This window comes from Tauraco erythrolophus, chromosome Z, assembly GCF_009769465.1.
Source record: "Tauraco erythrolophus isolate bTauEry1 chromosome Z, bTauEry1.pri, whole genome shotgun sequence".
Taxonomy (NCBI): domain Eukaryota; kingdom Metazoa; phylum Chordata; class Aves; order Musophagiformes; family Musophagidae; genus Tauraco; species Tauraco erythrolophus.
The window spans coordinates 83,456,329-83,600,507 of record NC_141496.1 but is presented as its reverse complement, the minus strand read 5'-3'; the positions used below and the strand labels follow the sequence as shown (position 1 = coordinate 83,600,507).

Below are 144,179 nucleotides of genomic sequence, written 5' to 3'. Positions count from 1 at the left end.
AACGACACACAACATGGCACATCTGCTTTATATTTTCTCTGATCTGTTTTCAGGAGGGATTTGTTATGAGGAAAGAGGAAATTTAGAGTGCAGTGCTATGACATTTTTTATGTTTTACTTTGATTTGATCATTTAAAAATGCAGACTCTAACATGCAGATACTTTTACAGCATGAGGAATATGTGTCCTTCAAATGCAATATAATAATAATATTTTAATAATGATATAATAGAATTATGTTTTTTCATACTGGCATGCTTTGATATCTTTATTTTTTTAGGGAAAATATTATCTTTAAACAAAACATAAAAGCTATGAGACTTTGGAGTTACATCCCCTAAAAGAAGTGGTCCTCTTCTATCTCGTTTGCCTGTTTTAAGCAGTATTATGAAGATACTTCTCTTTCCATTCATCTTTCAGAATTGCTGCTGGCCACTTCTGTAAAAAGAATATAAAGCTCTGTCACAAAGCAGTATATGCTGGAGCCAGGCATAAAATAGAAGCCACTATAGCAAAAAAGTAGCTAAATAGTGAAACGTGGGATGTGATTAAGCTACAAGACAGACCTCAGAATTTATGCTGGAAAACCCCTAGATGTTAGAAGAGTAAATTTTACTGGAGTCAGTATGAAACAGCACAAAAGTAATGTGATAGGGGATCAGCTGTTTTCAGCTACAACTGCATCTGAAGTGCATTGTTAATTCTTAAGCATAAAATATTAGCAGGGAGTGGCCTGGCTATGAACCATGCATGCTATAAACCAGGAGACTGACTGCTCGTATTTTAACATGTGTTTTTTAATTTAAAAAAAAAAAAATATCCCTCTGTGCTTCCCAGGCATCTGTTTTAAAGTACCAATTAAGATTTCATCTCAACCAAGCAGATATATTTGTCAGGACAACCTACCATGTAGGTCCTCTAACCACCCCCGTGAAGATGTAGCCATAGACAGCTGTTGTTCACTTTCCTTCCTGCAATCACTGTTTACACACTGACGATCTGCATGGAGGATGATTGATCGTGTTTTCCACACAGACTGCACAATGCACATATTTACACTTCAGTGTCAGGATTATGAATGTGAGAACATTTTGTGTTTCTCATCAAATGTTTAGCAGTTGTATCTGCACACAGGACAACAATCAGCTAACACCTGAGACAACGTGTGACAAGAGTGCTGTGTGCTAAATTTCCATAGATGGAAGGGATGAAGAAAGTTCCTGTGTTGACAGAGGAACTAAAACTTTAAACTAAAATTAAAACTTTTATGTAAAAATGATACCCTTCTAAAATTTCCAAAATAGTCTTGGACTTGGCAACAGTCTGATCAGGTAGTTAAACTTGAAAAGAAACACCATATTGAGATCCATTTTTGGGAGTGAAGGTGATATGAAAATGAATGGTAGATCATTGAATTGTTTGCATTGGAAGGGACCTTTGAAGATCATCTATTCCAATCTCCCTGCCATGGGAAGTTCTACTAAACTTTTTTAATACAGGACAAATCTATTCAGGTTGTATCGCAAGGAATCTGTTTGCCTCCATTTCTCAAAATATAAGTCTTTCCTTTTGCATCTTAAATAATGCTAGGCAGAAATAGAAAATATCTCAGGGAAGGAAGGGGTGGTAAAATGTAGTTTTGTAAATGATCCAATCCCTCACTTCAAACCCCAAAGCTGGTTATGTTATGTCTAAAATACTATAAAGAAATGACTGTGGGTAAAATTAAACTCTGAACTACTTCTGATATTGTATTATTGATTACTGTCTGCACGCTCACTATACAAATGAAGCATGTATTTTCTCACTGCTCATTAGAAGCATCCTCTATCAAAAGTCCTGTTCTGCAAAATAAAGTATAGATATTTCTTTCTGGAAGTCTTTCACGGAATCCTCTCCTTACAGAGGAAAGAAAGGGGTAAAGCCCACTGTCAGAAAAACTGTGGTTTCGTATTTTTCATATTTATTTTACACGGTGAAGGTCTTTCCAAGTACTTATCTAATGAAGACCTTCAGTCTGAAAGAGTTGTACTAAATACCTTCTGGAATTGTGAAGATATTTTTATTTTATTTCGACTGAGTTCTGATCTTGAGATGAAGTTTTCTGGGAATTACTTCTATTAGATTGCCAACCAATCAGCATGGCCATAAAGGAAGAGGGATTTTCAAATGGGTAGAATCCTGGTTGCATGAATGAATTATCAAAGTTTATTAGGTTTAGTCCTTTCCTTCTAAATCACTATTCTTTGAGGTACAGTACTGAAACAGATAATAGATTAAGGTACTTTATAATGTAATCTTTTTTATTAAAAGGCGGTGTGAAAAATCCTTGTTTCTAACCTGACCACAGTAGAATCAAACATGTGACAGCTTTCTCTTTATGGATATCAGCTTCTTACTATACTCCAAATGCTATACTCAGAAGCTGCTTTCATCTTTAATCTTAGCTTAAAACATGTATGTAAATGTTTCTCTAGAGCTTCCTTCACTCTTCCAACAGTGCTTCTTTGTTTGAGTGAGAATGCTTCACAGTCTGTATCTCATAGTCAGTACCATCAAACAATACTGTAATTGCATGTGGCCTTTATCAAACTTTCCTACTCAGATAGCACTAAAATTTATGTAAGTTTGTTTTCTGGACAGAGGTTTTGTGCTTCAGCTTTCTTATTTCATAGTTTCAGTGCTTATCCCATTTAACTTCCATGGAAATTCATTTTATTCTTCCTGCTTCAAGAAGTTTTTGCTCAGCTCCCAACCTAATATCACCTACATTTCAGGCTACTAGGAGGCTCTACTGGTTTTGGTTGGGATAGAGTTAATTTTCTTCATAGCAGCCTGGATGGTGCTATGAATTTGTGACCAAAACTCTGTTGATAACACACAATGTTTTAGTTGTTGCTGAGCAGCACTTGCCCAGTGTCAAGGCCTGCCCTGCTTCTCACACTGCCTTACCAACAAGTAGGCTGGAGGGTCACAAGCACATGGGAAGGGACACAGCTGGGGCAGCTGACCAAGGGGATATCTCATGCCATATGACGCTGTGCACAACAATAAAAGCTTGGAGAGAGGAGGAGGAAGCGAGGGTTTTTGGAGTCATGTCATTTGTCTTTCCAAGTAAACATTACACGTGATGAAGTCCTGCTTTCCTGGAAGTAACTAAACATCTGCCTGCCAATGGGAAGTAGTGAATTAATTCCTTATTTTGTTTTGCTTGCACATAGAGCTTTGCTTTACCTATTAAATTGTCTTTAACTCAACCCATGAGTTTTTTTGCTGTTACTCTTCTGATTCTCTCACCCATGCCACAGGGGGCTTAGCTGCCAGCTGGAGTTAAACCACAACAGAAGCTGATATCTGTATAGGAACATATTCTTGTGCTGTTTGTTTTGCTAGTGCTACTGGGCAAATTGATTGGGGAAACATAAAAAAAGTTCCCAACTGTGGTGATGGTAGGAGGGAAAGATTTTTGAAACCAGCCTGATCTTTTTTATCATGCAAGTATTGTTATTACATATATTAAGCTGAACCACACAATTATCCTGAGTTTTTGGTGCCCAAAAATCACCAGAAAAAAAGAAAAAATCTCTAACAGAATACAGCAAAAGCTGTTTCTGTTCCACTATTTATGAAAATCCTGTGTGATTATCCAGAATTGCAAAGGAAATTACTGAGAGAAAATACCAGAGGGGCAAGAAATTCACTGCTGAACTTAGTCTGTCTAGAGGAAGTGATAAAATCTTGTAATGAAGCCCCCAGAGACAAAAGTTTTCTCACTAGGAATTTTGGTGAACAGAGATAAGCTGTTTTCATGTCTCAAAAAGTTCTTCGTTTCTACCATTTATATATAATGAAGAAAAAAGTGTATATTACAGGAAAGGAATACAAAGAGAGGAATAACTACTTGTTTATCCTGATAAAACATTAAAAATAAAATTAAAAGTCTGTTGACATTGGACCCTGCTGTGCAGGCTCCAGGTGAATTTGAGTTTAAGGTACACCTTCTGTATAAAATGGAGCGCTGTGGTCATCACAGTGTACACTGAGGGATGAGGGTGAAATGGCAATCTGAGAAGCTCTCTGCGGGATGGAGCAGTCAGTGGCATTTTTAGCAACTGCTCTCGGGTACCATACTTCAGTGTTCTCTAGTCAGCCGCAGTAGATTCCACTCTGAAAAAGAAAGCACTCGGGCTAGAAAGAAGGTAATTAAATTCCTTATGATTTTTTTCCCATGGGGAAGGAACTCACAAATACTTTAAAGAGTGCATTGTGAAAGAATGGAGTATTGAGCTTTGCCATGAATGTAGGAACCATTACAGCTATGAAGAAGGTCAGGTGAGGATCCTTTATCCTTAGAAAACACAGTCCTTGCTTAAGCTGCATTTCTACATCTGCCATACGAAAATGTTTTGTCAGCTTCATTAGTTATATACAACTTCAACCAGTTCACGTTACTTTTAGCAATTACTTTGCCAACATCATAATTCTTGATGAGCCTTGTTACTTCTAGAATTCTAATTTTAAGTCCTTCTCAGTGTGCATAAGGCAAATTTTTAAAGGCTCTAGGCTTTTTAGTGTAATGACAGAAAGTGAGCAAGTACCAACAGTGAGATCCGTAGCTAGATAGCTAGAAACTCTGTAATGACATGAATTCAGCTGCTAAACTTACAGCCACTTGGATTTTAATTTCTGTGCATGTGCTGTGATTGCTTCCTGAAAAGCCTGTGTTTTGTATTTCAGGCTCAGAATAAAGTATTTATTTTCTTCCTCATAACGGAGTTGTGTTTGGCTGTTCCATACACCAGGAAGAGCTGGAAAAGCAGTATCTTTCTCTAGGGAAGTTATGAGGCTGGCAAGGAGAAAAAGAAAAAGGAAGATTTTCCACTAATAGATCTTTTATTAACAACAATTCTTTGCTTGTTTTTCCAGAAGCATGGGTGCGAACAATTACCCGTTCAGGCTCTCCAGTCTCTGAAGATTCAGTAAGAATTGATCCTGAAACTAAACCACAGACCACCGTTCACTCATCTGTTCTTCTACCAGGCAGCATTATTGATTATTCAGAGGAGATACAAGAACAACCTTCACGTGTGATTAAAAGTGTTATGATTGAAGACACACCTGAGGAGGGTAAGCAGTACTTCATGCCTCAGGTGTTCGCAATGAGAGTGTACTTTGTTGTTTTCCACAAAAGCGCAGACTGGTACCCCATTACCATATTTTGCCTCACAGAAGTAGAGCTGCATTAGCATTACAGTCCCTATTACATCATTAGTGCTATATAGCTTGAATACAGGTTAATGTGAATATGGACTAAGTGGGAGAGTTCCTGTCATGGTTCAGTATACAGGTAATGGAAGCAGTCCTCAAGCTCCTTATGTACAAGAGGTGCCTGTTGGCTTTATACCCATGTCCTGGTTTTAGCTGGGACAGAGTCAGCTCTTCTTTTTAGCAGCTGGAAGAGCTCCAAGGTTTGGTTTTACTCAGAGACTCACTCTGAGAAGAATGTTGATAGCAAGCTGATGTTTGTAGCTGGCACTGAGGTCTCAAGGACTTCTCAGCTTGCCATATTCTTGCCAGTGTGCAGGAGCACAACAGGATAGGGGGAGCATGGCCGGGACGGGGAGTCCGTGATTCTCCTTATGATTTTTACTTGGACTTAGGATTGAGGCCAAACTGGCCAATTAGTATTCCATATCATGCAGCGTCATGCCCAGTATAAAAGTGAGGGACAGCCGGAAAGAAGGGCCTTTGCTCTTCCGGGACTCTCACTTTCGGACTCTCGGAGTGCTCTCTCTGTCTCGCTCTCTATTTTCGGGCCTCCTGTTCATCCAGGATTACGGTATCAGGATTTATCTGTTTCGGGATCATTAGTTTGGGACGAGACAGGCCTCGGTCAAGGGATGGTGAGCAATTACACTGTACATCACTCATTTGTATATATTTATCCCCGTTCTACATGAGTTAACTCACAAGAGTGGTGTGAAAAGATATATTCAGTAGTTTTGGGAGCCGCATGCTCTATGAAATATTAAGCTGATGAGAGAAATTTTAGCATTTGTGAATTAACTTTGGGGACTTTCAAATACCTTTCTTCTCAATGGGTTACTATAGACTGAAAGAAATTTTGCAGTCATTTCAGCAGGTGATATAGTAATCCATATTTTTCAGTATGAAACAATATCTGTATGTTTGTTTTCCATTAAGTGTTTAAGATTAATCTTTATCCTAGATGGAAGGATAGACCCTACACTCTTGGCCTGCAAGCACTAACGTTGTAGTGGCTGATTTTGCCAAAAGTAGGATTATGAGAAGTAGAAGGTTTTTTCAAGAATAATTGTCACTTCACATAGTCTCCAAGGTAGTGGAAAGAAAGCCAAATATGAATGAAAACGTTGTAGATGTGAGGCATCAAAGTCCTTAAAGAAGTAGCTATTCTACATATAATTTGTATAATATATCTTATACAAATATTATGTTATTATACTTGTAAAATATCCGTATTATACTTGTAAAATATAATAACATGCATCCTTCACTGACATAATTCACAGAACAAAAGCTGATATATATATCTACATATGTATGAAATGTGTAGTGATGAAAATAATGAATCAAAAAAGACTAACTTGAGTGAAGGATACTCTTCTCAACCCTTTATTTAGGGTACATATTTTTTAAACCATCAAAATAGGCTTTTGAAAAACAAGACCTTTATGGCTGTATGGGAATAGGATCTGGTGGTTCCATGGAGTAGCTGGATAGACTGTATTTTAAACCACTACATTCTGTTACAGTATGTCCGATAAAAGCGAATGTGAAGAGACAGATATTTGGTTGCAGAAAATCACTGCGCCATGGAAGTAAATTAATATTGCTTCAGGATCTCAGGAAAGGTAGCTATACATTTGGATTTTCCCAGTGGACAAAAAATTCTTAATTTCTTCTAATTGTTTTGACCAATTCATAGTCAGAGGACATCTTTCAGACACTGTTCTCCATTTCACACCAGAGCACTGGAAGAAGTTACTCACGTTGGGTGTTGTAGCTTTGTTTTCCCTCAGCAGGAGTGTTGCATGCATCCAGAGTGCTCATTAATAAACCTGCATCAGATAAGTCTCATCTAAAAATGTGATCCACCCCTGCCCCTACACAGTCACACACATATTTTCAAAGATGTTGGGCAATTCCACTTTGTTTTAAAATTTTTCAAAATTGCATTTTGAAAAGATTTTGACAGAAGATGAGAAACGAGTCCAGAGAACAGCCTTTGGATTCAATAAATATCTATTTTCAGAATCAGATGGAACCATTCAAGTCTCAAACAATTATGACACCTTTCTTATGCTTTTGGCTCTTCCAGTCATTTCCTGATCTCTCATTCTTTTCTATTCCTTTTACTCATTTAAAACTCTTTTGGTCCCGACAGAATTAATGAATACCACATCTAAATCCAATGATTTAGGAGATCAAGAGAATTCAGAGAATTTCAGTGATTTTCATCTGATTTTAGCACCTGAAATTTCTTAACAGATGGAGAGGAAAACTCATGGCTGCACAAGCTTGGAATGAATATAAACAAGTGGTCTTTTCTGAATTCCCTGATTGGATGGAGTGAAAACAGAGCTCTAGAAAAAGGTATATTTTTATAGTAAATATTATTCCTATTTTCTGGAGTACATGATACATGACAGAAATGAGGAGGATTGTTTTTTTTTTTTCTTCTGTGTCAGCTCTGATTCAATGATGTTGTATAACTTGGATTTCTGAATTCAGTTCCATAGCTTGGACTTATACAAGTCACCATTCTAAGTAATCAGATCAGTCTCTTTTGACCTTAAACACCCACTAGTTAATTATGATATTTAGTTAAGGATTATGATACTCAAAATAATTTTCCAATAGGAAGTCACCTACTGTTTTAAGCCAGACAGATCTGATTAGAAAAAGCAGAAGTAAATATAGCTTTTAATTAATGAAAAGAAAATGAAATTTTAAAATTTTGTATCATTCTCTGATGTAAACTGAGTCTATTCAACAACTTGAAAAAGGTAGTATTGAAAGAGGCTGTAAAGTGCCCTCTTAGCTGTGATAAAAGACTATTTTCTCAAAAGGCAAAATATTTCTGCTTTTTTAAAAAAAAACTTTTTATTTGTAGCTTTAATTACATAAATATATGTAGGTAACTAGCATTAGAGTATTCATGGACAAGTAGTTGTCAAACCACATAACTATGTGTGATGATGTCCATAGACCAAAGAAGACAAGTCAGAGCTGTAAAATTCTTCTCGCAAAGGTTTGTTTTCTTTGTTATCAGAAAAAAAAGAAACATTTTAAAACTATACTTGATGTCTCTAAAAAGAATTTTAAAATGTATATGTACATCTGGAGTTGCTGTGAATTTTAGTTCTCTACTTCAACTTCATAAAGTCTTTTTTGTTATGCAGTAGATCATCTGAACACATCGGGCATTTCTTCCGTTGCTGACCACAAAGCAACTGACCTGGAGGAATGTACAACCAAAGAAGAAGTCCTATATGTTCCATACAAGTTAGCTACATTATATATCACCAAGGTAAAAAAAAAAACCAAAAACCTAACACAACAAACACCCACTCCTCCACCATCAAAAGTCCCAGCATGAATGAATAATTTACAGCACAAAAGATTGTTAATTGTATTAAGTGTCTCTTTTCATAGAATCATAGAATGGTTTGGGTTGGAAGGGACCTCAAAGATCATCTAGTTCCAACCCCCCTGCCATGGGCAGGGACACCCTCCACTACACCAGGTTGCCCAAAGCCTCATCCAACATGGCCTTGAACACTTCCAGGGACTGGGCACCCACAACTTCTCTGGGCAAGCTGTTCCAGTGCCTCACCACCCTCAGAGTGAAAAATTTCTTCCTTAAATCTAATCAAAATCTCACCTCTTTCAGTTTAAAGCCATTACCATTGCCCTATCACTCCATGCCCTTCTAAAGAGTCCTTCTCCAGCTTTCTTGTAGGCCACCTTTCAGTATTGGAAGGCTGCTAGAAGGTCTCCCTGGAGCCTTTTCTTCTCCAGACTGGACAGCCCCAGCTCTCTCAGCCTGTCTTCATAGCAGAGCTGCTTCAGCCCTCAAATCATCTTTGTGGCCCTCTGGACTCATTCCAACAGACCCATGTCCTTCTTCAGTAGGGGGCCTCAGAGGTGAGCGCAGTACTGCAGGTGGGTTCTCACAAGAGCAGATAGAGACCTGCTGGCCACCCTTCTTTTGATACAGCCCAGGATACAGATGGTTTTCTGGGCTGTAAGTGCACATTGCTGGCTCATGTTGAGCTTCTCATCAACCGTAATCCCCAAGTCCTTCTCCTCATGGCTGCTCTCAATCCATTCCCCACCTAGCCTGCATTTGTGCTTGGGATTGCCCCGACCCTGTGCAGAACTTTGCACTTGGCCTTATTGAACTTCATGAGGTTCTTATGGGCCCATAAATGAAGCCTGTCAAGGTCCCTCTGGATGACATTTCTTCCCTCCAGCATGTTGACCACACCACACAGTTTGTTGTCATCAGCAAACTCGCTGAGAGTGCTCTCAATCCCACTGTCCATGTCACCAACAAAGATGTAAATAGTGCTAGATGCAATACCAATCCCTCAGGAATGCCACTCGTCATTGATCTCCACTTGGACATTGAGCCATTGACCACAACTCCCTGAGTGTGATCATCCAGCCAATTCCTTATCCACTGAGTGGTCCATCTATCAAATCAGTGTCTCTCCAATTTAGAGATAAGGATGTCGTGCAGGACAGTGTCAAATGCTTTGGACGAGTCCAGGTAGACAATGTCAGTTGCTCTTCCCTTATCCACCAATGCTGTAACCTCATCATAGAAGGCCAACAAATTAGTCAGGCAGGATTTGCCCTTAGTGAAGCCATGTTGGCTGTCACTAATCACCTCCTTATTTTCCGTGTGCCTTAGCACAGTTCCCAGGAGGATCTGCTCCATGATCTTGCCAGGCTCAGAGGTGGGACTGACTGGCCTGTAGTTCCCTAAGTCTTCCTTTTTACCTTTTTTAAAGATGGGAGCTTTTTGCAGTCAGTGGCAACTTCACCAGACTGCCACAACTTCTCAAATATGATGGATAATGGTTTAGCAACTTTGTCTGCCAGTTGCCTCAGGACTCATGGATGCATCTCATCAGGACCCATGGATTTGTGCACCTTTGGATTCCTTTGATGGTCTCGAACCGATCTTCTCCTACAGTGGGCGGTTCTTCATTCACCCAGTCCCTGCCTTTGCCTTCTGTGACTTGGGTGGTGCGGCCAGAACACTTGCCAGTGAAGACTGAGGCAAAAAAATCATTGAGTACCTCAGCCTTCTCCCCATCCCAGGTAACTAGGTGTCCTATTTCCTTCTGGAGAGGAGCTACATTTTCCCTAGTCCTCCTTTGTCACTGACATACCTGTAGAAGCTTTTCTTGTTGCCCTTTATGTCCCTGGCCAGATTAAATTCCATCATGGTTTTACCTTTCCTAACTTGATTCTTGGTTGGTTCGACAATTTCTTTGCATTCTTCCCACGCTATCTGTCCTTGCTTCCACCCTCTGTAGTCTTCCCTTTTGTGCTTGAGTTTGTGCAGGAGCTCTTTGTTCATCCATACAGCCCTCCTGCTGTTTAATCCAGACTTCCTCTTTGTTGGGATGCACTGCTCCTGAGCTTGGAGGAGGTGATCCTTGAATATTATCCATCTTTCTTAGATAAGCCCCTCCAGGGCTTTATCCCATGGTACTCTACCAAGCAGATTCCTGAAGAGGCCCAAGTCCATTCTCCTGAAATCCAAGGTAGTGAGCTTGCTGTGCACATTCCTTGCCACTCTAAGGATCTTGAACTCCACCATTTCATGTTCATTGCAGCCAAGGCTGCCCTTGAGCTTCACATTTCCCACCAGCTCCTCCTTGTTGATGAGAACAAGGTCCAGCATAGCACCTCTCCTCCTTGGTTCCTCTGTCACTTGGAGAAGGAAATTATCATCAATGCATTCCAGGAACCTCCTGGACTGCTTATGCCCTGATGCGTTGTCTGTCCAACAGAAATCGGGGTGGTTGAAGTCCCCCATGAGGACCAGGGCTCTTGAACATGAGGCTGCTCCTATCTGTCTTCAGTCTTCCCAGTCAGGTGGTTTGTAGCAGACCGTCACTATAATGTCCCCTGCCCTTCCTCTAATCCTGACCCATAAGCTCTTGGTCTGGTCCTCATCCATCCCCAGGTGGAGCTCCATGCACTCCAGCTGGTCTTTGCCACAGAGGGTGACACCTTTTCCTTGTATCCCCTGCCTGTCCTTCCTAAAGAGCCTGTATCTTTCCATTCTGACACTCTCGTCACAGGATTTGTCTCACAGCATCTCTGTGATGCCATTAAAATCATCACCCTGCAGGCGTGCACACACCTCTAACTCCTCTTGTTTATTCCCCATCTATGTGGATTTGCATAGAGGCATTTAAATTGGGCCCTCGATGAATCTGACTTCCTGGCTGGAGTGTCTGGAATTTCTTTCTGTTGCTCTTCAGATGCTCTCAGCTTGTCACAGGCAAGCCTGATATTATCCCGCTCCCCCTTCAAGTCCAGTTTAAAGCCCTGTCAATTAGTCGTACTAGCTCATGAGCAAAGACCCTCTTTCCCCTTTCAGAAAGGTAAATCTCATCTGGCACCAGCAAGCCTAGTGCCATATAGGCCATCCCATTACCAAAAACCACAAAACTGTGGCAGTGACACCAGCCACGAAGCCATGTATTAGTAGACTGGGCACATCTGCTTCTTCCAGTGTTGCAGCCCGCAACTGGAAGAAGACAGGAAAAAATAACCTGTGCCTCAGATTCCTTTACCAATCGTCCCAAGGCCCTGAAGCCTCTCTTGATCGCTTTTGGACTACACGTTGCGGCTTCATCGCCACCCACATGGAAGAGCAGTAACAGGTATTAGTCTGAGGGCAGTACAGACTAGGAAGTTTCGTAGCGATGTCCTTAACCCAGGCGCCAGGGAAGCAGTAGGCTTCCCTAAGAGGAGGGTCTGCCTAGCATATTGGATCCTCTGTTCCCCTCAGATGGGAGTCTGCTATAAGTATTACTCATCTTTTCTTCCTTTTGAAGGTGGTTAGGATACAAGGGCCAGGCCTTTCTGACCCTGGCAACACCTCTGGGGTAGATGGACCGTCATACACATCATCCATTGACTGACCTTCCACATCCAGAGCCTCATATCTGTTGTGCAGAGGCACCTGAGAAGGTCAGGTGGGCAAGGAGGGGGTTCACCTGCCTTCCTGAGCATGAACTTTCCTCTATTCACTTATTTTCTTTAAGCTTTCAGCCTTGTGGGGGTGGATACAGGATCCGCTTGATCTTAATTTTTCTCTGGTGGCTGTTCTTATGTCTGTCTCAGGTTGGGCAGAGCAGGACACCAATGGTCTATCTCTTTCTCAGACTCCCTGACACTCCTTAACCTTCCTACATCCTCTTGCAGCTCCACCACCATCTTCCACCTGGTCACACCTCACACAGATGTTCTCACCAGTGCCATCCTGTATCAGAAAATGGCTCTGGCACTGCCTGACCTGGTTCAAATACCTGATGCAATCTAGTTAAGATGACGCAGAGCTCTGTGGGTGATAAGAGAGATAAACCCATCTCGATCTTTTCAGTCTTCTCCTAGAAAAGGCTTTTCTGGTGTGTCAACCTTTTCATTGTGTCTCTCTAAAATACCTCTACTTATACAAAAGTGTCTTTGATGGGGGTTAAATGGGACAGTGTATTTCAATACCACTTTGCTACTTTGATATCATTTGAAACATGGCAATGTCAGATGGTATAGATTTTTCAGTCTCAAATTAACTGCTTGTAAGTACTCACAAAAATTATATGTCATTACAGATCCATGTTAACAACCACGATTATGTAAAAATAATACATCAGCCACCACAAAAAAAAAGATTTTTTTTTAATTTTTCTTTTTTATTTTAGCTGAGCTGCTCACTGTCAGCAGAATCTGCATAGTATTACACTTAAATGAAGAAGTCAAACCAGGGAAATCTCTGAAAAGCTCCAGATTTTTATAATTTACATATAATCATGTTCATTATTTTTGTTATTCATCCAGTGGTATCTGTTAGCCTCATTTAAGATGCACAAGTATCAGTGTTGCGTAATTTGACATTGCAGCTACCAGACAAGTACGTCAAAAGAAAAGTGGACAGCAGAAACTGGGATGGGAGATAGTGGAATTTTCCTTCTGTGACTGCTATGAATTGGATTAGAAACAAAATGAATAAATCTGAGTCACTGAGGATCCTGATGCAATTTTAATCTTAAACGACTCCTTTTCAGACAGGAAAAAGGTCACCTAGTCAGTCCCTTATGTATACATCTGGTTTTATTAGTGATGAAAAATGCCTGTAGTACACCTTAGTTATATCATTTTTGCAGGTTTTCAAATTACTTTAATGGCACATGAAATAACATGGAATGTAGTCTGTGTCCAATTTATGTTATCTAACTCTTAAACGTAAAAATGCGATCTTCTCCACTGCCTAGCCTTTTTTTCTTTTTTTACTTTCTTCTCAGTAATAAGCTTCACAATGCTGTTTTTCATTTTCAAGAACTTTAGAATAATTGTGATAACTGTGTCTTCTGTACTCCGTTCAAATCAATAAAGTAAAAAGGAAGAGGTGGAGATGCAATGCTAGGACCAGTAAATAAAATCTATTTCAAGTCATATACAGGCTTTTATTCAGTAACATAACATATTTTCTAGTTGTTGAAGCCTGAAAGCTTTGGCCCGCAGTCCTGTTGGCTATTTATCTGTTTTCAAGATCAAACTCTTCATGGTACTGTATCTGTCATTTTGAGAAATGTACCTAAAAATTGTTTGATGGTTCATTATAACTGGAGTTGCTGGTGCTTTAAGTTGATAATTTCCTTCATCCTCTACAGATTGTGAAAGACATGCAGCAAATGAAAAACAAACACATGAAGATAATCAGACAACTAGATGACATAAGGAAAGAAAACCAGGTAATTATTCTGGCACATTAGCATTGTCATTGTGTCATACCATTAGTCAAAATGACACAGAGGGATAAAATCTGCTTCATTCACATTTACGTCTGCATTTAACTACCCATTCTAAGTCTCCAGAAGTAAAGTCAATGTATCTTTAAGTGTACTAGATCTTACAACTTTGTGAAATCTGGTTTTATTTTTTGTTTGGTACAGTTGCAGAGATTTTTCTAAACTTTACTTGCTAGTGAACTTTTTTCTTAAATGCCACCTTCCTCTAACACCTGACACTATGGTTAGAATATTTGCATTTATGTAGGTTGTGCCTCTCAAGAATTACCTTGTTGTAAAGAGCAGTGCCAAGCTATACTGTCTTCCCTCATTGCTAAAGTGGAAAGTTATACAGCTTCTTCCTCTGCAGGTACTTTCTCCTCTACTTTGCACTTTGCTTTGCTTTAGCCTTGCAATATTTTGTCAATATGGTTTACAGAATAGCAGAATCCCTCCACCTGTAAACCCCTGCAAGGTTACAATGAGGACACAGATGTGCCAGTCCTGTGACCATAACCCCATAGTGCCTTACTTTCTTTAGTGGAAGCAGTTCTGCATTCTACTAGCCGGTAATTCTCCCAAAATATGAGATTACCCACATAATCTTTGGCTACACTGTTCTGAAACCTTTTCTTGCAACCACTGCTTCACCTTTCTGCTTATTTGTCACATTATTCTCCTTTTCCAATCCAGAGTAAGATAGCCACTTAGTTCCTATGCAGATGTGTGCTTTCCGTACAATTAAAGTTTATTCTGCCCAGAGGGCGCACAGAGAAAAGATTCAGAAATTACTCTGGAACCTCCAATGGGAAGTGAACAAACCCTTCAGACTGTAAAACGAACTTGAGAGAGTTTCCTGTATATAGCGTACAAAGGCTTGATATCCTTTGGGAGGGAATAGGACTTCATCTTATTCTCAGGTTAGTACATCTGCACAAGCATTGCAATACATGTGTAAATCAAATTCTGTGCTTCAGTAGGAATATAACCCTTGCACAGTCACATCTTACACTTTCAATTGGCTCTGTAGATCACTAGGGGAAGAGAAACAGAGAAACAGGAAGAACACAGATGCACAGTAAGAGAGAATTGCCTTCTGGGCGCAGATGCAAACACAGTGACTGTAATGATCCTTCTTCACAGAACCTCTTTCATTTTGCCTGCTGTAAGGTGTTATTAATTAAAATCTCTGAAATAAAAATAATTCCTAGAAGCACTGGAAATATCTGTGCTTTTTAAAGTTTCTGATTTGTTTATATTCCTCATAAAATTTTGTTGCTTTATTTAAATGTTTCCTGCTTCTGAAAGTTATTTTTTGTGCTACATATATCTTACACTTCCAAGCTTTTGTTTTCTGAGAAAAAACTAATTTCTTTAAAATTGTTTAGCTATGCTTAGAGTGAATTCATTCCATTGTGCTTTCAGTAAGGCTTTGGTTTCTACTTCTGCAGAAAAAGAGAGAAACAGCTACAGCAAGTGAAAATACAAACTTCCTGTGATCAATAAGAAATGTTTGCAGGCAATAAAAAGCAATGAAGAAAGAAAACCAAGCATTACCTGTTGTGGAAACTCTTCTCTTTATCATGCTTGGCTTTCACATTTTCACTCACTATTCATTTTCTCAATAATCTTATAATACAGGAGCACACTATAACTACCATAAAAAAACATTACGGTGAGAAAATGAGGAGTCTGAAATCCCAGTTAGAAGCTTACCGAGAGCTGATGAACAAGAGCAACACACACTGGCAAGATACAGTTAAGGTAACCAAGAAGTACAATTTTTCCATGGCAGTAAGAGTGGCAGGTACTTCTGGAGGTTGCAGGAACAGGCTGTATAAGTAATGATTTTTTTCTTAGGGACAGACAGTCAAATGAAGACACAGAGTTTACGAAATTAATATAAAGCCATGTCTGTCTCCTTCTGGGGATGAGTAAAGCCTTATGCAGTATGTTTCCAAAAGAGTTTTCATAGCTTGGCCTGTCTTTGCGCCCCCAATGGAAACTCAGCGTGACGTTCTCCCATACTGTCTGTGATTATGCACTTGGAAATAGCCTTGTTTTTATGAAAAGAAAGTGTAAAGATATTCACAGAATATATAGAATGTGTAATGCTTTTCTGGTGATGAACAGTTATTACGGTTTATCTCTTTCCTCCTTCTATTCTGCTACTGAGGATAAGGTTCAACCCATTCATGCCTTTATGGAGGGTCTATAGAATCAGACCACCTCTGGGCTCATACAGTCATTATAAATCGGTCAATTTTTATTATTTTTGTGCAAGATTCCCAGGACTTAGCAGCCTGGTCCAAATGTTATTAGTTCTGAACATGCATGGAATGAAAAAACCCAAACTATAGGCCTTTTTGAAAACTGAAGCACTGATGCAGAAATTGTAATCCCTTTTGTCTTATTTTACTGCTGTCAGACCCTGAGGGAAAGAAACAGACAACTGATCCAAGAGAAGGAAGATCTTCTTGACCAAATGAAGCAACAAACAGAGAAATGGGAAGAAGAAAAGGTAAGCAAAGCTCGTTTGGGTTTTCTTTTTGGAGTTAAGACAGTGTTGTAATTGACATTTCCAGTGTGTGCTGTCTCCGGGAGCCTAAGGCACGTGGAAACCACACTGTCTGCCTTTAGGTACGTACATCTAAATCAGCTAAGAGTGAACTGCTATGCACCTGCCTTCCCTTTATTCAGAGCACCCAAGTAGATTTGGCCTTTAAACACCAATGAAGATGATGTACATTTTTTTATCATACTATATTATTCTTTCCACTAAAAAATATTAAATTGTCATTTCTCTCTCATTTCACATTTTATGTCTTTTGAAGAATTTTAAAGTCACTGTAGAGGAAATTGGTTATTTTTTATTTAGCAATTAGCATTAAGAATGAACAAAAACTTCACCTCATCTAAGCCACTTCAACACTGCCATGCAACTGGCTGACCTAGCAGCAAAACTACCTCACTTGGTAGTTCTCAGGAAAAAGGAAAGTGCTTAAAGTTCCTCTGATTTTCTGAAATTCTCTGTAATAATGCAACTTCAGTTTATTAAAGAACTGAGATGGCTGCAGAGGTGGAAAAATAAATAAATTTGTTGTGTTTTTTACAGATAGCATCTGTGAGCATGGTCTGATAATTGTTATTTTCTGCACAGTGTTGTATTCTGCATAATATGAGCAAGTCTTTCTGTAATTTTGCAAATCTTCGACGTTGCTGTATAACAGTCAATTTTCACTGCACTACTCCAAGACATGTATTCAGAGAGATCTTAGCCAAACTTGGAAGGGGAGATGGGGACAGGTAGTCTCAGAGCCAGATTCTCTTTTGCATTTATGAAACTCAATTCAGATTTCTGTAGGATTTCAGAGTGAAAGTCTCAGGAAATAGTTGTGGGGTTTTTTTTAATGATGCAGCACCACCTTTCGATTAAATTTTGCATAGCACCAGTATCTAAAATACAGGTTTTCTTTTCTCAAACACTTTCAACACTGTCTATCACAATCATACTCTATTCCTGATTGACAAACTGTGAAAAATCATGGGGTTTAAAATCCTTTGACCTAATTGTTGTATATCAGGGAAATGTAGCAAAAATATTATAACAAAGAGTAAGAAGTGATGAGGATACAATGTTCCAAGGCTTGTAGGAAAAAGGAATACCTTTTCTTAGACAAAATAAGGCTGACAAGATTTGATGCACACAACCTTTTCTTCAGCGCTGCCTTAGGACTGTGTTTCCAAAAGCTTAGTTCTTCAAATGTTTCAGGAGGCTCCATAATTTTTGTCTCTTCTTTCATTCTGTCAATGTGGACAGATGCTAACAAAAATATGAGCATAGGACATCTTGGTACAGAACCTTGTAAAAACACTGGAGTCTGAGCAAGCTCTGGTATATTTCTCCATTTTGTTGTAACAGCCAATTTGTGTTAGGCTGTGTCACTAACTGGTAAAAACATTAATTCACTATTATTGATTATTCTTCTCAAGGAAATATGAAAACTGGTAACACTGATCTCCTGCTATCTTCTATTTTTTTTTTCTTACAGGTCTGGATTCTAGAAAATTTGTGTAAAAACTTAGATTATCTTTATACCCAGCACACACTGAGTAAGTTTTTTATTTCAGACACAGAAATTCTTCATCTTTCTATTTCTTTTCCTGTTTGTTTTTCTGTTTACACTGAGGTGTATACCAGCTGAAGTTAGTATAAGCTTTTCCACCGAAATACTGTATTGCAGATGGAATAATAGAGGAACATTGAAGCTAGAAATAATATCTGCCAAGACTCCAAACTCCTTAGCATAACTGGCTTATTATAATCAGCATTGGTTTTGAGTAGGTCTATTTCAGCACTTGTAACTTACCTTTTAGACATTTAAACCAAAACAAAGCAGGACTCCTTTACAGTTCTTTGAGAATTAATAAACAAATAGAATTCTTGATTGTTCAAATTATGAGTTCATTCTAAATTCTTTCTTTCTAAAGGGAGATAATTTGGCTGGCCTAGACAATATTCTAGGAACTGCATATTATAAATGCTGAAGTTGTTCTTGTTTATCCTGTTTATCCTATTGTTTTCAATACAGCTTTGCAGGAACTTCACAACATCAGTCTCTATGTGGAAAGAGTGCATGACCTCATGAATTTCCAGATGAAAATTCTTCAGCAAAAGTCCGAAAAGACAGAAGGAGAAAAAGCAGATGCGTCAGTGGTTTTAGAATTAAAAACTGTACAAGTGAGCACAAAAATGGAAATGTGACTCGTTGTTTTTAACATTATTGCAGGTATTTCAAAGGCAATCAGGCTGAATCTAGCAAAGGCTAGGGACTGACAATAAAAACTGTGTGCAAATATACACATGGCTTGAGAATGATAAATTAGTGATGAATGATTAAAACACCACAGCAATAAAAAGAATTCTTATTCTCCTGGAATCACTGATAGTGTGCTATTGTTTTCATTATAATATTAGATAGTACAAACTTTGCTAAATAATCTTTTAAAGATCTACTTTGAATTATAAAAACTATATTCCGAACATTGAAAACAAGTAACCCTTCTTATTTGGTGTTTCTTTTGCTTTTCTCCATTTTTACTCTCCCTTGCTCATCAAAATCTTGGCCATTTCATACGAAAAGAATGAAAATCTAGATCCTGGCTTAGTTTATAAGAGTTATCTTTGTTGCCCCCCAGGTAGCTAATGAAGAAGAGAAGCCTGAATGGTCAATGGAAAATGAATATCTTTGGCAAGCACACACCATGCTGCAAAAGATACAGGAATCCTTACAGAGACGAGAGAAAGAAGTCACTGAGCTCCTACAACGAGAAAGAAGATATAACAAGACAACGAAACCTCAAGTCACAGTGCTAATATTCTTGAAAACTCTTGTCAAGAAGGTAAGACCTCTGTTACTGCAAAGATGGAAAACAATTTATTGTGTTTTGGAAAAAGTTCAATAAGGAAAAAGATGTAGTTTTATTTATTATTGTTTTAGTCTTAAAAAAAATGGAAAAGATATTTTGTGTACATTGATTCAAGGCCAGGTTGGATGAGGCTTTGGACAACCTTGTGTAGTGGAGGGTATCCCTGCCCATGACAGGGGGGTTGGAACTAGATGATCTTTGAGGTCTCTTCCAACCCAAACCATTCTATGATTCTATTTAAAGGTTACAGATGAGATTTTCCAAACAACACATGGAATTAAAGAACCATAAATACCTACTGAAAGTCAGTCTACAGAAAACTGATTAGACCAACTTGCACACTTCTTAATTAGCATTATTTTAAAAGATAAATTGGTGAAGCGTGAGAATGGCATCATGGAAAAAATATGTTTTTCTGTCCTTCCAGTGGTTACATGAACTACATGAATTACAAACAGATGTGCCAGCTTTGCAGGAAATATGATCTAATTTTTTATCCGTGGTAGGTTCACACCATATATTGTGATGTCCCTGGGGCACAACAGTACATCAGTCAGCTTATCAGGAATAACGAGGATGAAAGGGCTGATCGGAAAGAAGCCTTTAATAACGCTCAGGCTGACATTCTGTCCTATGAAGTATTTTACGGAAATGAACCTATGGATGACAAAAGGTATATTGGATAGTTAAGAAAGCAAAGATAGAAATAATACAGAAAAATAATGAGCTGTTTTCAAAGAGAGAAAATATATTTTAAGGAACGCTATTATAATTTCCATGCATAGTTACAGGGGGAAAAAAATCAAAGTAGAGTCTACGTTTATTCTAAGAAAGAAATCAGGGAATTTAGAAACACCAGCTACAAAAAGCAGGAAAACATTTCAGCTTAACTAGGTTGTGCAAGTTTTATCCAGTGTATTATAAAATAAGCTGAAATAAGCTTATTTGGCAAGTCTCTGCTACAACATCAACATCTCCTTCTTTCTATATTTTTACATGATATTTCTTCCTCATATTCTGGATAATTGACTCTTTCTTGTGGTTTAAGTAACCAGTTCCTTATAAACTCTTTTTTTGTTGTTGTTTTTTTGGTTGTGGTTTTGGTTTCTCTGTTTGTTTGTTTGTTTGGTTTTTTAAATAACAGGACACAGCTCTCAATGAAGCTTTTCAGAAATCTTGGGAAAGCAAAGTCCGAATTAGAAAATGTTGAAACAGAGAAAATTGTGTTCGATTGTATTCAGACAGGGGAAATCCCCAACTGGATCAAAAGGGATTGTCTTTATGTAGCTTTGGCAGGTGAGAAATCCTCTTGTCAATTCAGAGAAGCTTAATTATCCTCATCTAACTCACTTTTTAATATAGGAAAGCACAGTACAGCCGTAAAAGGCATTTAGATGCATGCTGCTGCCATGCCATAAGGTATCCCATGAAACACCTTAATTTATGTGCATTTTAATTACTGTATGAATTTTAATACCGGGTCATGGCTAGTAAACACATGGTTTCCACATTTATACCCCACTGTTCATCTTTTCTTTGGTATTTTCATCATTTTGAAAATCAGGTGTCTTTTGTATATTGTGTCTAAATATCTCAGTGAGTGTCCAAGGTAGACACATCCAGGATCCCCCTAGATTTGACCGTCATGGACTGAATGTGACAGCAAATGCAGAATTCAGAAGGAGGTAACTCCTTTTGAAGAAAACTTCAAAATATCCATTGCATTAATTTATCACATTGTGCTCTTCTGAGAGGACTAGCAGAAAATCTTTCCAAATATTTGGCTTGTTTTTTCTACGATTCTGCAACACAAAACCTGGGTTTGGTGGTTTAGGCAGGGAAAAGAAGGTGGTCATGAGCTTCTGTTTGAGACAATTACTATTTCTATATTACTATATGTAACTGTATAATTACTGGAACTCTCCAGAAGATCCTGTAACATACTCTGAGGAAACAGAGTCACCGTCCAGAGGAACTCGTACAGAAGTTTAAAACGGAAATCAAGGTAATATATTACAATGTATCATCCAGCATGGTTTTAAAGAAGATATTAAAAAATACCCTCCTTTTCCTAACCATTCTTAAAGGATTTGAGATTTGCTCTAGATTATATCCTGTGATGTATATACATGCATCTTTTTCCAAAAAGCAAGTCTCAATGGGAATTACATACAGAGATCTACAGTTGTATACCTAACCCCTAAGCACATCTACATTAAAGTATGACATATCTTTGCTAACTAGTGAATTATATGGCTACACCTTTCTGTGTATGAACGGATTCCCATGTTCTGTTTTTACATGTGTATATCTATTTTACTGTTACATAAAAATCTTTTTATCCATCTTGATGGCCTTTGATGCCTGTTACAAGTAAACGTATATTAATGTGTTCATATATCTAACGATTTGGGATGCACAGATTTCCTGTTTAGTAGTAGGTTACAAATGAAATATTGTCTCATCTGCATTTACATCAGAATACATAAAGAAATAACTGTTTGAATCTGTGATAGTTTGATGTGGGGGGGTGTTCTGGTGGCAGGAGAGGGGATTTGCTCCCTGTGCCACCAGATCGTAGTCCCATCCCCCTCGGGGGGTTGAGCCAAATCGGCGCCTCTGCGAATTGCCCTATTTAAGTTGAGACAAAGGGGCGGTTTTCTTGGCAGTCTTTTGCGCAGGAGCAAGGAGAGGGGCGGAGGGCGCTGCCCCCTCTCCCGGCTCCCGGCCAGGCGGCCGCTCGGGCCCGGGCCGGCGCCATGTGCTCAAGATGGCGCCGGGGGAGCCGCATGGGAGACTCAGGAAGCGCCCCGCTCCCGGGGTGCCTGCCGGGCCGAGCTCCCCCAGAAAGGATTAATATCTAAGAGAAAACAACCACAACGACCAGGTCAGTCAAGATGGAGCAGGAGGAGGTGTACTGGAGCTGAAGTTTTCCCTTGCAAATCGGTGTGAAGATGGCAGGCGGCCCCCCTGCAGCCAGGGTGCACTCGGCGGAGCAGAGACCCACTCGCGGCCCGTGGAAAAACCCACGTCGGGGAGGAGATGCCTGAGCCCAGGAGAGGTCATGGAGCAGGGGATGCATGACGAGGTACTGTTAATAATGGGGCATGGAATGCACGACGAGGTCGTGGAGGCATCTGGAGTCCATGGGACAACCAACGCCGACGCGAGTGGCAGCAGCTCCCTAAGAGGCCGAGACTGGTAAAGCCCGAACTGGTGCAATCCATGGGGAAGAATTGCAATCCTGCAGGCAGGACTTACGCTGGAAAAGTTTGGGGATTTTTTTCCTTGTGAGTACGGGATCCACTGAATCAAGGGAAAAATGGTGTAAGGACTCCTCCTCCTTTAAGAAAGGAGCGGCAGTAACAGCATGGATGAACTGACCTGCACTCCCCATTCCCTGTCCCCCTGCGCCGCCGGGGGGGAGGTAGAGCCAGGAACAAAAGGAAAGGGGGGGTGGGGAGTTTGTTGTGTTTAAAATCTGGCCTTGTTTTCTCTTTCTCCTCTCAAGTAACCAGTTTCGTTCCCTTGTGTCTCTTGTTAAGTAACTGTTAATAAATTGTTTTAAGAAAAAGCCTGAGTCATGTTTTGCCCAGGACCATGGTTGGTGGGTGCTCCCTCTTGGTTCTTGTCTCGACCCTCAGTCCAAACAAACCACGACAGAATCGAATTATCTCTGCTGAAAGTGACCCAAACACATATTTTAGTGATGCAACGAAGAGTGCAATAATGCATTTATGATGTTGCTGTTGTTTGATCTCGAAGTGTATGGCCCCCCAAATGGCCTTAAATCATCATCTCCCGTACACAGACACTAACACAACAACCACCATGCCAAGTTAATGCGCAAAAATTCTTCATTGGTAATTAATGAACACAAACTGTAAAATATTTACATTGCTAATTATTGAGTATTCCGTTGGTTGCAGTTTTTGTGTTTGGTTTGGTTTTGTTTTCTTAAGTTTACCAAAGAACAAAGGAACAGTAAGAGAGGTACTAACGCTGGAAAAAGGTCCCCATTTTAGATAGGAACATTGGAGAAAAGGCTTGATGCAGAAATGCGCTTTATACAATATCTCTAGAGTGGAAAATGAGTTGGAAGAATTAAAAGCCCACGCGTCACTGACAATCAGAAAACTTACGCAGGCATGTAAGTGTTCTGAAAATTTTATTCCTTTTAAGAAAGATTTTTAAGACATCTTAAGAAAAAGAAAAACAACGAAAAAACAGCATTATGAGAATATGAAAGAGTCTGTGACTGAACAATGAAGTCTTCGAGTCAAACAGGTACAGATCCGGTTCCAAGTGGATGGGATGCACCTCACTAAGCTTTTACTGTCTAAAATGGGGCATTTGTCTACAAGCAATACATGCAGAAAGGTGGCTCCAAAGGCTAATTTTCTTCTGTGAAGCAGAAGCACAAGCCTCCAAAATTAACTTCACTCTGTCCCACTTCAAAATACTATTTGGTGGTTGTTTTAAAGTGCTATCTTTTGTACTATAGTAAGTGTTTTAACTCTTCACCCTCTTTTTTTTTCCCAATAAAAAAATGAATTGAAGAGATCATAGATACGAAGATAAGCTTAAAAATATACACTTTGAAACCATAGTTCTAATCAATCAAAGAACAAATGGAAGTGAACATGATGGTTGTTGTTGAAGGCAACCACTTGTCTTTAACAAATAGTTGTTAAAGATGATAATACTAAGTTCCTGGAAGAAGGTGCACACTGCATATTCAGATAGCAAACGTGCACTCTCAGGGTTGGGTTTTTTTTCAGCTTCCAAGCATATGTACCTGGGCCTATGAGTGGTTTATTTGCACTCGTCAACTGAGACAAGTCCCTACTGGTATTGCCTATATGCCAAGTTGAAAACAAGTGTTATTCCTGCACTGACCTAGCTGTCAGAAGGTAACATCCACAACCTTTAATATTTTTTAACTGCATGTCTGTTCATTATGTGCTTCTTCTAGATCTGAATTACCTATCCAGAAAGAACACTCTCTACAGATGAAGCATACCTCTGTGACAGTGCTTTTATACAAACAAATTGATAAGTGTATTGTAAATATATACTGCTGGGAACACAATGTCTGTTCCCAAGTGCCATTAACGTATTTATGGCCTGTTTCAATTAAGCTGTTAGTCCACTTTTCTGCAGTAAGACCATTGGAAGGGAATGCAAGAGAAAAGAAACAAGGACATAGATGTCACTAAAACGTAGATGCATTATGGTGATGACGCTCAAGAGAAAAACAACTAGAGTGGGTAAAGACGAGGGTGATTGTGAATGTTTAGTGATGAACATATCACTCCAGGATGCAGCACCATTGACGACGAGTCCAAGCATTAGACAGGACCAGACCAGTGCCAGTCCACCACAGGCAGAGAAAAATCCTAAATATTTGTAAAACTATATGCAAACTACATGCAGGATGTAGACTTAAACCACTAGTTGATTTTCTGCTGCAGTTAGAATTTTGATGTATTTGCTGGTGAGACAGTTATGGGCAGTTTTAAATCAGCTTTAAAGTGCAGAATTCATGTAACAAGCCAGAGCTCTAAGTCAAAGGAGATTTTTGAACTGTGGTGTAGTGTAAAGCAATTTAATGTTTTACAGTCAGTAAAAAAAATTTTAAAATAAAATAAATGGTCCAAAAAGAAATAACTAACTTATTAACTTAATTGACTAGCTTGATTAACTCTCTGAACAAAGTCCTTATATGAAAAGGTTGTACCTGCAAAGAAGGTTTGACACAATTCTTGCTATTCTTTTTCTAATCTTTCTGAATGTCTGCTTCTAAAACTTGTAATTTAACTCCTTCCTTCACTTAATCTCATGTTTATGCAAATTTACTGAAGCAGTTTCATGGCTTCATATGCAATTGTTCAAGTTGCTAGCTTTTGTATGGTTTTTTTTTAATTCTACCAACAGATAGAAAAGAATTAATTTATTTACTAGACAATTTCTTTTTATTTACTGTTAATGTCAACATTAAGACTGGGAATTGAAGTTAATTAAAATTATTCACAAAACAGCACATAAAATAGCAGCTGTTACATACTTTAAACTTAATTAAATTAATATACTGTAAGTGATTAAAAAAAAGAATAAGAAAAAACAAAGTCAATTTGATTTGATTTTGAGAAGAATAGTTCAATTAAAGGATGTGATAGCTGCTGATATTAGTGAATTGACCGTTTGTTTCTTCTTCTCTTGGGCCGGGCATTTAATTGTATTTCTGAAAATAAAAAAGCAAAAACATAGAATCATAGAATCATAGAATGGTTAGGGTTGAAAGGGACCTCAAAGATCATCTAGTTCCAACCCCCCTGCCATGGGCGGAGAAATCCTCCACTACACCAGGTTGCCCAAAGCCTCATCCAACATGGCCTTGAACACTTTCAAGAATGGGGCATCCACAACTTCTCTGGGCAACCTGTTCCAGTACCTCACCACCCTCAATGTAAAAAATTTCTTCCTTATATCTAATTGAAATCTGCCCTCTTTCAGTTTAAATCCATTGTTCCTTGTCCTATCACTACACGCCCTTATAAAAAGTCCCTCTCCAGCTTTCCTGTAGGCCCCCTTTAGGTATTGGAAAGCTGCTATAAGATCACCCCGGAGCCTTCTCTTCTCCAGGCTGAACAGCCCCAACTCTCTCAGCCTGTCTTCATAGCAGAGGTGCTCCAGCCCTCGGATCATCTTCGTAGCCCTCCTCTGGACTCGTTCCAGTAGTTCCATGTCCTTCTTGTGTTGGGAACACAGTATTCCAGGTGGGGTCTAACAAGAGCTGAGTAGAGGGGCAGAATCACTTCCCTCGACCTGCTGGCCACACTTCTTTTGATACAGCCCAGGATACGGTTGGCTTGCTGGGCTGCCAGCACACATTGCCGGCTCATGTTGAACTTCTCATCCACCAGCACTCCCAAGTCCTTTTCCTCAGGGCTGCTCTCAATCCATTCTCCGCCCAGCCTGTACTTGTGCATGGGATTGCCCCGACCCACATGCAGGACCTTGCACTTGGCCTTGTTGAACTTCATTAGGTTCTCACAGGCCCATCTCTCCAGCCTGTCAAGGTCCCTCTGAATGGCATCCCTTCCGTCCAGCATGTCCGCAACACCACACAACTTGGTGTCATCCGCAAACTTGCTGAGGGTGCACTCAATCCCACTGTCCATGTCTCCAACAAAGATGTTAAATAGCACTGGTCCCAGTACCGACCTCTGAGGAACACCACTCATTACTGGCCTCCACACCGTTGACCACAATTCTTTGAGAGCGACCATCCAGCCAATTCCTTATCCACCGATTGGTCCATCCATCAAAACCACGTCTTTCCAGTTTAGAGACAAGGATGTCATGTGGGACAGTATCAAATGCTTTGGATAAGTCCAGGTAAACAATGTCAGTTGCTCTTCCCCTATCCATCAATGCTGTAACCTCATCATAGAAAGCCACCAAATTAGTCAGGCAGGATTTGCCTTTAGTGAAGCCATGTTGGCTGTCACCAATCACCTCCTTGTTTTCTATGTGCGTTAGCATAGTCACCAGGAGGATCTGCTCCATGATCTTGCTGGGCACAGAGGTGAGACTGACTGGCCTGTAGTTCCCTGGGTCTTCTTTTTTCCCCTTCTTAAAAATGGGGGCTATGTTTCCCCTTTTCCAGTCATTGGGAACTTCACCAGATTGCCCCGATTTCTGAAATATGATGGATAGTGGCTTAGCAACTTCATCTGCCAGTTCCCTCAGGACCCGCGGATGCACCTCATCCGGTCCCATGGACTTGTCCACCTTCAGGTTCTTTAGATGGTCTCGAACCTGGTCTTCTCCTAGAGTGGGCAGTTCTTCATTCTCCCAGTCCCTGCCTTTGCCTTCTGTGACTTGGGCCATGCCGCTAGAGCTCTTGCCAGTGAAAAAACATGTCTCTGCAAAAACATATTAGTCAAGATATCTAGATCTGATTGAAAGAAATGAAAAATGAAAATTCTACTAAATACAGTAATTTTTGGTTCTTAATGTCTTAGAGAACTGATGACTTGTTTTTTGGAGTATATTTCAGTAGTTCTCATACTTTCCTACTCTATTTTTACCTTTAAACTGAAAAGATAACCAGTCTTTCTCCCTTATCAGCCCTCAAACTACATGCAGGTTTGGAAGAGACTAATGCTTTTTAGTGCATTTTTACACACACACACACAAAAAAAACCCAACCACTTTTAGTTTAAGCAAGACCAAAATCAAGATGTAAATATCAAAGCTGAAAAAAGACTACTTATATAATTTCCAGCTGATAAAAATCAAAAAACAAGACTATGTTATTTCCAAGGAGTTTTGATTGTTTCTATCATGCGCAAATTTTCTCCTGGCTTGCCATTCTAAGAGAAGCTTATGATACATCACGGTACTATTATAAATCCATGATAATTTTATTTTACTATTCTTCTGGTGCGTGGAAACAAACAAACAATCAAAAAAAGGTAAAAAAAGAATGTAATCAAATTAAAAACCAATATACTGAAAGAACAAATAATAACTGTTTAGAAAAACTACACTGTTCAGAAGCTTCATTTAAAAATGCTTTTCTCTCACCAGGGAAGAATCTTTGCTGTAGAAGTCAAGCACTGTTTAGAAAAACTTATGTATAACATAACTCTTATTTAGCATATGTAATCTTTTGACCTACAAACAATCAAATTGAAATATTTAATTTAGTTCATAAATTTTTTTGAGTAAAATATAATTGTATCAATTTCTTATTAAAACTATATTTGAATGTCTGGTAAAGATTCACTACAGTCACTGTAATTAAAAAAAAAATGATCCTGGATAAAAAAAAAAAATCAGCAGTAAAACGTAAGATAAAACTCTCAGGGTGTAGATATGCGGGTTGTCCAATATCTAGTAAGGAAGACAGCAAGGTTCAATTACAAAAGAGTGGAGTATATAAAAAAAGACATAGACCTTTGATAATTTTCAACCCCCTATTCTGAAATACTCTGAAACTTCCCACGAATATCAATAAAAAACTTCGAATGACTTTATTAATACACACCAACTCAAAAGATGTCATTACTGGTAGTTAGTGTATTATCATTTGATAAGTTTGGAGCTTTTCTATCTTTTCTTTTTTATATTGCTTATATTTAGAGAATTATCAATGTCTCTGAAATTATTTAAAAATGGAACAAAAAAAATGGGATACATTTTCATCCAGAAATCTTTTGCATGACATCGTAAGTATCATAAGTAATAGCCTTTACTGTAATCTGAGATATATGGGATTTACGGCTGCAACTACCTTAGATATTCCTGCTAAAATTATTGCAAGTGCAATTAATATTTTCTTAAAGATACCTCCTGATGCATGGTAATTTATATAAGAGAATCAATCCTGGTACATTTCTGCAAACGTAATGACAATATCCTTCAGAAAAACTCTGAGATGGATAGTCTAGGAATTGATCTCATTCATGTTTCATAACTAGACAGGAAAGCCATGGACTCTTGGGTAACAACAGTTGTATACGGCGTTATATTACAAATCAAAACTAAACATGTCTCTCTGTCAATCATTTTCTGCAATGCTTTTCTCTAGCAGAAACAAAATGGTTCTGCTATTTCATCACAGCTAAAATGCAAAGGCATATGGAATTTAATCTGCCTGAATACTCATGTTTAATAAGTTGTTTTTGTGGTACAAAACTACAAACTACTTGTTAAAATGACTAGCAGCCAAAAGCATGCCCCCTCCCTGGAGGTGCTCAAGGCCAGGCTGGATGGAGCCTTGAGTAGCCTGATCTAGTTGCGAGGGGTCCCTGCCCATGACAGGGAGGTTGGATTAGATGATCTTTAAGGTCCCTTCCAGCCTATGCCATTCTATGATTCTATGATTTTTCCAGGTTTATTTTACCAGATTTAGCAGATTTCCTGAGAAAAATGTTGTTTCCATGTTCAGGAAGGAACCTGACCTTTCTAATTCAGGACAGATTTGCAGAAATACAAATGGATGTTAGGAATTTATTACCTTTTGAATTTTCATAGAATGAAATGGACCTGACTGGGTTTTTTATGCCTTTGAAAATTTCTAGTTTGAAAGTCATGGAAGCAAAACCTGTGCATTTCCAATGTGTGGACCTCTTGTTGGCCAGTGTGGAAGCAGGAAAAGATGTATCTAAAATACAAGATCTGGGTGCAAAACTGTACTGATGATTACTGATTCTGCAAGGAGCAAGCAGAAGAATATGTCAGTATCAAAAGAGTGTTGTATTGCCCTGGAATAACATTTTCACAGACAATAGCCCAAAATGAATAAATATTCAATGTATTCCGTGTGTTCTTCTCAAAATGGTAGGTAAAGAATGTTTGGTTTCCTGATGCAAATACCATGAGTCATCTTCCATCTTTACATATACTGTTTTCACCAATCTTCTGAAATCTAGACTACATCTAAAACCCATATGAAAGACAGAAGAAACAGCTCTGAAAGTTACAAGCACTAAGCATTCATTACATAAAATTCTACCAAAAAAATATTAGTCTTTTCAGATGAGAAGATTATTAACAAAAATTTGTAAAATATTTTTATTATTGATATTTTGGATTATGACAGTCGTTGCACGGAGAAAAAAGTTCTGAACCAGAAAAGCATCAGTTCCGAAACGTATTTTTGTTATACATCATTTAATCATGAAATTTGAAGTCTGTAATTTACTTATAAAGGTAACAGTCAAATTCACTTTTTGGTTACATGATTTATTAACCAGTAGTGTACAAAAAAAACCTTGAGCTTCATTACCTTAGCGTAGCATTTACAATTTAGCTCTCTTACTGGGAAAAAAAAAACTGAAAGAAATGACAGATTAAGTTTGGGTCTTACCAGCATGTTTCTGCCCTGTTCTAACCTGAGAGGCACAATGTTTCTGATCAAGGGTGCGTTCAGGAACTGCTCCTTAGCTCTACAGGACATAAGACCTGAAACGCACTGATTCCTAGGATGGTTAGCTTGTCCACCTGGGTAATGGCTTTCTCGTTATCTTAGACCATGATAAAACTCTGGTATTACTTTACATATCTTTTTTGATATCACTCTTCCAGCAGAAATTTGACATACTCTGTATCATTACAGCACAGAGATGCTTTACAGACGTGACTCTCCTCAGCATAAATCAGATTATACATAAGACAAAAGCAGTGGTCCTATGTGCATTTCTCAATTCTTTCATGTTTTTCAGGTATCTGCAGCTCTCATATAAACCCTTCTCAGTCTCATCAGACAAATTCATTTTTACTATGCTCACTTCAGCTAATGTAAAAAGCATTCATGAAAATCAATGTAAAAGAATATTTTACTTTAAAGGAACCATTAAGATTCTACTTCTAATCCAGTCCTAGCTTTACAGTTCTCTAACTATTGATTGTTTCAGGCCTACAGTTTTGGAGTTTCGTCTTTTCTTATATTCCACATATAGTGTGGTGGAAAAGATATCATAGGAGAGGCTTCACAGTAGGAATGTAAGATGAGAGAGGGACCGTGTAGGGTTTAGTTGTCAGAGTGGCCTAACCCACGACACAGTGGCAGCATGATGCAAAGTAATCTGGATGAACAGAATATGTGGGGGAGATGAGTTTAAATTTAGAGAAGTTTAGGGTTTTTTAATCTTATGCTAGATAAAGTCTCATCACTGCACTCACACCTGCAAAAAGAGAGGAGGGAATAAAGGTTATCTATGACATAAGTAGTAATATCAATGTTGTCAAATTGCATCTATCTGAAAAAGCCTATGGTTTTTGCCTGCTAAAATTCAGACAGGTTTTCCAGACAGTGAAGGCTTTAGTTTATGATTTTTAAAATATTAAATGCAAATTTCTGAGAGTTTTTGTCCCTTCTCATGTTTCATAAAAAACATGCCTTTGCCAGGTGGTAGAACTGTTCATCTCCCAGAGAAATGTATCTCACTGTACCTAAACTAAAAATTGCTTCAACCAAAATGGTCACCTTCAACAATGGAAACATGTGCCCTCACTTGGGTGAATTTTACTGAAACAAGTTTCCCTCATCTTGTCCAGCTTGGCCTGACCCTGGTGCAATGAAAGAAATGGGACCTCCTCTTCCATCCTGGCTTATCCTCATCTTCTCCTCCAGCTTTTGGCTTGCAGTTCTCATGAAAGTCTTGCACGTTTTCAACAATTAGTCAGAAATAAAGCCACCTTGTTCATCACATAGAAACAAACATGAAAGCCACAGACATCATTTGAAGCAATTAACAGTAGCTTCCTTTTTCCTAGTGAAGACAACCTCTAAATGAAAGTTTACTGTTGATTTCTAAAGCATTTGGCAATAAAGTAGGTCATATTTTATTTTGGGAGGGGGTTACTTGAAGGCCACAACTATGCCACAGAATTAGAAAGTGAATGAATAGTAGCAGTCATCTAACTTAAACCCTCTAATACACTCTAAGAGCAAAGGAAAAGTGAGGGAATGTGTAATTAATATTATTAATGTGAAAATGAAACTAGAAAAGGTGAAATTGTTAACCTTAGGGTATGGTCCTCAGTCTTTTCCGTACAATATCATATTTTCCACACAGAAGTCATATTCCATTTACCTTAGCTATACAGAATATCATAGAATCATAGAATCATGACAGAATAATGTAAGTAGCAAAAGAACAGAAGAATTGATGCAATTTTAACTCATGACCTTGAGTCCATATTTTTTGAGGAAGTAATTGAACAAGAGGAACAGTTCTGAAGAGACTTCCTTTTAAAAGCACCAGCATTTTTACTCAGGCTGGCAGCTTGTCACAAGCAGGGCCCCCCAGGCATCAGTACTGGGCCCCACGCTGTTCCACAGCTTCATAAATTGTCTGGATGGCAGGACTGAAAACACCGTCACCAAGTTTGCTGATGTCACTAAACTGGGTCACAAGGTGGACATGTCAGAAGGGAGACATGTTTCAGAGAGACCTGGACAGGTAGGAAGGGTGGGCTAGCAAGGACTGTGTGAAGCTTAACAAAGACAAGTGTAAGTCCTGCACCTGGGATGAAATAACCAAGGAGCCCAGCACAGGCTCGAATCTGTGCAGCTGGGGAGCAGCCTTGCTGAGAGGGACCTGGGGATCCTGGTGGACAATGAGCTGAACGTGAGTCAGCAGAGCGCTGCTGCAGCAACCAAGGCTAATCGAATCCTGAGCTACATCCTTAGGGGCATTGCTAGCAGAGAGAGAGACATGATCATCCCACTCTACTCGGTGCTTGTCAGGCTGCACCTGGAGCACTGGGTCTACTATTCAAGAAAAATGTAGACAGACTGAAGAAGGTCAGAGGAGGGCCACGAAGATGATCAAAGGGCTGGAGAACCTCTGCTGTGAGGAAAAACTGGAGGAATTAGGTCTCTTCTTGCTGTACAAGAGCAAGCTCAGCAGGACCTCATCATAGTATTTCAGTACTTAAAGGGCAGTTGCAAAGAGGACAGAGGCTCCCTCTTCAAAAGGAGCCACATGGAAAAGACAAGGGGCAACAGGTACAAGTTGCACTGGGAGAGGTTTCTTCTCAATGTAAGAAAGATTTATTTTTTTTTTTTTATAATGAGAACAAACAATCACTGGAAAAACCTTCCCAGTGACATGGTGGAGTCCTCATCATTGGAGGTTTTCAAGTTGCAATAGGACAGGGTGCGAGACAATATCATCTAGGCTTTCTTTCTCACGAAATGTTGGACCAGGTAATCTTTTGAAGTCCCTTCCAACCTAGGCTGTTCTGTGATTCTATCTGGAGGTGTGCCTGGCTGCACAGGAAGAACTCTCCACTCCCCACTCCCCATCAAATGAATGTGCCCTCAGAAGTGCCAGTCACTGTCTGAGGAAACTACATATGGGCTCTGGAGTATATTTTCTCTTACATTTCCAGTGGAATTCAAGACTGCTGGTAACAGTTATATTTTCCTATCAAATGCAGTCAATTAGCTCTACAGACACAACTTCTGCTAACATGGACTTTGTTGATAGCTGCTCCTCATCTGTTTGTTTGTGTCCCACTTTAATGAACACAAGTCAGATAAAGCCAATTACAGAGAGATGTTTTTCTTGTTGTTGCTGGTTAAAAACTTATTTAAGAGCACAGAAAATTGCCACATAGTCTAATCTGCTTGGTTATGAGCCTAATTTTCTAATTTATCTACTTAAATATTTTCATGACCATAGATTGAGATGTGCATGTTTTTAACAAATTACTTGGGCCCAAGTTTTATTCTGTATGATTTCCCTACTAATTTAGGACAAAGTTGTCCTTGCTTTGCAATTCCACAGCTAAGGCTTGGCTCACATCTCACATGTTGCTTGCTGGGTAATCAGAAATGAATATGCTGATTTAGTGTTCATTGTAAAGAGTTAAGATTGATTCACTGGAGTTGCCTATTTTTAAGAAATAAGAATTCTTCATCCTGTTAAAATACAAGTGAGGTTTTAAATTTTCCTTCTCCAACAGACTGCAAAATATTTTACAGTAAACAGGAATAAACAGGTTTGAAACCTGCTAGGATTTCATGTCTACATGGTGGTGGAGCAGGAGCAAAGAGTGAGAATTGGCAGGACTACTCTTTTCACCTAGATATCCTGATATCTGGATAGTCAGAAGAAATGAAGTTGTGAACACACCAAGTGACACTGGCTCCCTTGTTTGTACAGCAGTGTTGTGGGGGTGGAGGAGTGACTCCTGGAAACCGGGCTCTGGATGGAAATGTCAATGACAAAGAAAGCCCTCAGAGTATTCATTCTAAAATTTAACTCTTTAGGGAAGCTAAAGCATTCATCTTTCCTGCACTTAAGTAAATCCGAGTTAAAGTAAAGCAGTTTTACCTGCTACTGAAACTGGCATCCATGGGGAACTTGACTTTCAGAGTCTGGCAGAAAATATTTCTCCGCTTTACAGTACCTACTTTTTTCTCTTTGTAATAAGTAATATATTAGAATTTGCCAATCAAGTAGAAACCACCATCTCTCAGGAACTAGCTAAGATATATATTAGTTATTGTTTAAATATTAAATACTAACCAATTATCGTTTAAATACTAACTGTTACATCAACTGTTGTATGGATTATTGCTGTAAAATGTTAGAAGTTGTAAAGCGCTAGTCCCTGCTGTAAAATACTAGCTGCCCAGGAGAAGGCTGGTGAGAAAAGAAAAGACAGATAAGACGGACACCGGCAAGGCTGTGACTCACGTCTCACACCTCTGCAGGGAGGAAGGGATGCACAGAAACTGGCCCATGGAGGAAAGATAAGGGCTAATAAAAACTAACATTTGTCTTCAGATTGTGACAGGTAACGCGATCAGATGTCCACTCAAGGACAGACCAAGCTGGAACCAGTTTGGCTCTGCAAGCTCAGCCAAATCAGAGATTTTAGGGAAGAGGTGAAAAGTACACAGTGAGGAAGACCTCCGGCCTTCATCCTGAAGACCCCTGCCCACGTGAGGAAGACCTCCGGCCTTCATCCTGAAGACCCCTGCCCATGACCACCAGGAGGCGTGTCGAGGAGGAGCCTGAGGCGGATCCTGAGGCGGGGACTATGGAAATGATTTCCTGGGAGAGACTGACCTTTTCGGGGGGGGGCTATGAGTGTGTTTGTATAAATACAAGAAAACTGACACGGTGGGTGTGCGTCTTGGTGGAGCGGAGACTCCCGGCGCACCCAGCGCTGTTTGCTTGCTTGCCCTAAATAAATTTTAACTATTAATTTTACAGTTATTGGCTGTTGAGAATCATTTTCTCGCCAAACTATTGAAATTAACCTATAACACTCTTTTTCTTCATTTTCCTTTTTTTTCCCTCTTTTTTCATTCCCTCCCCTCCCCCTATTTTTAAAAAAAAAAAAGTCGGGTTTTTTTTTCATCTGTGTCAGGAAATTATGATTCTCACTTCATTGCCTAATATTCTGAAATACATCCCTTCATATATTTTATATATTTGTATCCTTCTATCATTAATGAACAGCACTACTCTGTAATGGATGTTTCAACTTGTCTTTTTTCTTTTCTTTTACTGATTTTGTTCATTTGGTACTATTTTTATTTCTCAAATTAACTGATCAGGTTAAGACAAATATTTCAAAATTGTTTAGATGTATTTTATTTAATTTAATCACATGACACAAATTCTACATCATAAGAAAGAATATTAATAGTGCTAGTTGTTCTTACTAATAAATCCTCTGCGTAGTCTAGTTTAAGTCTTTTACTCTGCTCACATGAAAAATTTTTGTTTCTATGCTAGACCTTTCCAGCTCCTTGTGGAGTTGAATACATTAGCAAATATGTATTTTTAGTGTAAAAGAAGAGGTAAATGATTACATTTTTTCTCCATTATGATGCTAGACAAATATTTGTCGTGGGTTAGGCCAATCGGGCAACTAAACCCCACGCAGCTCTCCCACTCCAGTAAAAGGGAGAGGAGAAAAATATAATAAAAGAGCTGAGGGTCGAGACAGGAACAGAGGAGCACCCACCACCCACGGCCCTGGGCAAAAGAGGCTGTTTCTTAAAGCAAAACTATTTATTAACAGCTACCTACAAAGAGAAAAGCAAACAAAACCGGTTACTTGAGAGAATAACGAGAAAACAAGGCCAGGTCTTAAAATCAACACCACTCCCCCACCTTTGCCTCTTCTTCCCGGCTCTACCTCCTCCCCCCAGCGGTGCAGGGGGGCAGGGAATGGGGGAGTGCAGGTCAGTTCATTCCATGCTGTTACTGCCGCTTCCCTTAAAGGAGAAGGAGTCCTTACACCACTGTCCCTTGATCCAGTGGATCCCCTACTCACGGCGAAAGCGTGAATCCTACCTGGGGTAAGGCAAATCCTTACCCCATCGGATTCGCCCCAAGTGCGGGCTTTACCAGTCCTGGACTTTTAAGGATCTGTAGCCACTCGCTGTGGCATGGGTCATCATACAGACTTTAAAATGCGCTCCGGCGTGGGTCGGCATATCGACCTGAAATGCGTCGTCATACAGACTCAGATGCGTAAATGCGCCTCGACCTGTGCCCGTGATTCACAATAGATTCATAGATTCATAGATTTCTAGGTTGGAAAAGACCTTAGAGATCATCGAGTCCAACCATCCCTAATCCCCATTAAACCATATCCTCAAGTAGCTCATCCACCCTATTCTTAAACACATCCAGGGATGGGGACTCAACCACTTCCCTGGGCAGCCTATTCCAGTGGCTGACAACCCTTTCAGAGAAGAAATACTTCCTAACATCCAACCTGAATCTCCCCTGACTAAGCTTATGCCCATTTCCTCTTGTTCTATCACCCATCACTAATGTAAAGAGCCCTTCCCCCACCTCCCCACCATCCCTTCTCAAGTATTTGTAGGCTGTAATCAGGTGCAGGCTCAGGCATCTCTTTTAACAAAGCACCTCCCCATCGGCGGGGGTCATCCCACGGACTCTAGATGCGTACCGTATTCAGACTCTGGCATCTATTCTCAACGTGGATCCTTGGCACTGTGAATCGTCTTTAACTCACTGAAACACAGAAAACTTAACCTGATAATTTGAAGTTGGCCAGAGGCAATTGGCAATTAAACCCATTCTCTGGTCCCATGAGCATGTGAGGACATTAATGGCATGCTCTGCAAGGCAAACAAGTCCGCCACGTAACAAATGGAGCATTTTTTGTGAAACTGCTTGCTTGGGTGCTTTAAGAGATAGCATACATTGGTTCTATAATGTGCTGGCAATGCCAGAGAAATTAGGGGCCTCTTGCTGTGCCAAGTCCTTTTTATTGCAGAGCTTGTGGTGGATTTGGTTCAGTGATCACACCCAGCATTTTTAGGAGGCTAGGGGTATGAATACAGTTCATTTTAACTAATGCTGAGACAGGACAACTCCTGCGTTTCCCTAAATACTGCTGCTTTGTAAAAGGTATGATCATGGGGAAATATTCTCAGCAGAAGGGAAAAAAAAAGCCTTACAACCATTTTTGTTATTGACGAGATAGCACGAAGAAATGTTTTTATGCTGACAGATAGTTTGGGGGCAAAGAAAGAGAAAAACTGTGAATCATATCTTTAAAAACTTAGGGGGGTTACCATGATACTGGGTACATAATTGTTCTCTTGTAAACCAGAAGATGCAGTATCAATTACTCACCTAACAATTAGACTCAAATTCTGAAATTTTATGCAAGAGAAATAGCCATATTTAACATTTGCAAAACATTATGAAGGATGCCCATACAGTGACTGCAAAGTGCACAGTTCTTTTCCATTTTTTACAAGGGATACTCTGAAATGTCTTGTATATCCATTAATAATGAACTTGATAAAAGCCTCCCAGCCTTGTCATTCCCCGTCTCGTTTCAGCATTCCCCCAAGCAGCTGGCTTCCGGGGTGAAGCGGGCTGCGGTGGAGAGGGCAGCCTGTGGGCTGGAAACCTTGGAACATCCACAGAAGAGCACAGCCCCCACGCAGGCTCTTGTGCTCCAGCGCTAGTTGGTGGTGTGACCAGAGGGGGAAGATGACGTTTCACTACAGGTAGCAGCTCTACGCTGAGGGTAGACCTGTAGAATCCTGGGTGATTTCTCGGGGATTAGAAAATGGCCCAGTTCTATTTCTGTCATTTCAGGGAGAAAGAGACTGACTCAGTAGGAAACCTTAAAATAAAGACCGCTACTTGAGCCCACGTGGATTCCGTGGCTTGAGGACGTCGTCCTTTCAGCGTCTTGTGTCTGTCACGTGCACACTCCTACACTCTTGCTTTTTTCCACTTCTGCACTTTTATTGCAAACAGCTAATCCCTCTGTTAGCGTTCATCCTGCTTTTCTGTTCTTCTACATATCGGAGTTCCATATATTCCCCACTTTCTAGAGAATGTTTGGCCACCCCTTTCTCCCCCCTCCCAAGGGTACCCTCCCCCCTTTAGCTGCTGATAGTTGCTGCCGACTTCTGAAATTTAACCAAGTTCAGCTGTTTGAAGCTGTGAGGAGCGTTAACGAGCTGCAAAGAAAATCACCCTTCCTGCCCAGATCTCCCTCTCCCCGCTTCCCTAGTGTTCTGCCCACCAAAGCCTAGCACATCTCCTGAAATCCTGGCTGATGAGATTTGGTGTTCGGAAGTGTCTACTTAACAGAAAGGCCATCAAGTGGAGCTTAAGACCTTTCTTCCTCAGCCCGTTAAACGCTCTTCCAGGTATTTCAAATCCCTTTCTCCTCCAAAAGCTTTGTTGCACCCGCTTTTAAGAGAGCTTTTAGTCATTGTTTTTGATCATTGCCATCAGAAGGCAGGTGGGAAACACCTGCCTCCAACTGGGTGGCAGTCAAAAGGGTTTTGGTCCTGTGGGTGTGTCCTGGTTTCAGCTAGGACAGAGTCAGCTCTTCTTTTTAGCAGCTGAAAGAGCTCTGTGTTTTGGTTTTGGTCTGAGACTTGCTCTGAGAAGAACGCTGACAGCGCACTGATGTTTGTAGTTGGCACTGAGGTCTCCAGGACTTCTCAGCTTGCCATATTCTTGCCAGTGTGCAGGAGCACAACAGGATAGAGGGGAGCATGGCCGGGACGGGGGTCCATGACTCTCCTTACGATTTGTACTTAGACTTAGGATTGAGGCCAAACTGGCCAATTGGTATTCCATATCATGCAGCATCATGCCCAGTATAAAAGTGAGGGACAGCTGGAAAGAAGGGCCTTTGCTCTTCCGGGACTCTCACTTTCGGACTCTCGGAGTGCTCTCTCTGTCTCGCTCTCTATTTTCTGCCCCCCGTTCGTCCGGGATTGCGGTATCGGGATTTATCTTGTTTACGTTGTTTCGGGATCACTAGTTCGGGACGAGACAGGCCTCGGTCAAGGGGTGGTGAGCAATTAATTACAGCGTACATTGCTCGTTCGTATATGTTTATCATTGCACGTGTATGTGTAGATATATATATACTGGTAGCAGTAGTGGTAAATTGTTCTTGTCTCAACCCACAGGTCTCTTTTCCTTTTCTTCTTTAATTCCCTTCCTCGTCCCTGGGGGTGGGGGAGGGTGGGGGAGGGCTGTGAGGAGTTTAGGTGCCGGAGTGGCCCAAACCACGCACGACAGGGTGCCACTTCTGTTACCGAAAATCCGGAATAAGAAACTTATCAACACCAATGGGATGTAGATAAGCAGACACTTCTTTATTGCGGCGCCAGGTGCACGGGGGATATCTCCTCCTAACGTGCACACCTTGCACTGAAATCAAACTTTTTATATAGAGCTTACATATGCATATTCATTAGGTATTCATGCATAAATTCCCGAAAATCGTTAGCATATTCTCCTCCCATTTCCGATTCTACGCAAAGTTAGAATCATCTAGAAATGAGTCTGGGGTGCAATATAGGTAGGCGGTCTGTGATTCGGTGGTCGCAATCTCCCCCTGCCGGAATTACCTTTTGCTTAAGTTCACGGTTTCTGGCAGGTACCCACAGACCATTATGAAACCGTTATGGTTGGCTTTCCCCATCTTCATTAATCTAGACCTTGATAGCTACATGCATTCCTCTAGTTCTATATAGGTATCATAAATCAATTTACAAATCAACTTGTGCTTTGTACTACATGTTACTACATGTTCTTACTAGATGATTCTGACCGGTCCCTTTGGTCCTGGTACAGGACTTTACAGGAGTTCCATAGCAGCAGTTTCATAGCAGCATGTGTTTACTATACGAGTATACTTTTCATTAAAAGATTTCTTATACTTGTATATTATTAAAATCAACTACTAACTAGTTTATAATTAAAACTATTGATCAAACGTTAATTACCAAAAATTCTAAGTATCAGTAACACTTCTGTGCAGCAAGCGGCTGTTGGGTTCAGCTGGAGACAAGGGCAGGAAGAGGCATCCTCAGAGCTAAACTGAGGAAGTGTGGTCTGAATGATCGGGTACTGAGGTGGATTGTGAACTGGCTGCAGAATAGAAGCCAGAGAGTAGTGGTCAATGGGACAGAGTCCAGCTGGAGACCTGTATCCAGTGAAGTCCCTCAAGGGTTGGTAGTGGGACCTGTATTGTTCAACATATTCATCAATGACTTGGATGAGGGAATAAAGTGCATGGTCAGCAAGTTTGCTGATGACACTAAACTGGGAGGAGTGGCTGACACACCTGAAGGCTGTGCTGCTATTCAGAGAGACCTGGACAGGCTGGAGAGTTGGGTGGGGAGAAATTTAATGAAATACAACAAGGGCAAGTGTAGAGTCTTGCATCTGCGTAAGAACAACCCCGTGTACCAGTACAATGTTGGGGACTGAACTGTTGGTGAGCAGTACAGAGGAAAGGGACCTGGGGGTCCTGGTGGACAACAGGATGACCATGAGCCAGCAATGTGCCCTTGTGGCCAAGAAGGCCAATGGCATCCTGGGGTGTATTAGAAGGGGTGTGGTTAGTAGGTCGAGAGAGGTTCTGCCCTGGTGAGGCCGCATCTGGAATATTGTGTCCAGTTCTGGGCCCCTCAGTTCAAGAAGTACAAGGAACTGCTTGAGAGAGTCCAGTGCAGGGCCACAAAGATGATGGAGTGGAGCATCTCCCTTATGAGGAAAGGCTGAGGGAGCTGGGTCTCTTTAGCTTGGAGAAGAGGAGACTGAGGGGGGACCTCATTAATGTTTATAAATACGTAAAGGGTGACTGTCATGAGGATGGAACCAGCTCTTCTCAGTGGCATCCAATGATAGGACAAGGGAAAATGGATATAAGCTGGAACATGGGAGGTTCTGCTTAAACATGAGCTAGAACTTCTTCCCAGTAAGGGTAACAGAACACTGGAACAGGCTGCCCAGAGAGGTTGTAGAGTCTCCTTCTCTGGAGATGTTCCAAACCTGCCTGGACGTGTTCTTGTGTCATCTGATCTAGGTGGTCCTGCTCCAGCAGGGCGATTGGACTCAATGATCCTTTGAGGTCCCTTCCAATCCCTAACATTCTGTGATTCTGTAAGACTTTGGCTAATCACTTATGAAGGAAGAACCATGAAAGTTACATATGATGAATGTCCAAGCACTTCATAAATGAAAGTTTCCATTTAAGGCATTGAAGATCTGTCTTCAAACCTGCGTAGTTGATATTTTAATCTGGATGTGCAGAAGTAAAGATTAATGCTGCTGCAGGAGACATAAATTTGTTCACAGAACATATGTACTGCACCTAGAAAATGTCTGGCACAACTAGTGCAGATTTGTAGCACACAAGTTACCTGGAGAAACCTTTCCCTGTATAAAACTCAGAGTATATGAAAAATGATAAAGCACCACAAAAATCTAAATGTTTCTTTACGTAGAAAGCCTGTATTATGATGGTTTCTGCCTTTGGCAATGAGTCTTCAATTTTAAAATACAGTCTCATTTAAACTATATAGAAATAAGATTAAATATGTGTCGTGGGTTATGTTGAACTGCCCCACACACAGCCGGTCACTCCCCCTCCCCCACCCCCAGGAATGAGGGAGAGAATTAAAGGAGAAACGTGAAACCCGTGGGTTGAGATAAGAGTGATTTAATACAGATGATTTAATACAATGTAGGTGCTCACCACCCCTCGTATGCGAAGCCCGTCTCGTCCCGAAAACTGCAAATCCCGGACGAACGCGAGGCCCCGAAATAGAGAGGGGCAGAGAGGGAGAGAAAGAGAGAGAGAGAGAAAGAAAAAAAAACAGCAGAGCAACAGCGCAGCAAGCGCAAAAGAGCAAAAGTGCAAAAAGAGCAAAAGCGCAAAAGCCCCTCTTCCCGGCTGACCCTCGCTTTTATACTGGGCATGACGCTGCATGATATGGAATACTAATTGGCCAGTTTGGCCCTCAGTCTTAAGTTCCACACAAATGACAAGGGGAATCGTGTCCCCCTTGTCCCAGCTATGCTCCCCCCTTATCCTGCCGTGTTTCTGTACTCCGCACACTGAAAAGTCCTTGGAGTTTCACTTCCAACCACAAACATCAGCTTGCTATCAACATTCTTCTCAGAGTGAGCCTCTGAGTGAAACCAAAACAGGGAGCTCTTCTGGCTGTTAAAAAAAACTCTGTCCCAGCTAAAACTGGGACAATATGTATTCCACTTTACAATTCCAGTTTGTCTGTGGCCAGAACATAAGGAAATTGCAGATGGGTGTGGGAATTGATCGGATTCTTTATTCTGGTCCAACTGGAATATAGAAAAATATCATGTTGAGGGAAGCAAGGGAAGGGGAAGGGGGAAGGGGAAGGGGAAGAAGATAATTTTCTCCTTTTAAACTGCTTTATGTGCCAACTTTACTACTCTAAGTTTGAATTTGTCAACATATCTCAAAAAGTAACCGTGATATTTAACGTGTAGGTAGCTTTTTAGATTGAAAGCATGGTCTTGATAGGGGATGCAGTTTTTTACGTAACTGAAAAGTATCTTACACAGTGGAACTTTAATATGGATTCCTACATTGCACTTGCATTAAAATTACATTTGCAATTCTAATGATTAGCAATATAGTTGAACGGCTGCTGACATTTCAAAGAAGTCAAAAGAAAAATTAAGAAATTACTGGTGTGCAAAACCTCTTTCTATGTTTTATGTGGAAATAATTTGGTTAAGTTCATCATGATGCAGGAAGACAGAACTCTATATAAGCATTTCATATGCCACAACAGATATATGCATATTTATTATTTTGAGGATTAGTTAAAATGACATTAAACATCATCTTTCAGTGAAAGGCAACAAACTACCCCTATTGAAAACAACTTATGGACTTAAATAATTGTTTCCATTTTTTTTTTTTGCTTTAAAATATCATTTTAATGGCTATAATAAATAGTGTACTGGAGTATATAGAAACAGTGCAATAGGATATATATTAAGAGGGAAGTTTAATTTTTTAAACATGTAGTACAGAGAGACCTACTGAATGTAATTAGGTTTGATTTATGATAGTATAAATGAATGAAGACGCTATTTTTAATATTCCTTGTGATGTAAAAATCATACTTGATCTTAGAGGATTATGACTGCATGGGTTCTTCCTTTGTTTAACAACAGACATTGATATGTGTGATAGTTTGATGTGGAGGGTGTTCTGGTGGCAGGAGAGGGTATTTGCTCCCTGTGCCGCCAGATCGGAGTCTCATCCCCCTCGGGAAGTTGAGCCAAATTGGCGCCTCTGCGAATGGCCCTATTTAAGTTGGGACAAAGGGGCGGGAAAGGGTCTTTTGCTGAGGGGAGGGGCGGAGGGCGCTGCCCCCGTTCCCGGCTCCCGGCCGGGCGGCTGCTCGGGCCCGGGCCGGTGCCATGTGCTCAAGATGGCGCCGGGGGAGCCGCATGGGGGGCTCGGGAAGCGCCCCGCTCCCGGGGTGCCTGCCGGGCCGAGCTCCCCCAGAGAGGATTAAGAGCTAAGAGAAAACAACCACAGCGACCAAGTCAGTCAAGATGGAGCAGGAGGAGGTGTACTGGAGCTGAAGTTTTCCCTTGCAAATCGGTGTGAAGATGGCAGGCGGCCCCCCTGCAGCCAGGGTGCACTCGGCGGAGCAGAGACCCACTCGCGGCCCGTGGAGAAACCCACGTCGGGGAAGAGATGCCTGAGCCCAGGAGAGGTCGTGGAGCAGGGGATGCACGACGAGGTACTGTTGTTAATAATGGGCATGGAATGCACGACGAGGTCATGGAGGCATCTGGAGTCCGTGGGACTGTTACCGAAAATCCGGAATAAGAAGCTTATCAACACCAATGGGATGTAGATAAGCAGACACTACTTTATTGCGGCGCCGGGTGCACGGGGGATATCTCCTCCTAGCGTGCGCACCTTGCACCAAAATTAAACTTCTTATATAGAGTTTACACATGCATAAACAAATTATTTCCCAAAAGTCATTAGCATATTCTTCCCCTATTTCTGATTCTGCGCAATAAAAGTTAGAATCATCTGGAAATGAGTCTGGGGTATAATATGGGTAGGTGGTCTATGAGTCGGTGGTCGCGATCTCCCCCTGCCAGAATTACATTTTGCTTAAGTTCACGGTTTCTGGTAGTTACCTCATGGTTTCCTGGCAAGTACCCATAACTCGTTAAGGCTGGCCTTCTTCATTCTCATTAATCCAAACCTTGATAGCTACATGCATTCTTCTAGTTCTATGTAAGTATCATAAATCAATTTGTAGGTCAACTTGTACTTGTTATCTAATTTCTACATGATTCTAACTTATCCCTTTGGTCTTGGTACAGGATTATACAAAGAATTTCATAGCAGCATCTGGTTACTGTACGAGCATACTTTTCATTGAAACATTTCTTATAGCTTTATATTATTAAAATCAATTGCAAACTGTATAAATTACAAACTATTGATTAAATTCTAATTACTAAAATTCTAAGTATCAGTAACAGGATGACCAACGCCGACGCAAGTGGCAGCAGCTCCCTAAGAGGCCGAGACTGGTAAAGCCCGAACTGGTGCAATCCATGGGGAAGGATTGCAATCCTGCGGGCAGGACTTACGCTGGAAAAGTTTGGGGATTTTTCCTCGTGAGTAGGGGATCCACTAAATCAAGGGAAAAATGGTGTAAGGACTCCTTCTCCTTTAAGAAAGGAGCAGCAGTTAACAACATGGATGAACTGACCTGCACTCCCCCATTCCCTGTCCCCCTGCGCCGGGTGGGGGGGGGGGGAGGTAGAGCCAGGAACGAAAGGAAATAGGGGGTGGGGAGGTTGTTGTGTTTAAGATCTGGCCTTGTTTTCTCTTTCTCCTCTCAAGCAACCGGTTTCGTTCCCTTGTGTCTCTTGTTAAGTAACTGTTAATAAATTGCTTTTTTTTCAAGAACAAAAGCCTGAGTCATATTTTGCCCGGGACCATGGTTGGTGGGTGCTCCCTCTTGGTTCTTGTCTTGACCCTCAGTCCAAAAACCACAACAATATGATATGAAAAACTGGCAGCCTGTATTTTAAAAAACATGATGGCAAGACTGTAGTAACTAAGTTTATTAGATTTATCTTTCTGTATAATACTAAAAGGGACTGTAATGCCTTCTTTACATTTTATAATCATTGTAATTTCATTAATTAGTAAAGAGAAATATATTGAAAAGTTAAGAAATGATTAAAACAAAGCTCATATCAGGCATTCAAGAATGAATTATACTGCCATTAAAACAGATTTTTGCTGTTTCCACCAATTAGCTCTAAAATGAGCTCAAGATTTTTGTTTCATTATTTCTTTGCATCCTAAACTATCAATACCAAGACACATTATATTGATAGCTTATTAAAGAATCAAACCACACTCAATCTTTAAAAGGGCAGTCCCTTTTCAAAGCAAATTTTGCCATATATTTTGTGCAGATTACTATAATTTAATTGCCTTCTACTTCATCATCTTTCAAAAGCTCAAACACACAACAGATTATAAGTTTTTAAATTCATAATTTCCATTGAAGATAATTCTCTTCTAAATGTAGATAGATTAAACTCAGATACAGAAAATTGCAGGGTTAAGTCTTTAATGGTTAAGGTAAAGGAAATTCACACTCTTCTCTGCCCTCCTTGAACTTTCTTGAGCTGCAAATCAAGAGAAAAGCTCACAGAAACAGCCATTAACATCAGCAATTGCTCTCTCATTTGTACAGCTGGGAATTATGCCATTGATATCAAAGTAAGAATGATCCAGACCTCCTAAGGAATGCTTGAATCTTTCCCTTTCCCCATGTCACATAAATAGTGAATTAATGTCTCCTAGAATATATTTTATTTTGATTGAATACGACAATTATTGGATAGTATTGAATAGTATTTGGAGGTCCCTAAATGTTCTCACAGTCTCTGAAACTTCCCACAGTCTCTGAAACTTCCAAGTGTATCTGTTCATGCAGCAGACAAGCATGTGAGGTTTTTGTTTGCTCTTGATGACAGCTTTCTCAGGGCATTTTTTGCAATCTCCTTATGGATATTCGATCCTTCTCTATATAGAATCATAGAATCATAGAATGGTTAGGGTTGGAAGGGACCTTAAAGATCATCTAGTTCCAACCCCCTTGCCATGGGCAGAGAAATCCTCCACTACACCAGGTTGCCCAAAGCCTCATCCAACATGGCCTTGAACACTTCCAGGGATGGGACAGCCACAACTTCTCTGGGCAACCTGTTCCAGTACCTCACCACCCTCAATGTAAAAAATTTCTTCCTTATATCTAATCGAAATCTCCCCTCTTTCAGTTTAAATCCATTGTCCCTTGTCCTATCACTACACACCCTTGTAAAAAGTCCCTTTCCAGCTTTCCTGTAGGCCCCCTTTAGGTATTGGAAAGCTGCTATAAGATCATCCCGGATCCTTCTCTTCTCCAGGCTGAACAGCCACAACTCTCTCAGCCTGTCTTCATAGCAGAGATGCTCCAGCCCTTGAATCATCTTCGTGGCCCTCCTCTGGACTCGCTCCAGTAGCTCCATGTGCTTCTTATGTTGGGGACTCCAGAGCTGAACACAGTATTCCAGGTGGAGTCTCACAAGAGCTGAGTAGAGGGGCAGAATCACTTCCCTTGACCTGCTGGCCACACTTCTTTTGATACAGCCCAGGATACGATTTGCTTTCTGGGCTGCCAGCGCACATTGCAGGCTCATGTTGAGCTTCTCATCCACCAGCACTCCCAAGTACTTTTCCTCAGGGCTGCTCTCGATCCATTCTCCGCCCAGCCTGTACTTGTGCTTGGGATTGCCCCGACCCACGTGCAGGACCTTGCACTTGGCCTTGTTGAACTTCATGAGGTTCACACAGGCCCACCTCTCCAGCCTATCAGGGTCCCTTGGATGGCATCCCTTCTATATTTCTTATTGAAAGTCATATATCCCTCATTCTCAGTCAGAGAAAAACTGTGAAGATCTGATCTACCAACAGAGCTTTCTCCTTGCGTTTCTAAAGCCTGCATAAATCTATCAATGCCGCAGAGAACTACCACTGTCATGGATCCCAGCTTTGCTTGAAACATGTCTCCGTATTTTCCTCTTGATTTTGTTAGTATTATATGAGGATCTTCAAGTTGAAGCAAGTTTCCAGTAATTGGCCAAGGGGTTGGACCCAGAGGTGTCTTCATCCTTTTCTTACCTGTCTTCTTCCACTTTATAGCAACAGAGACACCTGCAAATACAAGCAGCCCTGTCATGTCATAACTGCACAGCATTATGATGAACATTTCTGCATATGATAGGTTCTGAAATGGAAAAAGCCTTCAACTCAGTGTGTTTCATGGCATACACAGAGCAGCTGAGAAGCGCACATGTCTCTGTGAGAAGAAAAGAAAAACCTAGTTATTACCAGTATTGATTATAATTCTGCTTGTGCTTGATAAAACTCATCCTGCTTTAAGAGAGAGTTTTATACACTTCATGAAGCCTTTGAAGTCCTCTTTGCTAATCTTTTGTAATCTATCTCCTTCATTCAGCCTTAAATAAAAATCTAGGTTGTTTCATGATTCTTTTTGCTATTTTAGACTCGAGGGAAAAAAAAGAAAAAAAAAAGCTGATATAAAGGAAGGATAGTTTTTCATGTGAATTTAAACTTTATGGTTTCGGAAGAGGAAATGTAGCAAAAGTTACCATTAAGTACAGGCGCATTGCAGCTATAAAGTAGTAGCTGGATTTGCAGATATTATCTGCATCTTTCATTTTTATGAGGTGAAAAACTACAGGATTATACAGGCATCACTAAGAGAAAAGAGATCCCCAGTCAGTAATACATTTGTAAGAATCTTCAGCTGCCCTCACATCTAAAGATGTTTAATGAGACACAATATTCATTAAATAATGAACAATTTGCTTTAATCTTTTTGCACTATGTAACTCTCAAATGCACATCAGAAGCATATCAGAAGCACGTCTGTTCCTATAGACAGTTGCCCCTCAAAAGATACACTACATATTCTTTGATTTTTCTCCTTTTTTTTAAAGTTAAATGAACTATTATTGCTCTCAGTGATGCTGAAATTGCTATTCATTACCATTATATTATCTTATCAAAAATATATGCAGTATAGATAGATGTACAGTTTTTTGCTATTTGTATGACACTTCAGTAAGAAAGCCATGAAACTTTAAAAATAACATACCATTGCAGACTTAAGTTTTAATAAACATAAACCAAACACAAGATCTTCAAACGTCTTTTTTTTCTAACTGATTGAATAATATTTGTATAAATATTTCTTAATAAGTATATTATCATGCAACAAGTAACATTATATAATTATACAACATTGAGGAACTATGATCAATAGTTTATCCAGAGAAACATGATAGCAAAATGAAACCATTGTAGAAATATTAATAGATTATGCATATATACACAATTCTTTACATGAACAGCTCAGCCTTACCCAGTCTAATCTCTGAAGAAATTGAGTATTTTAAGTAGTCTGTATTCTCTTTGCAAACTATGATTATTATTTTTTAAAGAGTGAAAATGTGTCACTCCTGATTCTGTTCTGCTTCTTTTATGGAGATAGACTCTGTTAGGAAATAGTTCCTTTTCAGTATTTGAGTGAGAAGGCATATTGACTTGTTGCATTGATGGAAAGAAGTTGTACCTTGATATTTGCTGCCAGTTCCTTTAGAGCTTCTGCAGCTGTTTGAGGCTAGACTGAAAAACTTTCAAACACTCTTCTGCTCCTAAATTTTAGGGGAGGAGAAAAAGGGAGGAGCTGATGGTGCCAGAGAAGAGAGCATTAAATTACAGAGGATGCAGACTGTAATTCAGACAGCTATTTGTAAAATAACAATATGTTTTGCAAAAAGAGTCCCAAAGAATGGTTTTAACTGCTACCAAAACAGAAGAAGGTTCTCCTCATAGCAGCCAATGTTGGCTAAATAATTATCATCTGTCCTGTGTGTTGCATTTCTTCTATTTACTTTCTTTTCTGAGAAGCAGTAAGTATGTTTTATTTGCATCAGTTAGACTTTTTCTATCCCTTTTCCTCTGTCTGATTTGTTATAATTTTTATGACACCCACATGAAAATCTTCAGCCCCCTTTGGAAGTGCAGCATGATCAGTGCAGTATCATTTCTGCCTGGTTAAAGATGAGAGTAAAAGCAAGTTATCTAATATGGCCTGAAAATAGAAATCTTACTGGATATGCCAGAAACATTGCAGTATAAAGGTGTAAAACCTTGCTGGCTTTCTCTTTCTTTAGAAAACATCATTGCAACCTCACTGAAGGAAAATGACTATTGAGCTATCAACATTTCGGGACACAATACCAGAGATGGGGCATTTTGTCTCCCTGTACTAAATATATTCAATTTAAGTGTCCCCTTAGTTGTGAGAGCCATGTTCAGTCTTCACCTCCAGTGGATGCATGTCTAACCAACATACTGCTTTACAAAAATTATTCCAGACAAGTGAACCATATTAAATTTTCCTTCCCTCACAAGAAGAGTGGAAATATAGACTAATGTATTTCCTTGTTTAGTTTGTTCATTTTTTCCACTCTATATTTAAAAGAACATTGATTTTCAAGAATCCCTGGTCTAAATACTTAATAAGTCAATTTAAAGGCACATGGCATATGAAAAAACTGGGCATGTCAAAAGAGCTACAAAGACGCAGGGATTCTTTGCAGCAACAGAGCTATGCACAGCATATGTAAGCTGAAGTCAGTGTGCCAAGAGACACCGGAGGCAGGAAAATAGCCTAAACATTTAGACAGTCCCTTGGTTTGAACACAGTTCTACCTGAACAGATCTTTTAACCTCTTGACACTGAACTAGGGGTGATTTTAAAATCTGACACAAGTGAAATTTGTGCTTGTAGTTTACCTTTATGGCAGAAATGAGAGTCTAAACCAAAAATAATCATGTTTCAAACCATAAGGTAGGTCTCACATTGTGCTTGGTGCCTGGTTAAACCATAACCTGTTTCTGCTGGCATCACCTCATGTGCGTCCAGCTGCAGTAATATCCACATTCAGAAAGACTATGGCTCCCTCTCATGTCATTTTCTTTGTACTTCATTGAGAAAAAATGGATAGTGTGCACTTTCATACTTTAACCACTTGAGTTTGAAACAGCACAGTCACTTGGTGTGTGTGCATGTTTTCCACTAAGCATCAAAACGCTTTCTTAAAAAAAAAAGATCAAGAATGGCATAGATCTGTCTCTTGTGGGAAAAATCTGCCAAGGATGATATTCCTTAAAATAGAGGCAAAAGGTACTGTTCAGGCTGTTCAGTTTGAGAAAAGCCATTGCAAATGTGATGGTTCCCTTAGGCCATCAACATTTATATTTAGAGACATTTAGACCTCTACTGGCTATTGAGAGATCCCCCTCAGAGGAGCCACTTTGGCTGTATAGCAATCGTATGTCTCCACAGGAGGAGCCTGGGCTTTTCTAGTTTGAATCCCGCATCAGTTTTCATTTGTGCAGACATTCATAAATAAGGAAGTCTTCCAGGAAAAATCACTGCCGAGTCAATAGGAGCAAACTTTGACCAGACTGCAGAAAGATCTGTCAATCACTGTCAAAATCTTCCAGGTCTCTTCTTTTATGACCAAACCATGGTCAAAAACCAGGTTATGTCCACTGAATGATTGCATCCAAAAAGTGTCTGGGACAGTGTTCAATCTCATGAGTTAGCATTGTATAATAATGTCCTTATGTTCTCATGCACATTCAATCTAGGGCAAATAGAGAGAATCTCTTTCCAAAGCAAATGAAGACTCAGTTACTTGCTATGAAATTCTGCAGTTAATTTGTACACACCATTTATACTCTGGACTGCCGCCAACAAGGTTTGCACACCAGATAAATCGATTTTTGGAATGAGAGACATTTTCAAATAAAATTTACTTGTCATAACCCAATACCATCATTTCCTATTTCATATTGCACCAGGTGTCATTTAGAGAACAGAAAGGTTGAAAAAGGCCAGTAACCTCATCAGCCAAGTCTTGACTAATCATAAATGCTAATAAATGATTAAACAGTAACCAAGCAATGAAATTCTTGAGTGGTGGGCTCAACTGACACAACCTTTCATGTCTTCAGCAGTTCCGTATTGCAGCAGTAGGCACAGCAGATTGGAAACTGTCTTCTGACCTCTTATCTACCAATTTATCTGTGCTTTTCATGAGACAGGGTACAACTCATCCCACAGCAGGGCCACCAGAGTAGTTACAGACTGGAGCACTTGACCCATGGGGAGAGACTGAGAAGTTTAGGGAGAGAACCTCCTGCTGCTTTCAGCTATCTGATGGGATGTCATAGAGAAAATGGAGCCAGACCCTTCTCAGAGGCGCACAGCCAAAGGATGGAATCAACAGGAACCCAGAAAATTCTGGCTAGATTTCAGCATAAAATTTCACATGGAGATGGTCAGTGATGGGGAGAGGCTGTTCAGGAGGGCCAGTTGTGATAGGACAAGGGGTAATGGTTTTAAAATAGAGGGAGGTAGATTCAGGTTGGATATTAGGAAAAAATTTTTTACCATAAGAGTTGTAGAACACTGGAACAGGTTGCCCAGAGAAGTGGTGGATGCTCCATCCCTGGAGACATTCAAGGCCAGGTTGGATGAGGCCCTGAGCAACCTGATCTAGTTGGAGATATCCCTGTCCCTTGCAGGGGGGTTGGACTAGATGACCTTTGAAGGTCCCTTCCAGCCCTAACCATTCTATGATTCTATGATTCTATGATTCTATGACTAGGCTCCCACAGATGTTGTGCAATCTCCACCTGTCTACCTCAGCAAGCCCTCCTGCATGTAAAGAGTTGGACACAGGCCCCAGAGGTGCTTTTGAACTGAAGTGTTCTGCAGTTCTCCGATTGTAATTGAAATGCCACTGGACGAAACTAAATCCAGTACTGTCAGATGCAACTCTTGAAAACCCCTGAGACAGACATCCCCAAAATCTGAGACATTTTAAACAGCTAAAACAAAAGATTACTGCAAACTATTTTTACTGGAAGCTGTGACCTATTTTCATAAATTTTGAAGGTTCAACTTAGTAAGCTTTCTCTGCTTTGTTGATACAGTTAAAATGCCCGAATATTCTGATGACAACATGATTTTATAGATACTGGATGTCAGAAGAGATTATTCAGTCAGGAAAGCTCATTGCAAACTGTGGTCACAATAAAACCAATGAAATTGACAATATTGAGTAAGAATATGAGATGAGACTCTTGAGAATGTGCATTGATGAGGTCTCTGAATAGCCCTGTGAAATGCAGACTGAACAAATCCCAAGCCCTAGTTAGTATGGTGCATAACCTTTTAACAGTGGAATAATTACCAGTTGCAAAGGAATAGTCACTGGTTTGATTCAGAGTCTAACATAAATAGGAATCCTGGTTATAAAGGCTTCCTAAACATAACCTGGAAAACTTTCTAGGGTTTGTAACCCCAGATATGTGTACCCAAGGGTATATCCCAGCTATCCTTGCTTCCTTTGCTTTCTGAAGTGCACAGGTTGCCTTCCCAACGACAGGTTTCTTTAATCCAAAAGACTAAATCATTAGCTTCTCCTCCATAAAGGCTTTTTAGTGCAGGGTTCTTGCACATGGAATCTACTCACAGTTCCAATCATTATTATTCCGTTTAGTTCCTTCTATTCTAATTTATTTTTATTTAGTTCATTTCTGGGTATTATTCTATATTTGTTTTACCGGAGCACATCTTCTTTTGTAGAATAGAAATACTAAAATGAACTATTTTAAAAACTGCATCTTCTGTAAAAAGTATGACAAAATGTGACTCTGAAGATTTTTTTTTTCATTCTCATTATTTGCAGAAAATGCACAAAGCTCTTCTTTTTTATCTTATTGGCTCATTACCATTGGATTTAAGATTATATATTCAAATGTGAAATGACATTCACTTTCTTCCTAAAATGTTGTGTGATGAACTCCAAATGCAGAGCTTTTTTACACATTTAAGTGCTTGGTTCCTTAACATATAAACAATTTCCTAGTGTAAAGAGAAAAGCTAATAAACTCAGGGTTTCCTCACATAATCTAGATCACACAGGTTGCTGCACATATATAAAGGTGGAAATAAATACTACAGAGAGTGTGTTGCTGCCTCAATCACTACAAAGCAAGGCAGTAATTTGGAAAACTGAACAGCCCACTCAGAATTAAGGCATTCCTAATCTTCACATTATTTCTACTGAAAGCTCCCCTGTGGATTGCTAGGGTCAAAGCTACATTTCCAGGACTACTGGAGTATCAAACCCTGCCATGACCCTTCTGGGAACTATGTCAGGTCATCACAAGTTGAAGTTCATGCCTAAGTGAGATACGAGGGTCTTTGCCTTCGTCATAGCTACCAAGTAGCCTCATGTCAGTTGCATGGAAGTTCTAGGCAGCTGCAGGAACGATGAACAAAGTCATATGAGTGTATGTAAATAATTAGTGTCACAGTCTGTGAGCAGTGCTAAGGCAAGTTTTTGGGATAATATCATTCAATGGGTACAAAACAGTATGAATGTCTCTACCTGCAAGGACTTAAGTTTTCCCCTCCATAGAAAAAGTCATCCTCTGTACCTCTTTGTCCTCAGTGGCAAAAATTGACATCTTCTGACTGTGATTTGACAATGAAGGTGGGCTGCAAGCACCACACATTGTGAAGTTTTCTTATGACACTAGGCTCTTTCATTCTCGCTTTGGACACACAGACTGCTAGATAATTCAGGGAACCTCAAGCCCTTGTTCACCTTCTACGGTAAGCAAGCAGTGCATACCATGCTCTCAGTAGATGCTGTTTGCGGAAACAGAACTTCCCTCAGATTTTCAGTCAAGGAATGAGAAATGGCAGAAAAGATCACTTTCAAAGCAAGCATTCCAGACTAAAAAAAATGTAAAGTCTATGCATGCATTTTCTGAAAATAAAGCTATACCATTCACTTCTACTGGAAAAATTCTTCTGAATATGTTTTACAGTACTTTATAAATAAGCTGATGGTTCAGAAATACAGAAATAATATTCTGAAATACAGAATGTATTTCAGCATTTTTGTGTTACTTTTCCAAGTAAAAATATTTAACAATAGTGAAAGAACAATAATCTGCCTGGACCTCTGTCTGAATTCCTTATTTGTTTCTCCCATGGAACTCACTTTCAAGCAATAAAGACTCTATAAATATAGAAATTAATTTCAGAAAATCTTAATGAATTCTATTAGAGGTAGAGATTTCACCTTGTTTATACTTGTACTGCTGAAAAAAAGCAGACAATAAAGAGATTATTCAAACCAAGAATAAATTACATATTTAAAAAATGTCTCTATATCTGTATACACACATAATCTCAAATGGCAAAGAAGAGCCTGAGAGCAAATCAATTCTTACAGTCTTGAGTGTAATAAGCAAACAGAAAATAGAAACACACAGATAAAATTGATGTGATCATCCTAACTGCTCCCAACTCTAAGATACACGAAAGTTGATCTTCAAAGCTCATAGAATTCACTTTTCTTTTCTTTTTTTTTTTTTTTAATCTAGATTTAGAGCAGTTGAGGTTTCTTATTTTTTGTGGTTTGGGGAATTTTGGGGGGTTGATTCTGTTTTGGTTTTTGACTTTTTTTTTTCTTTTGATAAATGTACAGATCTTAGATATTTAGCTTCACCAAGAGACTTCCAGCTAAAAGATTCTCCCATACAACCCTAGGGAAACACATACCTGATTTGCTGAATATTGCTCAGTTTTTGCACCCAACCAGGAGAAAACAAATTGTCTGCAGACATCATGTTACAACTCTGTTTGGTGTACATCTTGGAAGATGAAACTAGCAAAAGTATGACTGCAGGGAATATAGCCTCTAGGGGAGAGCAAAGTACATTTAGAACTCAGTCCTTGAAGATCCTGCGGGTGCATACGCAGTCCGAATGTAACCTTAAATGCTTTACAGTCCCCTGTGGCTGTCAGTATGGTGGAAATACTGTCTAGTAGGTCTACTACAAGAAGGTGTTTGAAAACAGGAAGAAAAAAGGCGGAAAAAAAAAAACCCACAAACCTGATGTGGTGCCCTTGAAAGGGGTCAATAGTAGGCAGAGTAGAGGTGTGGCTAGCTTTTGGGTCACGATGTTATGTAACAGTGACAATATTTGATTGTTGATTTTGATATATTCATACTGATCAAAAACATACCTCCTGTAGCCCAATTCCTGTACAAACTGCCAACAAATTATAGACCCTTATTTAATGTCATTTTTGAAGTAATCTGCTTCAGGATCCTGTATACAGACACAGAAAAAGAAATACATCTCTGAAGAGTTGCATTTGGGGCTTTTTTTCCTCTTGTAATTTCTAGAGTACATTGAAATAGAATTACCTTCATTGTCTCAATTTAGGAAAAAACAGTCATGTCAAAGACTGACTACTTGTTTTTTTGTACACCACAAGGAGGTGCAATTGATCTTTTATTTTGCCTTTTTGGATTTTTGGGGTTTTGCTCTTTTTTAATTTGGCCTGCCACACTTTTAGTGCCAATTTTCCTTTTTGGCCTTAAATGAAACCAGTACACGGACAACATTCCTTTTCTTTTGCTCTTAGCTAGCTGTGACCCCATCTTTGGATAGCACAGCTACATTATTTTCTCATCATCATTTCAGTCTCCTTGCTAATCTCACAGCATATGTATTGCTTATGCTGATGCAGGAAGAAAAAGAGATAATGAGAAAATCCTCAAACCATTGTCATAATACTGAGATTTATTTTTTTTTTGCTTTTACAAAGTGCAGAAGTCGATTATATTGGGGTAGGAATAATAACGGATGAAGTTCATGAGATAATTCTGCACTGTAAGGAGAGAGCACTAGTTCAGTGTGAAGAGCATTTCTGCCTGTCAGTTCTGTTCAAGTTATTGATAAAAATCTGCATCAAGTATTTTGATGAGTTGTCATCCATTTTGCTCTTTGATATGATAGATAAAAAATACTTTCCATTCGACCTTGGTAGTCTTTATCATCTACTCTATGCAAGTGCAGTCAACTACAAGTCGGATTTAGCAAGTTTAAACAGTGCATATATGTGAAACTATTGTTGTAAGCCACCAGGTAAAATCAGTCATATTTAACTGTATTTCTATAATACCTCTTGTGTGGTAGGAATAAAACAAACTTATTTTCTTTCCTGAGATTTTCTAACATTCATGATTTTATAGAAATAGAAAACACAAGCCCAAAATATAATGTCCCAAAATGTTTGCTGTTGTTAGCAATACAGACAGGTTTGAAGACAACAAGTACACAAAGCACTTTACAGTCTCTGAGATCATGTCAGAGCACTCAGTGCTGTTACAGACTGACAACTTTTCATATTGGTGCATAGTTGCTATTCAGCTTCCTCGTGCTGATGGCTGAGAATCTGTTGTTAAACTCACTTCCTATTTCTTTTCTCTATAAAAGTTTTGCTTCTTTTCAATCCAGATAACTGATCCTCGAGATTCAGCAATTATTTTTAATTTCACTCATGTTTTCCAATAGGTGGAACACCTGAAGACAGAGCAGGACTGCTACAAAGCCATTCCTTGAGGACATGTACGAAAGCTGCATGAATGTGCTGTTCCCCTTAGAATTTAAGTAATAGTTCCTCTGCTCATAATCCCTTGCTTCTTTTGGCCAGTGCTTTATCCTGAATCTCTTTCTTAGCTCTTCCTTTGAAAGCCACATTAACAAAACTAATCTGATGAGGATGGTAATGCCTTTTCCTCAATGCTCCCTTAAACAGTGCCCTAGCTATGCATTTTTGAATCAGTGTTCAGGCCATATTACTCAGTTTCCGCTCACACCTGTCTATGTTTTAGAAGTGTACTGCATTTCATTGTTTCAGCTATCTGTTCTCACAACCGAGCTTTATTGTTTCTTCTATTTACTCTGTGCGAAAAGGCATGATTGCATCACCCGGTGACTTTTCACTAAGCCTTTCTATACAATACAGCTGTATTACCTTTTGTTCCTTGCATCTGTCATAATTTGCTTATTGCTAACCTTACCGAGGTTCATAGAATCTATTTACTCATTCTCCTGTGATGGGAACAAATTTGTAGTATTCTGTTCTATCAGATTTCATCTCGTTTGTTTTAAAAAAAACTTTAGGAAAGCTGGTTGCATTTTTCAGTTTCTTATTTTCAAAAGGCAAAAATATATTTAGAAGAGATGTGAATTCTTATTTGCATTTTTAAGGAATAGGTAACGATCCTGGAAATAACAAAAAAATATCATTTGTTTGGTAAAGATGGGTCAAGACAGAACTCCTAACCCATTGTTGATATAGCATTTCACTCCCTGCTCCTCCATAAGTGCCACTCCGAAGACTTCTATTACTGATACCATTTATTTATTCTATATCTAGATAGTAATACTGGATCCATCCTTATTACCTGCACTTGCTGTACCACAAGTTGGAGTTGATGAATCTGTCTTAAAAGTCAGTGCAAAACTTAAGTGCTCCTTAACAGTGACAACTGCTAGTAATCATTGCAGTGATCACTTTGTCCTGCAGAGAATCACCATCTCAACAGCTCTATCTGTGTCTATTTGGTATACACCAAAATGAAAATAACATGTTTTCAGAAACTCGAACATGAATTTATGCCTGTACTCCACATCTCAACTTCAGAGCAACTGTATCATTGCGAGAAACCAGAATCATAGAATCATCGAATGGAATATCACAGAATCTCTACTACTTTCTTTCAGGGATCTGCTTGCAGTTCCCCAACTCAAAAATGAAAACCAAAAGCATCACTTTGAGTGATACATGTAACATATCCAGCATGCTAACCTATCTGAAGGGTGATGCTCACTGGATGCCACTTCAGTGATACCCCTTCCCACACAGAGCTAGGAGTTTCAATCACCAGCAGAGGTACCCCTTCTGCTGCTGGTGGCTCCCATCATTGCTTATGCATGCATAAGTGGGTTGGGGAAGTAAGTGGTAGTTTTGGCTATTGAATAGTCCTTGTAGTTGCAATGTGATCATTTTTCAGCTTTTTCAAATAAATGCTAATTTTTGCTTCTCATTGAAAGTTAAACAAGTGAATGACAGTCTGTTCTTTAAAAGATTACTGATGATTAGAAACCAGACCAAAAAACAGAAAGCATTGAAAAATGTCTGGTGAAGTAGGAAACATATGAAGTTCATATTAACATAAATTCAGTTTGGGAATACCAGTGGTCCAGAAGCAATCTCTTTGGGTACAACTACACAGTTAAAGAGCTCTCTCATTTACAAGGAGATCCTGGGCTACTGCACTTTCTAGTTTGTTTTAAGTTTCCCTTCCAAAACAAACCACTATGCTGCTTGTGACAAAAAATCCAAGTAGGGTGTGGAATGCGTCCTTCAGGGAAAAACCTTGTAAAATCGTGAAGAAACAGCACTTTCAGCACAATCCTAGTAGACTCCGTTCTTTCATGGCCTCTATCTGTTCCACAGATACCCTTGAAGAAGAGGAAAACAGCTTCCCATTATTTCAAGAAATCTGGACTGAAACTGCGTATCTAGAAAACGGCACCTTAAGAGCATGGGGGAGCCATCTGCAGTGTGGCTCAAGCCCCTCTGCACTTCAAAGGCTAGTCTTACACAGCGTGGTCAAAAACCATTCTGTATCATTCAATCCCAGGGGCCAAGGTTTCTCTGGAACAAATGACTTAGGATGTCATCACATAGCATGATGGTTAGGAAAAGGAAGTCTGGGGTTTTGAGAATTGTATCATTAAGAAATATAGTGTGAATTACTGCATTCTGTCTTCAGTTAGAATAAACTGTGGAATACAAATGGTACATGGTGGGAAAAATAGAGGAAGGAGCAAGAATCCTCCACATTCTCTACACAGCAGGTTAGCGAAATGGAAATACTGAGCTTCCTGACTGAAGTCTTGGACTGAAGTACCAAGGACTAGAGTTTTCAGATTTTTCAACAGCCTCATATATTGCCTCAGCTTTTACAGGGGATTTGGAGATACAGATCGTGAAAGTCTGAGCACACCAGTAAGCCAGCAGTCAGGACTCCAGGCAGGATTTTCTTCTTTCTTTTGTGTTGGTAAAACACTATTTTGATTGACATTCTTTTTTTTAAAAAAAAAAAAAAAAAATCCTAGTTATGCCAGTGCAGTGCTGTGGGGAGAACTCTTGAGCAGGAATTTTATCTCAGGCTAAGTTCCACCCCCAAACTCAAAATGCAACTCTGATGCTTCCAAAGGCATGCTATACTTCTTCCTGTGTACTGAGACAGCCCTTTATCAACTCTGACTCCATAACTCCTTATTCTGCATCTTTAAATATTACTGTACTGTACTGGAAATGCATGCTGGAAATGTAAGCAAATTATTTCTACCTAGTTCTTCAATCTTGTTGGTGAAAGGATCACAATACTTTGTGCTACCTAGCCTTCCCTGAAGTTTGCTCTAATGCATCCTCAGTGGATGCGTTTCAAGATGTTCCTGTCCTCTTAACTAGTTCAAATATGTTTAGTCATACTGTAATTATTCCTCATCTCAGTGCAATATAGATAACTGAAATTGACTACTTGCCCTTAAATTCTGCTCACACCTGGCCACTATGTAAGAAAGTATAAAAGATTTCTTATATAGTAGTTTGCATCATTCCTGGAGAAGTCCCATATTCTCAGAGAATTAATATTGCAGCAGCCAGTTTTTCCCTTTGAAATAATCCAAAGTCCCCAAAGTCACTCAGTTTTTGTGATGTTCACAACTAGAGCTCAAGGTTGCATGACTGCAAGTTAAGCAGGAGTGGATATTTGACTTCAGCATTTAAGCATAGATTATTTTAAATCTCTAGCAATGTCTTCAGAAAGCCTCTGTTGCAGGAGTCCTAGTTTCTATTGACTTCTATGTATCTTATTATCTCAGTTTCTTGTTTACTTTGCTCTGCCACGGATCTTTTCTATAGTTTCTGATTCACCACAATGTTACACTACTATTACACTGAGTTCACTGCTATGCTTAGCAAAATGGAGTAACACAGTGGTGTTATCATTTTTTTATGAATTTTTGATTTTAAAAGTCTTGAATAATATCATTACCAAGTCATTTAACACATATGAAATAAAAACACATAGACAAGCGTTATACTGAGTTTGAGTCTGGAAAACTACCACCCTGTGAGTTGAAACCAGTGCAAAACTTTATAGCTCTTAGTCGTATAACAAAAAGCAGATGCAGATGGCAGTCTAGCAATGCAAGTAAATCATTAACAGTCTGTGAAGATGAAATTGCTTTATGAGAAGATTAAGGAACTCCCAGACATTGCTCAAATAAAACATCAATACAATTTTACTTTTAGCATATAAAGAACAAAGTTCATTCTTATTTATGTTAGTACCTGAGCTTAAATTGCAGTTAAAATCATCACACTACCACTATACCATTATCACTTCACTGATGTGTTATTTATGTAAAGATCTGGCTAAGAGCATGATTTCCAGATATTTCTGCTAAATATAGTCTGTGTTTAAGCTACATATCAACACACGGAGGTAGCTTTACAATTGTGCTGTGTCTGTATAGTCTTGAATAGGGTTCTAGAAATTTCTCATACAGATGTTATAACGACAATCACAGTAAGCAACTATTAATGAACAAAGAAAAATGTTCAGATGAAATCTCAAAGTAAATGCAGTAAAATTGACACTTCTACATAAAAGGTAGCAACCGTTTTCAATAAAATCATAGAATCATAGAATGATTTGGTTTGGAAGGGACTTAAAGATCACCTAGTTCCAACCCCCCGCCATGGGCAGGGAAACTTTCCACTAGATCAGGTTGCTCAAAGCCTCATGCAACCTGGTCTTGAACACTTTCAGAGATGGGGCATCCACAGCTTCTCTGGGCAACCTGTTCCATTGTTTCATCACCCTCATTGTAAAAAATAGCTTCCACCTAATTCATCTCCGTTCTGGATTTCTAGAAAAGAGTGTTGCAACATCCCAGAAATATAATAATGTCCTTAAAAAGGTTGAGCAAAATGAAGCTGATTAAAATTCTACAGTCAGGCTTGTTTTTCTAGATCATATTCTATGTGGTGGGTGAGGGCAGGGGAGGGTGAGCAAGTAGCTGTGTGGTATTTGGTTGCTGGCCGCGTTAAACCATGACACCATGAATTCAGAATCCAAACTGAATCTCTCTTGAAAGTGATGTCTCTTCATTTCCTCCTTCATGATCTCTTTTGCCACGACTCCTTATAAAGGTGAGGATCTCGTCATGATGAAAAAGCTGCAGTTTTAAACAAATACAAGAGGTATGCTGCTCTAATGAACGAGTTGTGTAGAAACTTTTGCTGATGACGGGACAGTACCCTTTCCTCTCTTTCTGTGCTAGCGTATTCCCAGATCCAATAACATTCAGAAGTATTGCTGCAAGCTGTAGAGTAAGGCATGGTAGGAGCACTTCATACTGGGAAAACAGTAAACAGCAAAAACAGCTATAACTTTTAAGCCCCATTTTGTAATTTATTTTTTATTACGTTTGATGACAGATATTAGTTTTTTCATTTAACTGTAATTTTCCATGTTGAGTAGAGAATGGTTTTTTAAAAAGTTAAGCAATAATCTACATTAAGAGCAATAAAAAGTATAGTAGCCTGAGTTCAAACAACCTTCACTTTGCTTGACACTGACGAAGCAGTTACACCCTGGCATTGCTTATTAGATGTGAGTGTTACAGTGGGAAGAAAGAAGAAAACAGAACTTTGATGGTGTAAGCTCCTCATTAAAGTGGTAAATAATTTTAGGATCTATTTAAACCTGAATTAAAATATGCTTTCTAGGAACTAACCTCAACTTCTCTTGAACAGCTTGAGCAGAAAAACAAGCAAGTAAAATCAGTTAAAATAGGTGGTTTTGTTAATGTTTTACTACATTTAAATACAAAATTAATCTTTCCAATTAAACACTGGCCAACTCTTGTCAAACCTTCCCCAGTTTCTCACTAGTTAAAGAAGGTAATATTTACTGTACAGAAATTGGAACAGTTCAATTTTTATGTACAATATTAAGCCCTATAGTAAGTCAAGCATTCTTAATCTTTGTGCAATAGGTCTTCATTCTGAATCGTATTCTACAAAACTGCAAACTGACCTCTCAGTCCTGCTATTGGATGTAGAAAAGAGGAAATTGTCTCTGGTCAAGTTGCATAAATTCTAAGTGATTTGATAATCTATAGTTAATTTCTACTTTGCCATGGTTTTTATTTCTATTTCAGATTAACAGTTCTAAAACAACTATAAGGTTTTCTTTCTTTACTATTTTGATTTTATTTTTTAATGCTTAGTGACAATTTGAAAACTCTTTGGTCAGCTACCAATACCAGAGCTGCACACACCGGCTAATCAGTCTTTGCTGTGTCTGTAACAGCACTAATAGCACATTTGTGACTGAAGTCTGGCTTTTTTGTTTGGTAAATATGGTAGTTCAGAACTTAACGCATGTAAGTTTCCCACATTTTGATACTAGTTCTTTTTCCCACTTTGATTATTTACATCTACATAAGACCCAACTAGAACACTACAGTGGGGCGATAGTAAAATAAGTAAAAACACTCTCACTGTCTTTTGTTTTCTATTGGAGACAGTAAAAGATAATGAGGAATAATTGCTAAGCTTTCTTTACTCAACTTACTGTTAGAATATCTGGAGTGTTAATGAAAATAATAATATCTGAAGTTGGAAGATAGAAGGATTTTAAGGAAGGTAGATGTAATTCCAGAAGAAAAGCAGTTTCAACTACTGAGCGTAGACCTTTGTAAAATAAATGGTGATTATATCTGTTGCATTGAGGTGTCACTTCAGATACCATCCGAAAAGTGGTACCAATAGCCATTAACAGAAACCTAAACTGCAAGAAATTTCTCATATAACTATAAAATAACTAACTAATTATTAATGTCTGGTAATCTGACCAAAACGCTTTTGATAATGTAGCATGAAAATCCAACGACATCTGCTTTCGCTACCACAAAGCCCAGGACTTATACTGATTACATATGCTATAAATTGAAATGATTCCACTGTTAGTCTGGATTTGCTAAGCACAGATGTAAATTAAATGAGAACTGAGCCCTAAATTACTTTGTTTTCCTTTATTCCAAGACAGATTGTTACAAATGCTGTCCTGACAAATCCTAATCATGTGCACAGAATTTCAAATGATCAAAGTACACTATGAACAGTAATGAATTTGCAATATAAAACTACTGCAATCTTTCAAGTAACTTGAGTAGATTTGAGGGAATTCAGCCATCAAAGTTAAGTCTTGAATTCAACAAATTTTTATCAATGGAAATAGTGAGTGGGTAAGAAGCAAAAGACTTGAACTTTTACTAAACATTTTGTAGTAGTCTGTTATGCAATGTTTATAGTAGACATTGTATTCATTTATCAGGTTTTCAGGAATACATGCATTTATATTAAAGATAGGCTTCAAGATAATTCATTTAACAATTAACAATTCATTAATCTAGTTATGAAGGAGTTTATTAAAGTTGTTTGAAAGAAAACATATTATAAGAAGTACTGAGGATTAGTCATGTGTATACCAGAAGTCTGCTGTTGATACCTCAATCATTAATGAAACAAAACCATGGAATCTCTATAGTACTTTTGAGAATGATATTTAATTATGAAGAACAAGTTGTTAAAATGCCAGAGAGCAATGTATATCTGCTGAGTACACAATCTTAAAAAATCTTTGGGACTCAGGCAATATTAATTCAGTCCACATGTCCCTTAGGAGAAGCAAAACTTCTTTCAATGCAGAAGTTCTTTCAATACAGAGAATAGCTGATTTGAAGAGTCATACTCAGTCGTATTGCTTTTCTAATAAATCAGCTGTCTTTGGAAAAGTCTAAAACCCAGTGAAACATGAGACTTTATAAAGTTAATGAAAACGCACCCTAAAGAATGAATAAAGAGCCAGTTAAATCTCTTTGTCCATTGAAAACTCTTCTTCGGGTTTATTACAGGTAGTTGTCCACAGAAGAAAACAGCAACAGAAGAGTTTTTTTTTATTCAGATACACAGATGTCTTCAAAGATAGCAAGAATTAAAAAGGCAGCCTTGAAAAATATCAGGGTTCCTCTGCATGACGAAATAAAAGATAAGTCTTCACGTGACAGACTCCTTTCACAGCTAGGTCAGCTCCAATTCAATCAAGCTCACCATGACAAGGTGCAAACAGATCCCCTCACTGCTAACTCCTTTTTCCTTAACAGTAAAAGAGTCAGAAACAACAAACCCCAATACAGTACTTCAAGACAGTGAATAACACAAACACTTCCAGGCAGATGGACAGGCAGATCCCACCTGCCCTGAGCAATTCTGATTGTCCCATTCTAGGGGTTCCAGTGAATGACCCGCTTCAGAGCCAACCTGTCGGCTCACATAGGGCTGCACTCTGAACAGCGCTGCGCTCCAGGGGCTACATGCTCTACTCCTTCAGTATCTGATGCTTCATAAAACTCAGACTGCTCTGGTGCTATTCTTTCAGCTCCAAAGGCACACATTGAAAAAAGTAGCACAATGGCTAAAGCATCTCCCATAAAATTGTCTGCTGTACTAATTTTCCAGCAACTGGCAAAGACACTTCCATTACTTTTGTTTTAAGGGACACTTTTCTAGTTGAACTTTTTTACAGAAACATGACTATGAGTTTTGGAGCTAGAGATTTGTTGCTTGGCAACAAATTTAGCAGTGTTGTGCCTAGAAAATTGAACATTTAAACTTTTTTTCCTCTCTTAATGAAAAGCTGACTTCCAGTTAACATAAAGCATGTGCTAAATGTTTGTATTATTTCTCAGCTAGATGAGCGTCCTTTAGGGTGGCAGATATTTGCTGCTTACCTTACTTTCCAGTATGTGTCAAGTTGAACTGAACTGTACTTTTTATGCTGCATACATGTGATAAAATTTGTATTTTATCACTGAGGTGCAACTGACATGTAGTTCACTTCAAGAAGCTGTTTTGTCCTGAAAATATTTTAATAACAATAGTTTACTGTATTACACAATTGTTGCATCTCATCCAAAATTATACACATTTTTTCACTGCCGTGGACATAGATATGCCTGAAGTAAACCCATAATATATGACACACTTGCAGATTCAGTCATGCCAGACATCATTTAGAGGACTTGTTTGAAGTCTCTAAGCTCCAAGCTTGACTTGGTGACTGTTAGTCCATTTTACAGCAAAATGAAGACAGAAATTGAAGGGCAAGTGCCAAACAGTCCTTCATCCTCCACTGATCTGCAAATGATCGAGTCAAAAGGTGATGAATAATATGACAATTTCTCCATATGGTAACATGTTCCTCCCCTTCTGCAGAGTGCATTACCATCTACTGGAAGGTATTTAGCTTTTGTGAGCATAATATTATACCACATTTATGTTTCTCAGGAATCCACACTATAACTAGTGGAGACACAAAAGGTGTTAAAATATTTGCAAACTGTCAAAACATGTGCAATTCAAATAGCAAAAAAAAACATTCCTAAAATGTAAATCACCTCTTGTTATAAAGGCCTGACCTTGTTCCATTGCTGGGGTAATTTAACAGTAATGTAACTAAACTCATTGAGTTGTGCTGATGTAAAGCTGTATGACACTAGCTTCAGGCATAAGTCTACATTGAGTGCTGGTAACTATTTTAGCGCTTTCCATGCTTCAAGGCTAGAAAAAGAAAGATATAGAAAGAGCTTACATGCAATGAACAGACGTAAAACCTGGGAATGGGTTGCCAAATGCTGCAGCATTCTGGTAACTCATGCATGTATGAGTGGGTAGGGTACTCATAGTACAGACAAGTGCTGGTGTAATTTACGCAGGATGTATAGAATGCTAGAAGTGGCTACTAACATGGCTGATGCCCTGGTGACTTCACACCTGTCTGGGAACTAATGCCTGTGCTTGACAAGCTTGGTGACAAAAATTCATCAGGATGCTCAGATGGGATTGTTTTCAAGTTTGGGAGAGTGTCTTATACCTACCTGTTCCCTTGGGTCTGCTCTTAGTGTGTTGGCTGTCTGGATGACTGGCTCAAAAGCATCCTTCCCATGAGTATGGCAATTCATTCCTTCTCACATGAAGAGCACTAGGAAACTCCTAAGTTTCATAAAGCAACAATTCTGAAGTGGTTTGCCCAAGTCTATGACATGTATTATGCAGAAAACATGATTAATGGCTTGACTTTGCATCCTTCTTCTTAAAACACGAATTTTGTTTGAATAACTTGAAGATAATTACACAAATTAAAGAGCTTTGATATAAAGGGGAAGAACGAGTAATTCTTTATTATTCAATGGAATTCATACTGTAATGAAGGACTGCTACAGGTAAATGTGATTCCAACACATACAAGTAAACTGAATGCAGTTTCTTGTTATTTACACTATGTGATATAAGCCTTTCCTTTTTTTTCTACATCAGGAGAACACCAAAGTGCACATTTTTTCCTTTTTTTTTTTAATTTTTCCTCTTCCGACATGAAATGACTTTGTGTAAGATGATATTTGGGTTTTGTTTCTGTATATTTTGGAAAATCTTTTGTTCTCCAAATAGTTGATTTTTATTTTTCTGCAATCATTCTCTTTAATGTGCCAATTTTGAAAAGGACAGACTAATCTAACCCTCATTTGAGCAAGTTATTCCAGCGAGCAGGCTGGCAGAAGGTGCAAACTGGGGCTGTATCCTTTCCTTACAGCCTCAATCCTCTGTCCTCTCTGACCTTGACCGAGAAGATACCACCCATACAGCCTTCCTGAGAGCTGGAGAGATCAAACGCTCACCAAATTCTGTGGCACTCTAGTTACCAAAGTCTCACAGCAGTTGTAAACATACATTTCTGTCAGCCTTTTGTGCCAGTATACCCATGGTCAGAGTCGTCTGTTACAGCTTCACTTAGTCAAAGAACAGTCTATTCTCGTGAGACAGGACTGTCTGCATTACTTTTGTGTAAATGTATAATGTAATGTGTTTATGTAACAGGTGTAATGTCATTTCTCTACAGAGTTTTGTCTATTTGTGTTGGGACTTCAGTCAAATTCTCATCACTTTTCTCTTTTTTGCCTGTTTTCTCATGAATACAATTCTTCAGGTGACATACGATATTCATCTGGATTTATGAATGTGCGTAAAAGTCTTCTTGATAAAGGAAAAAGTGATAATATACTGTAGAAGACTCAATTCAGTAAGATAAGTTATTTCACAACTTTGTAAATTTGATCTTTCTCACTTATTTGTGCACACAGGTGCAATACAATAAGGTCGGTTAAAACTGGAAAAACCAGACACTAACTGTTCTTTTTTTTTTTCTTTAAAAATCTCAGTTATGTTCTTAATAACTATTGGGAACCACGGATTTTTAACTTCTGTGTTTTCTAGTGCAAAGTGAAAGAATGTTGGCACAAGGACAGACATGTTATGTTCTAGATAATCAAGTATAAAAGTAATAAAACTGTTGCCTTTTGTCATCTTGCAGCCAGTTGACTGTCTTTGACTCCATGCAGCGCTGTATGTTAACCATAAAATGGCTTCTGTAAAATACTAATCCCTAGCGTGAGATTTGCACAGTGAAACGCAGCAGCCTAAACCTACCCATTATTACAACTCACCCATGTATTTTTGAAACATCACTATAATAAGAAAGTCAAATCTACCCTAATCAGAACAAAAGTATATTCCACTGGTTTTGTATTAGTAAGGGCAATGAACTGTAGTATATATACTTTTTTTTTTCCTTTTCAATAATCATTTTATCTTATTATTTCCTTTTTTAGGAAATTATAGTATCAGGGGGTGCAAAACACAGCTGCCTTATAGCCACATGTGTATTCCTCCAGGTCTGTCTTTGCTTCCTTCTAAACCCTAGTAGCAGTTGGTTTGTAGTTTCCATGGGGAGAACTGTTTTATGGTAACCAGAATATTCCTTCCATTACTTTATATTTTTAAATTGCAATTCACATTTTCCTTTTTTCTTCACTTTTTCAAACAGCTAGTCTTAGGCACAGATTAAAATAGAACATCTATAAGTGTACTTCAACAGCTTCTCCTAAAAGTTTTCCAACAAGGTGCATTTGTATGTAAATTCTCTGGCCTATGTGGACCTGGATATACACGTGTTCACATGAATATTCCCGTAACTGTAGAAACACACAGTCAACAGCATGTTCATCTTATGATCTATTGCAGCCATATCTGTTTGTCAGTGCTTCATTCTAATGTCTTTGAATGCCTAAAGTCACTTTGGGATTGGAAAGAAGCTCATACGCTTCGAGCCCATGAGTGAGGCTGTTTATTCATTCGGCTATGTCACATTCAGATGCATTTTGAGAGCTAATGTTTACATCCCTCTCATAAAGCACCTTCACCCCTCCCTGCAAAAAAACTCCAACAACATCGGTTGTTAAGGAGATGAAACGTGAGAATTTTTTAAGTTATTTTTCCCTATGTGAAGTGCACATGTGAAAATATTCCTTGGAAAAATTAAAACAAAATCAAAGAAAACCTTGTTGTGAGGTTCTGTGCCCACTGGCCAAGCTCGTATCACGAGTCACCTGTGTGCTCAGTCTGAAGCAAGGTGCTGTGGGGCCCCTTTTCCCACCGCCCTCCCCAGGTCCTTCTCCCCTGGTCTGGAGCCCAGGGCGCCTCCCGGCACCCCGCTCTCCCGCCGTCCCGCCTGCGCTCTCCCGAAGATGTCCGGGGCGGTTAGGATTCGTCGGGTCACACCTCGGCTTGTCAGGACGCGGCGCCTCCTTTGCCCTGCTGCAGCCCACCGCTTCATTTCCTCCGCACGGCGCCTGGCGACGGGCCGGCCTCGTTAAGCGAAACGACTGCAGTCGGCTGTTTGCTGCTCATGAGAGCTGGTCGTGACTCCTCCCTGCCATCACCAGCTCTCTCCTTCACCTCCGTGTATCCTGCTGCTGCCCTAGCTCCTGTCACCCCTCTTTCCTCCTGCCCAGCCTGAATCTGGAATGAAGACATGTTGAATGTCTTAATTCCAGCAAGCTTCAGCTTTGACCACAGCAAATTCACTCCCATTGTCCCCTCCGCCTCCAGCAGCCTCTCATCCCCATCTCTGCGTGTGCAGAGAGGAGACCCTAGGCACAGAAACATGGGATTGTTGGTCACAGTCTTCTCCTGAGGCTGGAGCAAAAAGGTACCCCTCTAAACATGATGTTATGCACAGCATGTGCACACCTGAAACTCTATTTTAATTTCATACCTGTTCTACATTGAAGTTGGTCACTGTGATTTTGCTATAGGTTGTGCTACCAAGTCCAACAACTAAACTGCTGGTAACAGCAGTGTGAGAGAAGAATCAGGACAGTACTGAATTTATTTGAGATCACTAGAGATTCAGATTTGTGTTTTTACACTGGAAACCTTCCAAAGAAGGTCTATCAAATAATGCATTGTATATGTGTTCTACGTAAAGTTGTCTACATAGAAAATAATTTATAACAGTAAAAGTGAAGAGTGAAAACCTCTTGTGCATGAACATGAAATCTAGGAAGTACTCTATTTGTAGCTGAGAAAAGAACACTTTTTTTTTGCATTCGGTTCTACCTTCCTCTTTGGGCATGTATGTCTATTTCTAACTCCTAACATAAGGAAAAACACATTTAAATTTGTTTGGTACAGTGCAACAAAACCTGACATTTCCCTAGAACGTTTTGTGAGACTTAGAAAGATCAGACCACTTTCTTCCATGAGTAGTTTACATGGTATTTTCTTGACAAAATAACTACATCAATAAATTGTGGGTACATGCTGGAGAAAGCTGTTGATAGAAGAGCGATAGTTGGATTTTGGAATCTGAGCTGTTCTCCAGTGGGTGCTGAAGTATTTCTAAGAAGAAACAAAAACTTGATTTCAGTACAATGTTGGGTTGCTTGTATTTCTTTGGTGGTTTTGCAAGACATCTTTGCCTTTTCTTGGAAATGAAAAGCAAATCTCAAGCCCTTCTTCTCCCCTACTTTTCAGCCTAAATGTATCTGCATCTCCTCCCCCTCCCTCCTTTTTCTTTTCCTTTCTCCATCCCCTTTAAGTTGTAATTCAATCTCTTCCAACTCATGATCTCTTTTCTCCTTTTGGCACTCCCTCCACCCTCTCTCTCTCATTAGTTTAACTTGAGTTAATTAGGAATAGTAGGCAGCCCTCAATCTGTTATGTGTTAAAATAGAACAATCCAAAACAGAGAGGCACAGACACAACTATGTGATTTCATTGTCTAAGGGAGACAGAAAACCAGTGGGGATTCTCTTATCTAGACTAACATCTTCTCAATGGTTAATCTAACTGGCTTTAAAATGTTCCGCAAATGCAGATCTAGGATAACAATCTTTCCGTGTTTCTTTTTCTTCTTTTTTTTTTTTTTTTTCCATTTCATCATTGGCAAGAATAAGTGAATTGGATTGACATGGAGGTGATAGAGGAAGAGAAATAGTCTACACGTCAAAATGACAATGTATATTACATGGTTAACAGAATGAGTGGTACGTGCAATGGCTGCGGGTATTTTCATCTGCTGTGTTGTACAATAAGCTCCTTTTTTTTCCCCAAGTGTATCATCAAGATCGCTCCCAATTCAATGCAGATTAAGTGTTTGCTTGAAAGATCTCTTTCTGTGAGTAACATCACTCGAGAAATGTGGAACTGAAGTAAGAATCTAAGCATTCACTTGTTGCTGTTACTGAATTGTGTATATATAGAGGTGATGCCTGGTGCTCTGACTGTAGTGCTGATCACAGACCTTAGGGCAGAGTGTGCTGTGGAAGTGAAATATAACAGATTTGAGAAACCAAGCCCTGACTGCAAAGGTAAGACCTTGCATTTTTGATTGACTACATACGGTACTGCTTGGATGATATGCATGCTCAAGAAAGACAGGTATAGCTGTGCAACTAATACAAAAATACATGCTTGTGTAAAACATACATATGTTTCTGTGTGTTTGCGTGTTTATATAGGTATAGGTAAATACATAAAGTTTAAGCCTTCAAAGAGAGTTGTGTAAGATTCATGGACTATCAACAGCCAAAATTACATCAATGATTACACTAAATTACTAATTTTGTATGTGTTTATACATATATAAATGTGTGCCAGTAATTAGTAAAAAAAAATCATCCATTAATTAGCAATGCTAATGCAAATATACTTTGAAATTAAAAGAATTCCAGTGGTTTTTTTTTTTCAAATCTGATATCCAGGAAGCAGAATGGAAAATCTATTTTAAAAAAAAAAAAAGGAAGAGAGACTTTGAAAATACTGCAATCAAAATGTCATTGTATATGTTAAGAAAAATTAATTTCTTTTTTGCCAAAACTTTCTCTTTATGACAGAAAGCATCAGCCTAATGGGGCACAAAAGGAATGTGTAAAAATAGATAAAATAGAAAAATACAAGCTTGATTATCAGAACATACAAGAATGTTAAAGCATTGGAGAAGATAATATCCCCTCAAAAAGACATCCTTGGCAGTTTCTTTTGGGGGTGTGTGAGGGAATATCTATCTGGATGGAATCAACATGATTCCAAATAAGGAGATGTTGCACTGAGTTTAGGGGGGCTTTACAGTTTATGGTTAACATATTGATTACTTATTTCCTCAAATATTGGTACAATTATGTGAAACTGTATCCATAGAGGAAAAAATAATGGTCCTCCATTTCAGCTTTGTTTTGTATAGTAATGCAAAAATGCAGTGATGGTTGTTGTTCTATTTTACACTACAAATGAAAAATACTTTTCTTTTTCCATGGAATTAAAAGAACTTACAGTAACACCTGTTTCAATATTGATAACTAAGACTGTTTAATTTACCCAATCTTTTTCTTTCTATGAGAGTTATAGATTATAATGTGAGAGTTGCATAAGAAAAAGGTATAAACATGTGATTTAATAAAAATCCAGGGCATTATAAATCTATACACTAAATGACATTAATAATTTTATGCAATTTTGACATCTGAGGTTATATCAATTCCAGTTCTACATGAATGCTGAGGTATATTCAGGAAGCTATAAAACACATGAACTCACACAAAAATATATTATTTAGTCAGAAAGTAAAATAATAGGGAAAATCAGTAAAATTAAATCAGTCTAACATCTACCCAACAGATAGCTAGAAAGTGCATACCTTTAGAAAGGCAGAAAATAATTGCCATTCCATCACACATATAGTAGCGTCGTTCATCAAACTGGTGATTTTACAAGAGTAAACATATTTATCGTGTCACATGCAGCAGATTAGAACCATATCTGTCATTCCTTGTTGCTTTCCCCATGTGAAACTGATATGCAAGCCCCTGAAAATGCTCCATGCCTAAAACAGCACACTTTTCAGTGCAATGTACACACAACCTCTGCCTTCCGTCAGCATATATACAGGCATGGCAAGAGTAGGAGAAAGACAGTGTTGTGGTCTGAGAAGATCCACTTTAGTACATAGTAAACTAGGGCAAGTGTTTGTAACGAGCGGGGCTAGAAGATTGTTATGTAATGCAGAGAGGAATCCACAGTCCTGAGTGTTTTCGATTCGCTGCTATCTATGAAATCTAGTCTGGACAGCGTTTCCACACCAAGCTCGGTTTCAGCCATAGTGAGTATGGGACTTTGTCAAAGCTGCAGAACGCAGGATCAGACAATAAATAGCTATTTAACCAAGAGCAAAGTAACTTTTGAAACGCACAGGTAATGCAGGGGTGACTGTGCCCTGCAGGAGTTAGTGGCACGTAGCTATTCATTCGTGTGGTCGTCTAACGCGAAATATTACAAAAGCATAAAGCCAATACTTTTAGAATTTATCATTTAAGAAACACTGCTTCAAGTGAATTAATAACTTTTGTATTAAAAACTGCTGTAAATAACTTTGATGTGATTACAGTTTATCAGGCGTTATAAATGTTTATGTTTGTTTTGCAGTTTATTTTGCCTTATTCTTGAGGCTTATGGAGGTAGATTCAGAAAGATAGACATAAACATAGGATGAAGCAATGATATTTTGACACTTGAAACAATGGTATTTTTTGATTTGATGTAATGCTAAAATTCACCTCAGAAATAAAACTCAGACTAAGAGGCATTTAAAAATGCATTGCTGGTATGTTTAGACAGATTGCTAAAAAATGCATAAAAACTAATACTGCTATGTAGACAAAGATATCCAGGAAAACAGAAAAGAGATATTGAAAGCATAAGGGCAATACAGTTCACAGTGTTCAAGCTGTAGCAGTATAATTCATGATCTCAAAGAATTTGTTTAGGCTAAATATAGGACAATATTAACTACGACCAAAGAGAGTCCTCTTACATGCTCCTCAGGAACATCCAAAATGTTAATCACATTGCTAATTTCCTCAGAAGCCAGAGGTTCAGCAGAAAATTTTGGTGACTAATAAGCTTTAATGTGTTGTATAAAGAAATATGGTACAATTCTGGGGTATGCCCCTGCGGTATATTCCATCCTGCTTATTCATGCCTTTGGCAAGAAATTCAGAGATCAGTTAGAGCTGTACTTTTAAATGCATTTGCTTCGTTGGACTGATGCTAAAAAAGTATTACATATTGGACAATGAGGCCCCATATAAATGTTATAAATCTAATATTTTTTCATAAACCAGTAACTCTATACTTTTAAATAAGGAACATTCTTCCTGGGATTTAGATTTGAGCAGAGTATTTTCGATACCTGGGTGAGAACAGCAGAGCTGAGAATATGCATGGCCTCCCCTAACTAATGGAAAACATTGAGAAAGTACTGCGAGGTCCCAGCAGACACAGGAACCATTTACACCTTTAGGTGAGGAAACTGCTCTTGACGACAACATCAAGATGCATAGACCCTTCCACTGTAAATAGCTTACTCTCACTGACACATGGCATTGTCCTGCCTTCTGAAAGATGTCTTGTTTTTTGAAACCCTTATTTCAAGGAATAATGTAGCTGACGTATCTGTAGTTTTAAATGTGATGCAATAAAATGTGATTATTTTAACTGTTAAATGATGTTTGCTTACTGTTGGGGTGTGGAAGGTTTGGTTATTATTTTGTTTTTTTTCTTCTTTTTCTGTCTTTTAACTGAAAAAAAAAAATAGAGGCATCCAGATAAAAATTCTCATTAAGATTTTGGGTGGTGTCTCTGTCTCAAGTGAGAGTATTTTCTTTTTTCATCTTCATACAGCACCAAAAAAATCTATAAAGAAAATGTTTTCATCCTTTATCCAGAGATACTTCAATGCTTTTATGTTTTAATTATGGAGAGAGATACCTGAAATTATTAGGACAAAAAGCAGACAGATTCTTACTGTAATGCAGTCACCTATTCAAAATATCTTCCTTTTTCGAAGTCTGATCAACCCCTTTTCAAAAACACTCCCTTTTTAATCCACTGCATGGTATTATATAGAATCCCTGCTTCTGCAAATGCTCACCATCAGGCAAAGCATTTTCTACTATTAGTATTCATGCTGAATTTTCCATATTGACTGCCCAGCTACAGGCACAAACCTATTTGACAGAAAATCTTTACATAATACTCAGGTTAGTATCTTTTTCTGCTTTTTAGTAAATTGCTTAAGCCTGAATTTGAGTAAATGATTTTAATTTGTCTTGTTTTCTAACTTCTATTAGCATTAATAATTATTCTAAAACTAGTAAAGAAAGATCAGAGCCTTAAGAAGTTCTATCTTTTTAGATCAAAGCAAACAGCTTTTCTTATTTTGTCGTCAAGTCTAGGGGAAAATGAAAAATAACTCAGAGAATTTTTATTTGGAGATATTTATGAAGTCCTGACATCCTCATGTGTTTGGAATTTTAAAGCTTTTTCCAAAACAAATTGCCACAAGTTATTTTAAGAAATATTCTTTGTGGTCTAGTCTTTGTATAAAGTGAACAATGAAATGTTGTGAAAAAATACATAACCTTAAGAATATCTTGTCATTGTATGTTATTTAACTAATTCTACACTTCAGTTCATAACAAAATCAGGGATTGGATAGCACAGAAAGGGAAAAGATTTGAAATGCCTTGTCAAAACTTTATTTCTTTTAAGTTCACTCTTGCAGTTCCCACAGAGGTAGCAGGGCCGGATAGCTATTCCTCTACTCTGGTAAAAAACTCCACAAAAACTAGTAGATTTACTGTTGACATATTTAAATGCATTAGTTGTACAGCTGTAGCTACACTAAAACCAGACAAGCCACTAATAAAATGTTTGTATTACTTCTTTTTACATGATGTCACAAAGAGAAGACATGGCAAAAAAGAATCATGAGACTAGTATTGTCAAAATAACTCATGCGGTTTGTCTTTCAGAGCTTCCTAGGTAGATTATCCTTCCATACAAAAACTGTTGTCTCTGATTAAATATTTTCGATTGTATGAGGTGAACTGAAAATGCAGTTCTCCAAACACTGAACATTTCTGAACCGAACACTAAATGTATTGATAAATTTACTTACATACTAAGTGACATCTTAATAATCTCCTTTGACTTATTATGAACTTGCATGGCTTTTCTAGATAGCTGAACTTGCTCTCATCTAATGATTGTTCTTCTTCATTGCAAATTACAGTACTTGAATCTTATTAGAGTACTTGAATCTCACATAATTTCTTTTCAGAGAAGAGGTATTCCATAGTTTTTCTAAGAATGATTCTGAGTGGAAATAGATTTTTTTCTGCTCTTTGCAGTAATACAACAGTATTCTCTTTGACTATTAACTGAATGTCCTTGGCAATGCAGGACACTTTACAAACAAATGAATGAACAGATAGGTTTCTGTTTCTAAGAACTTCCAATGCTGGGAAGATATTAGACAGGTATTGCACAGGTGCTACACAATCATTACAAGTATTGTTTTTATTATTTTTTCTTTTGATTTCTGACAAGAAATCAACTACATGGATTTTGCTGACAAACTGATGGCTGAAAGAGCTGGAATTGATGAAAGATTGAAAAAAAAGAAGGTAATCTGGTCAAAAACAGACCACAAAGTGTAAGGATTAACAGACAGTAGACTCCATCCTGATAATGCACTTCCATCAGCGCACAGAGTTGCTTGTGAGAGAACAAAACAAAACCTATTCTAGTGTATAGCATATTCTAGTTGCCAGCTTAGACTACTCTTAGTGTAGTGTAGTGTAGTGTAGTGTAGTGATTTAAAACACGGCAGAGGAAAAGCAAATTTATTAAATGGCCATGAATGAGAAAGTGAGAAGTTTCAGTGTTAGAAAGAAGATCAAGGGCCCCTATTTGGCACCAACCACAGTGATTAATTTGTTAGAGTAAGATGGAAGAAAACTGGTTTTAAAAATGCATTTGCTGCGGTTTGAGCCCCAGGTCCCCACAACTGAGAAATTTTACAGTGGCTTTGGGAATATTTCTCTTCAAAAGGCACATCACAGAGGTATGGATGCTTTCGCACTGAAAAAGAACATGAATTGTCTGCTGTGCTCTCACTGAAATGGTAAAAGGAGGATTTTGCCTTCATTAACCTATGATGGGAAAATACTTGGAGTGCGAACTAAGAACCCAAAATTTCCTATTGAGGTCTTTTCTAATAAATTTGCTTGCACTTTCACAGCTTTTTAAAATAGTTTAATGTATACAGTTCTCTTTCATTCTAAAGCATATCTTAGCTCACAGTAGCTAAGTTTTCATCTCATCAAACCTTTCTTTATCTTCTTTAATGTTCTAAGTTTTAACTTGTATTTAGTTTGATAATCTGTCCTTTCGCCACTGCTTCTCCCTTCAATCTATCTCCTTTTCTACCTTCTGTTTTGGTGAAAGTTTTCATCTTTGCCTCTGCTAAATGAATACAAGATTCAAGGTGAAACTTTGAGATGACATCAGAATTTTACTTAGTTTTGAGCTGAAATTGTAAATCTTTCTTGGCAATGATAAGAATGGAGTAGTTTTATGCAAACCTTAGCCTCAGCAAAACAACTTTGAATTTATGACGGTAGTGAAAAACTAAATACTGTCTCCCATGGTCTGCAAAACTTCTGTGTCAGTGGAGTTTGGCAGGCTAACTAAACAAGAAAGAGTAGCAGTATTTTAATTTTTCAAGCCGAATTTATAACTTTAGCTATATGCAACTTGCTTTCCAGGGAAATATATTAAGGAATAAATAGTAACCCTATCTTCAACCTCTGTCTCCTACCTTTGACTCATTTTTGCCTCTCTGCTTTCTCCAGAATCTGCTGATCATCCAGGTAAATTTCAGTTTATTTCTTCAGTTTTATTATCACCGTCCCAGAATACAACTTTGGGTTATCATTCAGATGATATATAATTGATAGCATTTTTTTGAGAGCTTAGCGTAAGCATAATTGTCATGCATAAAACTTAACATTCTTACTATCAAAGCAATATGTTAGAGTGTATGTACTCAACAAGCCCCAGTGGGATGTTGAAAAATGCACTAAAATGTTATAGACATATACTGATTTTTCTTGAGAATAAGAAATCTTGATGTCGTCAGCTCTCTCATTCTTCCTCACACAAAGTGACAGAACCAAGAAGTTTTTTTAAATACTCTGCTATCTAATAAATGGAGCATTCAAATCAAAATGCACCTAATTCTATTTTAAAACTTCAAAAAGATATTAAACTCCTCAGATTTGTTTTGAAGGTCTGAATTTGTTTCCTTCCTTGGGACCCTTTGGCAACAGCGGCCAGATGATGTTACACACAAACGATGTTCCAAGAAGGGGTTTATTTGCAATCTTAATTGTACAGATTACCAGTGGCCTGGATGCGCTGATTATCAGAGCAAGCTATGGACCATTAGCCTAAAGTTGCGGGAAATCAGACAAGACGAAAAGCAGTGTGAGACTGAAAGATGCTTTCACTGTTCAATGTGTTTATGGAAAGAAGAGCAGAACACACCCCACACACACAAAAAAAATAGAGAGCGAGAGAAATGATTTTGTTGCTCCTGTTTTCTTAGAAATTGTGTAAAAGTCTGAAAGTATTTGTAGCCATTTTTGTTCTTAGAATTACAATAAATTAGTTAAGTACTGGTACATTATATTAGACTACACTGTTCCCAGGTCAAACATTCTGGGTCCTTAGAGAAAGGATTTTTTTTTTCTTTTCTAGTTTTCTTCTTAGAAGGGGCGTGAAACATATTTTACTGAATCGTTCCCATAAAATCAGTATCTGCAATAATCTACATGTATATACAAACATACACACATGTAACACATCCACAAAACATATTTCCAATTTTAGATGAAAAGTAAATAACGTCACGCACCACATGCAGCGATGTGGTTTTCACTGTAAGCTTGGCTCCTTCCAAGATTTACTGTTAATGGGTTTGCATTTGTAAATCTACTGGCTAACATGTTTTTGTAACAAAGCAGGAAATTAGTTCCAAGAGTGTATGTTATTTATCTGATTTCTTGTACTAGGATGTTATCACCTTTTTTCGATTCTGAGTTTAAAAGATCTTACAGAAGTGACTAATATACATCAAATTTGTCACAACACATTTTCCTTTTTAAATGTAATTATTTAATTAAATGGTACACAAGACTTAAAACTATTCTTTTGCAATACAATGGGAAAACTCTTGACAGCAATCAGTGGAAGCTAGACTAATCACATCATCTTTCAAAAATCATAGTCAAGTGTTTTAGCTGTTAATTCTCACCAGTGATGCTAATGAGTAGCATATTTACACTAGTACAATACTTCTGTTACCAAACACATGAGAATTGGATTATAAACATGACAAAGTAGAGAAAAATGGGAATTACAAATGACAAGCTAATGTGGTCAACTCACTACATCTAAACTGGAAAATGAGATATAAGATACAGAACAGGGGACGATGTCAATCTTACTAATTACCTTAAAAGGAGAGTAGATTCTACCAACAGGAAAACAAGAGACTGTTCATAATGTGCTGCAAAAGTTTTATTCTATATTGGGATGTGGATTCTGAGTCCCAATCCCCCAGAGCACATGTACGCACAAATCTACAGTCTGGTTAAAGTCCACTTTTCATTAGAAACAGCAACCTCTGACAGCATCCACAGAAACCTCTCTGAAATTTGCAAACAAAGAGGCGTTTTGCTTTGTGTTAGTCGTTTGTTTGTTTGTTTAAGTTAAACTAAACAGTTGGGAAATAGAGGAGTTGGAAACCCACCAAAATCTTCTATTGGCATTACAATACAAGGAAAATACTTGAGTGTCACTGTTAATTTGGAAATGCTGTATGATGAATAACTTTGCCAAGTTATTTTTTACTTCTAATAACTCATATTCCTACCGCAAATACGATTCTTTCCTAGCGTTTCTCATTCCACTTCAGATGCTATAAAACTGAGTCTTGACCCAAGATTACTTATCTGTAGGAGTGGTTTCTAGCCAACTCTATAGAAACTTTCTGGGAACAATTATGGTAAAAGCAGATTGGCAAAAGGGGAACAGGATGATACAAATGAATAGTTACTAATTACATATTAGTTTTACATCCATTTAATTGTAACTTCAGTAGACATCCTTTTGATTTTTTTCTAATAATAGCAAGTTTCAAATTATATCCTATCACTTTACCACCATGATATATGGAAAATGCATGTTGGCTCTTGAGTGAGACATTTTTTCTTATTTTCACTGCAGCGATTTTGGGACTATAAACATATTCTATATCAAAAAATACAAAAACAAATATTTAAAAAACACTGTAGTTATAATCATGTTGATTATTAATAGCAAACACTAACATTAGGAACAATAAAAATTGATATAAGGAAATTTATGAATATACATTTAGAAAATTATTTTTAAATATCAAAAAAGAGGTAAATTAAATATACCTCTGACTTTTTTTTTTCTTTTTAGCTGTACAATGGCTGTTTTCAGATGCTCCTTGAGACTTGAAAAGCTGAAAAAGGGTTATTTTCACATGTGAGGCTTTCATAACTGAAGAACACAATCACTACACACAGGCTTATAAAGCACACACAGCAATTATGTAAAATCAATTGAGGCTGTCTAAATCTTGGCTTTGAAACAAAGGTTCATGGAAGAAACACTGGAAATTACTTGGCAGTAATTGTTGCTAACAATGCAGGTTAATAACTAGTGTTGGGTCTGATTCTGATCTAACTCTGACTAGTTTTGCACTTACATGAACTCTATTGATTTGCACCAGTCATGAGGTTCACTGATAAGAGCCTTTATCTGTGACCTGTGGCATAAAATCTAACTCTTTATTCATAATCAATTATTTGAGGAAACTTCAAACTATTTCGTAATTTATTACTTGCTCTCATTTGATCTATATGTTGAAAAAAAAAGTTTAAAAGATTTTTAGTTTAGTTTTTAACACAAAAACCAGGAATAATATCTTTCTGTTCTGACTCATGCAAAAGACGCTTTATTTAATGTCACACTTCTTAAACATAGAATAAAGACAAAGATAAGAGTATCACAAAAAGATGTGCTAAATATAAAAGTCATTCGGCACTTCCAAGACTGCCATTGCTGAAGCTGTGGTCAATAAAAGTGTACTCAGTTTATTAACTGAGATGTTACAATAATGCTGTTCTTTTACCAGTTCTCATTTTTACAGACCAGATAGATATTCTTTCCTGTTTTCTCAAAGCAGTATTGCAAAAGAGATATAAACGTCCATTAACATTCAGCAAATAGTTAGAAAAGCAATAGACCATTATTAATGTTTTAATTAAATAATATCCTGTTGACATGAAAACTAGTTTAGCCTGAATGAAAAAAGCATACTTTTGTCATTTGGTAATTTATGAATGGACTGTTTCTATGACCTTAATTTTGCAAATATTTGATGTCATGATTGAATAATAAGAAGGAATAAGTAGAGTAGGAAAAATTCTATTGATATAAGTAAAGTATAATTACTTGTGTTCTATATTTAAAGGCAAATGCAGAGACAGACCTTTACAAGTCACAGTTATGTTTTTTTTGGTAAGGTTTATCCCAGTCTTATGAGAATTTACTTCTTGTCCAGAAATGTAGGTACATTTTTCATGCATGAGACTATAATGAGTTCTTTTTATTTGTTTTTATTTGTTTTATTCCTTTCTTCACAGAAACTATCATGCCTTCTATTTTTGTCTGAGATTTTAGTTATAAATTTGAGAGAAAAACAATTACAAGTAATTTCAATTTAAGGAAACAAAATTTATTACATGTTACTGAATATTCTTTCAGCTTTTAGGAAGCGCTGTAATGCTGAAATAGCTAACATTTAGTCTTCTAATTTGTGTTACAAATTAGAAATAGGTTCTATAGCTAACTGGTTTTAAAAATGCTGTTAATAACTCCTGAAACACTACCCTGCCTCTCAGTGTTGCACAATATATTCAGTTCTTCTGACATTTCCTTTTTTTTTTCTTTGATGTTGTTTTTATGATTGGATTTTAGTCATTATTTTATATACAAATTTCCCTATATACAAAAATAAAACATCTGTGCCCAAAATCAATACACAGTGCAAAACACGCTGCAGAAAATATATCACAAGGAGCAGATGTCCAGGTACCAGAAAGAGACATGAGTGTTCCAAAAACGTATTTAGACTGATGTACATGCTTCTAATAAAGCATTTTGCTCTAGATAAACCCAGCTAGATTTTAAATAAATCTTCGTGGACTCCCAGTCAACCTTTTAAAGAGCAAAGACTCTTCGGCAGAGAGGATGTGTTTATCTACTCCTGAGGGTGTGCTATCCACAAAGGGATATTGTTAAGCTTTATTTACACTCCAGAAGCAATACAATAGTTCATAAATGATGAACAGGAAGCCTCCTCCCTGTGGTAGGGGTAAAAATGAAGTGAAAGCCATCTCACCTGACAGTATGTATCTCCAGTAAGGTATTTGTATGAGGGGTAGATGAATAGACTTCCTTTGTAGCCACCAACAATAATGATTCAGCTATGGGATACTGTTCAGTATAGTAGGATACTGAGCTACTTTAGCTACCTCCCTTGGAGTGAAAGGATTTGTGCTTTAAAATATCCTGTTTCTCACCACTGATTATGGAGAGTTGCTGTACAATTAGCTCAGACATATCTGTGTTGTATGGGTGTGACATAAATTTGATTGTGTGCCCTATTCCATTGGGCTAAACATGGTATATTATGTCGTCTCATCTCATAAAAATCAGAGAATAGAAATATGGCTGTTTTTCTAAAGGTGGTTTTTGACCAGTTTTCCTCAGTAAACTTGATTTGCAGAGCCAGTGGTCCATAGGTTAACCTTGGAACCCGTGCCAATAACCTCAGGGATTACATGTTCTTGCACTGCTGCCCATGCCAAGAGTGAGTAGAGGTTGTGGACTTTACACTCTAAGCCCCAAGCTTGCTTTCTAGGTGCTATGTTCTCTCTTGTCCTGTTGTCATAGTTTGTTGTCTGTTGTGAAAGAATTAATGGTGAAAAGGTGAAATTATCCTGAAATTTGTTGGAAAGGTCTGTGTTCATCAGAAGAAATGATGTTGTTCCAGAAGCAGGTGGGGCTCTATATGAATAAAAAAAAAAACCATCCAGCTGTGGTTGCACTGCTTTTTCTACTGCTTGCTCTGCCTCTGCCCTAGTTGTAGTGAATCAATGCAAGTTAAATCTGTCTGTTACTGGGGCAAAGGTGTTTTCATGAATTAGCACAACAGTAGCTAGTACCATGACATGTGTTCAAACTTGCTTGTGGAGGCATTATGGAGAAATATCTTAAGGGACATTTCTTCATACATTGCTGTAGTCCATGTAGCAAAAGGGAAAGATTTTTCACTAAGTGCGTTCAAATTTCAAACTCAAACAAATAGTCATGCATCTGTCAACTGCCTCACTACATGAGTTCATACCTCACAGAAATTTTTTAATGACTAAAGAACCTCTAATTGTGCTCAGAGGTAGCTGTATTTATATAAAAGGAATGTTTGGATTTTCAGAAATGCAAGATACTCAGTGTGCTGCAAAAGCCAGAGGAGTTTGCTCAGTAGCCTTGAAAATCTTGTGTTTTGCCTTCAGTGCTCCATAATTAGAGCTATCAGAGCTTATACATCCCACCCACTTTTGACTCTCAATTTACGTGGGCAAAGATGGCATAAATTTCACACCAGTTCTGCCTCATTTCTGATACGTCTGCCCTTCCACACCATGCTAGACAGTGACCATTGTTTCTGTTCTACTGCCGTTAGTGGGGTGTCGTAAGGAATACTAACAAAGTGAATAAGGCATTTCAGAGCGAGATTCCAGTCATTTCATGAATCTCAATGATTTCCAATTTCTAGAAATATTTTTTTCCTTTTGACACGTCTTCCACTCCTAACTTAACGCCAGCTTCTGTCAGTAACAGTAGGGGATCTGTATGAATCAGTGAATCATTCCCTTTCTTAACTCCCTGTATAATCTGAGTTTGGAAGAAGAGGTTCAGCTAATTAGGATTTTCAGTAACAGTGATATCATCTCAATAGATACTTTTCAAGAGATCGTTTTATTATGAGGTTTTATAAAGTGTAAACATGTACATAAGCATTAAACACTCTCTCAAATTCAGTACAGATAATACAATACGGCTACCAAACTGTGGAGCGCAGCAGTTTATTCTGTTCATCTCCTATTCCAGGGAATTTTTGACAGCAGTGCCTTACATCGCCATGGAAGATTATTCATCGTAAGGGTTTTGAATTATAGCAATTGTAACTTTTTGCTGGTTACTTAAGTTGTTATGCCACCTTGCAGAAGGCATAATTGCTGTGGAGGAGTTCACAGTGTAATTTCGATAGATCGTCAGATGCCAAAGATATACAATCTTGAACACGCCCAGAGTTGTAAACGACAGAAATCAAAAGTAGTGAACATCATATAGCTGTGATAAAATCCTTGCACTGTCCTACATTAGAGCTAATGCAAGTTAAATATATGCAGTCATATCTGATCTGCATCGCTTTGAGCATGTTTGGTACATGATAACAGTTAAATTTCTTTAATTATCAAATATATGAATTTTGAAGTCTGATTTCTTTGGACCAGAATTTCTTATTGCTGTGATTAAAATCTCAGCATTATACAAAGAGTAAGTCACCTGTTCCCTGTTGCTGGAATGGAGACACCCAGACTACGGGTAAGATAGTTTGGCAGTCATTTAAAAAAAAAATAAAAATAAAAAACGGCTGTTTTGAAAAAAGACAAGCTTGTGCCTACTTATGGAAGGAAAAATCCAACAGCTTCTGGCCTTCAGAAAAGTTAAAGTAATTTCTGGATAAGAGATAATTCTATTGTCCAAATAATCTTCTTCTATGATGTAAATATTTTTTTATTAAATCTTGAAAGGAGAATTTCTAAAACAAATATATGGCTTTCAGACTATATTAGCCTAGCATACGCTAACAAAAAAATATCAAGTAGAATCATAAACCTTCTAGTCAAGCAATTTCTTTTGACATAGGCATCGAGTGCCATTTGAGCTGCACAAGGATTTTGAAGACATTGATATGAGCTTGGCAAGGTGACATAGGATCTACAGGACTCTCCTGGACTGACATCTCAGGGCAGCTAAGAAAGGCCAGGGTATTCCAGACAGCGTTAGTATTGTGTTTAGAGAAAAGAATCCAGTCACAGGTTACCTCTGACTGATTCTTGTGACACACTGATTTCATTAGTTGAATTGCCAGCTAGCCCAACTAAAAGCCCTGCTTTTGTCTGTGTGCTGCTGGCTATTAAATCGTATCTCATGTAATGAATATGGATCTGCAATGAATCTCAAGAATATAAGCCAAATAGTTTGCCCACCTAGACTACAAAGAGTCTGATCAAAAAGTAACTGCTAACAACTTTGGTGATATCCCACTGTAAGATCACTTCTGAGGAAAAAGGTTACTTGTACTCTGGAATGCCCTGTTTGGTTAGTTATTCTTTTCTTTTTTTTTTTTTTTTTTTTTTAGTTCCTTGTGAAGAAACACATGGATAAATTATTTACAGCTTCTTCCAGCATAAAACTTTCAATTAACTTGTTGGTACAGAATGACATAAGTCAAACCTGACGTTCACGCAGTCCTCGATCTTGTGTTTTAGCACCACCAATGTCATGCAGCAAGGCATTTCGTAGCTTAATTACAACTCAGAAGGCGAACCACTACCTTTTGTTTGTTCCCTTTTGATCTTGTATTAAATAGAGAAACTCAGTAGGTTTAAACTAGGAGCAATCTTACGCATTAAAGTGTAGAAAGCACTATCACACAGTCACATAATACATCCTGTAGTTCTCCAAGGTGTGGAGTAGCTAAAGCTCATTCCTTAGCAGTAAAAAGACAACAAGTAACATCAAATTGTTGATCAAAAGAAAGGAAAAAAATACATAGAATCTAACATTTTCCAAGAAAATATTAACAACAAAGCTATAAAAAAATGTAAAATCCTATGTACAATATCTGTCATATCCAGGTGTTGTATAATTCACTTTTTGGAAAAATAGAACAGTCTGCTAAAGTTACAGTGCCTGAAGTGCACGTCTTTATTTAGGTGGAACGTGTAAAAGTAGAGATGCAGGATGAGGAAAAAAAAGTCACAGAATGAAAAGCTGTAATATACAGGAACATGGGATGTGAGGAAAAGGAAATACTTCTACACTAGGGTAAAAGGAATCCTAGATTGAAAGTGAATAAGAAGGTTATTGGACGGGAGACGGTTTGGATGGTCATGAACAGCTACTCTAGGCAATAGTTAGAATTTCTTAGAAACAGGGCCAGGAGTCAGGCATTCACAGATATGAGAACACAGAGAAGTTAAAGGAATTACTGACATTAATTGTAATGCTTGGCGCAAGTCTCAGCAGATAAGGCCTGACAATAGGACAATGATGATAGGACAAGCAAATTACTCAAGATAGAAAGTAATCTTTTTAAGAGACCAGATCGTTTTAACAATACATAAGGTTTAGGGAGAAAAGAAAGGACTCACAGGAAGCGTGGTAGTGAATTCATGCAATCCAAGAGTGAAAGAAGGAAGCAGAAAGGAAAAAAGAGAGTAAAGTACGTGTTAAATGAATGAATGTTGTGGAAAATAAAACAATGATTATCAGTATGTTTGGAAAAGTTGAAACCTTTCACCCAGGGTAATATCTCTAAAGCCTGTCTAAGCAGATTTCAGGCTGTCCTTATAGACACGGGAAAAGGACAAATGTTATCATTTTCCAAAGAAGTTATTCTAATTCACTTCTAGCTTATTTATTAGGAGAAAAATATTCAGGAATGCAATGATGCTTAATCATGAGAAAGTACAACACTCCAAATTGGGAGAAAGGTTTTTTGCTCTGCTTGAAATCAGGCAATTCCGATGATCTCTGTCTTACAACTCCAGTTAAATTCTGTTTAAATTAGGTAAATCTGAGTAATTAGTAGGTGGATTAACTAGAATCAAACTCTTTTTGGATTAAGAAAGAAATAAGTGGCATGAAGATTTAGTGTCTAAACCAGAAAAAAATGCATGGATATTTAATAAAAAAAAAAAAACAACAACAAAAATTTGCTACATGAAGATAACACTGAAAAGCTGTATTCCAAATAAAAATGAACAAACCTTATTCAGACATTGTCTTTTTTCTTAAGACTCAAAGACATTCTCTAAGGCAGGCAAACATTGTAACCCAAAATGTTAAGATCTGAAAGTTGTGTTCACAAAATTTTCAAATATACCATTCTGTGTTAGATTATCTTGAGCCAGTCAGCTGAGGCAGAAGAGCTGAAGGATGCAACCAAAAGGAAGTAACTGAGCTGATAACGTTGGATATCGTGGTGTCATAGCAGTAGAAATGGGCACCCTTCATTCACATGGCAGGGTGAATGGCCGAAACTTGTTGAAGTCCACACAGCTCTTTACATCTCACTGAGAGATGATTATTGGGAGAACAGAATTCTCTCTTATGGAGAAACTACTTGGACTTTTCTAAAGACCAGAAACTCTTGCTCCAATCATATGTTCAAACAGAGAAATCACCAATGATAATTATGACATACTCTTTAAAGCAGAAAGTATGTTATGTATAATTAATGCATAGTAAGATTAATCTCATGTTATGTCCTATATCATCCACCAGTTAAAAGCAGCAAAGCCTCATTGCCAGATGGCTTAGATGATGCCTGATACAGGAATTAACTGAGCTCAGTGAGTTTTTTAAGTATCTGTGTAGTCTCAATGAAAGCAATAAGATAATTTTATTTCTATGGCACAAAACCATTGTGCATATATCAGAAGCTTAGCATTTAAAAACAAGTGCTAATTCAGTCTCAGTTTGTTCTGTGATATCATTGACGAGAAAAGGTAGGACTTAATGAAGAAAGGAGTTTCTTGTGCCTTAGAAAAATGATTTGCCTGTACCAAAGATATGTTTTTCATTGAATAATCAGAACTGGACATACATGAACTAGTAGGTTCCCGTCTGGGTAGAAAAGTCTTGTTTATTAAATAATTTCTTTTGAAAAGCACAAAATCAGATTTACCAAAGGACACAGTAGTAAAAAATTTTGTCCTTAAAATTGTGTTGCTGCCTGGAAAAAAAAAAAAAAAAGAAGCTTTTGTCTGGTTCTACCCACAGAACATTTTTTCTGGATGCATCAACTTTGTTCTACCTTCACATTTCTTGAAAAACTTGTGAAGGATTTTGTATCACTACAGTCATCCTTATATCTGTGATCTACAAAGCAAGTACTAATTACAGGAATTATAATGTACCCTGAACATATTAAAGCATAACCTAAAGTGGCTTGCATTTTAGTGAACACTTTTCAACTCCGGGAATTATTCTCACCAGCTCTCCAGCGAGAAGGGCTTCGTTTGTTTCCAGAGCTAACAAGACTGTCTTTACCTTCAGAGCTGCCTTCAAGTACGTGAAGAACTTCACTTAAAATCTGGGAACCTGCCTGCTGAAAGAAAGTAATTTTACAGGTAAGAAGAGGACGCCTCAAACTGTGTTCCCCAGTAAGATATTCATAGTGTCTGGCTAAGCAGACTATTTCGGCAGCGTTTGCTTCATTGAGGTCTCAGCTCAGTGAAAAGGCTGTTGCTTTTGGTCTTGAAAATAAGTAGTGTCATTTTCTCTTTGCAATGAATTCTTCCATCCAATCGTATCCCTGTATGCAAATATACCATAGCTGGTACAGATAAAAAAGCACAAATAAAGCTAAGAGCTCAGTCAGGGCAAAACCCACTGTGGTTGCCTTAGATCTCATTTCACCTGTGTTTCAGAAACGTTCTCAAACCCTTCAGCTGAAAATATGAAGAAGCAAGGTTCGGACAGCAATCCTGCTCCCGTTTTGCCAACACTGCCAGAACCACTCAAAGATCTGAAAATTAAGTACACCAAGGTTAGTAGCATTTGAGTTTCTTAATTTTTCTTACGCATTCAGCTCAGGCAGTAGGATGTGCTCATTTTAATCTTCTGTGAAGTGTGGATGCAACTGCAAATCAGCTTAAAAATTTGCTTTAATTTGCTGTTTAAAACTGCTTAAGATGTTTATTCTGATCTGTTTCTGATATTATAAACTTTAACAATTAATGTTCAGTGATCCTTTTAACCTGTTTTTCAGGAAGTGAGCAAGTGTAATAGAATCGTTTCATATTCCACTTGGAGTGGGTGTTGTTTTTCTCCTAAAACAAACTTTCTGCAGTGATATGTTTCTCAGAAAGTATAAATGGAACAAAAAAGGAAACATTTCTGTTCTTACATAATTTTTCGGAACAGTGAGAACAAATTAAAATGTGAGTGTATTGCATCGTATTACAATCAGGTTTGAATAAATATACCAAATAAGCATATGTGGAAAGAGATGTGTGAAAATGAAGCTAAAATAAAATTCATTCCACTCACATATTTTTCTTAGAGATCATGAATCTGGTTTTCAGCTTTAACAAGTAACTGTCAATAAAACATATAAAATCTACCATCACTAATTACTCCATATTACTATATCTGTAATAGCAAATTCTTTCCATGTGCAGCTAGAAACACACAGATAAAGAAGGTATGATTCCAGTCTTGTGTTTCCAGGTTGAAGAGACCCTTTGCCTGTTTTATATCATAGCACACAGATATCTGCATGAACTTTGAACAAACTATTTGCAGAAAATATTGAAAGTCCACCCTCTGAAACAGCTAGAATAACTGAACAGAAAGGACCTCTTCTCTTTGTAGACTCCTCAGTTACTGTTCATTTTTTTTCTCATTAACATTGCAATGGAAATATAGGTTTTTTCTAGAACCACTGCTTATTTTCTTTTCTAAAAGCAAAATGTTCAGTGGTTATCTAGACAGTCCTTTTGAATTCTACTCTAACCTGATTTTTTCATGGAAAAAATCTGACTAGATTTCAATGCACGTCTTTCTTGAATAAATCACACAGGACCTTACTTTGTAAATATTTAACAAGCTATGAAAGCTATGTAGTTCTGCCATGTGATAGCTCTTTACTGTTCTTCCTGTCTCCAAAATTAAAAAAAAAAAACAACCAACCAAAGCTTAATTCAGAAGACATACTTTAGTACCTAGGTCACAGTGGTGTTCCAGAAACTACAGTGCTATTTTTTTTTTTTTATTTTCTCAAAGAAAAACAACTAATGAGCAAAATGCCAGCTCAGAAATCTGATGTAACTGAATATGCAAGATATAAATTCCTGCAAATGTTTCCATCCTTCTAAAATATTTAGTTAGCAAAAACCTATTCCATTAATACAAAAAGGAGCCCCAAGACAGCCAATATGGCTGAAATGTCTGTAGTGCACAATTAAGGAGAGTGTCACACAGCGCATGCATGTGTCTTTTGCCTCGACAAAAGATACCATATCCTTAAAACCCACACATAACATGCAACTGTGCAGAAATGCAACGCACTTGTTTGCAAAAGTGTGTACCTAAAAGTGATCAAATCCAACACACCCTTGCAGAGGCTTGATTTTTGCAATGCTTTCCTCCTCTTTTCAGGTATCCCACAGGATTGGCTGAAAGCCACAACGGTGTACTGAGGGGCAGGGAAACGGGATAATATGTCATCCCGTATCCAGCCGTCGTCCCACAATTTAATAAAAGCCTTTCCACTCTTGTCTTCTTACCCACCCTGTTCCTCTCCTGTCCCATACAATTTAGAAGGTGGGGTGTGGGATTGTTTTAACTAGTCACATTAGAGGTATCAAGATGAGGGAAGCACTAATTACTGCTGATGTAATAACTTTTCTGTCTGAAGCACCCGAGATGTCAACAGATCCCTCAGCTCCGGAAACTCAATTTTCTCTTTTTCCACCATGGCATGATATCAATAGCGATCACACAAGGATCTGAAGAAAGCTCTGCACGAGATGTTTCAAGGTCTTTCCTCTTTACTTAACACTCTATTTTCCATGAAAGGGATCATTTGGGGCTGTTTACAGAGATCAGTTAACTAAATATTTCCATTTGTCCATGATTAATATAGCTACATTTTAGATTACGCCTTTCACATATAACATAAGAGTAAGCAGTCTTCAGGGAGTTTTAATTTGAAGAACAAAATGTAACGCATTTTAACAATTATTTTGGCGTGGATGTTGAACCACAAAGTGATCTTTAATTTGTTTCATATTCAAATCTCCTTTAAAGATACCCCAATGAACTGAATGAGCGTTGGTAGCTGGTTAAAAACGTACTAGTAAAAATTTTACTTAGTCAACACTGAGGAATTAGACAATGATTGTTTGACAAATGATTTCTGTCATGATGCTTTCACATACACTAAGCCCTATGGTGCTCCTTTAATCAGAGAAACTCAGAGTACTTAATTATTAGGTTGTCAAATTACATGAGGAGAAGAAAATGGCAGCACATTCTCTCAGTAAGCTGCATGTGGAATATCAGAAACTGTGGGAGGGTAAGATGCTCTGACTGAAGAAAAATTGTAGCTGACTACCACATATGTTGCAATCACTAGCTTCACAAATGAAGGTGAGGGCTAAAAACACACACACGAAAACCAGAATATCCAGGAAATGGTAATCAGCTATAAAGGTACTAGAGTAATGTACTCTTTTTAAGATCAACTGACTTTGTACATACAAAGCCACTAACTGACAAACCAAAAAGTTTAAATAAATAATGAATAGAAAGACTATGTTCTCTGATTATTAGTTCATTGCAGCAGTAACAGGTAATTCCTGCAGCAATAATGACATACAATTCTGAGATGACAGGGGGGGACAGTTACATGAAATATTAGCCAAATATAAGCTTCTTGTAAGGAAAAAACTGGGTGGAAAAAGAGATTTCACAGCAGGAATTCTACATTGATATATTTGTTTAAAGCTTACAATTTCAGTCTTTAGTAGTTCCTTAAATAATTTCACATATTTAAAGTATATTGCTTAAAGAATACAGCGAGATTCCATGACACATTTTTTGACTAGTAAATCAGAATTTATAGCACTTGAAATGAGCTTTTTCTTGTGCCACAAACCTCTTTCCATTTTAGATGTAAGATTTACTGCCATAATCAAACTCAAGAGTATCTGAATGACTCGTAATCTTTACAAGCAGATGTGAATAGGGGCCAACAATTTTTCAGCACTGTGCATCACCTCACCTGGGTGATGCTGAATTGCCTCCAGCATGCAAGAGCCCAGCCTCAGCTCTAGTGCCTCTTCTCTGTTCCTGGCCTCTAAAAATATGCTGGCGGTGTCATTCCCTGGTTTACTGTCTGCACTAGAAAGCTTATGAGCTGTCAGCTGAGCAGCTGTTGAAATTTGGTGGTTGCTTTTAGCTCTTTAAAACCAGTAGCTGGGCTCATTTGAAAAGCATTGTCAAAAAAAGCTTTATGATAGCAAGAGTTGTAGGTTATCTGGAGACAGGTTTGTAGTGGGAAGAGACTATGCTTTTTCTATTACCATAAGTTTGGAAGAGTCTCTAGTATCTAAACAGAAGACAGTTTAGACATTTCATTCCGTATTTATGAAGCTACCCTTAATAACCACATTTGGGATTGTCCACATTTGAGATAGTTCTATTACTTTTCTTGATTACATCTCTGTAGTATGGATTATAGTTTACACAACAATAGTGAATTACATAAAAATACTTCCCTGATGAAGAATAAGCTTATAGATAGATGCTGAATATGGGACCATGTATAGGACCTTTGCAACATCAGAAATGAAGTATTTTCTTCTCTAAGCTGCACTATCAAGTCACTTCTACAGAAGCCTGAAACCCTGTACAGACTTTGCACAATATGTAACACATAAAAAGGGAATCTTTATTCTAAGGAAGATGCAGCAAGAAGTTATGTTTCATAAGGTGATGACACCTAATGTAGAGACCCTATTTCAGCAGAGCTATGGTGTGGTCCATCTGAGACAAAGCTGTCCAGACTCAAATACTTTCTTTCTTCACGCAGCACAGGCACAAATATGGCACTACTCATCTAGCAGATGCTTTATAAAATGAACTTACAGTCCTTTCAGAATACTCAGGGACTGAAAGGAAAAAAAACCACAGGTATGACAAAGAAAGGTAAAGAGCAGTTCTCTTATTTCCATTCTCTGCTCAGGTCATTGAATGACCAAATCAACTGTTCAAAAAATATCAGAAATACTGTAGTCTTGCAGATTACTTCAACTCAAATGTTGAATATTATCAGATTATCTGAACCAAAATCAATCATTTCAGAGAATCAAGATTTTATTGTACTCTGACAAAGCCAGTCAGAGGGTTTTTGACTGCAATAGCCTGTTACCTGAGTTCTGCTCTGAACACTAAGCTTTAATAGTGTACAGTCTGATCTACAAGAAATGTGCATTTCCAGGTCTAGCCCAAAGAAGTCTAAAAGTCACTAATTCTTTGGTTTATTGATATGAAAATAATCTTCTCTCCTAAAAATACCAGTGAAAAAAAAGTTACAAAATGTGTGCAGCATCATTTCTAAATCCTTGCTAAATAAATTTGCAGCCCTAAATCTCACGGGCCATAGTCAGTCATCACAGACAACCCTTTGCACAGCACATGCCACAGCAGGGTAGGTCTTTTGCATTTATGTCTGACAAACCAGCACAAAACAATCTAAGCTGCCAGTGGAGGTCTGTCTGGCAGACAAAACACTTTAACCTATTGCAATATGATCCCAAATGGCTTTTTTCAGCAGGACAAGGGAGTTACCAGAGGCTGCCGTTGGCTGGCACTTCAGTGTTGCCTGGGTTTAGAGATCCACATCCTGTTTGCTTGCAGCATATGTTCTACAGCATTACATGACCATGGCTGCATGCACATTTATGAGTGCAGCTGCCTACCACGTATGTAACATTGCTTAAAGGGAGAGTCTTGCCTTTTTCCTTCTCTTTTCTGTCTTTTATACCTGCATATGCAAGAATGCTATCTAGCTTATGAAAGACATCTGGATAGTTTGATTTATACAGCCCTGATACAATGTTGTGTATATATTTAATATAATGAAGTTATGTTTTAAAGCGAATGGTATTAGAAACATTAATAAGAAAGATATTCTAAACTAATATTGTGGATGATAGTGGTTGGTGCAATAAATGTGGTATTCAAACAGATACTTTAAAAACTTCCAAAAATGGTATGTTTTGCCATTATTCCTTTCACAGACAGATATGATTTTGGCATATTGTAACATCATAGCAGTGTTATGTTAATATTTACCTTTTACTTTGTCTCTTTTCTTGGCAATGTAACTAGTTACTAAAGATGGCTTTTTTTCATATTAACCATTTAACTGCTGTCTTTGCTCTTTCACAACAGTCAGAATTTTGTGTGGATATTCCTGTAATCTACTTCATCATATATCTGAAATTTCCAAGGACTTAGCTATTTATTTCTCTGACACAAGAAGAATGGCCCACATAGACACAAGTTGAAACACGCAGAAATATATCAATATCAAATTGTTACCATATCTATTTAGAAATAGTATTTTTATTGATCCTGATAGTTATTACCAAACTATTCACCAATTATTAGCAACCTCTCAGATAGTCGATGCAAGCAATTTCAATACTATACAAAAATTTATTCCCTGAAAGCTGTTACATTTTCATAACACATGTGGTTGTTGTCATAGAGTTTAAATCCCAGGTCTGTGTGGCATTTATCCTGCAGTTTTGGTGTCTTGGCTTTGTCCTGCTCTGAGTCAACCATCATTTGCTTTGATTTGCCTGCTCAAAGTATTTTCTGGTTTTCTGTTTAAATGTTCCTGCTACTCTGAGCAGCAACAGTGGGTCCTTTATCTTAATGGAAACAAAACAGGAATCGCATCTTTTCTGCTAGTTGTTCTCACAGGTAAACTCCAGTGACTAAAGGTGGGGCAAGATGCCATGACCCTAAAGATAGGCATGGTTTGAGTGCAAAGTATCTGGTACGGTCAGTCAGAGCCTGCAGCGTTCTTGATGACAAGTTCTTGACGACAACCATGATCCCCCTCTCTGGAGGTGTTCAAGGCCAGGTTGAACGGTGCCTTGAGTAGCCTGGTCTAGTTGAGAGGAGTCCCTGCCCATGACAGGGAGGTTGGATTAGATGATCTCTGAGGTCCCTCCCAGCCTATGCCATTCTTTGATTCTGTGATGATCAAGATCTCATATGTGTACCAGCAATGCAGCGGCACTGCAAGAGAATGAGCAGGGAGAGCACTAGACCATCAGCAGCAGGAAGGTGGGCTTATGCACTGGGATGTTGCTTAGTGTGGCAACCTCGTTTCAGCAGTGACCTGAGCCGAGGGATCATAGAGATGGTTAGACAGAGGATGACAAGTACTGTTAACATTGGACTGTGTATGTTAGCATGCCTACTGTAGAGAACAACCTGCGCAACACTATAGAATTCTATCACTATAGAATTGCTGAATCAGTTCATTTTGTATCATTTTTCATATGACAGAAGAGAAAATTCAGAAACATTACAATTATTTTAGCAATGGTATGTTCTTTTAAAAGACAGCTGTAACAGGTGTGCTCAACCCCTAGATGAGACTGGCAGTGGTCATTTGGTGCAGGTTCGGGAAGAGTTAAAGTCCTGAGCAGTAGCCAGGCTAAGAACTCCTCTCTAGTTTCAATCTGTTGTCTGAAAACCCACAAAGGATCAGAGTGGCACCATCAGCATTGGTTCAGATGAGCTTAGAACACTGATAATGTGATTTACACATGAATAGTGGGTGCCTTTTCCAAGACTCATTTATCAAGAAACAAGGAAAATTGTGGATACCAGGAGTCTCATGCATACCTCTTGCATTGCATGTGCTTTGACTACGAGCCAATCACTTTATCCATAAATATGACAGTCCAAGTGACCCTTTGAGCTCTCCCTTCTAGGCAGTGTGGCTGTATGGCAGCGGTCTATCCTTGAGCTGGAACACTTCTCAAGGTTGCTCCTCAAGGCATAAAGGCCTTTTACCAACTGCAGATCTTTGGTGAGCAACAGATACTGCACATAACTTTGCAATATGGTAATTTTGATTTTGCCTTGGTAACCGATTTCGTGCTGAATTGATGTTAATGAAACATTATAAAGCTTGCATATACAATCCTTTAGACGTAAACCCTTGACAAAGTCTGGGACTAAGTCTGGATCTAGCCGCACTTAAACTCCTCTCTGAAAAAGAGTTTAGAAAGCAAGGGGATCCAGTCTCAACTTCATGACTCAATGAGAGGGTCTCCCTTACTTGTATTTATTTCACTAGACATAAACTGTTAATCAACTCTGATACTAAGTTTGGACCTAGTCACACCTAGGCTTGACAAGGAGTTTAGAAAGGGAGTCCAGTCTGAACCTTGTGACTCAGTGGGAGGATCTTCCTTACCCTTTGTGTCTCTGGTCTCTCTGTGAATCCTTCTAACTAGAGTCTAACTTAATTTTCCTTTTTATGTTTCCTCTATGCAGTAATTAATAGAGTGAACCTTTGCATCGAACTTTATTAAGTTGTATTTTCTCAACATCGTATTAAAACCACTTTTACTAATCCCTTAGATGGTGATTATTTAAATGATCTAAATCATTCAGTTCATGACAAATTGGAGAAACTGGCAGGATCCTAAATCAAGATCTGTAACAACATTTACTCTTTTAGAATAGTGTGTATGGTGCCATATTTTCCCTATACAATAGAAAAATATTGATTTTTCAGGAAAAATTGCAATTACTTATTTCCTTGTTTGTTTGATTGTCTGTTTGTTTAAACGGAAAAAGGGACAGATTTCATCAACCTTACTAACGGTCTTATTAATACGCAGTAACCAAAAACCTAGAGAGATGCAGGAGACTGTTCATTCCTGAAACCCTCTTTTGTCATAGTTCTATGGGATATATAGCACAACTGAAATTAGGACACCAAAGCTTGAAACAGAAGGAAAATGCCGTACCAAACAGACAACAAAATTAACAGTAAAAGTAAAGCAGACATGGTGGAAAATTTGTGCTGTCTTTGGAGAAAGTATTCTTGTATGATACTGATGTCATTTAGACTTTATAAGGAATTCAAACATTTAATTATTCCTTCAGCTGTAACAATACCTGTGACAATTACTTATTCCCACACAAAAGGACCTAGGTTTGAATTTCTGAGGTTATTATACCACAAAGGGTCACGGATAACAAAAGTTCAATATAGGAAACAAATATGCCCGCCTTGATTTGCTTAGGTCTTGTTCTAATTGCACCAGCAACGTTTCAATCAAGAGTTGATGGTGTTTGTTCCAGCCATGCAAAATAAATTCAGTACATAATGTGCTTTCAGCTAATACAAAAGTTTAATCTTTGAGTAGGGACGCAATTCCTAACATTAATTAAAAGATCTTTGAATATCGACTTCATTGGTGCTGAGTAAGCTGTTATGGTTAACTTTGGTGTAGGCCAGCTGCTGTGCAGTTGTTGTTCTTTTGTGGTTCTTAATTGCTAACTATACATTTGTCACCCTATGAAAATATTGAAAGATATTAAATAAAAAGGCAGGATAGTCTAGCAAGATAGAGGAAAGTACAATTTTAGCTGATTTTCTTGATTTTAATGTTAAGACTTTTTCCAGTCCCTGTCAGGTAAAAGTCAGGATAAAACAGTTAAATGAGGAATGCGTACTGGCCTGGTTTTCCTGGTACACGGATGTTCCATATGAAGGCGATGGGTTAGTAAAAGGGATGATGTCTGGGAGGATGGAGAATCAAGAGTGGTGGTGTCTGCTCATGAAAATCAGTGTAGGAGCACAACAGAAATCCTCAGAGCTGGAATGGAGTATGCAAAACCATCAAAATGAACACAAGAAATATTAATGTGCTGTAATACTCCTTGTAGTTCAAACAATAATAGTCAGACATTGGCAGTAATACTCAGAATAACAGGAGGATGTTTGCATTTTATGCCTAAAGGCTGAATGGAAGGCAGGGAAGTACCACCAATGTCAGAGTGACAAAAGATTTGATAGCTGTGAACATTAAAATGGAGGTAATCAGGGTATTGACAGAAATTACTGAATAAATAATGAATAACATAAAATGGTTAAGATCACCTTAATCAGAAGATAGCCATACTGGTTATAAAGTAATAACAGCTAAAACAGTTACCCAAAGATTGTTTCATCAAAGCCTGAAGTCATACAAGACAAGAAGCTTTGCTCTTCAAAAGCAGGAATTGTAGGACATGCTGAAGACCAAAATCAGAGAGGTTTGAATTCCTGGTGTTTTGCAAAGAAACTTTCAGGTAGGGAGGGGAGAGAAAAGAGCCTTCCATATAGATGACCATCGGCTGTAATCCTGCCAAGCGATGAGGGCAAGTACACTGTCAGCACTTTCATTTGCTGAATGTTTGTATGATTATCTTCACGTGCTGAGTGCAGGATTATGGTAATATGGCACAACCTCACTTCTGGCACCCAGAGTATAGCCCCCGGGAAATAACAGCGTTATGATGTGAAAATGTTCAGATTGAGATGCTGCAAATAGGCTTTCCAAAGGAGGAGCAGGAAGTAGTTTTGAGAACCACACTCAGAAGTGCCACTGTTTCCCATGTTTTCTCATCTAGGACCTATTGAGTTGGATAGGGTTATATGTGTACCTGAGGACCACAATTGTCTTCTACCTATAAGCCACCCTTGAAATTCCTCCAGTTGTCAGCTCTTGGTCATTTTAATTTGGTTAATGTAAATATTTTGTTCTGTGCTGGTTCAGTTTTGAAGGCTAGTCCTCCCTTTCCTTGTAAGATTAGGACAGACAGAAAAACAGCAATTAAAGAAATAGGAGTTTGTGATTTCATCCATAAAGTTCTGGTAAATACCTCACTCATTTCCTCTTGGTTCATGTTCTTACCTTTATTTAATGGAGTAAATTCTGCTTTTTGTGTAAAAGATTAAAAGTATTATGTTTCTGTTTATGAATCTTGATTAGGATCATGTTATATGAAGTACCAATACGCAAAGCCAAAGGATTTCGGTGAAAGATAAAATAGCCCCTCCCTAATCTGTAATTATTTTTCTCCTGTAACATGGAAATAGAGAAGTATACTCACTTGGTTTTTACTCTGCTTAAGTGATTCTTTCTTTGTTTCATTCAATTGATTGTGGTGGGCTTTTTCAGACTTGACTTTAATTTCAGAAAAATGTGCTATAAGTTATTTTTTGTTGGGATTTTCTTTTTTGACAGCAGAGAGTGAAGAGAAAGCAAAGCAAAGCTAAATGAAATAATGTTGTCCAAGACACTACACGTACTATATATACTAAACCTGAAGATTTGGTTTACTTCTGCCAGGTCATGTAACAGAAAGGCCCTCCATTGTTACCAACCCTGTGAGCATAGGAAACCCAGGTAGTTCTGGGTAGGTCATTTAAGGCTGTACCTCCCTTGTACATCACAGACTTTAGTTTGACCTTTTTGTAACAGTATCTCTTTATGATGTGAAACAAAATGAAAATATCATGTAGAGAGAGAAAGTTTACCTCTCCAAAAGAAAATAATTTTAAAAGGTGTTCCTGGTTAACTGTTTATGTGATTACTTATCTCTTCAGAATAACGTAGAAACAGCTATTCCATTTTTAATTCGGGTACCTATCAATCAGGCAGCTTTCAGCTGTGAAAGATAGATTTGTTCATTAAAACAGATAACAGATGACAGCTATATATATGCTAATAATATTGTTGCACTATTTCTTCCTCTGCAGATATTTATAAATAATGAGTGGCATGATTCGGTCAGTGGAAAAAAATTTGCAGTCTTTAACCCTGCAACTGAAGAGAAAATCTGTGAGATCGAAGAAGGTGACAAGGTAGGGTTTTCTTTCTTGGTCTTAACCCTAGCTTTAATTTCAATTCTGCATCTTAAAAGCAGGAAAGCAAACGTCGATCTGGGTTGATGCACCTAGGTTGATGCAGAGATGCACCTACTTCATCCCACATACCTTTTTCTGCAAACACAGTTCTTAGCATTTTTACTAAGCATTGATATTGTTTGTAAACAGACACTGAAAAACTGCTTTCCTCTTAGTGTCTTCCACATATGAGGAAAGTTCTGATGAAATAGTTTTTGTTAATTTTTTTGTTAATAATCATTCTTTTTTGTTATTGTTGATCAGTGACATCTAATAATTTAACTGGGGTATTTTGTTACTTTTTCCTGGCTCTTCCTTACACAGTGATGCAATCTGTTCGTTACACATTTATACAAGGCTTTTCATTATAGATGACATGAAGTGGACAAAAACTGTGAAGAGTCTGTGAAGGTGATCATTGCCGTCAGCATTTCTAGCTATGAATATGTCTTCTCAGGACTGCCCTCTTCAAATACTTGGTTTTGTGAAAAGTGTATTGGAATATAGTCGTAAAAAACACTCTGAAGCTGAAGATAACCTATCAAATAGATACTAATTCCTCCAAAACTGATTTTCTTACAGCATGTTGAATTGATGAATTTAAGCAGAGGACTAAAAAGGTTGCTGACACCTGTATACAAACATTTTTTTTATACATTTATGAGGTTTCTTAGTGGAAAATTACAGATAGATGCCATGTAATCAAAGATATAACAAAAATTTAAGCCCTTAAATAAGCAGCTCTGTATTTTTGTTCTATTATGTATTTTCCTGCTAAAAAGGATTTGCCCAGTGCTACTTTAAATGTAAGTTATTAAGGGCGGAGGAGCTAATTTTTTTAAATAGAACAGACAATGTTGCTTAAAATTATCGCTTTAAAACTGATGACCCAAGAAGTTTTTTTTAATAAAGTCTGAGAAATTAAGTATGAGAAGGGAATATTCTATTTTCAGTCCACAGGTATACAAAAAGTGATGACTATGACCAAAAATAAAATTGGGTTTATAATTACTATTTTGGTTCTTGTGATTATTTATTTCATTTTCTACATTTTCCCATTCAAAGTAAAATTTTTACATCCAAAAGTGAGAAAATTTTCTCCCTTTTCTCACAAAATGGCGTCCGATGTTCATCGTAGTCAAGAAATACGCATATCTAGAATGATTTGTATAACAAATGTTTTAAACATAACAGCAAAGTGTCCATTAAACATCCTTTTATCCATGAGAACTACTATGAAACTTATAAGCCGTTTATCTGTGTTATAAGTTCACCAAAAATTTACTGCCAATATAATAAGCACAATCTTTTTCAGAATATTTTAATCTACTGTACAAAAGTTCACTCTGAAATGAAATGCTCTTTTGAGAAATACATAGAAACTCAGTTCATTCAATGTCCTGAGATTATTGAATCTTAGTTAGTCTTTTCTATAATTTCACCATGAATCTCCTGATAAACTTTGGCTCAAATGCTATCTGTCTAGCATATGAGCAAATGTGACCACATATTTTTATATTATTAAGATGTATATAACTATATTATTATATTATTAAGGCCAGAGTGAAGACAGGTTTAAAATTTTTGTTAGACAAAGATGGCTGAGGAAGTCTTCATGCTTCTGGCATTTGATAATCTCATATATCTGATCATGAGTTTTTCAAACACTTTGTTCTGCTTTTCTTTAGTCCCAGTTACCTGTATACAGTGCTCAGAGTCACTGAGATTATCTGAGGCTCTCTTTATCCTCAGCCAAAGAATTTCATAAGCATGCTGGTAACTTCTGAATTGTATCCCACTAGAACTATACATGCTTTTGATGTAAAATGCTGCTACTTCTACCTCTGCTCTGTTCAGTGTTTAAAAACTAAATTACATTGCAAATCAGGTTGGCCTGATATTTCATCATCCTCAAATTAAATTATTCATGACTTGCAACTGTTCACTTACTATTCAGAATTTTTGTAGCTTTCATTCCTTACAAACAATCTAATCACTCATTAAATAAAGAGATAATACTCTTGAACACACAAGTTTGCTTTCTCTCCAATAATTTTGCAAACTAATGTGTAATGACAACTGCTATTAACTAAATTGCCAAGTGAAATGTACAAATCTAGTAATTACACAGTCATTGTGAACCTAATGTTCTAGTGCCTAGTCTTTAGATAACGAGCCAAGAGATTTTAGGAATTTAATTTGTATGTACAATGGGGTTGACAAAGGGCTGTACACTGCCTTGCGGTGGTATTTTAAGAAAACAAGTATAGATTACAAAGCACAGACACATATGTGGGTGGAAACTGTTTTCCTATCAGTTTGATGGCTCTTTCAACCTACATTCACTAATCCTAAAGGCCCCTAGTAATAATAACGCAGCTCAACAAATGGTCAGTGGGATGTAAAAGAAATATACTTCTGTAAAAGTCTAAACTAGCTCTGAAAGGAGCTAAGTCTTTATACTCATGGGGTAGACTTATGTACCTAAATTAAATTTCATACAGTTGAAGAATATCTTTTTTGCTGACTTTTTATTCACAGCCTTATATTAGCTTTATATAATTTTTTGTTTATTTTAATTATTTCTGCACTTGCAGTAGAAAGAACACATAGCACTGTATTTAGTTGTAATTGACACCTTTCATACAAGTACAACTTATGGTTTCCCCTTGTTCTTTTTCCAGAATGCCAAGGCATAGCCCCAAAGTCATATTGCAAAGCTGTAGAATATTTATGATAGAAAGAGATGAGGCAAAAGTAGAATGAATTAAATATTCATTGAACGCAGTTTTCTGGGTCACAGATAAGTGATGAAGCATTTAACGATATTCTGACAGATTCTGAAGAAAAGCAATTATTTCTGATCTGGTAGATTTCAGCTACCTGACATAGTTGACTGGTCAGTATTATTCTATAGTAATGATTGTACTATTTGTAGAGATCCTTCCTATCTTTTCCCAAACTTCCTGGAAAGAACTCTGGGAAGTTCTGTGAGCCTCCTACTTAGAAGGTCTGTGCTGGTCTTTCCAAGCCACTTATCCACCTCACTTCCAGCTTTTAAAAATTAGTTATTGGCTACAAACATCAGTTAAAGATTCAAGATCTGGTTCACATTTAGAACAATTAACTTAGGTGTTGGCTTAGTCAACTTTGTTGACTTAGTCAACCTTGCTAGTGATTTCCCCAGAGATGACTTTAGCAACCAGCTGTACAAAAAAAAATTGCATGCAGTTTAAACAATGCATGCAAATTGTTCAGGGAAATGTGTCATGTATAGATTCATCTTTTTTTTTTTTCTTGAAATTTGTTTTTAATTTCTAACAAAAATCTAGAATATGCTCCTTTTCTATGTCATTGTTTTCCTGGGAAAACTTTTACAAGAATTGTGAAATGTAGAACAATTCCAAGTACTAAAGATCTTTTCTCCAGAGAATTTCAATGAAGTTTTCAATACCCTGGTATATCATTGCACTGAAAAGAGTATCATATAATTCATTGTAGATATTCCTGCTACAGCGAAAGCCAAATGATAAATAACAAATTATGCTGTAAGAAACATTAATAGACTGACAAATTGGCTTGCTTAATGCAAAGACAATGTTTAGACTTCAGAATATTTAGACTTAGCATTTTAAACTTGGTGAATAAGTCAGTTGTTAGAATTATTTGAAATACAAATGTTCCTTAAAATTTTCAAAACCAAATGTGTTGATTTGTCTTCCTTAATAACAGATCTGTGTTCATTTTATGATGCAGTATAAGGAAGAGATTTTTCTAACCTGGTCTTAATCACAGATACTTTTAGATAATGTTGAGTACTTACATATTTAACTTATAGATTTGGGCATCTCTTTGTACATAAAAGAGATTAAATTACATCAGCAATGTAATTGATGGGTGTAACCCAAATTACATACACTAACAGGCAGAGGGTTTGAAAATTTAGATTTTAAAAATAGAGTTCCTTAATATGTTTTTATTTTAGAAGCTTTGAGAAACCATCTGTTTCTTATACAACTTCACTACTGAAATCATAGCAGAAGTGTTTGAAAGAAAATAACCAATGTATCTAAAATTACCGCACTGTTTCTGTTTAGATTTGGGTTGATGTCTCTTATTTATCTTGCAAAACATCTTGCGTGTGCAACAACTAACAAGACTGATGAGAGAATCAATTCTTGATTATAAAAGTTTCTCTGTTTTTCCCACAGGCAGATGTAGACAAGGCTGTTAAAGCTGCTAGAAAAGCTTTTGAGCTTGGGTCACCCTGGCGTACCATGGATGCTTCAGAGCGAGGAAGGCTCTTGAATAAACTAGCTGACTTAATCGAAAGAGATCGGCTGATTTTAGCTGTGAGTATGATATGTGAAAAGAAAGACTGGGAAAAAAGCCTATGTCCTGATTTTTAAAGAAAGATAATAGCAAGCATTACACGCTAAATCCTTCGAAAGCCAGGCTGTCTCAATATTTGTTTTTCATCTGTACTGCAAATGGACCTAATTAAACCGGCTTGCACTCTGGTCCATTAACACCCCACCTCCACAAAGTACTTGAGTACTTGATTAGCTTTAAGATGATACTTAAGCCGCCTACAATAGATGCAATTTAAATTGTTGATTCTTAAGGACTTACTAACATAGACCACTTACCTAAATCAAGGCCTGAATGAAGGTCTAAACTCAAAGCTTGGCTCAGAACTTACAGATGATACAAGTCAGAACCAGGAAAAACTTTTAATTTCAGGGCTATATATTTTGTTATCACCGGTCCTTCATTAACTCCAGCTTGCAACTAACAATGAGTGAAAAATCTTAACCAGAACCAAAGGCAGCACTGAATTACTTATTAATAGGAAGAACATGGTAGATGGGGAATGATGTTCTGTCTTTACCAACTACTATGTATTGGCTATTTTACCAGTCTTAACAGCAGACACGTAAGTTGTAGCACCACCACGAAAGAACATTTAAAATAGAAGTGCACCACCAATTTGATAAAGTGTAGTACCCACCCCTCTTGTTTTAAACCCCATATGTGATGCTACCGTTAAGATGACCTCTTTGCTATTTCAAGCACCTTCTGGAGTTAACGTTTAGGCAGGATAATTGTTTGCACTGTCCTGAAGATGAAACCTCATTCCCTGCCAACAGGATAAAATATTTAAGAGAGCAGAAGCAGAATCCAATATTCAGAATCATCACTCAGACAGATCTAGTTGCAATTTGATTTAGCCATTACCTACAAAACACATCATTGATAAACTCATAAAATTTAAACCTTCAAAATATGTAAAACCTGCAAAGAATCTATTGCCCATTATATTGTCCTTATGGCTGTAGTATAGGAAGACACTTGCATGTATCCCAAACAGGTTTTTAGAAGAAAAATGAAAATTCAATAGAACTGTGGTTATTTCCTTGAGCTCCAAATTCTCCAAGTGTCAAATTTACACTTTTCTTCAACCAAGTTATTTCTCTAAATGCATCTTGTCACTGTGACAGGAACTGATAATCTCTTAATTTCTCAGGAGAAAACTTGGGTAGATAGAAATTCTGTCCTAAACAATGCTAGATTTATGGGAGATGAGAAGCAAAACTTTAAGAGAGTTACATTTTTAATAGGAAAAGTATGGCCCCTTGTCAGTTAAATACTGGATAAGCTGGCATTTGCTTCTTTATTGTACAGCCTAAGGCATTACACATGCAAAGAGGATGGAGAAATAATCTTTTTTCCACAAGATAACTGAAATGTTTAGTTTTTGTTCCCACTTGCAGTTTTTATAATATGAAAGTATTGCTTTTCTCTGGAATGCCTCCCAAGTTTCTATTTTACTGACTTTGTTTTTATTTTCTACACCTTACTCACATTATTAACTACTTTTCCCTTTTAGATGAGGTGAGTTTGAATGAAGTGCTTTTCAGACTTTGTCAAAATGAAGAGACATTTTCTCCACTTATAGCTTATCCTAACTGCAGAAACAGTACTATAACATAGCAAATACCCTTGTAAACACTAGAGGTCAAAATAGATGCCCAAAGCTCATTGCAAAGATATTTTTCTGTGTTCGTGCATCTTGCCAGGATCAAAATTATTCCATTTCAATGTTTCATGTAATGATAAGATGCCTCTCCTGAAGCTGTGGTCACTCAACAGCCCTATATGCAGGCTACTGGAAGAATAAGTCAAAGCAGGACTCTTTCAGTAAATGAGTCACTGAGAATTTTGTTTCTTAGGTTTCAGTCTGTTGTGATGTTTAAAGCTATAGAGCTCATAATTTGAAGCCAGGGAAGAATTTTCTCCCATGTTCAAGTAGAGCAACACAGTGCTGGATATGTTGCCTGGAATGGCAAGGACATATTTCATATAGTCAGTTCTTTGTTGCTCAAAGCCATCAAGCATTGCTGACTTCTCTGTTTGTTCTGTTCTCGGGATTCCCAAGTATGATATTTGCAATGTGTCAGTTAACTAAAACTTCAGACTTCACAGGGGAGTTGTTGGTCAAACATTGTTCTTGCAGGATCCGTCTGTATGTAGACTCAGCCTGAAAGGCTAAAGAACCTTGGACGTACAAAATAACAAATTTAGAAAATAAAATAATATTTCTAAGATCTGACTATATCTGATCTTTAAATTATAGTTTGGGGTTTTCCTACTAAGTATCCTAACAGGATTGTTCACAAAGCTGAAGGTTCTCAGTGTCTCTGCGTTGGAACACTTGAGAAAAAAAATCTTTGACAGTGTCAAGAAGATGTTGACACTATTTTAGATAGGCACATGGTCTTTAACTAGATGTCCCAACAATTAGAGCTATTGAAATGGCATTGATGCAAATCACACTCCATAGATTTGACTGGAAACCTACCCTATTTGGTGCTGGTGTCTCTGTGGGATCATTAGAGTATCGTGGGTGGAACAGAATAGGGCAGCTGAAAAGTTATAGATGTTGAATGAATATTTGCTAGTTATTATTCTAAAGATTTATATATACCTGACATGGAGATCCATGGTATGGAGAGTCAGGCCTGGCTTCAAATAAGACCAGATAGTCCACTCAGTTAGTAGCCAATAAAAGATAGTGTCTTCAGTCTAAGTATTTATTTTCATAGTGAATTTTCTTTGGTTAAGAGTTCTTGATGGCTCAGAATTTTCCTTTGTATGTCAAACATTCAAGATATATTTGCGGTATTTTATTCCATGCTTTAAGTCTTCTTGCTCACATAAGTTGTTAATCATGCATTTATTAAACACCTAGAAAGATATGCATAAATAATTAAACAGCACAGGATCCTAAGTTAATGTGACAGTTATCTCCAGGAAATTACGGCCTACCTTGGGCACCTCAGTGCAAATACGCTGAGGGAGGTCACTCATTTTATTTGCATCAGTTGTTTGTACAGACTCCTTGCTGATCTTCTCAGACTTGTAGAATGTTCAAGGTAAGCTAGAACAATGCCAATGATTCAAATGGGAAAAATGTTATCGTTTTTTCAGAACATCTCATCATTATACATGTGCCATGACCATGTTATCTCCATAGCTTGCTGTGAATAAACCATCATTAAAATTTCTCATTTGTAAATTTCTACCTTGATTTTTTCAAGTGCTAAGTATAGAGATGAAAACCTCTGAACCTAACAAGCAAAAGCTAAATGGCATCGTACAAGCGTGAGAACCGTTATCAATATTTGATATTAACTTTGTAAATGCTGTTGTCTACAGACAATGGAAGCCATTGATGGTGGGAAACTCTTTTCCAATGCCTATCTAATGGATTTAGGTGGCTGTATCAAAACGTTACGCTACTGTGCAGGCTGGGCTGATAAAATCCATGGGCGTACTATTCCAATGGGTGAGTAGTTTTGAGATAACAAAAATACAGAACTGAAGCCAATGTGGTCTGTAAAAACATTCCTTATTCTAAAAGTTGTGCAATACAAAAGAATATCTTAAATAGCAAATATTTTAGATAGTTTGTAATATAGGTTATATAAGATTTATGATAGTGTTCGTTTAAAAAATTTGGTGCGGTTATTCACATTTATTTTTTGTTCCATACACCACTAAAAAGTATTATTTATTGACCATAGATTCTAGCCTGTATGTACATCTAAGAAATCTGGTAAGATACTTTTGCATAGCAATATGTAGTTTATCTAATGGTACAGTAATGAATACCAGGTATTTGCTTAATAAAGCTGAGATTAACACAAACGAATATTTGTTTCTGTTATTGGATAATGTATTAGGAAGAGTACTAAAACACAGGAATGAGGAAACATTCCTTTATTTTGCTGAAATTTCATTCTGTTCCCTCTCCCATTAAGCAGCTCTATGAAAACATTGTTTCTAGTTGCCTTCTTTCAGAAGGACAAAGAAAAGAATGGTAATAAAGAAGGAATTAGGGAAAACTAGAGTGATAAATACTTCCAAGTTTTTTGCATCACGTAGAACTCTATACTAGGCTTAATGGAACACATGTTTATTTGAATCAAAGAGAATTTTATACTTAATGGATTTGATTTAAGCTAAGATCTAATATTAAAAAAATGTCTGATATGTACCTAGGATTGCAAGTAGCTTTTAAAAGAACACTTTTCAAAAAAAAGGTGATAAAAGAAAAAAGAAATGAGAAATGCTTATTGGTGTGCTGTGCATACCATATTGAAAAGCAGGGTTATCAACCTTGGAGCTATGAAAAAAGTAGATATTGAATCCAGATGTACTTTATGGTTATTTTTTTGCATAGTTAAGATTTTGCAAATATAATTTATAAGTAAAATTATATCCAGCTAAGTTTGATATCCAACTTTATCTTCTTTCTGATTTAACTCTTTTTCACTAATACTTTGTCTGAATGTTTAATTTATTTCTTCTTCCCCTAGATGGAAACTTTTTTACCTTTACAAGACATGAGCCTATTGGTGTGTGTGGCCAAATTATTCCTGTAAGTTGGAGCCATTTATGTAAACCACAAATATTCCTGTGACAAAGGGAAATGTTTTTCAAATTTTGTCTATGTAAGTGCAAGTGAAACATTACCAATCGGAAACTTTTAGGTCCTGAAAGACAGAGACCATCCTAAGTTCATCCTAAGATCAAATTCTGCAACATGGAGTTTTTGATAAGTCTGTCCGGTCCAGCCTTGTCTCTCTTCTCCTTGTATATGGAGGGAAAATAAATCTCAAAAGATTGACAGATGGTTTAGTTTGAAAAACAGAATTGTGTTTTGTTGGAAGTGAAAATGGAAATAAACAAATAGAAGAGGGTAATATTTACAGCCTATAAACAATAAGCTCTTTAGGCCCTGGAATATCTGTTCTGCTCTGTACATCTAGCATCCAGACATCTGGATCTTTATTTATAACTCAGATTCATTCACCATGTTGATGGTACAAGTAACAACACAAAGAATGCGTCCAGTAAGCACAGCGATACTGAGCCATAAGTTCCCAAGCTCCTGGTAGAAGTGTCTAAATTCCCAGTTTTGAAGTCACTTGCTTTAAGTGAAGATTCAAAAGGCCTGCCTGAGTCTGAACATCCAAATCACTGAGGAACCCAACTTTTAAACTTATTAATGAGATCTACACAGCTTCAATGGGTTGCTTTGAAAATGGTTATATGCACTAGATGCTCCTAATCCACCCACCTCTTTGCACATGGTAGGTGTGAGCAACCTGACCTGACCTGCTCAACAGCTTAACAGATTCTGAAATAGTCAGCTTGTCCATCAGGTTTACTTAGACATTTGGGTCTCACAGATGTTCCTGATGTCTTTCAGTTGAGCTTGCAGATTTGCTATCTCTTCAGATCACCACATTGATTTAGAGAACATCACTGGATTACGTTTGGATCCAGCCTCTAGGAGAGCGTGGGAATCTGCTGGTTTAGATTCTCTTGTAGGTGAGGCACAAGACATTTCAAGTAAAGCACTCAGAATTGAGATATGCTAAAGAAATAGAAACACTAGATGTGGCCACCTTTAAATAAAATTCCATCCTGGAGGTATAAGCATTTAGTACAAACACTTGCTTCCCTTATAAAATATTCAAGAACTTCTAAGCATATCTTTGTTTTCTCTCCACTGAAATGTGAACACACCAAGATGGAGGTTTTTAAGTAAATCAAAAACTTTGAGGACTATGTGAGTGCTGCAATATGTTTTTGCTAGCTCACCACTTCCACTTCCCTTCCACTCACACAGTTCAAGTTTAAGGATGAAGAACCAGAAAACTCTCAGATCCCTTACTTTGTGTTGTTTGTGCTCATGTTATTTTTGGGGGTGGAGTGAGATTGAAATGAGATAAGGAGAAAGCTAAAGAACAGTTGCATGTATACTCCTCCAAGCCTTTCTGATGTGATAGGTAACTGGTAACTGCCTTTTCCCCACTTTTGTAAAAGTAAGACAAAGCTGCATCTTTTCTGCTGAGGTTCATAATCTCGATGCTTACAAAACTTTTAGAAATATCCTCAAAAGGGCAACTCGTTTTTCCCCCAGAAACATGGTCCTTCATACTGCTGAATATGAGGTCCAAAGGAATCAGTTGCTCTGCAGTCTGGCTCTACTGACCACAACAGAGAGCTGCTCGTGAAACCTCCAGGGAAGAGGGTAGAGGCAGCATTACATGTTACTACCTTGTCTCCCTTAGAAAACTGAAATGATGATGGACGTAATCATTTAAGAAAACTCCCAATTTCACCACTATCCAGCAACTTTCTGTAAGGCTTTGTTAGACAAGTACATTTATTGTCTGTTGAGCTTTTAACTAAAACCTCGGGTCCCCTGGATTCACATATACCAAAATCATTGATCTTTATATAACACGGCTTGCCCGTTGCTTTTTCGAAATATCTTCATTCTGAAAAGAGTTCAACAAAGAGTTCAGCCACCCAGCCGACAATTTGCCCTGTTATTGTAGAAAAAGCAAAGGCATTTTGGTGATGTATTAGAAATGGGATACACCTTCTCGTCTGTCTTTCAGTGGAACTTCCCATTGGTTATGTTCATCTGGAAGGTTGCCGCTGCCCTTTGTTGTGGAAACACGGTGGTTGTCAAACCAGCAGAACAGACTCCGCTGACTGCCCTTTATATGGGATCCTTAATTAAAGAGGTAAGTCGTCTACAACATAGTTTTTTCTCTTCTCAGAAATGTAAGAGTATACTGTAGCTGAAATGCCACAGAGGTAATACAAGCCAGGCTGTCCTCTGCAAGGACTTCTCATTGCATGTCTGGCCTTGTACTATGGAACTTAGCTCACTGTAAATCAGTGAAGCAAATCCAGGGCAAAAGCATACATATCTTTCAGCCTAGTTCACACACACACACACAAAACCACACAATAGGAATTTAGCAAACCCCATTCCTTGGCAATCATATTTGTATTACAAAAACACAGTACATTTCAAAGTCAAAAGCAAACAAGGAGTCAAGAGCAGAGTACTTAGTGGTGGGCGGCAGTGGCTTTATTAGCATAGTTATCACAGAAAAGTACCTGTTTGTACAGCTAATTATTATTATTTTTCAGTTGAATAAACTTTTCACCCACCTGGGTTTATCATTAACAGGGAGCTGTAATACTGAACTGGTGACTGCTGCCAAACTTGTGAACTCTCTTCACACAGAAACTGGAAGGATGCACTCTGTGCTTTTGAACACAAGGAGTGCAGTCATTTCTCCAGGGTCTCCAAAGTTACGTTGACTGTTGTGCCCAACCCAGCAAACATGCAAAGTACAGTTACATAGTTTAGCTATCTTGCTTCCCAATAAAATCAACAAATGCAACCTCACATATTGGAAGAGCTGACACAGAGGTCAATAATTACCAGTGCAGTAACCTTGCAGAGTGTTAATGGAGATGACTCGGCACATTTTATATTCTGTTTCAAAACTGATTCAGCAAAGCATGCTGACCAGTTATGTGTTAATGTTTCACAGAACCTCAACGGCTATCAGGAAGGAGCAAAGTCCTGCTATTATTGTATCACATAGTAAATACTATTAGATAATATAGAATCATAGAATCATAGAATGGTTAGGGTTGGAAGGGACCTCAAAGATCATCTAGTTTCAACTCCCCTGCCATGGGCAGGGAAACCTTCCACTACACCAGGTTGCCCAAAGCCTCATCCAACCTGGCCTTGAACACTTCCAGGGATGGGGCAGCCACAACTTCTCTGGGCAACCTGTTCCACTGCCTCACCACCCTCTGAGTGAAAAATTTCTTCCTTATATCTAATCTAAATCTCCCCTTTCAGTTTAAAGCCATTGCCCCTTGTCCTATCACTACACGCCCTTGTAAAAAGTCCCTCTCCGGCTTTCCTGTAGGCTTCCTTCAAGTACTGGGGAGGAGGAACTACTTTAAAAAAATATCAGATATATTTTCCCTATTCATTTTTAACAATAAGTATCAGAAAGTATGTTTCTCTGAAAAAGCAACTTTACAGTGGAAGTAACTCAGTTCTGCCCGGAGTCTACTGAAATATCTATTCTGATATTCTGATTTCCTGAAATAGGGGCTCATAAGTGGGAATGTGATCAGCGGTCCACTTTGTACGCACACTTACAACATTTACAGAGTGGTAATGACTGGTATAACACTAGAGTATTTTTAGTAAAAGACAAGATGATTCTCATTTTACCCATTCATTCAGTGTTCAACAGAATGAGAAGCTGAAGTATACCATTGTTAAATGTCTTTTGTCTATTATCTGGTAAATATTGTGGATTTTTTAAAAAACACAAAAATCCTTCAAGATTTATTCACCCAAACCTAGCTGAGTTTCAATTCACACCCAGATTATGCAAATAAAGTTAGAGCTCAAATCCCTGACAGTGATCAAAACCTCAGTGATCACTTCAGTAACTGCTTTAAACTTGTGAAACTATCTGATTATCTAATTTAACTCTCTACTTTTCAAGTGTCTGCATTTGAAAAAAATATATATTTACTTCAGGTAATCCTCACTATCTTTTTTAATAGTCCCCACAAGGCTTCTTTGCTAATATGTAGAGAATAGCTTGCAATACAGACATGGAAACTGAGTTTCCAAAGTGCAACAGTCTGAATTCGTCCCCTAAAAAGTATTTTTCTCTCTTTTCTCTACAAAAGAAGTATGAAATTCAATGCTAAGCAAAAGGAAGGAACCTCATTGTCTCATCAATTCCAGGGTAAACATTAATCTGGAATATTAGGTGAGCACAGAATGTATCTGAGCATGAACCTGTAAGGAATTGTGACACCAGTTGAAATTCACCATTTTCCAAATTTAAAAGGAACCTTTGCGTGTAACTCCAAAGTCCTCTTTAATGCTAAAAAGAGGCTCATTTAAGTGATAACACAGAAAACACATCTTTTTGGTCTTTTAATTCTATGCTTGCTCTGAGATCCCACAACTGCCTCCTAAATCAACAGAAAATCCAGTCGCACTTCACTTGTCCATGGGAGTTTGCCTGACAAGCTGTTGGAAGAAATTAACATATTTTGCCTATGAATGGAACACAGTTAATACAGAATTGGTGGGAAGCAATCGGTTTGAGTTGGCTCAAAGGAAAAGCCTCTTTAAATAGAAAATCTGCAAGATACTGGAACTGTGCATATCTCAGGTAGCCAGCTTTTACATGCTTGGTAGGCGATTTGCCTCTTTTGTGCTGTAAGCTCTCATGTCACCCACTCTCTACTTTGAACCCACATCCACAGCCAGAAGCAAAGACATTGAGTTTGCAGTACTATTTCCATCATTTTTCTTAATAGAATTTCAGTGTAAGTCACCAGATCATTAATTAAATTCCATCCAGTGCGAGGGATAAAGAGCAAAAGTCAGCAAGTACACAGGAGGATGATTCAAATAGCTTTAATGAAGCAGACATGAAATTAAGCAATATTTTCTTTACATACGTGACTGGTGAAAAAAGAAAAAATAATGTATTCCTTAGTAATGGCACTGAAAAACAACTAAAATAAAAAGTTCTTTTTTTTTTAAAAAAAAAAAATAAAGAGCCAATTCAATAGCTTAAATGACAGGTGAGGGAAAGAGGACATTAATCGTGTCAGAACGAACACATTTGGGGCTCTAGGAATGAGAATAACTGTATGACTGAGAAAAGGTGGCTGGAGAACTGAAAAGGGAAGTAAGACTATGTGAGACACGTTCTTCAAGTCATTGTCCTTCCTCAGATTTACAGGGTTCTCTCTTCCAATTCAGGCAGGATTTCCACCTGGAGTTGTGAACATTGTGCCAGGCTTTGGACCCACCGCTGGAGCAGCAATTTCTCACCACATGGATGTAGATAAAGTGGCTTTTACAGGCTCTACAGAGGTACTATAATGAATGCAAGAAAATATAAGCAGGAAATGTGCCCCTCTGATTCTCAGTAATGATTTAATGTCTAATTTGGTTTATGTAACTATTTTAATTTTTTTCTTTCTTTTGGCTACTGGTTTGTTAAACAAAGTCTTTTTAGTGATTTGTTGGTTATTATTAACTTTAAACATATTTAAACAATATTTGTATTGCAGGAAAGCCCTTCAAACAAAGGCACTCCATGAGATACAATAGGTTCTAGTATACCAAGGCTATTTTAAGTCCTGTTCTTTAAAAGGAAACGTTTTCATAACTATTTGTTGACTTCTTTTTTTAAGAATAATTTTTAAAAATGCAAGTGGTGAAACAGGCCATGTTCCATTCTTTTTAACTTTAGTAACAACACAATCGTACAAAGGTACTTCAGAATTTTCGTTCCTGTTTCTGCACACACCTAAGTTAGGTGATGGCTTTCTAGTATTTGAATGATACTGAAGATCATCTGGGTGGTATTAGAAGTGTATTTGAATGTGTATCAGTTTAATAATTGAGAGGAAGGTCACGGTCAGTTTTCCCTAACTGTCACTCTGAAGAAATGTGAGCTATATGATCAAAGGTTTCTCAATGCAGGCCTTGTATAACTATATCCTTAACACAGTACATTATATTATCTGCCTATATGCATGCCACATGGAAGAGCTGCCAACCGGTCTCTTAACTTCTTGGACATACACTCCAAAGATAACTATCATTGCCTCATGTAAAGAATCAGTACACACTGAGTACAGAAGCAATGCTTACTCTTAGAAACCTTTAGCTCTCAAGTAATGGGGAAAAAAAATGCAAAGACCCAACATCTGAGAAATATCCCACAGACGTTCCCAATGGACACTAACAACTATGATTCCCAGTGCCTCACATCCCTCCAAAGGCAGGTGGACCAAAGAGCGTATTCATAGATTCTAGTGACAGTCCTCTTCTTCTGACAGTGTAATTTATCAGCGAGAAATGAAGGCAGGAAGGCTGACAGAGGAAGGAAGCTATCTGATGGTTGCTACACATGAGCAGTTACAGACCACAGGCACAAGGGCTACAAGCATGTTTTCCCTTCACAGTTTTTCCGGGACAATTCATATTCAGTAGTTTCTTTAATTATGCCATCAATGGAGAGAAGCAGGGTAGGGGTTCTGCCTCTCTTCTAAGGGAGAAGCTGGAATAAGGAAGAGTTGAACATGCAGGCAGTGCAGATAGCTACTTTTTCTGTCGTACACTTTGTGCATTAAAGGGCTTTACAGAGGAATTTCAACCTAATAGCAGTAACTGGCAGAGCAGAAATCAGTGCCTACCTTAGATTACAGATACAGGCAAGTAGAGAGGTGGTAACCAGAAAAGAACCAGACATCTTTGGCAGTTAAATGAGTGAGTCCAGGGAGAAACTCGTCTAGAAAGCATTCCTGGTTCATTGGCCAAAGTCACCTGCACCCTGACTCTTCTTTTCAATTTTCTTTCTTTTTTTTAACTTTAGTTTTCATTTCTGCAATTACTGGGATAGTAGACAGCTGAGAAGTGATCTTCACTTTTAAGGAACTCAGAGAAGTATTATTGATGCCATAATAAACTTTTTGAGATTAAGATGTCCTGTCCTTACCTTTTAGGTTGGCAAACTGATTAAAGAAGCAGCAGGGAAGAGCAATCTGAAGAGAGTAACATTGGAACTTGGAGGAAAAAGTCCTAACATTGTATTTGCAGATGCAGATTGTTAGTAGCATTTTTATTATATAAATCTACCACTTTTCCAAGTCCCACATTCTTTTTCTTTTCTTTGTTTATAAATTATTTGCATCTGTTTAATGAAGGAGCAATTTTAAATGTTTCCTGCTCACACCACAGTATTAGGTTTTGCCACCAAAAATTGGTAGCTCTTCAATGGATATGAACCTCTGACAACCTGTCTACCCTTACTGTAATTAAGGATCATCCTAAAGCAATATGAACGCAGAACCCAAAGCAGCTAGGTGGATCTTATATAGATTTATCAATTTTCTAGCTGAATACCTCTCTTGGTACTGCTGATAGGGCAAATAATGTTGAATCTACATTTCACATAGAACAGTTGAGTTGTCTAGGTGTGTTGTGCTTCTCTTGATAAGAGTAGTGTTGGACATACGTAAATGGATGAATATCTGTGTTTTAAAGAGCAATAAAATCTAAAAGTGCTGAAAAGGGAAATGAGATGGTGAGACAAAGGTTTGTAAAGAATTTATGATATGACCATTCAAGTATACGCTCTGATGAACTCCGTATTTCTTTGCAGTGGACACTGCTGTGGAATTTGCACATATTGGTGTGTTCTACCACCAGGGACAGTGCTGTATAGCAGGATCTAGAATTTTTGTGGAAGAGTCTATTTATGACGAGTTTGTTCGCCGGAGCATTGAACGAGCAAAGAAGTATACTCTTGGGAATCCTCTGTTGCCTAATGTACAGCAAGGCCCTCAAGTAAGTAATTTGACGTGTTTCCAGTATAATTGTGACATAATAGAACAGTTTAATATAGTTTTAAACCTGTTGTTGTGTTAGTTTCAAGACTAAGTACAGTTGTCTAGTGTTTAGTCTGGACGACCAGGAGGAAGAAGCTGGAGTGATGGTTGTTTGTGCCACTGTTATAGGCTTAAGGGTGAGGTTTCTTTCTCTTTTACAGTTCCTTTTATTATGGAATGGAAACAATTATATAGAACTGAAATGTTTTGAGTAAGCTCCAATGCACAAGCTGTAAAAGTGCAAGTACGATCACCCACACCAAAGATTGTTAATATTATATTCAAATAGTGCTACTGTAAGAGAGCAGCTTGAGAAAATAGAATTTAATAGTGTCTTTTTCTCCTTTTTCAAGGTGTTGGTGTTTCATTATACCTCTCTCAGTTTTAGAATATTGCACAATTAAAATGCATCATTTTGTATTTTTTCTGCTTATGTTAAAAGGTTATGTCAACAGTTTCCCCATTCAGTGAATGCTAAAACGCAACATAAAGAAGCACAGCTGTCACAATGCTGTGGATTCAGTGGATCACATTAGAGCACTGTTAAATTAGTTTTCATCTAGAGTCTTATTCCCATATCAACTTGTACTACAGGGCTGTACTTTGTTGGCAGAGCTATTATGCATGTATTTGATTGTGATAAAATAAAGGAACTGTATTAGAGACAAAGCAAAAGCTGGAGACAAATTCCTATACATATGTTAACGTAACATGTTCTTCATTGTTTATCACAGTTATTTTATGTAATTAAAGACATCGAGTAAATTGGAAAATAACATTCCAAGCCACACAGCTTTGGAGAATTTAAAAATAGTATTTTGATATCCTGCAATGTGTCTTGCTAACAAGCTAGTGCGTTCAGCTGAATAAATTAACTACTAGAGAACAGGAAGATTGAAACAAGAAACCACCAGGTGTCTAGTGTACAGCTAATACAAAACTAACAGGAAGCCACTCTCATGTTATTACGGCTTTACTGAGTTTGAAATTCATGCTAACAATTTAAATGAGAGATGAAAGTAAACTTTTAACAACAACAAAAAAAAGGCATGTTAAACATGAAGAAAAGCATTACTGAAAACATTTGGAAAAGCACAAAGACTTTTTTTATCCTCCAGTCTCATCATTCACCATTCTTGAATTGTTTTTCTTCTTAGTAAGCGTTAGCAGAAATCTTCACTTTTTCAAGGGTTAGCAAAGTTTCTCCGTTTAGAACTGGTATGATACTATTTAATGGTAAATTGTAACCATGCAGTTTAGGTACATATCTTTTGTGATAATTATGTGAAATATCTCTCTTTGTCTTCAAATTCCTTGTTGTTCTTTGACTAATTCTTTCTCAAATCAGAAAATGACAGCCTGTATCAGGCATATTCACTGTGGGTTCTTGTCATAGAACTCCCTCGAAAGCCATATTTTTCCTCCAGTTCACAAGCCCCTTGGGTCAGCACATGCCTCAGGCAACAAGTTTGGATAACTCTTTGCACAGTGGGGTCCCAAAGAAGAGCCAAAGGCCCTGCTGGAATTCAAAAGATCATATATATGCTAATTCACACATTATTAAGGAAAATAATGGTGATGATAATAACGAATCACCAACAGCAATGTGAGCTATGTCATCTAAATCTCTTCTCAAGATGTTTATGTACAAGAGATATTTGGCCACCAGGGTAGCAGAAATTTTATGTCTTCAGTCTGCAGTAAGGCAGTTGTTTGAAAGCAAAATGACAAAGGGAGCGCAGCAAATTAAAAATCACCTCCTTATAAATATCTTGATAAATTCATATCCTTATAATCTTTTATTACAGCTTTAGCTGAATAGCTCTTTAGTCTAATACGTGTCTAGAATTCCCCAGAACCTTTGAAAATAATAGAAATCATGTTCTATGAGCATGGTAAAACCTATTGCTTAAAGTGAAATGCGAACTTCTTATTGCGCAAATAAGAGAATAAAACACACACCTACTCTCCTGACTGATTAGTATTATCACAGAGAAGCTTCTTTGCAAAAGTCCCTCTAGAAGTAATCTCAATGACCTGGTGCTTGATAGGCTAGCCTCTGAAACAATGAAGGAAAGAATCATGAAAATGAAATAGATAAATAGTTTTTAAAAAATATAAATAAGGGATGCTAGAGGCCTCTACCAAAAAAGCTTCACTGTTGCGTATTTCTTTACATAAATATTACCTTGTGCACAATTTCCCTTCAGACCTGAAGTGGTGATTGGTTGATTTGGAGAGGGAAGGAGAGGAAACAATGTGAGATCTGTTTCTAGTCCCCATTTACACTACTTCCTTTTAACCACTTAATCACCAAAAACTGGAAGGGGTTAGAGAAATATAAACCCTTATTGCACTGCCGCCACAAACTCTTTTTGCAGCTAAAGAACATGCCTTTTGCTATACTGTAGAGCCAAACTGCAATATGCTTGACATATATTGAATTTGTTTGTAGGCTTGGGCAAGTAGAGGGGCAGAGATAGGCTTCATGCTGTAAATAATCTGCCATCTATGTTTCTCAAACCACAAACACGTCTTTATTGCACTAGTAAATATGAAAACAGCATTGAATTTCAGTTATATTTTGTTGTTACTTTTTAACTTATTTTAATAATTTATGAAAAAAAGTGTGGTCTTCTCCCAGACCTACTGAAGTACAGAATAATCTTGCTGGCTAGATCAAGCCCTCTGCTATTTTTGCAGAATAAAGCTCAGAAATTTTTGCTTTGATAAATCTTTTGCAGTTGGCAAGAGTACTAGAAGAAGTGTAAACCACATTCATTTTATAGATTTTTTTTTCTCTTTTACTAAATAAAGGAGGATTTCAGTCACTCTGCTGCTGATTCTTCTACGTCAACATTTCTGGTTACTACTCTATTTGAGAAAAGGCTGCAAAGTTTTGAGAAGTTAGTGACAAGAATATTCTCAGGGCTCTCCAGCAGTTCTACTTCAACACATTCAATTGAACAAAGCTGCAATGTTAGGATTTTGTTAATGAGTTAGAAGAACTATTGTTATCAGTGTGTGCTGTTTCATCCCTGTAATATCTTTTCCTTTAGATTGATAAGGAGCAATTTGAAAAAATCCTGGATCTAATTGAGAGTGGGAAAAAAGAAGGAGCCAAACTGGAATGTGGAGGAGGTCGATGGGGAAACAAAGGTTACTTCATCCAGCCCACAGTTTTTTCTAACGTTACAGATGATATGCGCATCGCCAAAGAAGAGGTAAATAAATTCTTGGCAGTCTGTACTCTCACTGGAGATCATTAGTTTAAATTTCTGTACAAAATATCCATTTAGAAGGTCAAGTGGCTACACAAAAATGCTTTCAGTAAATCTGTGATTCCTTTCTGGTGGTGTTTACAATACTTTTCTTGGTTTCTGATGTCCATTTACCAGCTCAGTGGAGGTAAGGGAGAGGAGTATGAGGTTGGCCTGCCAACAAAAGCTCCAGCTTAAGCAAGCAGTAGATAAGAAATGCTGAGTTTCAGATTGTTTAGATCACCCTGTCCTGTCCATGTCTCACGCATCAGAGTCACAGTAACCTGGAACAGAGACGTAAACCTTGAAGGCACAGCTTGTGAACTCTTTGCACTGCCTAAGGAGCCACTTAAGATGGGGTTCGGACAAAACATGCACCAAGCAGCTACTTTGCAATAAAAGAAAATATTCAGACTGTGTTTCCACAGGCATGTTGTTGGGTGACAACTACAGCAAAGCAGTTTTGCCTCTGCAGGGTTATTTAACCTAGATAAGTTTGTAGATGTGTCTACACAATGTTGAAGGAGCTTTTACTGACCCAAGTAAGGTGGCAGTGATAGGGTAGCAGTGATCATCTGCAAGGAATAGGAGAGAAGAGTGCAGAGCTGTTGTGCCATTGAGAAAAACAGTGCTGTAAACACAGCCTCAAAGTCTAGTCATGACCTCTTCTCTGTGTTTTTTTTTACAATCATCTTGATTAATTACTGCTGCACTTGTGCTGCGATTGATGTCCATTATACTTCTTCATACTAGAAAGCTCCTTCAAAACTGTTACAAATCTGGGTGTTGATTTACATGGCCAGCAATAAGTGCTGATGCAGTCTCCTGAACTTACCTAGTACATTCGGCAAGAATCAATAGGCTGAGTTAAAATGAACACCAGAGCATCTAGAGTTAACTGTGACAGGGAGAGAGCTGTAAAACAGGAGAGAGTTGCATGAGAAATAATTTGGATTATTTCTGCTGATCTGGGAGGCAGGTAGGAAACTACACAGAGGTATGTTTCTTCACAGATCTATTAGTTTCCTTTGGGTCAGCAGTACAAGAACTGCTTCTCTCACACTATTTTGAGTGTATTGAATAATGAAAGCCCAGAGAGCCAGGGCAATTTAAAGAATATCCAGGTTCTGAAACTCACAGCTTGAACAGTGGGGGAACATTCAGTAGTTTTCTGATCTCTATAAATCTATCGCTGTAACTCTAGCTAGAAACCAACACTAAACACTTTCCAGGAAAATCAAGTGGAAAGCTCGTGATCTATGTGAAGGTAAGTAATTAGATGTGGTAATGCCTCCCAGCCCTGCCCGGCCTTGGCACTGTGTGGTGGACATGGGCATCTCTGGCTGAGAGCACAGAGCAGGGGTAGTGGGAAAGCCAAGCCTGAGGGACTATCATCTCACAGAACATCCATAGAGAAACCAGAATTGGTTGTTTTATTTGGCAGACATGCCTAGTTGTGCAGCTACCTGCAGAGATGAAAGTCTAACAGAAAGTTTAGGGGAAGGAAAAGTCGAATGTCTTTCTTAACTCTAAAACTGGAGCTTACCAATAAAATACTAGTTCGTAAGTGACTAGTATAGATATGTAACACTGTGACTCTGTGCTAACTGTCTTTAGGGAGACATCTTTATAGATTTGTTTTCATCATTTATTATTTTATTTGTTTATTTGTTGTTTTATTAATCTTTTTAAGATAGGCTATCTTGATTTACTTCATACCACAACAATCTTGTATTTATGTGAATTTATAATCCTTTTAAGAACTCTCTTCTGAGATATACACTCTTGACTGAATGAACTCGGGAATAAGGCCACGTGACAGAAATTAATTTTAAAAATATAGATTATTTACAATGGTAAGCTATACTAGTCCACTTCATATGTTTATTCATGTCTGAAACAGATATTTGGACCTGTTCAACAAATCATGAAATTTAAAACTATCGATGAAGTTATCAAGAGGGCAAATAATACTACCTATGGCTTAGCAGCAGCAGTTTTTACCAAAGACATTGATAAAGCACTGACATTTGCAGCTGCTCTTCAGGCTGGAACAGTGTGGTAAGTAATGGCTTTTTTGTTTCTTCCTTCAGAATTGCAAGTGCCAACAACATTAATTGTAGGACATTTCAACACTTCAAGTGATGTATTTTCCTATTTCAATTCCTTGTCATGTTTAGAGAGGTGGATTAATGCCATCCTCCTGTACCTTTCTTCCCCTCATGTTTCCATACTTGTATATGCTATTAAATAAATACTTCCTGCAAGTCTTCACTCAATTGTCCTGTAAACTTACCCTGGAAAAGGAAATTGACTTGCTACAAAGGAAAGGAGACAAAAAGGAAATACAGTGAGAGTGCTACTTTCCTTTCCATTCAAGATCTGGGGATAGCACGATACATACATAATTTGTAGGGATCGTTTTCTGTACTGTCTGAAGAAATTAATTATCTGAGGTTTTGTGGCCATTTACCTGGGAAAAACATCTACATGTAATGAAAAAGACTTATAAAAAGAAGTTGAAAAAGGAAGGAAACACAAGTGGGGGAGAACTGCTACAAGTACAAAGACAACTATTTCAGTGATGGAAAAGAAAGAGGCAACCTACATGGAGCTGGAAAGGCAAAGGCTGAAAGATGCAGGAGAGAAAGCTTGGAGGAACTGCAGACTGAGTCTAATGACTATGGCTGACAGAGACCTGCATTTCACTACAGTTATCTCAATGCATTAGATAGAGAACAACCAGTTTTACTTGAACACAAAACCTGTGTGTTTCATTGACATTTTATCTGAAAGAACTTGCAACCAGCACAAAAATCTGGCCAGATCCTGTGACCTGAAAACATACACTTTCTAAAAATGAGTTAACAGTTTTGATTTAGGAGTTGATGATATACTTTAAATGGAAGAAAGATTAAAATATAAGCAGAATCTGATTTTTACTCTTATGTGATTGCTATTCTGTCTAGGAATCCTCAACTATGAGGAGAACCACTTTTGTTGAAACCAGTAGACTGGCAGCAGGAGAAATTATAAGATATGCAAATAGAGGATATCTGATTTGACAATGTTGCAAGACAAGAAGAGCTTCTCAGTTAGGGAGCAGAATGTACATCCTGCCAAAACTCTTCATACTACAAATTTCTCTGTAAAACTCCTTTCTTACTCGTTATTGTATTTTTGTTCTCAACCACATTACAGAACATGGTTTAACATTGACTAGAGCCAAACAAAGCTTCCTAAACATATGCCGAAGTGATCCTCAATTTACCTATTGAAAATGTACCTGCAGAAGACTTAGCTGTGACTAGTCTTTGGTTTGAGAGCTTATGCACTAGTTAGGATGGAATTTTGTCATAACTATCAGAGAAAGATATGACTCTAAAGTTACTTCAAAGGCCTTGACAAGTGTTAGAACACTGAACTACACGTATTTTTGCAAATATACTTTGATATAGTTTGTGAAATCACCATATGTTTTTTACAGTCTACAGAAAAACACTGATTTTTCAGAAGTGAGAAGTTGTTTGACACTGTCAAAGCTAATTTTCCTCTTCTTCCAGGGTTAATTGTTATAGTGCTGTGTCTGCTCATTGTCCCTTTGGAGGATTTAAGATGTCAGGAAATGGACGAGAAATGTAAGTAAATACTTTTAAATATGTAGATGCACAGGAACTACAAAATTAAATTCCAAACCCCAACTTTAAATATTCATAACTAGGATGAACAGTTTGAGACTTTGTCAAATTAATCTATATAATATTTAAAAACTGCATGTTGTAAGAGACAATGTCAAGCAAAGAATTCTATAACACAAATAAGAAAATTGCTTAGATACAGACTTTTTCAAAATTACCATTTTTAGTAGCTTGAAGTCTACTGATACGCAAAACTGATCATTGTGTTTACAGTTTACAGCTTTTGCATAAATATAGAAAGTGTCATTTGCATTAAGACATATATGTGTGTCGTTTGTGGAATCCCATTTTAGTGCTAGATTTTTAAAATACAAGACATTTCAAAATCCTTGATTTAAACAAGAGTTTTTATTTTAAAAGTCTTGTGATAACAATGTTTTTACAGTATATTCCAGCTTGATCAAATGTTAGAAAGAAAACAGTCCTCTGTAGATTTTACACCTTTGGTCTTTTTACCAAAACTGGAAGTGGATTATACAGAAATGACAAGCGAATCAAATTCTTTCAAATTTCTAAGGTTTAGTCCAGTTTCAATTTGAATCATATCCTGTCTTATCTGTATTGAACTTGATCTTCACATTAGCAAGAGAATCATGTAATGTGTTACGTCATAAAATATTTTATATCATACACGTTCATCACATTATCTACAATTATGTCTTCTGGATTTTTTATGAACGTAAATCACAAGCAGTTCTTCGTTAAAAACGCCATATATCTGGGAACAAGTTGGTTTTAAAGCAATAAATAAAAATCTCAATATGTAAATTTTCCCTTTTCTTAAGCCTAATGCATAATACTTGTAACAAATAATGGAAGTAATTAAAAATATATGTGTAGGTGAAGTGCTTAAGAGCTGCTTTTTCTATTTTTTCTTTTTTTTTTTTTTAAGAGATAAAGGCTGGGGTTTTCATGCTTGCTCATCACTGGACTCGATCTGCTCTTGATGGCAAAGCTCCAACTGACTTCAAAGGAAAAAGAGTTATGCCAATGCTGAGAGCTTTAGAAAATATAAAAATGAAAAAACAAACAATAATTTAGGCCATTACTAACAACGGAATGTTTTGCACTTGCTGGGTGCCAAAAATTGAGAGATCATAGATTTGAAATTACAGCCTTTCGCAGAAGTATTTTGGGGATTTATTTTCCAGAAATATCAGGAAAACAATAATAGGCTATCATAAAGATCAATATTCTGTATAACAGTGCATTTTCAAGGAGTTAACCTTTTGTGCAAATGAAGTTTTTCCTAATGCTTGACTCAAAATCACAATTAGTGGACCAATAAATTATTCCTGCTAAAAGGCAAGGATGGAATTAGCATCAGATAGACGTCTGCCAAGGAAAAAGGTTTTGTGAACATGTGGTGATCAATTTCAGGAGAGGTGGAAATATGTGTGAAACAACTGCACTGAAGTAATTGGCTTCCTCAAGCCCCAGAATAAAATTCCTTGTATAATTCTTGGAATGATAGTACCATTGTGAGTTAAACCACTGAGTGTCACGTACTAACAGAATGCCTCTTCAGAAATTAAGAGAATCAGTAAACATTTTCCCACAGAACGAGAGCTGTTTGCATACATGTGTGCCTAGTAAGATGTCAGTGAGACCTGGATAACGTTATACTGTAGCAAACCCTTGTTCTGTAAAACAATCAATTATGTCTAAATAGTTTGTGTAGACGTCAAACACCTAGGCACGCAAGCAAGCTTCATCACGTAAAACATAAAGGTGGAATCACACTAATAACACGTCAGTAAGATTTAAGGCTTTTCGTTGTCTGGGAGATATCATACTAGATTAGTTCTATCCCCCATTTACTTGATATGAAGCACCTATTCTTTGACTCCGGAGAAAACTGACATGAGAGGAAAGCCTTTGCAAATAACTTGCAGAGCATGCTTGTGAAGATATATCAAGTGCCTAATTTGCTGCACAGAAACTCAGTTTAGGAATGCACTAAATTGATTAAACATCATTCTTTCGCACAGGAATGAAATTGCTCCCTCTCTCACTTTTCTTGGGAGACAGTTGCTGTAGCTTTTCGAAAGGCTCCCAGCAGCAGTCTAGCTGCACAGATGTCTTCCAAAGATGTCCAGTATACTTGTTATACATCTGGCCAATTGCACAGCACCACCAAAAAATCCCATCCAGGACATAACTCATATAAAAAGCATAAGCATAAATATTGCTCTATGTTCTCTTTTATCTAGGGGAGAATACGGCCTTCATGAATACGTAGAAGTTAAGACCGTCACAATCAAGATCCCACAGAAGAACTCATAATGCTGCTTGAGGTGCAGAATTTAACATCTTCAAGCAACTCTGAAAAGGCTGTCTGAATCCTGAGAAGTTTTATGTCCCAAATTATTCATTAATCTTTTTGCTTTCTGATTGTATGAGAGGTACTTGCTTACATTAATGATATAAAGAATAACGTAGAAAATTTTAACGCGATTAACTGAGAAAAGGAAACTCTACTGTCTGGTGCATAGCTAGCATTTTGAAGTTCATGTTCAGAAAGAACTATTTTTCCTTTTCAGTGGAAGGCCTCTGTAGTACTATGAAAATGTTCCTTTTTCAATATATTCTGCAGTTTGAATTATGTGCTCTTCTAGTTGTTAGATGGCAAGCTTTCTTTGTATTTTCCTTTTTTTGTGGCCTTAACAAAAGCACTTATGAGTAATTAACGGATAGGTACTTTTCTGTGTCTTTCAAAAACAATAGACTTCTACATGTATTTCTTAGACTACTGAATTTGTTCATGTTACTGCATAAATGTAATCTGGATAATATTAAACGACATTAAAACCCACCTTTGAAAACTAATACTGCTCTTTTCATTAGTCTTCTCTGTTACACTGGTTTACCACTGGGCTCTGTGTAGCACATATTTTATATCCTTAAAGAGACACTACTGTCTCAATGGTGTGTTTAGGTCATCAGAAGTACATTGTATTGACTACATGGACATTGAAGTCCCTAATTCTTTGACAGTATTATAAACGCAAAGATATGAACACACAGAATACTGAACAATTTGTAAAGAGTCAGGGTTTGGTTTTGTAGTGATAAGTGTATAAAAAAAGTCTTAATGGATAGGAAGCAAGCAATATTGAAGGGAAAGAAGAGAAGGTGAAGGAAGGCGATCTCCTTTGTAATTTATACCCACTCCATTTTTCCTGTATTCATATCATAGAATCACAGAATGGTTCGGGTTGGGAACTCAAAGATCATCTAGTTCCAATCCCCCTGCTGTGGCCGGGGACACCCTCCACTACACCAGGTTGCTCAAAGCCTCATGCAACCTGGGCTTGAACACTTCCAGGGTTGAGGCATCCACAACTTCTTTGGGCAACCTGTTCCAGTGCCTCACCACTCTCAGAGTGAAGAATTTCTTCCTTAGATCTAGTTGAAATCTATCCTTTTTCAATTTAAATCCATTGTCCCTTGTCCTATCACTACAAGCTCTTGCAAGAAGTCCTTCTCCAGCTTTCCTGTAGGCCCCTTTAGGTAATGGAAAGCTGCTAGAAGGTCTTTCCAGAGCCTTCTCTTCTCAAGGCTGAATAACCCCAACTCTCTCATCCTGTCTTCATAGGAGAGATGCTCCAGCACTCATATTATTATTGTGGTCCTCCTCTGGACCTGCTCCAGCAGCTCCATGTCCTTCTTTTTGTTGAGGGCCCAAGAGCTGAACACAGTACTCCAGGTGGGGCTTCACAAGGGCAGAGTAGAGGGGCAAAATCACCTTGCTCAACCTGCTGGCCACACTTCTTTGGATGCAATCCAGGATACAGTTGGCTTTCTGGGCTGCAAGCACACATTGCTGGCTCAAGTCGAGCTTCTCCTCAACCATCACCCCAAGTCCTTCTCCATGATGAAGAACACCGGATACCACAATTTTTTAAGCAGCCAGTGTGGACAATTTGCACAGTATTGAAAGGAAAGAGATTTTGTTCATTTGGATATGCTTGACAATTTTTTTAATTTGTTTTTTTTTTTTAATAACAAAACCCAGATCAGGCTTTCACTCTAAGACTCTTCTCTGGATGCCTTTTTTCATGAAGTTAAGAACTGCACATAAGACTTGTGGCACAGGTATATCTCTACACAGGCCTCTACATCGTCTGTTGAAAGCAGTTTCAAATTTCATATATATACCTCTGAAATAATTTCATTAGTCATATTTGTTAAACAAACCCAACCCTGGTCCCATATGAAGAAACAAGTAGCAAAATGATAGAAGATAAAGATGGAAGAGTAAACCAAAAGTAGAAATGTACTGTGGTAATAATTATCAGAGATTATTCAGCAGAAGAAAGTGTACAAAAGAAAGCACAGAAATTAAAATAAATGTCAGATAAAGGGAAAAGAAAAAAAATCTGAAGAAATAAACTTTAGAGAAGAAAAGAATGGCAAAACACTCCAAAAGACTTTAAAAGTGGTAGCAAACATAGTATTAGAGAAAGCCTGGTTAGAATGAAATAAATTCATTCTAAATGAATATTTTAAAAGAGATTAGTATTTAAAAATAGATGAAAGCAGTATGTAGGGAAGATATGGGCCTTCATAAACCTGTACTGTCCAAATTCTGCTTTTGCTGATGTCAATTGTAGAAGTCTCAAAGAAGGACAAATAAACAAAAGGCAATATGTCTACATCTGCATTTTGGTTTGGATCAGGAATGTGCTTCTGAAATTATATTCGTGACCATCCCCACTTACCTTCTTTGGTTCACATGGAAGAGTGACAGAGGGGAGCAAAATTGGGTGCCTTTTCAATGACACTAAGCCAGAAGACGCACACTTGGCCTGTGTCTGGATCCAACCACTAACAACTGTTCAGCATTTAGAAGCAGATTAGGGCTAGTCTGAAGCAACTCCCCTCTGACTGTGTACTGTGAGGGCAGCTGGTTTTCATCTCCTCACAGTGACTTTTGGCAGCAAAGGACTGCAAATCCAGTCCTACCAGGCTATGCTGCCTGCAACTGCAAGCACAAGCAGAAAATTACTTTGAGATATAGCCCAAGAAAAGGGAACACCTGACATACATAGAGTAGTATAGAAGAAGGATGAACTCCACCCTTGCATGCAAATATGTATTCTTCTATACCATTGTTTTAGGTAGGTTCGGGGATTCGGCAAGAAGACGTACACATGTGTTAAAGCTCAATACCAGCACTATTAACTAGTCAGCAAAATAACTCATTCACTCTCATTTTTCACTCGCGTCATCTATTTCCGGTTGTTTCCCTCGCGGGAGGACAGAACCGTGGATCAAGACTCCGCACTCGCTTCGTACTATAAGTGCATCTCAGTCACTCACACACAAAAAGGACAAAATACCAAAGTTAAGAAGTATATTGATTACACGTGTTATATACAACTGTATATATATGTGCACCTAGAAATCCTACAAGCCATTTGCCTATATGCTGTTCTTACCCAAATCTACTTACAGACTTGCCAGCACTACCACTCCTGAAGCGATGACCATGGTCGACCCTTGGATATTGTTGCTTTTCGGGGTGGAGGCTGACAGGCACTTCACATGTCAGGGGTCCCTGCGGAGGCTTCAATGATGGAGCGTGTCTCAACCTATAACCCCATGTGGGTTATATTATACATTTCGTCCTTCCACGTAGGGCCTGTATGTGGCAGGAGGAATGGTACAACACTCTGCCTTTTTTGTTAGATAAGAGGCCCACTGTCGCACCTGAGCGTGGCAGCTGGGGGTCGCCCCGGTTGTCTGCCTTCCTCACTAAGTCTTCCTCTTCTCACATCTTGCATATTGGTTTTCTTGTTGTCTGCCAAAAGTTCTGAGTTTCTGCTAACTCAGTTCTGGAAACTCCCAGCTCTGCGCCATCCGTTCTGAAACATTGCATCCAGTCCATCCGCTGAACCATTAGTCCCAGCTTTGCTCTACCAGCTCTGAAACCCTGTGTCCAGTCGAGCTGCAAGCAAGGTTTTTCTTCTTCTCACGCTCAGTGTTGGAACTAGCAAATCACCAGTTGCATAGTCGCTGAGAAAGCAAAACTCGTTGCTGAAAAAGCAAAACTCGAACAATTGATTAGTACAGCACTACTTAATCAATAGAGAATCATTCAATCGGTGGACCCAAATGACATTCGCAACTTCTCACGCTCCCCTACAACTATGCCTGAAATATTTTAATACTGTTCTCAGCAATATCATAGATGTATTTTAGTTCTTGTTTAACAGTCTTTCTCTTATTTATGAGTAAAAGAAAGCCGGCAATGGTCTTATTTTGTCAATTTAAATGCTTCGATATGATCAAAATGTAGCATCTAGCAGCAGTTTTAAGTTCTCATTTTTTCAAAACCCTGAGTCAGAGAGATGTTTCCATATATATACTGCACATTAAAGAGGGAAAGAAAGACAAGAGAAAAGAAGGTAAAGACTGACATTCAACCAAGGTGAAACATCCAACTTTTCCTTCAGAGCCAAGTATAGTTTTGGATTAATCTGATGACACATTGAAGTTGTTCCCAAGAGACACCAATGTAAAGAGGTATGCTTTGTGGCATCCAGTAAGCTTAAGGAATTCAATATGTGTGTGTCTGCCTAAAGCACTTGAGATATGTTGGAAGGAGGCAAACAAGGGCTCAATAAATGGCATAGTCCGGTTTACCTTACAAGAGCACATTAGTTCACAGTGCACGGCGAAGCATCCAACCCAGAAGAATTTCAGAATATGGTTCCATTTGTTCCTCAACCACACGGTTACTAACTCAGAGTCAAGGTCAGGAGTAGATTTCTCTCCACAGCGCACACACTATTAGTACTAATACAATCTCTCTGTGAGGACAAGAAACATCCTTTCACAATTGAGAGTGTTTGTCACTGGATTCATAATATTAAAGACTCTATCTGACAGTGAAATTTTTTTGCTATGTCTTCACACTGTATCTGCACATGGGTATGGTGGCTTGTTATCACCCAGCCTGAGCAGGAATAAATGAGGACTTAAACTCTGCAAATATTACACAGGTAGTTAAGGAGACTCTTTCTTTCTGGGCTTGAATCACTATCATGTTACTCCTGTCACATGCCAAAGCAGCACCATTGAAATTTACTGGCATGAAACACGAGAAGAGCAATAGTTGATCTCTGTGTAAATATGGCTTATAATGTTGATGAAGTTGAAGTCACCACTTCACAAAGAATAGAAGTACAAAGAGAAGTGAACTTGCTACACTTCTTTTGGAAGTCCCTGAAAACCTACTGTTATAGTCAGCAGCAATTACTAAACTTATATTTTATGTTTGGACTGAAAAGACAGTGTTTTTTATACGGTTCTCCAAGGCAGTGGGTGCCTGAGCAAACAACGTGCAGCAAAATCTCAGGAGATTTGTATGAGATACTTCTTTTTCCAGTGAACTATCTTTCTATCCCTTTAATGCTATTAAATGCATACCTTTAATTTTCATGAAAGTATAACCAAGAAGATGCTTTTGCAGTCTTCGTGGAAAGTTATCTGTTTCTAGCACTCTTACACGATATAGAAAAGCAAGTCTCAGAAACTTGGGAGTCTTAAAGCCATTGTCTTGCCATCACTGAGGCCATCCCTGCCCCCTCCCCTGCCTAGACACACTATTTTTTTGAAGAGAGAGGAAGCTGTCAAAAGGCAAGAGCAAGATAAAGGGACCCTCAGGCTATTTCAGTCAAAATACTGAAGCTGTAAGGAATTCTCATTCCGTCTCAAGAAAGAAAATTACTGATAATCCTTGACTGCCAGATATTGAGGTCTTAAGACAGACAAGAGAAGATATGGAAAAAATATTCAGAGCAAAAAAGGCATCTGGCTTGGATAAGGAGTGAAAATTCCCTGATGAAGTAGGTTTTAGGGAGGAATTTGAAAGATGTGAGATCTTGGCAGGCAAAAGGGCTTGAGGGAAGGATAGTGGGATATTCCATCTGGGGCACAAAAGATAAGTGCAGAAAAGAGAAGTGCAAGAAAAAGAGAGAGAATGGACAGGAGCAACAGCAGAAGTGTTAGGAGTCTGATGAGGATTGAAAACAAAGCTAAGGATCACCTTGAGATTCTGAAAGATCTCACTGTGAGAATTAACATGAAGGGCTTTAATAGATGAACTGTCCTTCCCCAGTACCTCCATAATCGTGTTTGATGTCAGATTGTATTTGTCCTGCCCTATCCTTCCACTCTCCCTCTTCTCATTCAAGTCATGCTCTAGTTCTCTTGATGTTAATGTTGTATTCCATCTATTCCTCTACTGAAAAGTGAAATTTAAATAACTCTTTATTAGGAAAAGTCCACTTTAAAATAAAGAAGCTAAAAAGGAGTCTCTGAAAATTTGGGAATAATAGTTCCCTGTGAACTTAGTGGGAGGCCCTAAGGACTGAATTATAACCTTTGCTATGCTGGGAGAAAAACAGTGGCTTGATGAATATACTGCTCTGGAAACAAAAGTTAAGCATCTTAAAGCACAACATAAACTGGCTCAGTCAAACAAATGCTGTACAGTCTTGTAGGAAGGACATAAATCACTTGTTGCATAAAAAATTGGACAGGCATTAAGATCCAATAAACAGAACTGAGTATCGGGTAGTTTGACGGTTGAAAATCCAACTTGAGAAACATCCTTAAAGGACAGCGACAAAGATGATTCATACACAGTGAAATAAACTGACCATTCAAGAGGAAGAGACCACAACCACTTTTACACATTACTAGCAAGCGTTGCAGAGCAACCTGGGAGAAGTATTAAGCACAATACAATAAGTTTGTCCTCAGTGGGAGCAGAATAGAAGTAGCTAACTCTTCCAAGAAAAATTATTAGCACTGAGGATTATTTAGAAGCAAACAACCTAGAAGAGACAGCAGCAAAGAGAGTGTTTGTTTTATTATTTTAGTTTGTATCCTCATATTGCTTGCAGTTCTATGTGGAGTATAAGATTGTGACCAAATAATAGCTTGACAATTACAAATACTCAACACACACTAATCAAAGATGGCTCTGGACACACAAAGTAATTTGATGAACTGTGACAAGCATTTCAAGTTATCAAACCAACCACTGCAACTGGGCACCATCCTCTCACTGTCAGCACAGAAAAATCCCTTAGCCACCAGCACGTCTTCCATGGACTATTAAGAAGATTTAATAATACAACATGATTCATGCAGCATAAATCCAGCTGTGGCAAACAGAATAATGCCTTTGTATCGTACCTTGCCAAAAGGTACAAGCTGTCAAGGCCCTACCTATGGGCTCGTTTTGGGCTGGTGACTCCAATAGTATGGATTCTACATTCATTCTGAATATAGCTCCTTCTTAGGTGTAGTGACCATGCTTAGGACCAAGCAGCACACTGTGTGGTGACAGCAAGAATGAGACTGTCAAAATTTGAGCAGATTAGAGGCTTATTGCCCTTGAAAAAGAAGAATGTCTGACAGGCAAATAAGTAAACCAAGTGAGAACAAGCAACATTGTCCACAATTAACTATAATCAAGAACCAAGAAAGACTTTATATGAGCGTGAAGGAAGAAACGTGTAATGTGAACATTATATTTTGACTATAAATATGTCCCATGCACAGACACAGCAACACATATTTTAGAACTCTTATTATGGACAAAATAAGCACAGTGTCTGTTAGAGAGCTGACTCACATACAGAAACTTTGATCCTGCTTATCCACTGTGTTGATGGCAATCTTCAAAGGAGGTAAGATTCTGTGGCCTTCTCCATCTCCAGAAATCCTCAAGAAAAAGAATCCATGCAAGTTATCTCCTCTAAACCTCCATCATCAATCAACAGAGCACTTATTTTCAGCACAGTGCATGGGCCTTCATACAGCACATTGGTCAAATTCATACTGCAGAGAAAATGCCAATGCATACATTTGGATGGTGCATGAACACAGAAAACTCTAATTTTTATAATATATAGATCATAAATTATATAATAAATAATTGTTATGTATTTTAATTATATATCTATTATATATGTTATATATTATGTTACATTTTATATATTTATGATATATTAAAATTATAATAATTATAATCGTAAAGAGCTGTATTGAAGTGGTCGATTCCTAACAGATTGAAACTTTCCATAACCACCAAATCTAGCAGAGTTTGACATAATTTTTGACTCTTAAATCAAGCACTCAGCACTGTCCAAGCTGGCACTGACTTGTCAACAACAGAGACCAGCCTGAACATTTTATAGTCTATACAAAAATTTCAGTCACATCCACGAAGAGACTTTTTAAACTGAATATTTCTAGGGGAGTTAGTTGTCACTAGCATTAATTTTGACAGTTAAGGATATCCGTGTGATTCAGGTAAACATCTCCTGTGAACATCGCTATGCTCTGAATAGAAGAACCAGTTGTTCATTGTGGTCCGGTGCTTTACTGCCTCAGGGCTGCTTGTGTGACGTTATTGTTTTAACTTCCAAAAGCATGTTTTATCTGAAAGATGCATTTCAGCTTTTTAATATTTAAACAAACCAAATGGACATCTTTAAAACTTGTCTTTCTCTTGAATGCTGCATAGAATAAATTATTTTGAAGGTGAGACTTTTAATAATGGTATTCAACCAGGGAAACGTATAACAAATGTGAGGACAGAAAAAAGAGCACACCAGTTGAGAGAATCCAGAAACAAGTTAAGTATTTAAAACTAAAATTCTCATTGTATAAATAAGACATTACATGATTAAACAGAAAATATCTGTTTACTTTTTAGTCATTGTGCTTTCCGTGAGAAAACTTGCAGCTCTAAAGTACTGATGCACAAATCTTTGAGTGTGAGCGGCAGTGGACTACCACCACTGAGCAAAATCCATAATGCCAAGCTCAAATCTTGTTCATAATAATCAGATGAAGGCAGAGGAACTTCAGTGAATAAGGTGGACAAGACTTTACCTCACCAAAACTTTATGGGCTTAAAAAGTAAAACTCGAAAAGACAATCAGGAGCATAGATACAAAGTAAATTAAGAATCCTTACCGAAAAGGGAGAATATATATATATATGTCCACAGAAGAAATAAGCTAGGAGAAAAGTCAATAGGGATTTGATGCAGAAAAACAAACTTAACCTTTTGCAGAGATAGAAAGAAAACTTCTCATATCATGTAACAGGCTGAAAAATTAAGGCAATTATGATATTTTAGCATTTGTAAGAATGAACTTTTGGTCACAACGTTTGAAAGTGACAATAAATTAAATGTTCCACTCCATGGCATTTTTTGGTCATCTTCTAAAAATTCCAGCTCCTAAGCTTTATATTTCTTCCTTATATACTTCCTTATGGAATAGATATCCCAGATGGCTAGAGATCAGTATATATATATGAAGAATTTAGAAATGAGAAAATAAAATTACATAGAGCAAACTCAGCCTCATGGACAGATTCAGAGAATTCATAGTTAAGATTAGACTTAGAAGAAATGTAAGTGTGTAAGGCAGAAAAGCCACAATGTGGCCCTCAGATATCAGTAATATTTATACTGATACTCTGCAGTTAGAAAAGGAGAAGAAGCTATTTGAGGATCTATGTAGGCAGGTTAGAGATAGTAATTTATTTAAGTTAATTTATGTTTCAGCTTTTTATATATTCTCCCGTCTCTTCAATACTTAAGAAATAGTTATGCAAAAGAGCAGAGTCATCCAGAGACAACCTACTTATGGGTAGGACGCCATTCAGCTCAATCTTTGATGTCATTATTTATGTGGATCTCAAGAAGACTTTGAACAATAGCTTATCTGTGAAACATGATTCTACTGCTATGACATTCATGACAGATGAGTTTTGTTTTCTCTTCACAGTAAATACATTTTTCCTTTGCCATAATGCAAAACAAACACTTCCTCAAAAACAACAAAAAAAATCCATACATGAAGAAAAAACATCTGTCAAAAGACTACCTAAAGAAGGATTTATGTACAGGAAACATTCCTAGCTTCAGGGAGGTGATGGCAAAACATTACTTTAACTCACCTCACCTGTTCGTGAAATAAGAAACACGTGAATGAACAATGATATAGCTACTGCAGAACCAGGAAGGATCCTATTTTAACCTAGGATTGAAATATTCTTTATTTTGTTATCTTCCTGGGAGAAAATCATACTTTTTGTGCCACAATCCCATATCAATTATGTGTAGAGCTACAGTACAACTGAGTTAAAAAGTTAAAAAAAAAAACAACAACAACACTTTTTTTAAAAAATTTACTCTTCATTTAAATCTCTCCTAGAATACACCTGCAAACTCCTTGGAAATTGACAAAACAGGATAAAAGTTGCCCTGCTCAGGGTTGCAGTCTAACTGGAAGGCACCCTGCTGTCCATCAACATTTCCAGGAGGTGCCCTGAGCACTCAGTATCCAAGTGGGCATGTTAAGAACACCAAAACGAAGTCTCAAAAATCTTATATGCTAAGCCCTGAGTTAACAATTGCAAAAGAGTCAAGAGTAATGGGGCAACTAAGTATAGCGCAGACTAGAGACCAGCTTTCTGCATTTGTAGGGAATAGCCCCTGTAATCCCTGTGCTCTGGAGTCTTTCTGGCTCAGTCTCTGGCAGGCAGGAGGATGTTTTGTTGCAAGTGAAGCAGGAGAAAAGAAGAAAGTGCCACGTGTAGAGCAGGCTGCTGTGTTCTCTTTTCCTGGAGAGAGAAAAGGCATGGGGAAAAGTCTGGTACCAGAGGTTTGGAAATGGAGTCCTGTACAACGAAATCTGTCCACCAGGAGGACCCTAGGACAGAAAAAGGGGAGCACTGGCACGAGTGCTCACACAGTGTTAGTCACGCTCTACAACGCTTACGCGCTTAAAGCCGGCAGGGTTTAGCCTGAATCTGGGCTTGTCACTCTGGGTATAATTCAGGCATGCACCAGCTGAGCTGGCTTTTGCCACTAGTAATAATCAAGTTTTAAGCAGGTCTATGCATACTCTCCTAGGCATTTGGGTACCAGGGTAACTTTGCTAGTGCAAAGATGTTTTCACAGAAACTTCAGATAACTTCAGGCAAGGCAGTAAGAAATGGAAATTTTTGATTCTGTAATTCTGAATACACACAGTAAAAGTGGAAGTTAAATGCCCATCTTTGTTTGTGGATTCGTCTACTACTCCTTACTTTGTACCTCTCAGCAAGGTGCAGCTGACACAGAAAAAGTACCCATTAATCCCTGCACCATCCAGCAGAGAGATCTCAACTTTGAGTCGCTTTGGATGGCCATGCATTTTTTTGTAGGCTAATCCAAGAAAGAGAAGCCAAACCAAAAGAACATTTTCAAGCAGCAGAGTCTCCTGCAGCCTCGCTGGGATGTAACCAAAGTTCACCACTTGTGCAGATACTGGACCATCACTTGAAATGTAGCACAAGTGAGTCTGCTGTGTATCGTTGGTGCATCATAAAACACCATAGAAGATAATCCTACATAAGTCATAAATCACTAGCAATGAGCACAGTGAAGAAAATTCTCCTGATGATGCTGGGTTTTGTGTTCATACTTCCCTGGACTTACCTTTCCTCGTTTCTTGCTGCGAGATTCCCATCTCGTTTGAACTGTCGTGTGACTCTTAGGAAACAGAAAGAACTTAGTCCACATTACATAGTGGTAGCTGGAGTAAAGATGATATTCATCTTTCCTAGTGCAATGCAGGAGGTTGTTTAGGGGTAGTGTTGTTTGCCACTGCACATTTATTTGTTGTGGTCGACTGAAATACAAAGTTGGGATTGGATATACCACTGCTACCCCTCTGACTTACGTTGTGTAGGAAATAAGATCCTTCCTGCACCTTCAAACTTGTTCTCTGTTAGGGAACGGAAAGGTATAGTCTGAGGTATTCTTGATCCTATTCACTCATGACGTGGAAAAGAAGGGATGGGTACCTGTAACCTGCCGCAACAAATGTCTCAGCTTTTGAAGCTATGTTGTACTTACCTACATGGGGAGTTTGTGTGAGGCAGGACCATTCCTCCCTCCACAATATTCTGTCACAGCTTATAAAGGCTGTGGCTTCCTCTTTAATCATATCTCTGTACGTGATCTCATTATTTTCATGTTTGGGCCGTTACAGATGCTCCATAACATGGAGTACCGCTGGATTCTTTGCAGAGCTGTTTGCTACCAGCACTGAAGGAATAACAATTTTTGTTATTGTTGTTGTTTGTCTAAACATCTTTCCTTTGCAAAAACATTTCCCAAATTATTCTGTATAAGACTTTTCTATCTGAATGTTACCGCATATCTGTGAATTTATCCACCAAAATGAAAATCATTATTCAGTTACTTTACACAAGACATGTTAAGACAGAGGGTATTATATTTCCTTACAGAATAGAGGCTCTTGAAATGAAAACTCACTGTGATGAGTTTGAAGTTTGTCTTTCTAATGTACTTATAAATAACGTTTAAAGCTGGCTTTTCGAAGAAGCATTGTATATTGTCATATTTGAAATATGAGAATAGACTGACTATTTTCACCTGCAAAATACCTGTGGGTCAGACTATATGATTTAGCTATGCTACTTTTAAAAACAGAAACCAATAGATCTATTCCCAAGCAGTTTTACTACCAGTTATTACATCTGGAAAACACACATATGTTGGAAAGATTTTTTTTTCACTGTATTTTCCCATGCAGTATTTCAGATAGCCTATTAAACTCGTTGTTCATTTTAGATAGCCACAGCACAGCAAAGCTTGTCCTATTGGCATTATTCCAAAAATCACATCAGTAAACTTCTGACGTTCGCACGAATACCCAGCTGATCTGCAGCTCTGCTAGCAGCCTTAGTCCTGTCAACTTTACGGGATCAAATAGTAAGGATTTAGCCTTTCTTAAGGTAGCTGTTCCCGCGAATACAGGACAGTACCTTATGTTGTTGTGACCTCTGCTGGAGAAAAGACCAAGGCACATGTAATTTTTTTTTTTTTTTTTCCCCTGCAACTGGAAAGGAAAGGAGAAAGGTACGTTTTACTTCATTGTAAGTTTTTAAACCATTTACTTATTATGCATTCAGGTAATCATAGAATCATAGAATGGTTTGGGTTAGAAGAGACCTCAAAGATCATCTAGTTCCAACCCCCCTGACATGGGCAGGGAAACCCTCCACTACACCAGGTTGCCCAAAGCCTCATCCAGCCTGGCCTTGAACACTTCCAAGGATGGGGCATCTACAACTTCTCTGGGCAACCTGTTCCACTGCCTCACCACCCTCAGAGTGAAGAATTTTTTCCTTATCTCTAATCTAAATCTGCCCTCTTTCAATTTAAAGCCATTGCCCCTAATTCATGTCTGACAGCACATATCAATGTGAAACTAATGGTTAAATACTCACACACTTAGATGTTCACCTTACTAGTAGCACTCAAAGAACCAAGTCAGATTTGGAGCCGTGCTGCAGTGGGAGCCTTACAAAGAGACAAAAAGTTTAAGCTACCCCAAAGACTTTACACGTCGCTTAGGACATGATGCAGTCAGGAAGTTTGACAAAGAAAAATAACTGAAAAGGAAGTGGCTTGGCAGATGAAGGTAATATTACCGTGAGTTAACTTTCACTTAAATTCAGCAGTTATAAAAGTGAGTACACAAGGCATCCTTCTGTGATTAGTGGACTGCTTACTAATTTCTTACTTAAATGCTGGATTATGATCTCTGTCTAGAGATCATAATTGTCTAGAGTCTGTTTGACTCTAAAAACTATAGTTTGTAGTGACAGAGTGAACAGGGTAGAAGATAAACTAAAAGAAAGGTCCGCATTTAGCAAGGAGGAAAGACAAAAAGCAGGATTTCAGGAGAGGGATGAAGACTGAGAGAAAGACAAGGAAGAATTCAGGAATGCAATTATGTTAAGTTCAGAAACTGTCAAGAAAAATGTGACATGGTTGTCTTTCTTCAATTAAAGCTGATGAACTACTGAGATAAACTATCTCCTAGTTCACTCTGGAACATAAAAATACAAAAGGGATCTTACCAACCTAATTTATTTTGGCTTAGGAGCACCTTCTAATAAAGAAACAGGCTAAAGATGGGATTCAAAGAGTTAATGAGTGCCTTTTAGAAAAGTCATGTCAGAGATATCATATAATCTTTAAAAGAAAATCTATCCAGCTTGAGCTTGCTCAGGTAAAGGCCTAAATAACCCTAAGTATAATCAGTGACTTTTTTTCTGATGATATTCTGCAAAACTGCAGAGTGGAAGTGAGTATGGGAAGTACAAGGCAGTGACAGAAACTCATACGTTAAGTGAGCAAATATGATTTTAGCCCCTGAATCAATTAAGTTCTGCTGTGAACTATAAAGTGAAAGAGTAGACAAAGAGCAAGAGCAAGAATACTGGGGCTTTGCCCAGTTGTTCATCAAAACAGGAATGAAGTGCCATATTCTCCCATGTGGGAATGACTTGGAGAAGATCGCAGGCAAAGAAAGCATTATCTAGGCGTGGGGGAAAAAAAGAAAAAAAGTAATTCTGAACTGTCAGAATTTCTTCGTCAAAATGCAGCCCAAAAGAAACTTCCTTTGTTGATTAAATCCTACACATTTCACACAAAAGAAGGGGAAAAAAGTGACCTACATGAAACTACATAAACAAGACACGGAGCCCTGAGAGCTGATCCCGTGTGTAAAGGAAGGTGGACTTCACTCTATTGAGTGAAGAGTGAAGAGACATATTGAGCTCCTGGAGCGAGTCCAAAGAAGGGCGACTAAACTGGTCAAGGGGCTGGAAAATAAAACTTATGAGGAGCGGCTGAGGGAATCAGTGCTATTTAGCCTAAAGAAGAGAAGGCTGAGGGGAGACCTGATTACAGCCTACAAATACTTGAGAAGGGCTGGTGGGGAAGTGGGGGAAGGGCTCTTTACATTAGTGATGGGTGATAGGACAAGAGGAAATGGGTACAAGCTTAGTCAGGGGAGGTTCAGGTTGGATGTTAGAAAGAATTTCTTCTCTGAAAGGGTTGTCAGCCACTGGAATAGGCTGCCCAGGGAGGTGGTTGAGTCCCCATCCCTGGATGTGTTTAAGAAAAGGGTGGATAAACTGCTTAGGGACATGGTTTAATGGGGGATTAGGGACGGTTGGACTCGATGATCTCTAAGGTCTTTTCCAACCTAGAAATTCTATGATTCTATGATTCAGAGAAAGGCTGCCTGGCAGGGCTGCTCCGTCAACGGCATTGGTTAAAGACAGGGTACCTGCTGCCCTGCCCCGTCGTGGCACTGTGCGACGTGACACGCATGGTCTAACGCACATGGATTGCCAGTCTCGCGTTCCAATGAAAACAGAGGGATACATAGCCCAAACAGAGAGGAAATATGAAGATGCCTTCTCTGTCCCAGGCACGGGGCCGAGTGGTGGCACAAGGGAGGAGGAGCTGCAGGGCTGGGGAAAGGCGTTAAGCCCCTCGCCATGCAGCAGGCGGATCGCTTGGCAGTCTCAGAAAACACAGGTCCTGTCTCTGATGGGCCCAGGGTGGTCCTGCAGCACACGGCTGGGCCATCTTGTCCGCTCGGGCGGTGGAACCACAGCCAGGGCTGTGGCGAGAGCTGCCCACCACAGCACTGCTGGGAGAAGAGGAAGCAAGCCACTTCCCTCTTCTTGTTCGTGTCTATCTGCTGAGTCCTTCCACTGAATTATCACTAAAAGCCTGGTGCAAAGTGAAACCACAGAGGACACTAAGCAAAGGTTAGAAGCCAAAACATTTGACTGTTAATCATGGAAGAAGGAGCCGAAGTAAAGGCTTCAAAGACTGATAGGGAAAACATCTTGTTATGAGAAAAGGTTAACGAGATCGGAAGAATACCACAAATACTAAGTAAGCAAGAAAGAGCAGTAACTTGGGGAATGGTAGCTCCGGCAGGGGGAGATCGCAATGACCGACTCACGGGCCACCTACCCTAAGCATACCCCAGACCCAAAAGAAAGAGGCAGAGGAAAAGGACAGAGCATGAAAACTAATTTGCATGTTAGGTGAGAGAAAAGCAACCAGTTGTTTAAGAGAATAACACCGAATGTGTGAATATGCTAACACATACTGTATAAATGTTCGCTGAGTTTTGGAAGGGGTGTGCTGTCTTGGGACAGGCACCCATCTTTGCGCAAAAATGTGTCAAAGCCGTATCTCGGCTCAGAGCGTGGACTGGCTTATTGCACGCCAGGCAAACGAACCCCGTTTTTGGGAAAACAATGAGTTTGTTATTTTTAATGAATGATTCTGCCAGGACACGGCCCAGCAATAAACAAAAGAATGTTCCTTGTGGTTTCCTTGTGGCTTAGTTTCTTTTAATTTAACTCATCGTTCTTCCACAGATCAGTGAACAAAGCAAGAGAGAGAGAGGTTTCCTATCTTGATGCTGTTTGCTGAATCAGACCAAGCTCCCTCTCTGATTTAAGGCAACATTTAGGAGACAGGGCTCTCAAGCTGATGACCAAGATGACCAGTGCCATCAGCACCCTGATGTGGAGGAGATGACTGGGGTAGAGGGCGGCTGTCTTTGCAACCTGCCCTAATCACAGGTGATTCAGAAAACCCCTGGGAGACAATACCAAAGCAGGAGAGGAAATCAGATGTTAACATGTAAAATGCTTTGTGTTCTTTATCATAGCTGATGCCCCGTTTTCTAAGCTGTCACAGAACCTAGGACACAGACTGTTTACAGGTAGGTTGACAGATAAATAGATACATTTGTTCCCAGTTTTGCCTGGTGAGGAGAGTAACCCCATACTATATAGGCAAACAGTGGGCACTCAGTTTCTCTAAAAACTGCTATTTATAGGAATTTGTCACCATGCCCAAGTATCTCAATTTTAATGCATGTTACGCCACTTTCCTCTGTGTGTGGAAGTGATGGAATATTCGCTTTCCACTGAGCAGCAATGTTCATTTGGGGAGAGGAAATCCCGAGTGCAAGGAGCTTATTTCAGCAGACAAAATTAGTAAGAGCACAGTCTACAGTCTGAGAATACCCATCTGTATGATGCTATTCCAGCACATGAGAGCAGCAGTGGCACAGACAGAGCTGTCAGTCTGTTTTTGCATACTATGTGGGACTGAGGCTGATCTTGACAAAAAGAAACTGCTTATTAAAAAACAAACAAACAAACAAACAAATGAAACAACCAACAACAACACACTTTCATGGTTTTAATCTAGTTGCAGCTGGAACATAAGCTGCTTTATGTTCTACCAGCATCATTGCTATGTGTGGTCATCAGAGATATTTGAAAGTGTCAGACTGGTGCTATACACTGACAATAAGGATATGCCTTTAGAATGGTATGAGAGATTTTAGAGGTTTTCAGTCTTAATTGTTTACAAGCAATAAAAAGATTACAAAGTGTTTGGAAAAACATCCTCAATGTTTTGAATGTGATTCCTTTAAGCAAAAGAATGCAGCTTGCAGACTTTCTAAAAACATGCTTTATGTAAGGTACTTGGAGCCGTGGCTCTATCTGTTAGGCAGTCACTGAGTGATTCAAAAAAAAAAAAAAAGGAAAAAAAAGAAGTTAATGCTCTTGACAAAAATAGTACATCACTGAGAATTCTTTATTCTAGGACGCAAGAAAGAAAGGTCAAGATTTTAAAATATCACATCTACCTTGAGCTAACGTGAAATTAATCCTCTGTTGATTACAATGAAATTGTGCTTCATACTATCACAATATAAGGATCAAATTGTTATTTCATGTATGATAATGTATAAGATAATAAGATAAGACAATCGTCTTACTGGTGGGTATTGGTATTTTGCTGAAGATTTGGCCTTCATACTTTGAGAATCTCTGAAAGGATTTTACAAGATTTTTTTTCCCTCAATTCTTACATTAAACTTTTTCTCTTTCTTCTTTTCATTTTTCCAGGTCTTACCAAGTGGAAAAACAAAACTCATCCCTTATCAGAGATGCAAACTAAAGTTTTTAATGGCCTGTTAGCCATTTGACTGTCTTTTGGTTAGCTCATTGCATAAAAGTCGCTTTTAGTTTGTGGAGTCAATCACTTGGGATAAGCACCAGGTACAATTTTGCAGTCAGAAAGATCAAAATATAAAATTAATAATTTTTGTGAGTAGAACTTATATTGATTGAAATCTTTTTCCTCCAAGAATTTGCAATCTAAATATCTCAAATACAATTGTTTTGTTTCCTGCTCCAGTATATTGAGATAGTGGGTTATAGTTATTATTGACTGTCGTTTACATATTGGATTATTTTTTTTCCTATCTAATTCCAAGAAGGAGAGGGAAAAATGTTCTGCTTCTGTTTTTCAGGACCTTCTTCACAATAGATCTCACCATTGGAGAGCTGGCAAGGACACAGACAAAAGAGTCAAATGGTAAGTGACAAACATAACTTACTACAAACCTCGTTAGTTATTGTATGATAGTAATGCACACATGATAAGAATGGATTTAAGAAGAAAATCAACCACAAGTTTTGGAAATTCTCCTTTCTTGTGCAATTTAAAAATTATATAGGCGTTATTTTTCAAAATGTATGCAACTATGATGTGAACTTCACAGGGTATTATGTACACATACACAAAACATCTTCCAACAAACAATCAAGAACAAAACAAACCCTCAGATAAAGCTGCTTTCT

At 38.1% G+C, this 144,179-nt stretch overlaps 2 protein-coding genes across 2 annotated transcripts in view; both read left to right on the top strand.

The window, feature by feature from the left end:
• LOC147526481 (uncharacterized) overlaps nucleotides 1-21,503 on the top strand; it is a 179,947-nt gene extending 158,444 nt beyond the window's left edge. The window contains exons 5-16 of the mRNA XM_086629916.1: nucleotides 4,927-5,127; nucleotides 7,531-7,635; nucleotides 8,445-8,572; nucleotides 13,965-14,045; nucleotides 15,723-15,845; nucleotides 16,510-16,602; nucleotides 18,134-18,194; nucleotides 18,674-18,822; nucleotides 19,281-19,484; nucleotides 20,018-20,184; nucleotides 20,656-20,807; nucleotides 21,439-21,503. Coding sequence (XP_086486042.1) covers nucleotides 4,927-5,127; nucleotides 7,531-7,635; nucleotides 8,445-8,572; nucleotides 13,965-14,045; nucleotides 15,723-15,845; nucleotides 16,510-16,602; nucleotides 18,134-18,194; nucleotides 18,674-18,822; nucleotides 19,281-19,484; nucleotides 20,018-20,184; nucleotides 20,656-20,807; nucleotides 21,439-21,503 — 1,529 coding nt within the window. The remainder of the gene's footprint in view (nucleotides 1-4,926; nucleotides 5,128-7,530; nucleotides 7,636-8,444; nucleotides 8,573-13,964; nucleotides 14,046-15,722; nucleotides 15,846-16,509; nucleotides 16,603-18,133; nucleotides 18,195-18,673; nucleotides 18,823-19,280; nucleotides 19,485-20,017; nucleotides 20,185-20,655; nucleotides 20,808-21,438) is intronic.
• A 49,688-nt stretch (nucleotides 21,504-71,191) lies between these two features.
• ALDH1A1 (aldehyde dehydrogenase 1 family member A1) lies at nucleotides 71,192-125,867 on the top strand. Its single transcript, XM_009982365.2, has 15 exons — nucleotides 71,192-71,294; nucleotides 77,679-77,706; nucleotides 88,690-88,831; nucleotides 99,638-99,742; nucleotides 103,996-104,136; nucleotides 107,504-107,633; nucleotides 108,667-108,728; nucleotides 110,764-110,892; nucleotides 113,985-114,098; nucleotides 115,739-115,841; nucleotides 116,398-116,582; nucleotides 119,683-119,847; nucleotides 121,787-121,944; nucleotides 123,447-123,521; nucleotides 125,795-125,867. The coding sequence occupies exons 1-15, from the start codon at nucleotides 71,192-71,194 to the stop codon at nucleotides 125,865-125,867; spliced, it is 1,713 nt and encodes a 570-aa protein (XP_009980667.2).
• Nucleotides 125,868-144,179: the final 18,312 nt, after the last annotated feature.

What these genes read in the sequence shown, in the direction of transcription:
- ALDH1A1 (XM_009982365.2), top strand. Translation starts at nt 71,192, where the DNA reads ATGCCTGGTGCTCTGACTGTAGTGCTGATCACAGACCTTAGGGCAGAG. An exon ending in TGGGCGTACTATTCCAATGG is followed by an intron (nt 107,634 to 108,666) that starts GTGAGTAGTTTT and finishes TTCTTCCCCTAG; the next exon opens with ATGGAAACTTTTTTACCTTT. An exon ending in TGTATTTGCAGATGCAGATT is followed by an intron (nt 115,842 to 116,397) that starts GTTAGTAGCATT and finishes ATTTCTTTGCAG; the next exon opens with TGGACACTGCTGTGGAATTT.